Below are 144,179 nucleotides of genomic sequence, written 5' to 3'. Positions count from 1 at the left end.
GTGGTGTTTATCGCTCAAAGGTTTCCTTCTCACCCCTCCTCAGCGCTCGATTAGTATTCATCTAACTTTATCTGCTGTGAACTGCGTGGTTTATTCCATTTAAGCGTGCCGACTCTGAAGAATGTCTGCAGTAGTAAACAGTGCTGCATTTCTAATCTGACGAAGAGATCACATTAAACTTCATTAGCTGAACTGGTGAGTTTCCCTTATCTGTTAACCCCTCTCTCCCTCCTCCTCTCCTCCCATGGTAATTGAAAAGGCAGATGTTATAAGGTAATTGCCTCATCGTTCAGGCTGCTCGGCCCCTCTACATGTAAATGTCACGTTTCCACAAAGACTTTTGATTTCTCACGCTCTGCCTTTAATTCAGACGCTCGCGGCCTCTTCAGATACAATTAAAGCACCGCAGGCTTTTTCTGCAGACTTCCCCGTGTGCATTCTGAATAACTCAAAACAGAAGGTACTCGACATGAGAAGCATCTAGCTATAAGAAGAGGTTTAAAGTGATTCTCAATGCGTCTGAATGTACTACTGCCTCAGGTTAAGACATGAATATAAAGAGTGTAGAGCCTGGTGATGTTAAAGTTTCAAGAGTCTTTCTTTTTATTGTTTGTTTCAAAGATTCGATCAACGTAAAGCAACGTTTCAGACAACATGATACATTTTTTGGACATCAGAGTGTCTTTTCAACATGGGGAGACTAAATTAATTCACAGAACATCTAATGCAGCCACAGCTTGATGTTCCTTTTCATCTCTCAAGATCTTAATCCAAATGAAAAGTCTGAGAAAACATTTTAATGAACACAGCCGAGCGCCGAAATGAAAAGCCTTGAAAGTCCAAGCGCTGACTTATTTGCTGCCTTATTTCTGAGTACAGGACGGAGCTGGCGGTGCTGTTATTGTCGACAGATCTAATTAAAAGACCCAAACCAACAATGTGGTGGTTGTGACTTCTCTACCCTGTGAGCAGTTTTATTCCTACTGATGATGTAAGTCTTTATTATTATAATAATAAAAAAGGAAATATTCAGATATTTTGTCGTGGTCTTGGCCAAGGCTCCTTTCTCCCCCATTTCCCTTTTGTTTTTCCTGTTTTCCCTTCGGCGTGACGACCACTCTGCACCTCACCTGGTCCGCTGTGCAACAGCCAGCTCACCTGCTCCTCATCGTTTCATCAGCATGCAGTATTTACACCCCGGTTCTCTGCTCGCTCACTGTCAGCTCATTCAGTCTACTTGTGTGGTGCTAACTGTACGTGTCCACAGGATCCATTGTCCCATTCATTGTCTATGTAGGAGGCCATGCAATGCATTCTGGTAGCGGAGCGTTGGGTTTCAAGAGATGTAAGAGAAAGTTTCCAAACGAGCCGCCATGTTGGTCCAGTTTGAAATCAGCACACGACACACGAGGGGCGATCGTATAATCGGTTGCAGCCACTGAGTGTTTGTGTGGTTGCCTGTTTTGGTCATCGTGTGCCCTCACATCAATAACGCCCCTGTTGGTACGTAACTTAAGGCCTCCTTTCGCTGCAGTTCTTTGATTCCCTGTGTCTTCATTTTTTACTCAGTGAATACCTCCCTGCTCATCCTGCCTACCTGCCTGCTGCTCTCCTAGCCTCGCTTCACCTGCTGTGGGCTTCTTCTTACCCTCGTCACCTTCCCGCCTCTCATTCGTTACTAATCCTCGACTCAGCTTTCATTTCACTCTACAATAAATCCCGCTCAGCTTGCTCATCCTGAGTCTGCGAGTCCAAACTGGTTAAAAACTGAAGGTTTTAGTAAAGTTTACGCAAAGGAGGACATAAGATTTTTGTTGGGGATTATTTTCAGCTGCTCATGTTTTCGTGTAATGAAGGAAGACATCAGTCAGTGCGGCAGCGTGGCTCACTGATGTGTTTTTAATAGTTTCTGGACAACAATGGAGCTCTCTGGTACAGAGGATAAGACGTAGAAATACTTGTCAGCAGGATCAATTAATTGCGGGTTTAGTCATTTCAAGGGGTGTGATAACAAAACAAAAAACACGGAATATCACCGGATGTATCCTTTAAAGGGACAGTTCACCCCCAAAACAAAAACACATATTTTTCCTCTTACCTGTGGTGCTATTAATCCATATAGATTCTTTTGGAAAGAGCTGCTGAGTTTGGGAGATATCAGTCTTAGAGATGTCTGCGAGATCCCTCGTATTTAATAGAACCAGATGGGACAGAAGTTGTCGTGAACAGCTTCATGCAGGAACTATTTCCTTACTACGGAGCTACACCTTCCCACTGTATCCCTACGCAGGAGGAATTCTGCATCTACTCACAGACGAGCTCAGGATGCAAACATTAATTGCATCCTCCTCGGCTGAGCTTTAACATTACCCAGCTTAGTTAGCTTCGTTAACTAGCCTCTCGTTCATGAGTAGATTTCCTTTTGAGCAGCGATACCAAAAGAAAGTAGTTCCTACAGGAAACTGCTCACAACAAGGTCTGTGGATTATCTTGAGTAACCTTGTCGCGATTTCAAGAAAGAGACATTGCTGTTGGATTTTTACTTTTTCTTTTGGCATTTGGAGCACCACAAGTCAAGTGCCATCTCGTTCCATTACATTTGAGAGAGGGCAGACATCTCTACAATCGTTATTTTCAAAACTCAGTCGGGCCTCCTGTTCTCTTCTAAAAGCCGATAGATGTCCCTCAGACATTTCTTGTAAAAAGGGATAAAAGAAAACAAAGTGGTCTCAAATGTCATCATTTAATGATCCAGACTCTGTGATCCTCACTGGTACTTCAGTGGTACTACCTTACTGCCACTTTGATTCTGTTAATGCCTGTCACTACTCTCCCCTCTCAAGACGGATTGTACAAATTATTTCATTTGACAAGGTTTTGAGAAGAGTTGATTCTTAACAGCTTGCCGACCAAATCGATTGTGACAATCTTAAAATGAAGATAAATGACATTTTAGCAGTGTGTCTGCAGGGAAGTGCTGGAGTATGATTTTTCTCCTCCTACACAGACAGTATCTATCTGTATCTATGCATATCCTCAGTTTCCAGAAATAGATTGATCTGATTTCAAAAGAGGGATGTTCGTATTTTATTAATTGAAAACTAGCTGAAAAGGGAGCGTGGAGGAACAGGGAGGAGATGCAGAGAGACCGGCGAGAACAGTCCTTGACGAAAGGAGGAGGAAATCAGAGTTCTCTCCTGCAGTGAAGGAATTGAGGCAGATATCTGTGACACCAGCTGAGTCCCAGCGGAAACACTTCAGCCTGCTGCAGGAGGCTTTGCTGCAGTCCTATCTCCCAGTGGAGTAATCACGCTGTTTACACTGTACCGATGTGACAGACAGGTTTGTGTATAAGCCCAGCAAGGGGAAAACAAGGAGAAGACACCATAATTGTTTCCCCCCGACTAACTCTGGGAAGTCTTTAGGAGATCAAAGCTGAATTGGATGTGTTGCGGTACAGGTGGACTTTTTCTTGTGGGAAACAGAAGCAGTTATTTTAAATAAGTCTGGCAACACGCAGATATTCCAGCAAGACAAAAGCCCTGCTGATCAAACGTGGTCGAGCATACGGAGAGGGAACACTGCAGTCATTCTAGGTGGGTGTTAATTCCTCCAACAACAATATTGGACTGTTTAATGCCGCTGCTAATAGTAGAAACCTGGCTTCTTGCTAAACAGAAAATTACTGATGGCCGCAGACTGTAGGGGCACATTTCCTCAGCGCAGACTCCTCTTAACCCCTGTGCAGTGAGATAATGCATGTTGTTTTTCCACATAATTTGCTGGGATCAGACTCATTTCAATAATGAATGCAATTACAGGTTCCCCTTTATGACTTACATCCTGATCGACCCATTACTGGAGATCCACGCTGTTTCGACGAACTTCCAGTAAAGCTCTTCGTGTTCTGGTGGAAAACCGTCTTAAAGAAATACATGGATTAGTGAAGCTGATTGACCAGAGTGCTGAGGACCACTGTTAACCAATGTGAACTGAGCACTTATGAACATGATCAAAGATGGAAAAAGGCCCCTCGTGTCTGTCTTCACATGGGATATACGATGCTGGTCTATAAAAAATTCATGACATTTGCTGTTCAAATAAACTAGAAGGTTTTAAGACTGCTAAGTTATTAAACCTCTCTGTTGGTGACATTTTTACAGCTCTAGACTGAGAGGCTTAAAGGAGACATGTGCTCCCTTTAGTCCTCAAAAAACACATCAGTTTTTTCATACTGTCCAGTGCTGCGGCTCTGTATCTCCCTCTGTCTGAAACACTCTGTTTTAGCTCCTGTCTCTTTAAGGCCCCCCTGCCTGAATACCCTGTCTGCTCTGATTGGTCAACTCACACATGCCTGAACCAGCACCGCTAACAACAACAGAGCAGCTGTGCTGAATCAGTTCTTACATGCCAACTAGCTGCTAGGCATAAATTATTCAAATTTATTTAATTTATTTAATTTATTTATTATACATTTTGTGATTGGTGAGTCATTAAAGTAACGGTTCACCATTTTGGGAAATATGCTGACTTGTTATTTTTCTCTAAGAGTTGTGTGTAGGCCTAATATGACACTACTGTACAGCCAGCAGCCCTTTAGCTTAGCTTAGCTTAGCATAGAGACTGGAAATAAGGGGAAACAGCAAGCCTGGCTCTAGCCGAAGGTTACAAAATCACCTACCATCCCCTCTAAAGCTCAATAATTTACACATTACAAGTTCCTGATTTCTGAATAGTGTTCGCTTCTGTGAAGGAATTTTCCTTCTGAAGGCTAAAAGTAACTTGTCCCAGTCTCTTTCAGAGCGAGTTCACCTTTGTGTTTCCATCTCAGTCTCCAGGGCAACCAAAGGGCATTATATGTGATGTTCACGGCTTCAGACTCTAACATAGAAACAGACTGTCTGCTATGAGACCTGAGGATCACACGATGTGATATAAGATTACTTACGTTAGTATAGTTTCTTGTTCAGATTCCAATATCAGCAATCAAATCCTTACATATGTATAGATGAGTGAAGAAGATGAACCTTATTTGGACATTTAGTAAGAATCATGGGTGTGGCAAAGGTTAGATACTCCCCCTTCAGAAAGTAACCTTGATCACGCTTCAGTAAGTGTTTCAGTGTAAGACATCCAACTTTCCTGAAGCTTCCTCAGTAACAAGTGTTCAAGAAACCCTTCATGTCAACATGCAAGTCATAATTGGAAGTGAGAAACTTTTGTGAAATCTCAAGTATGTGTGACTTGGCATTTAAACAGGAGTATCTAAGAAATAAGGCACAGATACTTAAGCCAGATTCTGTCGTTATTCACCCCAAACATAATGGATACAGTGTCCATGAACATTAAACTTGTGAAGTAAGAAAACCAAAGAAACATCAGTAAATATCAGTGTTTAATGGAACCCCTTCTTGTTTCATATAGGTTTTACTTTTAATTACATAAATATAAAAGTACAATCATTGGTATAAATGTGCAACTTGCAAACAGAATGAATTTGCATACATTAACTGGATGTTACACCACGATGCAAGCAACATGAGACACGGACCAAGGTGAAGGATTATGTCGATGTCGATACAGCCGAAGGTCAACATAACGGTGGATCACAGACGCCTCGAGTCACTTTGAAATCAGAGCTCTGAAAGCAGTTTGCGGCTCAGCATCATCCGTCTTCTCGCTAAAGAAACAACAGGCACACACGCTGGCAGATTTGGAAATCGAGCTCCGGATCAAGGCCGACAGTGTGACTCTTGTTAAAGATCAGAAGCAGCCGAGCAGGGCAGTAATACATCATTCTGTTACCGAGCCACTCAGCTGTTTACTGGCTCGCGTTTCCAATGTGCGCCGGCAAAATTAATGTAAATACATTTTGTTCCTGAAACGAGCGGCTTTAACAGTCTCACGAAAGGAGTTCACGCACTCTTCCTCAGAGGAAACTGGAACGGGTACAGTGTTATGCATCATACTGTGATCGCAACGAAATAATAGCTTTGCTGAATAAATGATCATGCCATTAGCACCATCAAAAGCCTTCAAGATGAGCATTAACAACATCTCCAGCCTCTGCTTATTTCAAACAAATTGTTTTATTACGGGGCTTGTAATAGCTGCGGAGCATGACATTTTAATGGCGCTATTTTACAGTCAAATTACTGTTGACTACAGAGCTGATTTTCCTTTGTGAATACAGTAAATACTGCGTCGACTGGAATAAAAACTAGCAGTGTTTAACAATTTCCCATTAAATTCATGCTGACAACTTCACTGCGAATCATGCAGCGCTGTGATCCAAAGTCTGCTATGTTCACCCGCGTCACGCACCGAAAGTGTGGGCTCGGAAGTTTTGCATCATTTCAATCTAATTTCCTGTTTGACGAGAACATGAAAGGAGTTAATTACACTTAAAAGAAAGGTCAGAGATATCACATTTAAGAGTCATTTCTGCTGAAAACAAATACAAACATACAGTAAATCCTATAGGACCGCCTGTCTCCTCTTACAGAAGACACAGAGGACAGTGGGGGAGTTAAAACCATTGCAATCAATGGAGATCAATTTTGCAAAATGCAAAAGGATTGTAGAGTACAACAACACACGGGTTCTACACACTATGATCTTTTCAATAAGGAACCTTTTTTTGTAATATGCAAGGACTAAAGTAAGGCAATTGATTTCAAGCCACGCATGCATTTTAGGTGAGCAAACATTACTCTAAATACTATATTCAGTGTCTTAAAAGCTCGACGTGTTTCAGGCCTAAGGAAAATATTTTTATATTAAGTCCAATATCTTCTGGGGGACTTATGTTTAGGGAAGCATTTAAGATAACATATCACAGTCCTTTAATTCTCATGTTTCAATCCTTTACACACTGGTTTGAACACATCAATGTACACAGACACACATGCTCCTTACAACTTCATTCAGGAATCACTATTCAAGAAGTGCCAGTAAACCCCGTCTCCCCCCCACTAACAACATATCACAGCGGGGGATCAGCTTTGAAATCAAACTGCGAGTCCTTTGCGACAGCATGCCCGTACTCCTGCTCAAACCTCCCGGGGTTTGACACCTTTTTATGTCTGTGAAGTCACTCATAACAGCGTGGCAACACATGAACCCCCTCTGACACTGCAAGCTTCACGTCACTTCACCGACATACATACATGCGTATAAGTTCATGAGCCACTCTGTTGGTGTTCAGGGTATAAATAGACATTTCTGGAAATACATGTATTGGCTTTCTCACCGAGAAGAAGATTGATACCGATACTGAGATGTTGGCGCGCCAAATAGAAGCTACGTTGGAAAGACATCGTATGGGGAGCGTTTGCTAATTAGGAAAACGGCAGTCATTGGCATTTGGCTGACGCATGCTCCCCATGCTACATCGCGCCAACGTCTAATCCCGCAAAACATAGCAAAGCTAACTTGCCTAGCATTAAGACTGGAAACAGTCAATGGCTCATTCCAAAGGAAACTAAATCTGCTCACCAGTACACGTATATCTTAATACATTAGTCTATATCTCAGTTGGTTAATCCATAAAAATTACGCGAGTCGTTGTGTAGTTTACATGCTAACTCAGTTAGCCTTACCTTGCAAGGCAGCTGGATCAGCAAAATCACATTATTATGTGAGCTTGCCAATCCATCTTTGGCTCGTGGTCAAACCACAGCGGTTGGGACTCGCCAGCAGCTTAAGTTAGCATAGATGCTGCTACAGCGTCAGTTACATCAGAACTGGAGAGTATATTTCATTAAAAAAAAAGCAAAAAAGGGCACTGAAGGCTGTTCTTCAAAAGATGTTTTTCTCTAGACTGGCTTCAGAGTTTGATTTACCAATATGGTATTTATTATTTCATATGGCTTCTGATTCATTGAAGTTTGCCCATGATAGACAGTGATAGACAGATGGTTCGTCAAATCATCCGCCAAGTATTTCTTGAAGGTGGCTGCCCTTTTCCAAACCGTTTCGAAGGTGAATTTTCCAGATGGTTCAGTGACACAAACAATCCAGTCAGGGCCAGTCAGGTTACAGCTAGCCAGTTACATATTTACCTTACAGATGTGAAAATGGTAGGCTATCAATCTTCTTATCGTACTCTCCACGAGAAAGACAAAATATGCATTTCCCAAAACTACTTTTTAACATTGAGAAATCATGTGTTCACTTTGTAACCCAAATATCCGTGTTTCTGGAGGGTAGTTAAGTTCTGAATGCATCTCGTCAATCTGCTGACTGACTGCGTGAGAGACATGTGACAGTGTGACCTCTTCAATCATTCACATGTAGATCATTTGAAAGCTATATGTAGAAAAATAGACTTGAAAGAGTCCTCTGTTTTATATACAGCTATCTTATATGGCTTTACCATAGTGGCATGCAGGAAAAAACTAAGACAAGCCTGAAGATTTAACTACCTGAGTCATTTTCTCTATTCCTCTTGGTGAGACTGGGGAGTCAAGGAAATTATTCAAATCTATGCACGGACAGGATGAAAACCAACTAAGGATAGATCCAGATCCAATTTACGCCTTATTGAAAAAGCGCTTTTTAAGACATTCCAGTTTTTATATATATATATATATATATTTATATACATGTATGGCATGTCTCATCGTATTCACAGTGTAAGGGTGATGAGCGTGAGGAGAGAGCCGAGATCTGCGAGAAAAAGGAAGCAGGAGGGTTTTGGTGCAGTGTGTGTGAAGTGAATGCGGAGGTGACAAGAGAAAAAGAGGTGAGGAGGATATTAGATGTTGAAGATGGACGCCAGGAAAAAGTTGAGCCCTTGGCTGGGAGGGGCCGTTGATTTGGACCGGGCATGAATTTGGACATGAAGGGAGTCCATTAACACAACCTCCTCTACCTCTGCTGCTGTCAGCGGCCCCTCTCGCTCCATCTCTCCCTTTCATCACCGTCTCCCGGACAGTTCACCTAACGACGTCTCCTCCTCTGTCTTGTCTGTCTGCAAAAACATCAAGCATCACGCGGCTTTAAATCACACGATGCCTCGGAAGAGATGGTTTCCGGCAACGGGCGCATCGATCTTGCAGCCTGACAGGGTAGCACCGCATCCTCCGCAAACACCCTCCATCCATTAAACCTTGGCTACACATTTACACTGAAATCAAGATGAGAATCAACCTCTGCAGAGGCATGCGTCTGCAAAAAGAGGCTCCGTCCATGAAAACAGAAAATTCCCACAAAAGACAAATCAATGCAAGCGAGAGAATCCTTTAGGGCTTTTTGTTCCACTCCAGCAGAGAGATTGACCCGGCTACCTTTAATCTGCATCATTTAACATAATGTGCCTCCAGGATAGAACCATCCATATTTCACCTCCCTCTGCTCTCTTTATATTTCCCTTGAAACAAACATAAACGTCTCATTTATTCTGTTTTACAAGCACATAAGTCTACATTCTGCGTTAAATAGAGTAATTAATACAACGCGAGCCTTTATCGTTTGTTTTCCTCGCAGACAGCTGTAAGCATAACGAAGAAGAAAGCTGGAAGGTGCCTTCTTTTACCCTTCAAGCCAAAGCATTTTCTGAGCTGATAAGAAGGCCAGCTCCTCTCTCACGAGAAATGGATTTTCATTCTTCAACGCTGCTCTTTTCTCCATCTCGAGGTATGGAAAATTACTCTTTGTAGCCTGTTAGTGTGGCAAACTGTAAAAACGCCCCTCGCTGCAGTCGTGTCCAAATCAGCTACATCGCAGCCGTGCTCGGCTTGACCCCCCCCCCACAAATGAGATCAAACCCTCGAGGGCAAAACTTGTAAAGTAATGGGGTTCGCACAATCAATGGAAGGTCTAGAAATGGTGCAAAAAATGCATGAGAAGTATAATGCATAGATCATTATGTGCTATATCATTCAGTGATTACACTTGTCTTGTTTACGTCAGCACTCAATATGTACATTCAAATGAACTGGCAGAGCCTCAAAACAGCACAGTGTGTGCGTCTCTTGGCTCCTTTACAGCACATTTCAGTCTGAGTCTGATAAACTGAGTGTGTTCAACAGACTCATTCCTCTGCAGACTAACACTGATATTTAAGAGACTTTCAGTGATTTGTTCTGGATTGGATTTGAGGTTAATGAAATGGGTTATCGGTGGTCCCCCACGCTTCCAGATCAACTTTATTCTTTTTTTTGTTCTCTCTTCATGCCATCATCACCATCACCATAACCATTGGTACCTGTATTATCACCACAGGCTTGTAATTCCAACTAAAAGTATCCAAAAAATCATGCATAACAAGTAACATTGGCAATCCACTTCCTTGTATTTTTTTCTATGGCGATCGACCTCAGGGTTTGTCACACAGTAAGAGAATAAAGAGCTCCTGTTTCACCGTGTCTACCTGGAGTTACTCGTCTCTGCCAGCCTGTTGTTCATGATGCCGAGGGCGCCAACCCCCCCGGAGAAGCCGTTATGGCGTGAGCTGCCGCAAACTGTCCTGGGATACCCGTTGGCCGACTCAGACAGCTGCTTCTGCATGATGGCCAGCGACACCTTGTTAGAGGCTGCCAAGTCTTTCATGGAGATCATCTCCCCTGATAGTCTGCGTCCCTCAGTGTCACTGTCGCAAGGTCCATCTGAGTCAGGCCGCTGGCGACCCTGGCGACCCTTCGTGCCCGGCCGGATGGCGTTGCGTCTGCCCAGGAGAACGGTGGCTTTACTGCAGCGCTGGCAAAACAAGCAGCTCATTTTCTCCAGCATCCAGTTGAGCACCTGCTTGATGACAATCGAGATGACATTGAAGAGCGAGTAGATGCAGCACACACCCATTAGCATGAAGAGGAAGTTGGCCACCCTGTAAAGGCTTTGATACTCGTAAGCCGCGCTTTGGCTGCTGACGTAGTCCCCAAAGCCGATGGTGCTGAAGGTGACAAAGCAGAAGTAGAGAGAGTCTAAGTACGCCCAGCCCTCCACAGGGGTGTACATGGCTGACGCACAGCAGGAGATAGTGATGGCTGACAGGCCGAGGATCAGCATCACATGGTACACGGAGGGCTTCCAGCCCGGGAGGGAGTATGCTGAGAAGTCATGACGGATTCCTGGTGGGAGCAGACCGCTGTTCCTGATTCGCCGCTCCCTCACAGCCTTCATCACCACGGCCAGCAGTGTGATGATGCGCTCCAGGAAGAGGTTAAAGAAGAGGATGGTGGCAGCGCAGCCCAGAAGCCCATAAAAGATCAGGAACACCTTGCCTGCGATCGTCACAGGTGTTGTCATCCCAAAACCTGCAGAGAGAGAAGGAGAGATCTCAGACAGTTGGTCCCTCTAACGGAGCTGAAAGACAGATTTTCCCCCACACGATGTCTTCACTTACATTGAGAGAAATTATGTCTAGAGACAAGGGAGGCGATGCGTGACAGCAAACACAAATCTAAATGAGATTTTTAAATTAGGTTTCTAAGCATTTGTGCCGCTAATGAAAAATGATGTAAAAGAGATGGAGTGGAGTACAGTGTGCAGAAAATACTGGATAATAAGTTGTGTTGCTGCTGATACAAGACTGTAAAAATTCCCCAGAAGAGGAGTGCATATAAAATCATAGTAATGGACAGAGAGGACAATAATAAAGTGACTATGGGATGATTGGAAAAAATAATGTTTTGCTTTGCAAATAAAATTTCATGCTGTTAAATAAGAGCGAATGAAGGGGAATAACAAAATTGGCACTTAAGGTGAAGCCAGAGTTACATTAATTGGCTGTAAACCAAACTAAAATGAAAGTTTTCCATCTGTAGGGACTTTTATGTAAACTTTATGTGATTAAAAAAACAAAACAATATCCAAACACAACATATTTCACTGAAACAGTTTTTAATGTGCCCGATGTTATTATAAATCCAGGAAATGTAAATAGTCGTAACACAAGTTATGGTACTATTATGCATTTATGAAGCGTCACTGAAGGGATACGTGTTTTCAGCTTCACAATAAGGATCACAAAGAGCTTTCATTAATATCTAATAATGGTGAGGTAATGCTTATAAAATAATTGATTTTAAATTGAATATTTGGTTAATCGATAAGTCAGGGAAAGTCAACATGAAGCTGTGTGTCTACTGATACAAACCTTTACCAAAAATAAGTCATAAGCTGGAGGATGGACTAGTACGTGGACAATAATTAACCCTAAATAAACATTTATAAAGCAGTTTTCTCTTCATAAAGTGGCTTAGCTATGAACTTCATGACATACATGTTAATTAACATCTTTATCAACCATATAATAATATAAGTTTACCTTCACTGACATGTAAACCCGTCAGACATATTACAAGAGGCATTTGTTCACAGTTACTTAGTGCTTATTATTCTATTAATTAACTGTTAGTTAATGCTCATTATTGTATTAATCAATGTTAATAGTTAGCATAAACAATAAGTAAATGATTATTAGATACATTAACTGTTAATTATCTGTTAGTTAAGGGTCCTTAAAAACATTATTATGATCGCGAATCAATAATTTTAAAATGTTTATCAGGTCCAAAAAGCGTACTGACTAAGTATTCTGGCCACGGTATAATGATTTCACAGTGTGTGTTTACATTAAGTCCAGTATTTACTATTTATTGCTGATGGTGTGACTGCAGAAACATGAGAGTTTCCCTGAGGGAATGAGGAGGATGCCAGGAATAAGCTTTGGTAAACCCTCAGAATTATTTTCTTCTTGGCTGTGTGGTGATGCTTCCTGCTATCATCTGATATCTGAGTCAATTAGACTGAGTGTTCATAGCTGAGGAAGGGGTTATGAGGAGAGGAGAGGAGAGGAGAGGAGAGGAGAGGAGAGGAGAGGAGAGGATGTTTATAGATTCTGCTGCATGTTGAAGAAGCACTTCACAATCTGGAGGAGTGTCACAGGTGCAGCTCTGACTCTGCTGCTCTGACGCTAACATTAGCTGATGAGTGTCTCAGTATCTGAGCACAGTATTGCTTTCTCTACGTATGAGATCAAATCATTTGAGAAATTCTCGCAGCACCACAAGTGCAAGCAGGCTTCCGCAAGAGGAAGAGGCGTAGGAATAATTAAGAAAAGATTATTTGGTTCAATAATTGAGGGGAAATAAAAAATGTATATTTTATAGCAGTGGTTGCCAATCCGACGCCTTCAAATGAGGAAATGTCTACTTTCAAATACTCATTACAGGTTATGGCCACAATGTGGACATTTGCTGTGAGCAGTTCAACCCTTGAGGGACTTTACCAACTTTTTCAAATTATTTTTACGTGACTGAATAGAGAATTACTTTAATTGATCCCCAAGGGGAACTTCAATAGGTGGAATTATCCAGTATTTCACTAGAAATTAGAAAGACACTTCAGCCACACTGGTGGCTCTGTGAGGCTTTAAGCATTTCACAGTGCACGCATGCTGATGTAGCAGGTGAAATGTTTGCCAGAATCATGTTTGCTACTGTTAATATTCGCAAATTAGTGGATAACACACAGCGCTGTTATTCGTTTTGCAGATGTTCAGTCATACAAATTGAAAGTTGACCTGATGATGGCACTCAATGAAAAGTCAGACACTTGTTTTATTCACCTCCTGAGGTGAACGTGTATGTCTGTGGCAAATTTCATCACAATCCATCAAGTACTTGATGAGGCACAAGAAATTGAAACCTCATGGTGGCACTCCGTGAGTAAGATTCTTCCTCGAGGGGACCATTAAAGGGAGTCATCACACGGAGTACTACTCAGCGTGTGAAAACGATCATCCTTTCTGTGGCAGGAGCTTCGCAAAGTTTTCAAAAAGAAATCCTGACGCTGTCGTCCAGGTCGTCTCTGCTTGGCCCTGAGACATGGTATGGGGTTTGAAAAGAGTGGTCATTTTGGAAGCATGGGTGGTATAAGAAATATGCTATTGAGCTGCATTATGGCTAGACCCAAACTGGGGACTTAGAAAAAAATATCTCAGCTCGAGCTTGAGTCTCACAACTTTATGGAAAGAAATGCCAAATCACTGGAGCACTCTTTTTAAATTCCCCCAAAAATGAAAATACAGTCATTATCTACTCAACCCCATGGCAGTGGAAAGTCGGGTGAAGTTTTAGAGTTCACAAAACTTTTCTGGAGCTTCACAGCAAAACAGCGTTCTCCTAAACAACTGAAGAAGATATGGACTTGTTTTAAAACGTAAAAAACAATTGAAAAGGAACATGAAACGGCTCCATACAGCTCGTCCAGTGTGATCTAGTTTTAATAATGGGATATTTCAGTTTGAACCAGATCGGTGGACCGGCTAACAGACCGATATTGCCATCACTACATGCCAAAAAGCACAAAGTACTGTCAAGTAAAAAAACAAAACATACTTTATGTGTTATGTAAATATTGTTATCCCATATGTGGTGTGTAGCATAATTATTTTTATCAGTACAAAACACGAGTCAATAATATTCTCAAACATCTAATCTGTCAAAAGCACTGTACTGTGTTTGTTGTGGAAGCCTGATCTGCATCTGCAGGAGACCTGTTACATCAACCTCTGATTATTAATTTTTCATCTGCACATCCTCTCTTCTCTCTTTTATGTGAAGCTTTTATGATTATTTGTATAGAAACATACAAGCACTCACTTCTCTCCCAGGGACCGATGAGAGCGCACACTTGTACACACACTTAAACGCGCACACGCACAGTGTCATGCCCCTTATCCTCAGAACGGCAGATGGTATATTTGTCAACAAATAAAATCGTGCTGAAAGATCAACCAGTTCACTTCCAGACCAAGGTTAATTGATTTTTCCATCATGGCTGTCCTCTGTTTCAGTCTTCTCGGAGCATTAAGGCAGCGCCTCCCCCGTCTTTTTCATCCAGCCCTTGTATAACCATCCTTGTCAGGTAATAAATGACATCAATATCTAGACAATACTCACTTTATGATATCCAAAATGGCTTTTTTGACCTTATCTCTCGCACTGAAAACCACTCTCCTGTGACTTGCTGTTGACACGTCGGGTCATTTAGATCAACGCTGATTGATACAGCTTATAGAGACAGGAGGGAATGTAACAGACCTCATGGCCTTGCACACACACAGATAGACTTGTGTCGGGTTAATATATAAAACCAGACATTGAATTATCTGGTTTTGTCACAGCTACAAAGTTCAGGAGCAGAGGATGAAGCACCGCTGGGCGACAGGAAGGTGAGCGGCAGTGATTACCCAAATTAAGTCCTTCAGTGAAATCCTATTCCAGTGTTTCATAGATAATTAATTAGCAGCCCAAGTCTTTTTAACCCAACTGAATAATAGGGAAAACAGATTACATCTTCTCAGCGTGCTCAGAGACAGTCTCCTGCACCGTCTCTCATTACTGAGTAAATTGCCTAAGAGAGGAAAAGGCACCAGGCATCGATTCAGTGTAGCATTACAGAGCCATTACTCCAGACTACTGTGTCAAGATGCATTAGGGACAACAGAACAATACGGGGACATGGGACAGGCAAGCTGAAACGAGAAGATGCAAGCCCTGTGTGACTTTTACCCACAAAAACTTTGCCGTTAAGACTTTAAAACTCCTAATTGCGATAGAAATCGCACCCGGCCAGACCGAACATCCTGCCGCTGACCTCGGAGGACACTTTGAACTCTGTCCGAGCTATTTTGACTCATTTAATTCGGCAGAATTTGATAAGGCAGGAAATCATATGTGTGCTAATCCAATTAAATCCGAGCCCTGGGAGAATATTTACTCATTAACATTAAATAAAGCAACTCCACGTAGAAAATGATGTTATGCTCTAACGGCTAATGATGCCTGCACATAATTACACACTAGAGATTCAACCAGAAGGAAGGTGATGGAAACGGTGCCATTAGTATCCATTAATTACCATTTGACAGTTTTAATGGAAGAAGAAGCTCTAATGGTTATCAGACTGCAGGGGAACAGATTGTTACTGGAATGTTGTGATTTCAGTGTTCAGATCAGCTTTTTATCACCTGCGGTCAAGTTTGAATCACATGTGATACAAATAAGCAGCTCTCATTACAGCCTGATGGCAAACTGCAATGGCTCATTAGGTTGTGTGGTAAAATTGGGATCTAAACAAATAGAGCACATTACTACGAGTGTTGCTAATAGACGTATTGATGGACTTCATGAGTGCTCTGCATTTAATCTGCTACACTTAGGAGAGCACTGAACAGTAATCAATCACCAGATATTTGGACCAAAGAGCCACTCCGAGTGAAGGAGATCTGTACAAAGCCTGCAACACGAGTCTGCAGCACAAAGGAGTTAACAGCAGCTATTAAGTAAAAAATCTATAAAGTGTGCTTTTCAAGCTCTCCTCAGCCAGAGGGAAATTTTCCCCGGTAAAGATATGTTGAACGTGTATCAAAACAATGAGGCAGAAGAAATGATTTCCCAATAAGCACATAAACATGTGATCACAGTGACAGATTGGAAGCCGTTTCCATAAGGCTGGCAGTATTCTTTGTTTTGTTATTGTCAACAAATCCCATGAAAAGACCAAAACCAATAATGTGTGAGTCTGTCTCCCAATACTTTCCAACTTTCCTCTCCTGTTTGTGGCACTCAGCCCCAAGCCCATAAGTTCTTACTGAAGATTGCTTCAAATCTTTAAAGCTGCAATAATCACGATTTTGATACTAACAATGGATCAAAGGAGAACGGGTAATGGAGCAGCGGTCGCCTGTACTGATGAAAAGATAATTAGGACCCAATTCTGCAGTTCCTCTCAGCTCAGCTTTCAGCTGTTTGGTCGAAGCAGGCAGCTAATTTCAGCTAAAAGCCTGCTGTACAATATCAGTCCGGCAGCAAATGGCAGACAGACAAAGTTAGGAACCTAGCAGGTGAACGTAGTCGAACATTCAGCTGAAAATAAGTTTTTCTCAGGAATCGGAGGCAGCCTACTTGACAGATAATGTTAGCATTGTACATTTCTGCAAACCACACATCCATTAAAGGAAACATCATGCTCATTCTCAGGTTCATAATTCTATTTAGGGTTACTAACACATCAGTTTTCTCATACTGTCGAGTGCTGCAGCTCTGTGTCCCCTTGTGGCTGAAACGCTCTGTTTTAGCTCCTGTCTCTTTAAGGTCCCCCCCTCCTGAATATCCAGTCTGCTCTGATTGGTCAGCTCACACAGGCCTGAGCCAGCACCGCTCACAGTGTCTCCGGTCAGCTCTGTCCTGTTTTCAGTTTCCAGTTAGCTTCACTTCTACCGGGAACCTGGGCATCATTTCTGCAACTGTGTGACATGGTGATGTAGTGTGACTTCACAAAGTGACAGAAACAAAGGTGGGACCGCTACCGAGGCGTTTAGTAACATATATGTATATGAGCTGACTTTCATGGTGGAGATGGTGATGGTGAGCCAGCTGAAATGCAAGGACCACATTTGGATATTTTGAACGAGACGTGGTGACATTTAACAGTTATCTTTGTGGCAACAAAACTGGGTAGTTTTAACAAGACATCGGGTAAAACTTTGAGCCATCTTCGTGTCAACAAAAGCAGTTATTAAAAGCCAAACATGATCTTTTCCCAACCCCAACCAAGGTTATTTTTTTACAGAGGTTCTTAACAGTCATTGGTCAAACATATTACTTCTTCAGTTTTCTAGTTAAATTTAGTTTGTTTTCTCAAGATCATAAGTTATTTATGTCATCCTGGAATAACAACGTTGTTTTACGTAGATAACGAGGTCATTTATCTGTTTTACATATGGTGATCAACTCCTGGTGGATGTGTTTGTTTCCAGTTGAGTTTTTGGGTTCATTTGACTCCTTTTACAATAAAAGTATCTTGAAGAAGATTCATTGATTCATTTTCCTGGAAAATAGACTCACAAGGCCAACCATCACAAAGCCGAGGGCATTTCGACAACTCTGCTTTTAGTGTGAGTTCAGCTGACAATTGAGGGAGTTTAAGGCCAGTCAGAACTAAATGACAACAGATAAAGATGCAGGAGAAACATACAGTAGACCCATCTCAAGCGTGCCAAAGCTCCTAATGGACACCCTCATGAGAATAAAGGGTTACTAAAAGCACTCAGTCATGTCTCCATGTTTGAATGAAGGACATGTGCCGTACATTCACTTGTCTCTCTGAGCAGTATATTGAATCAGAAGGTCACTCCTCATCGTCAAGGACGACATCCCCCCACACGACTCCCAGAAGGCCTGAAAATGGACCCAAAGATTCATTATGTGGCTGCTTTGAAAACCAAAAATCAAATCTCTGCCTCCCAATGTCCCCAATTAAAGAGCTTAAAAACAAGCTCCCAGTCAAGCCAACTGTGTCCCACTGGTGGGAATACTCTTAAATTGGCCTGAATGGAACGGCAGCAGAAAACGCCACGTCCCTCTGATGACTGTGTTTCTGTGACGAACAGGAAATAATTAGTCATGGGGTGGCGTGGCGGGGGTCTGCAGAGAGGACAGAGGGCTGAGGAAGCAGCAACACGGCCAGACCTGAGACATCATCACCTCGCCATCTGCTGAGGAGCTGCCAGGATTACTGGCAGACTGGATAATAATAGGAGCATTCACACTTTGCCGCCAGCTCGAGAACATAATGATATAGATCACTAAATGATAAATGTAGTTTGAGATGCAGCCATATTGTTTTATCAATGCGCTGCATGCACAAACAAAGGTCATAGTAATATTAATAAAGCAAAGCAAAGCAAAACAGTGTGGTATTCAATTCCACACCCAGCTCACCCACACACACAACATAGGCGATACAGTAATGGTATCTGTTCTGCACGTTAAAGCATTCAGAATGAGTGTTTGTGCCACACATGGCTGTGCAATAATTAGTAGTAATGGACCCAGGGAGCGCCTCGGTAGCCGAATGATTACTGTGCATGCAACATGACTGCAATGTCAGCCATTCAGTTCCAGCTGGAGACATTTGTTGCATGTCACACCCCCCTTTCTCCACACACATTCTAGTTTGCGTCTTAGCTATCACCCTGTCCAATAAAGGGCACAATGCCTCCAAAAAGCCGTATACAAAAAGAAAAAATCGACTCTTGGAGTGCCTTAGCAACTGTATTGTTATTGCTCATATAACATGACTGCAACTGTTCTTGTATTTGTTGAAATTGTCTTTAGAGGACGCCAATTTTTTTCCTTTCTTTCAATGTCATAAAGGTTCTTGTGCATGTAAAAGATCTCGAAAGTTAAGCAGGTCAATGTCGGCACTAACAGAAGCTCCTCTCACCAACAGAAAACACTGCTCCTGAAACGCCTCGTCAGTATTCCCGCCTTTACTGATTCAGCGCAGTTGCTCTGTTGTTAGCGGTGCTGGGTCAGTGGTTGTTGAGCTGACCAATCAGAGCAGACTGGGTATGTGGGAGGTGGGGCCTTAAAGAGACAGGAGCTCAAACAGAGTGTTTCAGAGAGAGGGGGAATACAGAGCTGCAGCACTGGACAGTGTGAGAAAACTGATGTGTTTTTTGAGCTCTAAAGCAGGTAAAGCTTTTCTAGTAGTAACCCAAAATAAAATGATGAACCTGAAAATGAGCATAATATGTGTCCTTTAAAAATGTAATCATTGAATGTGGTGACTATGATGAAGCAGATATAAATTACAAGAGTAACAGCTCAGAGGTGTAAATATTGGTAGAAGTATCAAGGTGACATCTACAGAGCAGCACAAACCTGTTCAATAAAACACAAACTAAAATACCTTCTTCTTCTGTTTTTGTGATTTGTTTGGCTCTTCAAAACTGAATCGAGCCCGGTGTTTTAAATTGCATCTCAATACCTAATTCACCGGCAAAGAGCGGCAGGAGGATTGATGACTGCACTGCTGTCTGTATTGATTTAATGTCAAAAAACCACGCTGCATTTTCTTTGGATCTGCGCCCACATTTATTGTTTTTTCTCTCCATTTTCTCCGTCTTCTGTCTTTCATCTCTGCTGATTTTTAAAAGGCTCCAACATGAATGGAGTCCACTATTCTGCAGTTTTACAGAGTGTTCAGTCAGGGCTTAAAAGAGCAAAATCAAAATTAAGATTCGTGTAGCCTCATCTGCGAAAGCTAACACAGATTTTGTCCTTTCATGAGACTGAGGAGTCATTCTCTCATCAGATTAATAGCTTCTCCCTGAGTGATCCAAGGGTTACGTCCTTGTGTTTCCTATTATCTTGTACTGCGCGCACAGTCAATGTTTGAATAAAAGCTGAGCTCCATAAAGCCCTCTTGTATTATTCCCTTAAGTAAACACACCTGTCCAGGTGGAGCTTTTGAAACACTATCCACCTCAGATCAGTGTGATAAGGCTCCACGTTCAGCGTAAAAGATAATAAAAAGTGCTCATCCAGCATCATGGTACTGTATGTTTTTCATAGCTGCCTCAGAATTAGAAAGCTTCAGGTGCCAGCAGAAAAACGAACGCTCCAGGTTCAGTAGACATTCAATTTAATGGTTTTTCATTACTGCTAATGCGAAAGCACGAGTGCCTGAAATTTCAGACTGTGCAAAAGCCTGATTCCTGTCAGGGGCTGCTAAGTTACAGACAGCTGCAATAATGATCCCGGATCATACATGGATCACACCGTCTCAGAGAAATGAAGAGGCGATGCTCTGATGCTCTCAATTAAATGATGTTTTACTTTCTATTAACTGAATGTGCCGACTACGAGGAGTCTGAGACTGAGATTCGGCCAGAGGCTGCCAGCCTGGAGGTAGCTGAGTAATTTATGAATGCTGGCAAAATATAGTATGCATTTCAGCACATTCAGCTACGTGTGAGCCTGGTGTTTTCTAGGGATCATCATTCTTTCATTATGAGTATCAAAATGTATGCCAAATGACTGCAGGAGAAGTAGGTCTGTTGATGCAATGATGGAAAAGAAAGTACAACTATTTAGTTAAGCTCCAGTCAGGCCAGTGTGGATTCAGTGAAGCTGTTCAGATCTGGTATTCACATCTGTCCTGAGTGATCCGATCGAACACAACCAAGACGCATTGAGGGCGAATTCGAGATCCAGTCACTCAGACCACATTCGGGGACACATTGTTTAAGCAGCATGTACGCACATGTGTTCTGGGCCACATTGAATAACCGCTCACTCAACTCTGCGAAACAACACAAAGAAGAAGAAGAAGAAGAAGAAGAAGAAGAAGAAGAAGAAGAGGCAGAATGGATTACACACTGTCTGATTTCCATTTGAGTATGTGTTTGGGCTCTCTAAACCTGCCAGTGTTAGCAGCAGATGTTTGTAAACACACCATTAAACTCGTAACCACAACATCCCCAGCCTCCCTTAACAAATCGCCTGATTTTAAGAGCTGTTGAGTGAAGAGAACTGTAACAAGTTTTGCGAGAACGGCTATGACAAATTCTAAATCATCCATGCCTTCTTGTAAATTCGGCATTGAATGCAATACATTTAGTTGCTTCTTTACCTGTAAAAAGTGTTTTGTTGCAGGATTGCTTTACACAGACTTCTGTGTCTTCAGTGCCTCCCAACATTTAGCAGTTGAGCACATTTTTATGAGAGAATACAAAATGTATTGATGGTAAGAAAATGTTACAAGTACAGTAAATAGTGACCAATTTAGGCAGCTGCTCTGATGCCCAGTGTGAAAGTCCCCAGACTCCCTTAGCTAAAACCTGATCTTTTCCTAACCCTAACCAATTGTTTTTTGTGCCTAAACCTGACCAGACCATAAGGACAGCATTGCCACATAAAGAGAGATGATGTCACGTTGCAACATATCTGTGGTTTACTGAAATGTACAGCGCCAAGGTTTATTCTGACAACTGGGAGACTGCGTCGTTTCCAATTTTAAACGGCTCCTGCGTTTGGTCGTCTGTCTTGGATACAGGTGTGTAATATGCAGGGGGCCATGAAGCATACAGCCCATGAACTCAAGATCCAGGGATGACAAAGTGCTCTGTCAGTTCTTTCAGCTTGTAATCTAATCATGATCAACCATTTCAAGGATTCAAGGTCAGGCTCAAAAAGTCACGTGTGCCTCCTCTATGTCTCATGAGTTACACTGTGTTTTCTCTGTTCGGAGGGTTTTGACTCAAGCTCAAAAAAAAGGTGCGAGAGGTTCTTGATTCCTCTCAGATTTGAAAATGAATCATCTACAACTACTTTACGAGAGATACTATTTCAGCACGTTGTCCACGTGTAAGCAGATGAAAGGAACAATAGTGCAGCTCGTCCTCCTGGCTCTCTCTGCTCAGCCCCTCCTTCACAGATGGACTGCTGCCAAATGAAGCTGTTCAACAACTTGCTGTTAGCTTATTAATATTGATAACTATTTATACACATAACCCTGAGATACAGACAAGCTGGTGCAGGAGTGGAATTGCTATGCAGGCTCTCTGCAACTTGGCGCCACTTTGCCTCTGCAGGTGTGTGATTTCACTGCATCGAAGGGTGCCAACCACCCAAAAGTTTCAAGGGAGGAACTTATGAGGAAGGTTTAAACTCGCATAGCTGCAAGTCAGCATTGACATCAGCACCAGCGCAAATTGGGTTGTCAGAGAAACCGATGATGATCAAAATATTAACACCAGAGTGAAATCTAAAATGGCTGTCAGAAATTAGCCCTGCTGGGAGGCAGGTCAGAGGACTGCGGAGTGCAAAGAGCACGCAGCGTTGATCCTCTCTTTTCCGAGCCAGTTCAAAGAGCAGCATCAGTGAAATGCTAATCAGCCCCGAGGAGGAGGAGGAGGAGGAGGAGGAGGACCAGCAAATCTGCTGTGTCCTCTAAAATGATCTTGGAATCACTTGACCATGATGATTTGAGTCTGTGAGTTACTGTACATAGGCGAGTACACGCCTTGGCAAGACGGGGGGGGATTTATGACACCGCTGCGACAGAGCGCAGAGGTGTGTACAGCTATCCTGTGGAGAAGCAGTTCACTAAGACGAGGATTTATTGAAGCCCTACACACACTCACACACACATTACCACTCTAACCTAGGAAGCACCCAGTAAGAAGAGGAACAGGGAGAGGAGTGGTGGGATACAATGGTTTACTTCTCTGTGTTTTAAGTTGGGCGAGTGCCCGAGTTGATTCATGTCAGTTTGTTTAAGTTTATTTTAATAAATGAATGATTTGAGCATTTTGTCAGCATCAAGTCATTTACTGCATGTTTACATTTTAGCCGTTCTCCCGGCATGTGGCTCTGGGATGGCAACGGTGGTCATGTGGTCGGTCGTCCACCACTTTCCAGACTTCCAACTATTGGATGGATCGCTATGAAGTTATGTGCAAACATTCATGGTGCCAAGATGATGTCTCTGAATGGCTTAAGTGAAAATGGCTGCCTGCTGCGGCTGGAGAGAGAGGTGAACTTGAACGAAAGTAGCTACATTGTGGGCTCAAAGACGAGTGAGTTCGTTCCAGTGGAGGAGGGAAAGTGTAGTTAAAGTACTAGTACATTACAATTGTACATAGAGTAGTAAAAGTAAAAGTACTCAGTGCAGAAAAATGTCCCCTTGTGATTGTTATACAATAATATATTGTATGATTAGACTGTTATTACTCATGTTTTCAAGTAAAACAGGAGTTTACTGTTGTAGTTGGTTGAGTTGGAGCTCATTTTTGAACCTTTTTACTACATGACTGAAACTAAAAGATATGTTTGATATGCATACATCTTAATTTGAAACAAGTAACTAAAGCTGTCAAGTAAATGAAGTGAAGTCAAAAAATTGCTGTAATTCTCTCTGAAAAGCAGAAAGTGTCCTGAAAAGAGTCAAGTACAAGTACATCAAATTTGTTCTTGAGTAACCATTCAGTGACTTGATGTTTGAGGGGCAGGGGTTAAAAAATAAAAAGGGCATGAGTGTGCAGAATGGGCACTAGGCGGACGCCCTGGAGGGCACTTCCGTGGTGTCTTTTTGAACATGGGGGCACCAGGGGGGAAGACTGCACCCCCACACCAATGCCACCATTGCTCCTATCACATTACACACAGTCCTTTTTTTCAGTGCTTATAAAAGCTTTCAGGCAGAAATAAGTTATATTACACAGCAACTGGATTAATATAGACTCGATATTATGGACCTTCTATGCAGCGGTGCAGTTTGGCTCTGCTTCCTCACCGGGGACGCAATTTTTGTGCTGAGCGTCTGGCCTGCACAATCTAAAGAGACCCCGAGTGCCTTTCATGTGACCCAAGGCCCTCTGTTTTCCATTTTTAACAGTGACATTTCCTCTGACTGTGTGAATTCACAGACCAGCCCGGTAGATCTAAAGAGAAGAGAGGGAAAAAAGCTGGCAGCAGAGACAAGGTAACGCCGACCAGCTTCAAATGGTTCTATAAAATGAACTGTAAAGTGATCTTCATCTCATTATGTAATGCCCCGCTTGTGCAATATGAGCAGACTCTATTTTGTAACACAGCTGCAGTGTTGTCCCACAGAAACACGCTGTATTAAGTGTTCAAGAGAACAAAATGACTGGCTGAATGAGCGTGCTGTGGTGTACAGAGGAGCAAAGTGGCTAGAATTGAGATGGACGTTAAACAGGAGTCAGCACTGTCTGGGTTGAGTCTCGTGGCAGCGCTGAAGTGGGAGACAGAAGGCAAGAACAAGCCTGAAACATCGACGTGCATGGCTGAATCTGCGTCCACAGATTGCAAACCTTCCCACCCACCCCCTGAAAGCCAATTTATAACACACAGCAACAGTAACAACAACACAGATGGTTTTGGCCCAGTGAGGCAGCACCAAGCGGTTAATCTAAATAAGAACACGACATCAAAGCAAAAACAGTGCCTGCCTTCGGGGATCCACGCTGTCCATCATGTGACACTGCAAACTGCTTAAATGCCAAACGCACGCTCTGCCAGTCCGAGGTGAAGCCGCCTTGTAACCTCAGAAACGCACGAGTCACAAGGCACAGTACAGCACAGAGAACAAATTTGGTTCGCAGTTTCATCCAAGAAACATGGGCCCTGTTCAGGCAGGCGTGTAATAGTCCCACAGACCTCACAAGTGTGCCTCAGCAGTTTCTAAATTGGCATAAGAAGAAGAGGAAGATAAACCATTAGGCCTGATTATTTGTTGACGCTGCACAACACGGAATGAGGGCGAGGACACAGCTTTTTCTAAGTCTTTCCTTGCGATCGTGACATAAAAATCTAAATTTCTTTGTCAAACTATTCTTGTTTTACGAACCGAGGTTAATGTCAGCGTCCGTGTGATTGTCAATAATCACTATTTGATCTCAGCAAATTCATTACTGTTATTTGGGATAATTAGTTTGCAATAACGAGGACACAAAACCTGACAAACAATTACAGGCACATCCTCTCTGGTCTTCTGCATAGGATTATGTCAGATCTGTTGTTCATTAAGGAGCGTAGCCTCTCAGCTGAACAAGAAACAACGTGATTTCTTCTGACTTTATGGTGGCGTTGGCTTTCACTAAATTCGGCAGGATGATGCATCTTCACTTACTGTGGGGTAACACCGGTGTCGGAGCCATCAAGTGAAATCAAATTTTGCACATAATATCCAAAACACAGCTGGAGAATTTCTACAAAATTGGAGGAATTATCTCTCTTGGCACTCTGTCTCAGCTTTTACAGGAGGATGTTAACTGTCTCTCCTGATGGAGACACTACAGTGTTACAACAGACCATATTTCAACTCAAGAGTGCTCTCTCAGACACTACTAGCCAGGTTTTGGCTAAATTTGAAGGGAAGTTATAGTCTGGCGCTGTGCTTTGGGGTTAAGAACGGCTCATACATTAACTATAGGAGGTTAAGGTAAAATGTTAAACTACACTTTAAAGGACTCACTCCTGGACGCTGAGTCTGTTTGAAACAGAACGGACTGGACATCCATCTGTACCAGTCGAAGGAAATGTACTCCATTATCTCTGCACTGCGACTCCACTGCAAGTTTATAATGCTAATAATGGTAATACAATATAATGTGTCAGAGGCCGGTGAGTTAAAGCAGTACTCATTGATTTTTTGGCAACTTGGGAGCAGCAGAACAAGCTGTAAACACAACATTCACATAAAAATCTCTGTATAAAGTTAATGTGCGAGCCAAATCCAGAAGACACAGAGCAATATTAGTATTTATTTAGAACCGTATGTTCGGGTGACCTGACAAATTTAAGCTTTATATTCACTCTCCTTTTAGCTTTGTTTTAGCCTCCACCCACTCCTAAGGGAAATATCCAGCTCTTTTGCTGCTAATTACTACGCTGTGTTCATCAGCTAGCTGCTAACTTTGTCTTTCTTCCGTTTGGTGCTGAGCAAGTAGAGTAGGTTTTTTTGCTTAGCTGTCAGCTGTGTCAAGAAACAAGGTCAGAGACCAGTAACAGTGAAACAAAGTGAGGTTGTGGGCTGTAAAACCAAAACAATGAGCTGAAACAGGCTAAAAGGCTAAGCACAGAGCCTATCCTATCACACCCAGGCCTAGTACTGATAAATAACTGCCTATTATTACAATTTCACAAGGTGTTGCCATTTTAATTTTCACGGTTTTCAGCCTTTAGTGCACTAGCGGTCCAGGAAACTCACAGGCCAATTGCATGCATTGTAAATCACTCACATGACACTACTCAGCCAATCAAATCTGTGTATTGAATTAAGGTTGTCACTCGAGTCGGACACAGATGAAGAGAGGAGAGAGGAGACAACACTCAGAGATATAACAAGAATGGTCTCTTAAATATTCTTCCCCGAGCAGTTCAAAATCAGCATGACTCATTTCTGAATCCATAACGATTATTAAAAGCGGCAATGTGAAGCGCCACTAGACAAAGCACAGAGCATGTTTCGAGCAAACAGGCCCACTTGAATCTAAACTGCGGGGCAAGGGAGACAGAATATGTCATATGTCACTAATCATAACACAAGTTTGAAAGACTGATGTACTGAATCTTTGCTTGATGAAATATTCTCAAATTTTCACTGCCGTTGTGTCAGTATTGTCTGTCAGTGTCATCTTGACAGAATGCCTCCTTTCACATCACACAAAGACATTTTAATCCATCATGCACATAAAACGGTTTGATTAGTGAAGCTTTAAGCTTAAGATTTTGAGGAGTGTTTCCAATGAAATCTGTTGCAACACTACAAACTGCACCCCAGAACATACCAAAGAGCAGCTTTAACACCTCTTACAGTGTGAACATTATCTGTATATTACAGTATAAGTTGAAGTTATTTGCCTAATGAGGCCTTTTTGATTAAAATAGCTCATTCCAACACAGAATCGGTGGTTTGTGAGGGAAAAGAGAGAACGTCTGTCCCAGTGTATCCTGAGGGAAGAGCACCCTGTCATGTTGCTGCACCATCTTCCGTTTAACTCTGCCTATCTCTGACATTTCTCCTTATTTTGCAAGTTTTGGACTGCACAGACGCTAAATCAGGCCTTGTTTAAAGGACAAACTGCATGAGGGTTTGTTTTGTGCTGTTTGTTAAACTGTCCTATTTGCTTTGTCTGCCTTTGAGACTTCTCGAGTGGGCGGATGGTGTGATGGAACAAGAAGCTGCAGTGGCTGCCAGGGGCAAGAAGAGGCAGGGCAGAGACTATCCCCAGAAATAAACAGCCCTGAACACAAGCCAAACCTGCGGCTAAAGATTATGTGAAACACAGGTTAAAAGTCTCGGCTCAGACAGCTATCACTAAGTACACTTGATTCTCAAACAAGCATCCCCCCTTTTTGTTGACTTTGAAACCTGACAAAGTATTTCTCCAAAAATGTCATCACAGCTACTTACAATGAAACCTGCAGGCCCACTAACGGCTACAGAGAGCTGTCCTAATTGGCAGTCGTCAGCTATCAATCAGCCCTGAGGGTTATAAAAAGCCCTCGTATTAATAGAAATTCTGTTTACCGAGCAGACTCTTGTGCCCTCTTTAATGAGTGTGCAAACATAAAGCGCTGTCTGAAAATGTAGGGCAGGACAACACAACCAACAGTCGGATGCTGACGAAAACAAAGTCTTCACCGCTTCAACAAGACGAGACGGATAAAAAAAAAAAGGGCTGTGAGGCTGTACTTTCATCATGCTTTCATCTTCATGCTAACATGCTCGCAAAAAACAAAGCTGACAAATGTATGGATGTATAACAGGGACTGGATACCGGACTCAAAGATGGCACCCACTCACATGTGCATCAGAGCCGCACATTCCCACACACCCTGTAGACTTTATATTAGAAAGTAGCTTTTCTGGGACCTTAGACAATGTTACAAATATAAAACCTTCATAGATTTAAAATTTATGACACAGAGCAATAATTTAACTTATCTCCATTTCAAGGTGTCCTGTCAAAGGTTTTTCAGATGCCTCATATTATCTTATGGTCTGATGGTGCTTTTCCAGCCTCTACTCACTCCCAACGCATCAATCCAGCAGCTTGGTCTGTTGTCCTACGCTTCAGACTGTGACACTGTCAGTTCCCCTCTGGTGTCATCCCCTGTAACGTAATGCTTCAATTGATGTGCCATTGAAGTCAGGTGATGTAGTAGAAGCCACAGTTAGCAACTGTTAGCGGTTACTCTTATCGTTACCTTGCACGTCACTGACATCACGTCACCGATGTGCCGGGAACAGTTGTAACAGAAGAGAAAACAACAACAGACTGCATCCCAAATTCCTTCCTTATTTACGTGCCACCATCAGATGTTGATAACACGTCATCACTTTGCGCTGCAGAATTTAACAGGTTCACCCGGGTCTATGTTTAGATCAAAGCCAAGCCGAGCTGAGGTGATAAAAAACCCAGGTCTACTGCGGAGTCAATTGACCTGGGTGTAAATGCCGAGTATACACATTCCCATTGCACACAAAAGCCCAATCTTAGTGGGTTAAAGTGGGATTTTTGACCAGTGGAAAAGGGGTATTAGTGATATTTGTTTTCCACCATAGCAGCAACCCATCTGAGTGTTTGGTGTACACCGTAGCTGTCCCTCTACCCTCACTGCTTGAAGTCAGTCTTGCTAAGCTGACTGTTGAGCCTTGCACAAGAAAAACTGCAGTTCAAGGGTTACGTAGAGTGCCATAGTTTGAGGTATCTGAGGCTACTGACCAGGTTGCCGTACATGAACGCGTTTTTTGTTGTCGTAGTACCACAAGTGGCCCCTTGGGCAAATTTGTAGCAAGGGTGAGCAGTGGTACCCTATCCAGTTCTCTAATATTTGCTAATTAGCTATAATTACAAAGGTCAGCTGGGGTTGATGGGAAATGTCATGTTTTACAGGTATTTCGTCATAAACCAAATCACTGGACAAGTGGTCAGCCTTCTAAAAGTGGTCGGAACATTATGCTCAAACACGCAAATGTCAACCATCACCAAAGGCTCACCAGAATCATTAGGATTCATCTTCCAGCATCATATATCTGTCACTAAATGTCATGGCAATACATCCTATAGCTCCTTACATATCTTAGTGTGGACCAAACGACAGACCGACACTCCCTGAGAGCACAGCATGGCTAAAAATTGAAGATGGAAAGCGCTTTCTTGACCTCAGAAAAAGTATTTCTTGTTTTGCTGCCAGCTGAGACATTTCCATGACAACCTGGCCTCTGCAGACGAAGATCGTGTTTCATGATTGAAAAGTCCAGGACAGAGTGGTGAGTCTGTTTTTGTCCACCAAGGTCAGGAATGATCTTTCTGTGTCAACTTCTAAACCAACGTGGACAAGGAGACCTTGATCAAAAGCCACCGAGTCGACCTCAAGCCAGATTGTTTTCATCCCAAAAAAAAAATGAAATTAGAGAAAAAAACATCAAAGAGATGATTTGAAAGGGCCGCAATGTACTTTTTGTGTGTTTCTCACCTGAAATTGGTAAACAACACACAAGGTGCAGCACTAATGACCGGTGAATCTGGCCAAAAAACCTGGGTAAACAAGCGCCTCCAGTGGCCCCGGCTTCACTTTCATTCTTCAAAGCGATGTGGTGGAGGCACATCAAGGGGAGCAAAGTGTCACTGTTGATTTGAAGCCTCTGCCACGGCAGAGTCAGGGGCGGGAAGTGTTTGGGAGGAGTGTCTAGAGAGCGCAGGGGGATGCCAGTCTGATAGAGTTGTGCGGGGAGGACCTCAAATCTTTTTTTTATATCGCCGGCTTACAAGCAAGCGGGAAAAAGTAGCACACAAGCCGGGGGGGTGAGCGGGTAGGGGGGGGAGATCAAAGCGAGATGGAAATCAAAACAGAAACCCATGCGAGCACAGTAGAAAAAGACAAATACTGTAGACAGACATCACCCTTTTTCCCTTTTCTTTACCCCCAAGCAGCTGAGTCACTTCATATGATCTGCTTGTTGGGGGAACACTGCGCCGCTGCATGACAACTGGTGCACAAAGGATTTCAATCTGCCACAGACGTGTACACAAACACAGCTGCTGTGGTTTTCCTCCTCCCTTGCGACTCATGGGTGAGCTGAGTGCACGGGCTCCCTCAGAGCTCTGTGTTTGTATCCGAGGGCCAGTAAAGCTCTCTCTGACAGCTCTACAGTAAATAAAGTTCTGACAGGTCTAATGCTCGTGTGGATCCAATTCCCCCTGTGCACCCATCAGTTTTCCTTATCACTCCCCTCTCCTCAGCTTTCAATTAAGAGGAGGGTGGAGGTATCAGTGTGTGCGGCATGTGTGTATTTGTTTCTTGAGGGCAAGGTCGGCGATAGACAGCTGCTGTCAGCTCAGGCGATTACCTCGAGTGTGTTCATTTGAGCGTTCACCCTTTCGCACTCACCCTCTCACTCTATGCCGTTGCCGAGGGAGGGGCGGAGGGGGTGTGAGCGGAGGCATCAGGCATGCAGTGCACCACACTGTTGGCCCTCGGGGTGCCCTGCGAGGGACACTTGCTCTTTTCTGACCTATCGCGCGAGTAAATGTTAAAATGAGGGGGAGCAGACGGGGCTTCTCATTGACATTCCTGTTGGTTTGAATGGAAATGTGACACACACAAAAAAAAAGACAAAAAGAAAGAAAAAAGGCTGCACCCATGGGTGCTGTCCTATAGCCAGGGATGAGTGTGCCGTTCCTGGCAGGCGAGTCAGATGTCACCCCCACTGCCAAAGTCCCCTCACGGCCAAAATGTAACACATGAGTGGAAAAAAACAAAAATGATAATCTGTTATTCTGTATGTAAGCCAGTGGAAAGAAAGCAGCCTACAGGGAGCAGCTCCAGTCCTTCTGACACCCAGACTGTCAACTAATGATGTGATTATTTAACAAACACAGGCCACATTAATATTAAGCATTCTCACACTTATTTTTGTGAGGAATGAGGCTTTTTCTGTGCAAGAAATATCCAATTATCACTGTGTTAAAGGTGTGAGCTGATTGATGTGCATTCTTGGGAGGTTCACTTAGATTTTTAAGGATTTACATGTGTTTGGATGCATTTGGCACAAAACATGTTCTAGAGGACAGCGAATGGACGCAAAGGTCAAGGGAATCAGTGCATGCTGCATACATCACCCACCTATAGTCGACACCACAGTTCCAACAAAATAAAAAGCCCCTGTAAAATCCCATCGTGGCCTCAGAGCATCAGCCCGGATCCCGGCGGCGATCGCAGCCTCGTACTCCCGCAGGAAGGAGTTGAGGTCCTGCAGGCTGATGTTGAAGGTCTCGCTGAAGTTGAGGAGCGTCCCGTTCCAGCGGCCGTGAGCCCGCAGCTCCGAGGGCCTCTCGATGGCCGAGAAGACCGCAGCGCCGCACAGCAGGTACAGTACGATGAGGACGGCGAGCAGCACGAAGCGGCCGTTGTCCTCGTTGAGGTGCAGGGAGCGGCAGCCTTGCAGTCGCTGGCCAGGCATCATCCAAATTTCAGCACCACTCGCGCGTCGGACAGCGACAAGCTCCACATCGGAGACGGCATCCACTCGTCTGCAGGTGCCCTCTGGAAGTCACCGTCCTGCACTCTCTCTGCACTTCTCCCGCGGGCAAGCTTTACCTCGAGTCAGCCCGTCGCCACGTTGTCCCATGGTAGTTGTGAAGTGATATCATCTGGAGCCAGGAGGCTGGAAAAACCAACAACACACACAAAAAAACCAAACGCTTCACTTGTGGATGCAAGTCGGGAGAGTTTCACGACAGAGATGGTTTCCTCTCACAGTTGTGCCAATGCAGTTGGTGTGAAGTGGACTGCAGCGTAAATCCAGTCGGACGCGCGGAACGCTCCTCCGCGCGGATGCAAGCAGTGGTAGTAGTATCCTCCGGGTCCCCTGCACCAAAATGTTTCCCCACGATGACGCTCGAAATACTGCGAGTTACAGATATGTGTGTGTGTGTGTGTGTGTGTGTGTGTGTGTGTGTAGCAGGAAAACCCCCGCTCCAGCCAGATCCACTCAGATAGACTCGTTTATCCTCAGGCTTTTCTTGCTCTGCACACAGTGGACTGTGGAGCTGCAGCCCTGGCACAGTACCCTATCAGCGCGTATGGTGAGAGAGGCAGCACTGGTGTGGAAGAGGGGCAGCAAGATTAGATAGGACGGCAGGCTGAGTGAAAGGAGTCCCCGTGCGTCCTTCTTTGAGTCGAGGTAATCCTCAGAAAACACAGGGTTTACATTTTCGCTGGAGTGTGCGGCCGTATTTCCTCGTGCCGTGCGCACTGGGGGGATACCTCACTCCCTGGAAACTGGGCTCAGAGGCAGAAACAAAGGTGCACTCCTGAGATAAGCCGCTTTAAAAGTTTCGCAAAGAGCCAAGGACACATTACAAAGATGTTCTTATCCAAAAACATAGGAAGCGGAAGAGGTATTCAGATCAGAAAGTAAAAGTAGCCATATAACTGCAAAAAAATTGCTCCATTACAAGTAAAATTCCTGCATGCACAATCTCTTTTAAGTATAAAGGTATTATCAGCAATTAAAGGACTCATTGAAGCAAAAGGGCTGCTGTTGAAGTAATAATTAGTCTAAGGAGACATTATGGTCCTTTTAAGGTTCATTATGTTACTTTGGGTTGCTATTAGAAAAGGTTTACAGGCTCAGTTTTCTCTCTGCCCAGTGCTGCAGCACTGTACTCCCCCTCTGTCTGAAACTCCTCCTGTCTCTTTAAGGCCCCTCCTCTCGAATTCCCAGCCTGCTCTGATTGGTCAGCTCACACATGCCTGAGCCAGCACCGCTCACCATGTCTCTTGTTGGCTCTGACATGTTTATTTTTTTATTGTTGTGTGAATATAAGCATAAATTATGCAAATGTGACATGGTGACGTATTGTGATGTCAAGAAGTCACAGAATTAAAGGTGGGACTACTGACGAGGCGTTTCAGGAGCAGTGTTTTCTGTGGGAGAGGGGAACTCCCGTTGGTTCGGACTTTGGGCTTTTTAACTTTACATGCACAAGAACCTATAACACTCTGAAGGTCAAGGACTCCTTTGATCACATACTGGGCGATGATTACAGAGGCATAAAAGTGTAAGAAGTAATGTTGTAGCTTTGCAGGTGAAGCCAATTTTAACTACTTTATATACTGCCCCAGTGCATCATGAGAGAGATGATAGAGCACTAACTATCACATTTTCCTGGAAGAAAGTACTACTTTGATATTACTATAGGCCTGGGAGTATTTTCATTTTGATTGATGTCACGACTATTTTTTCCTTTAGGCCAATCAGTTAACCGGCTGGTCTATTAAATGTCAGAAAATCACTTAGTGGAAAAATGCCCTTTTCGTATTCACAGATTTCAAGGCGACCTAGAGATCAAAACCAAAAGATATTCAATTCACAGTGACATAAACAGAACCAGAAAAAAATGTCTCAGCTGATTAACTGATGATCAAAATAACTGAGGTTTCATTTTCTTTCAATCACTTATGATTACAAAATTAATCTATTTCACTCCAATCACGTTTTACAGAGTGATGTGTGTAAAATCTCAATCAAGGAAAACCTCAGAATTGTACTTAAGTACAGCGAATAAATGTATTTTGCTAGTTTCCAACACTAGAACATAAGAGAGCACAGCATCATTATCTGCCCTGTGTGTGGCTCTTGTTCATGTGCTAACCCAGTAGCATTAAAGACTGGTTGAAGACAGACATGATCTCACCCTGCTGTCACTATAAATGAATAACGACCCACTCTGCATAGCTTTTAAGGACCAAAAGCGGACTTATGGTAAGATGGGGAGTTTTGCAACGAATTGATACTTTTTGAAGAAGTGGTACGGTTGTCTGTGCTCACATCTACATAAAAATAGCAGAGGCTGGTCACGTTTCCAGCAGGTCAAGACTTCCTATTGACAGTTTGCAGAACAAAAGGACATGGGTGAGTGAGCACAGGGCACAAAGGGCTCAAATTACTGTCTAGGAAAAAAAAAGGAGCAAAATCCTTTTGGGGTTGTTGGACACGCAGTGGAGAGTCTAAGAAAATCAATGACGACCTGGAGCTGCCGATCCATGAAAATACCTGCGAAAACATCGACTGATGCTTTGAAAAGGACGAGTTAGCCAGCTGAAGTGGAAATGGTGATTCTCTGCAGATAAACTGTCGCCGTGCAGTTCAGAAGGGATGTGTACTGAATGTAAAATAAAGAAAAACTCACGCATAAATACGAGTGGGGGATTTAAAAGAGAAACAGAGCCCGAAAGTGAGGTCTAAATCCACATTACTGTGACAGGCAGACTTATTTCTCCGATGGGAAGACAGTAGTGGGGTTGCATAAGGTGGCTGTATTGATGATGCTTTCTAATCTAGCTAATTGGCTTACAAATATCAAGGCAGAATACAGATCAAGGGCACACTCAGCACTGTTATCTCAGCTGCACACAGTCTGTCCTTGTCAATTCTAATCATTACCGCAGAATGTACAAAAGCAGAGGACAGGGATGTAATAGAAGAAGACGTCAATGGAAAGTTGTGTCTCTGGCATTGACGGGAAAACCTATCCATTTAATTAACTATGGCTTGTGTTCTTTTAGCTAAAAAATATGCTTGTACACTGTGCCTGAATGAAAGAAAGACAAGCAGAATACAGACTAAGCAACATCAGTGTAGACAACATGAAGAAAACACTGATCAGTGGCAATTAAGTGAAACACAGTTTGTTCCTCTTTTTCTCTCATTTATATTCTCCGCCCACTAATTTCTTCTCAGGGTCACGGGGAGCTGCGCACTATCCCATCATGCACCGGGTGGAAGGCAGGGAAGTCATTACAGGCTTTCAGACATACAGTGCAGACACTCATTCATACCTCCAGGCAATTTAGAGTCTCCAGTCCACCTGACTGTGGGAGGAAACCGGCACAGCTGAAGCAGAATCTAATCCTGGGTCCATTTGTTTTCAGGCAACAACAGTATTAACCTCTGAAACACTATTAAATGTCAGTTTAACATAATAGGATTTACTTCATCTTAACCTCGTAATCACACATAATGTTATTCATCGTATTGCTATCAAGCATTCATCAACTATATGTTTATGACGGGGAAGTTATATTTGGAATAAACATGGCCTCATGTCTGTTCACAGCTACATTGTGGTGACTTATAATGTGCTATAGCCTATGAATTAACTGTTACCTGTATGGCTTATACATGCTTAATAAATACAGCCATTGCTGCATCATCTCTATTCACCTTCTGTCACTTTAAGGTCCACCCCCCCTCAAAGCCCTGTCTGCTCTGTTTGGTCAGCTCCCACAGGCCTGAGGAGAGACCGCCCACCTTGTTTCCGCCTCAGCTCTGCTGGTGTTTTTGAAACAGGCTGAGCTGGGGGCGTGGCTGAGGGCGGTGACCGTGTAGTTGTGACATCATAACCCGACAGAAGTCCTGACAGCCATTATTAGAGATCCACTATAGCCAAAAACTGCAGACAAGTGTCCTGCTATCTGTTGTGCAGTTTGATGCTTTAGATGAGGCTTATTCATCTACTTTTTAGGAGGGCCAGATTTATTAAAAAAAAAAAAAAGTACCAAGGGGCTGGACTGTTACATTCTAATACAATACACTTAAAAATGTGTTTGTTTTATTTGTTTTCAACAAAGAAACACATCTACAAAAGTACAGGGGAAAAAAACAATGCACCTTTTTATATCTTCAAAGTAGGTTGTTAGTCTGATTCTTGTAAATAATAGTAATTTTGTGCTTTGTAACAATAATGAATGGGCTAATTAGCCTGCTAACAACTAGTCAAAGGGCTGGAACCAGATTGTCAAAAGGCTGCATTCGGCTGCTTTTTAGGATGAGGTTTTAATGTTAATTAACGTGATCCTACTCGACCTGCGCTTTACAACCACCTGTTTTATTTCCTCCCGGTTAAAGTATGCTGCTTTGAATTATTATAATGTGTTTAACAATTTTAAGGCCTGTTTGTTATTTAAAGCTGTGTAATAAGGTTGAAAGAGTTTGCTAATATTTACTAACATGCTGGTCATAGCAGGCCAATTAAGGCTGTAGAAGGAAAGTAACAAGGGTGTTTTTTCTTAGCTTGTAGTTTAACGCTGCTGAGTGTGTATAAAAATATATTAAACGGGCTCTATGCGAGAATTTGCAGCATTTTACATGTATTAAGAACGTTTTTACTGGCCACATGTGAGTGGATTGTAACAGAAGTTCCTCAGAGCCCCTTTAATACTTGTCAGAAAAGGCATGCCATAGTCCCCTTTAAATGCTCATCTCCAATGCAGGAGCCTTTTTTGCAGTAGTGTAGGCTAAGTGTTAAATGGTAAATGCACTTCAGCCATAGCTCCACACACCTTAACTGGCCATTACAAGAGATGCAGGGAGCATGTGGGAAAGACAGAGCAGAGACAATCCTTCAGTGCAGCTACGAGGGCTCCCGCAGTGAATAAAGATGAGGTGACATGGGAGGACACACATCCACTCACAGTGAGAAATGAAACAAGGAGGGAAGGGAATGAGGGATTTCCTCTCACCCTGCTGAGCAGGAGCAGCTCCCAATGATTGAGAACATATGGTGAAATCAATCATTGTGTCATTTTCAAAAAAACAAAAAAACAAAACACCCATGGCCCTTTAATGGGTCATTGTGAGCTGATGCATTTCATAACTCCTTGATGTTAGAGGCGAAAAAAAAGAGAAAGTAGGCAGGATAGTGTTTAACGGAATGAAGCTTCATTGATTCAGATTTGCCTTGACAAGGCCAAACCGGCCAGCACAGTCCTGTGAGATTTGAGTGCAGCCTAATTTGTCCTGTGAGCTTCAGCGTGATTGACTTAACATAGCAACACCTGCGCACCGTGTCAAAGGTCAGTACAGTTCAATTTGGGTTCATAATCGTTTTGTTTTGTCGGGATAATTCAAATCAGGAAAAGGGATGAAAACAAATAAAGCAAGTAAAATGAGCCAGAGAGGTAGAAATCCCACCTGCTGTTTATCTCACTATACATATATACAGTATACAGTACAAGTGATGTATGTGGCTCTTCTGTATTTCTGCAGCTTTGAAAGTACAACTTTGTTTACACTGACTTAAATAAAAAAAATATAAAGTTCAGAAGTCAAAGCTGCATGTACTTTTGCCTTTCTCCCATTATGAATCAGGTTTTCTCTTTAAATAAAGTCCTGTAGTAATCTCTGACAGGAGCGCTGACAAAAGTGCAAGTCAATCAGCGCGTCTGCCCCACGACTTTAATCCAGCTCTTTTGTGATTCTCTGTGTGTCTGTGTGCATTTGCTCTAAATGAAAACCATTTCCCCACTCCTCCCGCTGAGAAGGATTTGCCATGAAGAATCCAATTAGATTTACAGTCCAACAACAATAGTTCTCCTAGAAAATCCTACAAGGTGAATCATTTGGCATGAGGTGTAGGTTTTTGGGTGGTCCATTCAGTTTTGGAACCTGCTTTTCGTTTTGCTGAAGAAATATATCCACTTGGCTACTCGGCTGTTCAGCGGTGGATTGAGGTGAACCCTTTTCAACAGCGTATGATTTTCCACTCCATGCGGTTCAAGCTGCCCACATGTCTTTTTGAAAGTGTAAAGCTGTTGTGGTTGTGATACTCCAGTGGGAAGGATCAGCCAAGTTTCATCACCTTGGGAGGAATTATATCACGTTTTGAATGCTGCAAAAACACAAGGTTTAGCCTCTGTTCTCTTTGCACTGCCTCACCTTTTCTTACCTTCCTCCTCCAGCCCAGTCGCAGAGATAAAATGTTGGCATTGTGTGTTTATACAAACGGACACATTAAGAGTGTCTGTTTCATGTGTATAATATCAACATTTACAATCATTTCAGGTTCAGATTATATTTATTCTCCACTTGCACGAAGTAGTGTGACATATATGCGCTATACGAACTGCCTTTGCTTCCGGTGCTAACTCTACAGTACACGTCTGTAATTATCTCAGTGTTTTTTCAACTGTAACTTAGTTAAAAAAAAGTTCACGTTGTCAAGCCTTATTTTCCTAACCCTAACCAAGTGCTTTTCGTGCTTAAACCTACCCAGATATGAAGCACAGCGTTGACACAGCATCAAATTCAACTGAACCTGAAGAAAAATTAAGTGTCAACATATCCGTGGTTTGCAGAGACATACATTTCATGTGGTGATTGTGATGCTGCCTCATGACCACATCCATCTCTAGGCCCTTTCAATCGATATTTGCATTATGAATGCCTTCATGCAACACATTCATTTCAGTTATTTTCTGCAGGGTGAGACCAACCTTTTGCATGTCCTCTAAATCGAAGCCTTTTGAGAGGATCCTCTCGTGTAGAGCATATTCCTCTCGGTGAGACACTCGTGACAACGATCCAGTCGAAACCTGGAGGTGGCCCACAGTGAGAGCTCTACGTGGTCGTGGTTTGCTGCAGTTCTCCTGCATTATTACACTTTTCAAATCCACTCACCTTCTCAACAGCTTGCAGCCCTCAAGGGCAGCCAGAGGAGCAGAATCACAAACGAACATATCATAACTTTCCGACAGGCTAAATGGCGCAAGGAGGAGGGAAGCGGACCTTTAAGTGTCCCGGGGGATATTTTCGCCAACATATTGCCAGCTTTTTAACTGTCATAATCTTTTTATCAAAAGCCACTTCAGAATGGAAAGCTAATGTGCAAGAGGAGTGGCTGACAGTGGATAAGCCTGCTATGGATGCTTATCTCCCCGAAAACATGCTGCAGCTGCAGTGAAGTGCTGCATCACTTTTGTCTTTTTATATTCAGCACATGTATCGTCATGTTTACATGTGTTCATACATTAGGCAGAAGTGATTATAACAAGCTAATGCCTGACTAAGCACAACAAGATGTTGCAGTGTTTTCTATTTCAGATTGTCTTTATTCCTTAAAGACCGAGAAAACACAGAAGCCACACTTGCAAAAACAGTAGGCTGGGATATAGCCTGTTAATTACTGGGAAAAAGCTGATTGGACAGATTTACATCCCACGGGCTGCGTCCCTGCTTGCTGCAAATCCCCTGAAGCAGCAGGTGTCACGGTCTAGTAGTTGAATCTGCTATCTCAGAAAGTCACATTCCACATCTTTACTGTACGTTTATTTAGTGCCACTTCTCAATTTCCTCAATATAAATGTGCTATGATGCAGACTGCTCCTCCTATTTATTACAGGATGATGAAGCATCAGCCACAGAAAGGAACAATCGATCAATCCCCGGATAATATGTATTCCTGCTCACGTTCTGCGTAGGTAGAGTTCCTTTAAATTGGAATCTTGTTCGGCCCGTCGAGACTTCAGTGAAGTACAGTGAAGGAGATGTGACTCTCCCCGCAAATCATTCGTCATGCTGACAGCCGCCTATAGCTTCTCCCTCTCGCCATAGGCTCCATCTTTCTGTTCGGCCACTTTGCCCACAACTTTTTTAATTTAGATGTGCGGAGATGATAGCATTGCAGGATAACACACAGGGGATACACCACATACATCCATGTTGCCGGTATCTGTGCGGGTATCATAGACAAGGCTATATCTGTGGATATCTACAGTCAGATGGGTTATAAAATCTGAAGTGTAATTTCCACAGGGGATGTAGAGACCTCACTTTTCAAAATCCTATTACTGTCCCTGCTCATTTTTATAGTTTCAAGATTATTGAAACTATAAAAGTGAGCAGAAACTGAAAGTTTTAATATTATTTCCCCACTAAAGTCACTCTGAACGATGTTGTCTTATTTTGATGTTGCCGGAGTCGAGATGAGAGGGGAACTGAGCCGGTAATAGATGCTATAATTGAACATCAGTCAAAGTCAAGACAGTCAAGCAGAGTGCTCTTTGTAGTGCAAATACAGACAGTCCTGGTATCAGCTATAAAATATGATTTGAAGTTGGGTAAGCACATTAATGACACAGAGATTTACATAACTTTGTTACACTCCCAGAAGAAAGGCTGACCAAATTCATGCAGAGACATTAGAGAGACCGAACACTTAAAGGTGCAATATGTAATTTTAGTTGTTGTCCACAGAATGTGAAAACATAACTTATGTATAATCTTTCAAGGATATCTGTTGAAGGTAAACAGCTAGCCCCCAGCCACTTTGTAACTCAGGAGGTGATAGTCCGACAGGAAACATCACCAACGCTCCCCCGATGCTCCCAGCCCCCAGAGTCAGCTAGCTTCATGGTTAGCTGAGCATACGAGCTGATGGCAACTGGAAATAGGCTGCCCCCTATTAGTTTGGAGTGTGAATTCGACAGGTGGCCAATTCTTACACAGGGCGCCCTTAAGGCGTTTTAAGTGGAAAAGATGTGAAGTCGGAGATGGCGGTTCTAAGACACATACAGTACAGTATACTGCCCTTTCCCCCAAAGCCAATGGTCTGCTTTATCGCAGCCGAACCTGGCGTTGTTGCATTGACGGGGAGCTCACAGTTGAGTTTCATGACAGTTTCACAGATTAGAAATTAGACTCGCATTTGTCTAAAGATGCTATTCGTAAGAAAAATTGACTTTTGAGTCTCATTCCCAAATCGTCAAAAACCGACACTTTGGGAGCACCACTCTGTATTGAGCCGTAAAAGAAGCTGGTGTTGTGAAACAAGCGCTGCAGAGGTACAAGCTGTAGGAAGATACATATTAAACCTTATTTTGTCACCAAACATTTCAAGCGGTTTTTTTTTATCAGATTCTATTCAAGCTGTTTTAATGTCCTGGTTACCATTAAAGTAAGATAGAGGCCTGGTCTTGTTAGCGCGAAATAATTGCCTGGGGGTGTTGCAAAGACGGCTGTGAGTGGCAAGCCTTGCCTGTAAGGACTTTGTCACTCATACATAATATACATTTTATATTACATTACCCCCACCTCTGAAACCAAACCTATGTCCTCGTTATATACAAACAATTTTAATTGGGTTTTACTCTTATAGAAGGCAATTTAATCCGTAGTATAAAGGGATAGGAGGTAAAGGAGGTAAACAGGCACTTCTTAGTTGCAGTCACTGCTCTGACAACCTAACAGACAATACAGACTCTTAAAGCTGCCTTAATCCCTATAAGTCCTATCGCTAACAATGATGCCTAGACTGTGCTTGCATGCCAAACGAAAGCTGCCTGGAAAGGTGCTTTTTTTCCGACCATGCTTCTGATTTAGTAATTTAATTTATGCTTGTTAATTTAGTCCCTTTAGTCTTGTCTTGTCTGTGTTTTTTATGGATATTTTGCCATTTTTATAAAATGACTCATTGACGGCTCAGAAATCCTCTCATCCGGAACTGGATGTTCAGCAGGTGCTGTGAGATGTTGAGGGAATTAGACAGCATGTTATGTTGTTGTGGAACAGAGGCTGTAATGTCACAGTACATTAAGAGTGATTTGATAAGGTATGCTGCGTTCTTTGCAAGCATCTTAGTCAGCAGATTGTGGGAGACGGTGCAGCCCCACGATGCTCTTTATAAAAAAACAACAACATCTCTTTCAGCCAGTGGGAAGATTTTATCAGACTATGTGTTGATGTTATGGATCCAGCCTCCTAAAGGTCATGGCCTAGTGATGTGTGAATATAACTCGTGCCCACACATTTCAAAATAAATGTTTCCTACACAGTGCTTTACCAGCGAGACAGGACATAAACAGCAGAAATATGTTGCTATAAAATACACCCATCAGCCACAACATTACAACCACCTGCCTAATGTTCTGCAGGTTTCCTTCATGTCCACAAGACAGCTCTGACCTGTTGGGCATTAACACAGGACTGGCCTTGTCGGCAGATCCTTTTTGTCCGGGGGCTGCAAGTTGGGCCTCCATGGAACGAACTTGTTCCAGCAGGTCCCACAGATGCTCGATCTGATTAGGATCTGGGGAATTTGGAGTCTAGTTCGAAGCCCTGAGCTCTTTGCCGCATTGCCCCTGAGGAGTACCGTTGCCATGTGGGGATGTAGTTGGTGTGTTATGGTGTTTTTCTTGGGTGTTTGTCAAAAAGCATCCACAGGAGTGCAAGGACCCAAGGTTTTTCCAGCAGAACATTGCATGGTAACATGAGGATGAATGTTGTTCACTTCAGCTGTCAGTGGTTTTAATGTTGTGGCTGATCGGTGTGATGTAACGGCATGAAGCAAGTCACTGAAAATATAGAAAACGCTGATCCAGTCCTAATGCCGCACTGACATAACATTCACGCTGACGACTGTAGTGTTGATGGTAATGTGACGCACAGTGACATGATTAAAATAACAGTTCCATATCTGAGGAAAAAACGCCTGCACACTGACAAAAAAAGGAAAAGAAAAGCAGAAGAGAATCCTCATTCAATATGAATCTTTATACGTAAATATTACATGTGCAAAAGGTAACGATGTGAAAATGTGACAAAAAATGGATGTTTCCTTCTCAGCACTGCTTCCAAACTCAAAGAGCCACCGGTTTCTTTGTAACTAATTTTGGGCATTTTTCTGATGATCAGAATGATCCAAGAGCAAAAAACTCTTCAGTTGATTGGCTTGTAAAGCAGGAAATCATCAGACATGCCCTAAGGGGGGAAATAAATCATAGTAAATACCCCACTGTTGATTTAATGAGATACAACTCATTTCTCAAGAATTGATTTTGTTTCTTTCTAAATATACTCTGAACGAGGTGAGGAGTTGTGAAAATGAATTTCTACCATTACTGTAAATCTATTCTTCCAAAATCTAGACTATAAATGGTATAGTCAAACACTGGCTGAAGCTTTAGAGCAGTATTTGATCAACTTAGACAAACTAAACATGAATGGACTACAGTCTTGTTCAATCACTGTTAGTGACTGTCACTTTTTGGCACTCGTCCAGCATGCAATCCACTTAACGAGCCTATAGAGCCCATCTATATGTTGTATATGCTGCTGTCAGGTGAGTGACGGGGTTATCATGATGATACAGACACCAGAATATGACCGGAATCGCACAGATGTCATCTGATGTAAGCACAGAACAAATGGGAAATTGATGTTTGCTCCGGGGCAGACAGTTGAGATTATAGCACCGTTGACTGATGCTGCATTTGCTCCTATAGGACATGATCAGATTACTGCTCCTTTCTCCTCTAATGGCTTCTCCGTCTCAGCCCCGCCCCCACAAGCTCTGAGGGAGCGGAATCAAAGGTATCAGCGGGGCTGCTTTTATCCTCTGCCACAAAGCAGCATTTTATTACCACTGGCATGGTGATGAGGGGGCAGATAGATAACCCTTCTAGACGTTGCCCAAAAAGAAACTTCCCCTGTGTGTGCATTGTGAGACTCTACCCACAGCTGTTCACTCAGTCTGATTTTTATCAAACCCCATTCAAGGTTGCACCCGGACAATGGTGGCCGCAGTAAGGACACACTGGAGACATTTTAATAGGCTAGCTAGAGTGATGTTTGTCTGATCATTGTCAGCAACAGATGAGCGTCTATCTGTGGTGCCAGATGCTCCGTAGTATTCTTAAAACATGAAAGTGTATCTAATGAGACACATCTTTGTATCAGTGTACAGGCTAATTGGAACTCACTTGATGGGATCTGTGGAGATAAGTGACAAGTTTCAGCTCTCTGGTTATTGTGCAACACTGCTTCCTCCTGTCTGACATCCATACGGAGCACTCTCCTATTATTTCTGCATAATAAAGTTGTACAGCCAGGGCTTTAGAAACGCTGCGGTGATGGGTCTCTGTCCCCAACATGTGGTGCACAACCCCACCTCCCTCCAACCCTCCCTGCGCTTTATAACGTGTGTTCAGAGTCATCGATAAAACATTTTTGTGAGTTATGTTTATATCAAAGTTGATTTGGTGACACCTGCTATTACATTATAACAGCGAGTGAGTTTAATGCTCCAGCGAACAATGAAATACAACACAACAGAAACTGGTGTATCCTTCTGCAGTGCAGCCAAACAGTCTCATGCTGTTTTAATAAAGAAGTCATCCGAATATAACTGCACAGTCGCAACCGACATCTGATCTAATGTTGCACATGGTGCAAGTAGTTTTTGACACAACAGCAGGTCTTGGATTTATTTAGCCTGTTCATCTAACAGCTCACTGTGGCTCCTAAAGTTGTTCCCTTTGCAAAAATCAAAAATGGTCCATGCACAAAAAAATCCAAAAATGACTGTTGGTCTGTTTTTATGGACACATTTTTGAGACCAGCAGTCTCCTGTTTGTGTCCCCTGTGTTTGTTTGACCTATCAGTCCTCCCCAACCTCCTTGTTATGCAGACTTTGTCCCTCTTTTCAGAAAGTCGCTGGATTTCCTTCTTTGCTGTGGAAATATTACAACATCTGCTAGAGGTTGCCACCTAACAATAAGTGTAAATATGTGTTGTAATAAGCTGCTTGCACAGTCAACCTTTATGGTTGTATATATGGCTTCTGTTGAGGACAGGCTGGATAAAACCTGGCAGGCAGGTAATTTCAGTCCATAGCGAGAGTGGCAGACTCTGTCACTGCCAGTAAAAAATAGAAAGGTGGTAACAGAATGTAAATATATTGAGGTGCTGGTGTTTAAACATAAATGCTGACCATGATATCAAAAATTGGATTCATTTCATGAAAATCTTAAGGATTTTTGAGGATGTAAATTGTGTCTTCACACTGCCAGGGCTCAATATCTAGTGGGAAAATACTGAATCTTTTGTTTTCTCACAAGATACTGAAATCAACTCATAAAATACCCACCATGAGTTACCTTATTTTAAATACACAATGTAAACTCTACCCGGGTTGCCTTAACTTTCAAACAAATAGAAAAAATACCACGAGCATTATCTCAATTTCCTCGCCAGCCCTGAAAACAAAGTATAAACGCAAAATATGTGCTACGCAATATTGCATATTGGATCTGCCCTTTCATGTAAAAGAACTATAAGGGAGCACTAATGGGTCTTGTAGATGAGTTACTGTAAGACTCGGATGAATATGCTGCGTATTTGCCATCTGGAGATGCCACTGTTCCTGACCACAGAGAAGGATGGAAATCCAATTGCTCGAGTGATAATAACACTGGGACCTGTGCAGCCTTCTGGACAGATTATCCTTGTTGCATAAAACATGCTCATCCAGGTGTATCCTCCTCCCCTCAAGATGCTGCATCTTCTAACAGCGGGGGTCTTTGTAACTACCGCCCTCATTCTCATCAAACAAACACAACCAATCCCCAGATGGAAACACACAGATGCCTGAACATTTACCACTACACGCAGATCATCCTCCCCGTTTTTTCTCTTCAACTCCGATGTTCAGCTCTGCTTTTTGTTATTTCTAAACGTGCCATAGAAGTGTGGCAGCAGCAAAACAAATTGCAGCGGTGAAGTTGATACCTCCAAAGAGCGAGATCCATCTTTTTTTTCTTCCCACAGCAATTAGATAGAAAGTTATGATATACTGATGGATGAGACAAACGGAAGAAACTGAAAAAAAGCAATTATGCCCTCAGGGGGAACGTGAAGTGTGAATCCCCAACTGTGGAGAATGTCTTGTAATAGCTTCTGTTTCTGAAGGAGACAGCAATTTAACCGTTTAACATTCAGTGTCTGAGTCTCGTTTTCTTGGCCACGAGAGACTCCGGCTAGTTATATTATATCTATAGACGCCTGTTCTCTACGCCGAATCACATCTGTGACATTACTTGCAAGGTGAAAAAATATGTAGAAAGTTATGTGGTGGAAAAAAAACCTCCATAACTAACCCACAGAGACATTCAGTGGTCTTTTGGCTGGCATGTTTATCACATTATTCAAAGAGCCCACATATTGTTCTTTTTCAAGATTTATTATTCACACTCATGCTGGCAGAAAATTAGATTCTGATTTATGTTGGGGGAGTCACTTTTCATGTGGAAATAAATCGAAGTGTGTAAGCAAACACATCTCCGATCTTTGATTCATTCAAGGTAATAGTCCTGAAGAGTCAATCAAATGCCAGCAGGCCCACCCATCACACTGAAAGCATGCCTTTATTTGACCTCTTTTTATGTGTTCACAATCATTTATTTTGATGTTTTTTTCACAGGTTCTCATACTTGAACATAATTGTGATTTATTGTCACTGAATTCCTCACTCATATGGCCATTTTTGGATTGGTGCTGATACAGCACACAGTTTAAGTTTGTGGAAGAGACCGTGGTCATGGCGAGATACAATCACAGTCTGGTGTCAGTCTGCCAGTCATGAAACGGAGAGTAAATGCATATTTTGCTGAACAGCGGGTATAATGTAGCCATAAGTTATGAAGGAATATCTATCTAAAGTTTGGTAGCCAACTAGTTGGTGGTCATACCACACCAAATGAGGCTGTAGCAGATGCATCCCTGAGTGAAGTGGATTGAGCAAAGGTGTGTTGAATTCTTAAAGAATTTAACTTTCATTGGTAAAAGGAGATGTTTCAGAGGTTATATTGTCTCGCTTAAGCTAATGCTATGGTATGGTAATTACGTACCTTTTTAAGGTAGTTAGCATTGCCGTGGTTCCCTCGTCAAAAAGCCTATGGGATTTTTCCATTGGATTTTTGGATTATTGCAGAAAAAAAGCTCTGTAGCAAACACAGGTTTATGATACTTTGTTATGAACACCACTTTTATAAATTTTTTAAGCGTAAATGAGTCCGCCCTGTAAAGACGGACTAGTGAGTGAGATGCCACCCTATCTGATATGATAGGTTGCCGGAAAAATAACAACAGTGATGAACCCCAGTGCCTTTCTGAAAAATTTAAAGATTGAGTGCTCTGATAAAAGATGCTGGTTCTCGGAGAGAATTGTTATGTAACCTCTGGTATTATTCCCTTCCTTTCGAGCATTAACGTAGGGTGACACATGCACAAATTCAGACATATGCTAAAACAAAGTTTGCATCAAACTCCCTAAATTGAATATGCATATTTGAGAGCAAGAATTTTATCTCTTGATTCATTTCCTTCCATTTCAGCATTAGTGCAGAGTCACACGTACAAAATGAACAGTGGTGAGTCTTTGGGAGAGGAGGGCCGAATAAAAAATTCGCAAAACATTTGTTCTATTTGCATCTTTGCCTTGCATGGAGTTCAACTTTGGTGAACTTTGGCTGTCGAAGTCGCAGCCTCAACCAACTGTCATCCGACCATTCCCAGTGTGTTCCCCACTGTTTCTCATCACCCGCCTGCACGTCTGCTCCCAATTCGTTAATTAGCTCCCCAGCACACAGTTCACTGTATATCTTCCCTTTCGTTACAGCATGTGTCCAGAGCCTTTGCTTTACCTGACTTCCTGCTTATGTTCCCTTGGACATGACTGCCTTGTTTTACTGAGCCAATACAAGGATAGTTCCAGTTCATTACAACTTGGGTCTAATTTATGCCTTTTTTGCCACAATTTCCTCTTGTTATGATATCCCCTTCACCAAGTGATTTCTGAGATCTGGAAAAACACTGACATTCACAGAGGTCCAATGGGGGGCAGGATACAAGCTGTCTGACGATTAGACAGGCTGTGAACAAGCCAACAGTTGTTCCGCCATGAGCTGCAAATATCAGACGGCATTAGGACGTTCAGCGTCTACACTGTCATGACTTACCGGGGTGCTTGAACAGAACAGATCGCCATCGTTGGTGTTATTAGCAACACCTGTGCTTCTCATACTATAACATGTTCAAATGTCTGGCATGAAAAATGCACAATCTGCCTCACTGTCACGGCTTATTGGCTCACCTGAATGGAACAGAGCCATCGTTAATTTTATTGGTCACACCTGTGCTTTTCCTTCTGTGACAGGTCAAAATATCTGCTGAAGCAACAGACATGTGCCAACGTTTCACATGAAGCTTTAAGAAGCTGGAAGGTGACAGAAACTTTTGAATGATGATGACCTGCTGTCGCTACATATTATATATCAGGCTACCATAAATACAAGACAAGTAGCACATGAATGGATGTTGCGCTGTCACGTACACAGTGAAAGTGAATGCCATCTCTGTAGGCTAAGATGAATAGTCAGAGGATGATCCAGATGCAGCCAGTCCAAAGAGACAAACAGAGCTGCATTGTCTCTCACTCACTCACATTATGACACAAAACCTTATACTGTGCTGAGTAAGGTGATTCTGATGCAGTGGTAGCTCCCTCTAGTGGATCCATCCGACATGAAACCACAGCATCAACCTGCAGCAACATGAAAAAAAATATATTAAAAAATACCACAGAGAACAATGTTTCACAGAATTTCCACCCAGTTTCACCACAGTACATTTTGTGTGTAATGTTTTTTTTGAGACACTTAAAGGAGACTTATCGTTCTCATTCTCAATTTTACTTTGGGTTACCACTAGAATTGGTTTACATACTCATTTCTCATACTGTATTCCCCCTCTGTCTGAAACACTCCTGTCTCTTTAAGACCCGCCTCTCCTTAATATCCAGTCTGCTCTGATTGGTCAGCTTGCACACGCCTGAGCCAGCACTACTAAAAACAGCGGAGTAGCTGTACTTAATGAATTCTTACATGCTTAACTAGCTGCTAGGCTGACTAGACATAGTGTGATGTCACAAAGTCACACAATTAAAGGCGGGACTACAAACAATTGTTTAAGGCGCAGGAGCAGTGTTTTCTGCTGCAGACTCATTTGGTATTTGGCCTTATCATACCTTCATCACTGCATTAGCAGTCCAGCTAACTGCTATTCAAGTTCTTATTGAAATTCTATACAACAAGGTTTGCAAATCATCACGTACCGTTGTTTCTGTGGACAGGGCACAAGAGTTGATGGCTGTGCTCTTAGCTGTGCAATGCTTATCCCCCATGCCAGTGACAAAGACGTGCCCGGGATCTGCTTTTGAGGCTCTTCAAGCTGGCACGGCCTCACTGTGACAGGAGGCATGGATACAAAACAACCAGATGATGACTCCATGGGAGATGGGAATGGGGCTGGAGCTGGTCAGTGTAGCAGCCCTTAATCATCCGTCAGTGCCCAAAACAGTTGTTACATCAACTCGAGCACAGGACTGACACATTTTTTCAACTAATGGGAACATCAAGGTAAACTTAGTGTGAAAATCAATAAGAAGCTCATGGTCATTTTAGAGTTAAAGCTGTTGCATTTAGTTCTTGGTGTCTGAAGCCCTTTGGTCGCACAGACAGCTTGCAGATCTGGGCAGGGAGGCAGATTGTAAGTAGCCTGGAAGATTTGTCGTGGTACAAATCTGTTTGAATAAACCAAATGGACATCATCGAACACAAGGGGCACAACTTGTGGCTGCAAATGTTGAAATCATGTCAGATACTCATGGGTCTTGTAGTCAATAGTCAAATAGTCAAATAGCCTTTATAAGCAGGGGTACCAATAGGAATAATTCAGACTGTGGTGGGGATTTTACTTCTAGTTTGTCCTTTATTGCCTGCTTGACGCCTCATAGAGGAGGCTGTAAGGAAGAAAAACTGATAAGGATCCAGTGAAGCAACAGAATTGGTATTTTTGGGGCTTTGCAGACCCTACAGTGTTGGGTTGCAATTCACTCATGCTATGCTGTTGTAAATATGGACAGCTGTACACATGCATTTGTTATGAGTACAAACACAGCGAGTTGACAACTTTGCTAACACAGCCAAATACCTAACAAGTGCAACAACACAAGACATACTTGCAAGTCCACCAAAGCCAGCTCGACATCTGTCTTTCAGCCTTTGATTCCCCACAAAACTCTTTAAAAGCAAGTCTGGGATTTACTCTTGTCTGACCTCTAGCTTGGTTACTGTGTCGTTTTCTCTTCCTAGCTCCCTCCATCAATCCATCAATCAATCAATCAATCAATCAATCAATCAATCAATCAATCAATCAATCATTGTATTGTTGTTGTATCATCATCATTGTATCATTGTATAGCACCAATTCACAGCAAAGGTCATCTCATGACACTTTCCAAATTGAGCAGGTCTAGACCACACTCCTTGATTAATTTATTTACAGAGAGCCAGCATTTCCCCCATGAGCCAGCTCTTGGCGACAGTGACAAGAAAAAACTGCTTTCTAACAGGCAGAAACCTTGAGGAGAACCAGACTCAAATGTGGGCGGCCAAAACATCTCTTTGGTCTCTTCACCTCTGTCATGATGTCCGTAGAGGCTGGTGCCTATTCCCTGCTCGATCTTTCCCACCATAACCTAGCTGCATGGCTAACTGAGCTAACTAGGTAACAGGAGCTACAGTAAGCAGCAGTTAGCAGTTGCTTTAGCAACAAGTAAAGCTATGTGTTCATCAGGTAAATTCTGTATTTCACAGAGACAAAAATAGATACGCCTGTTTCAAAAGATATAATTGATTTAATTGGCACTGCCCACATACTTCCATGCAGTCTTCACGTTAGCATGGATGTTAAGCTACACACCCACTATAGTGCACTGATGAGGGTCTCGAACGGACAACTTTTCCCTCTGTCCAGTCTCCTCCCAGCTGTTCTGTAGTAACTATTTGTCTGGTGCCTGGGTGATGTCACATCATAAAGATCTCCAAAATTTTAAAACTAGTCCTGTCGTCGTGTCTCGCTTGAACTGGCTATACTGCCACACTGCCCCCTAACGACTACCTGAGGTACTGCTATAAATACAGATAAAATGAACACATAGTACAAACAGAGGGCTTGAGCATAAATGGGGAACAGCCTGACATCCGAAACACCTCCATTGCGAAACCCCTCCATCCCGACACACCCCACTCCGACACACCGCTGTTCCGAATTCGACTTTCAACTTCCGATTACTTCCCAATATGGTTAGGGTTAGGGGTTAGGGTCAGGGGTACCACAATAGCCATTTCGGAATAGCGGGGTCTTTAGAAAAAATGAGAAACCACGCCATTACGATGAATGGAAGTCTATTTTCAGAACAGCTGGCTTTCGGAAAAGCGGGGTGTAACCGCATAAATGAGCCTTTAGCACTGTTATGCACTTTTTGCAGGAGGCCGTACCCGCTCAAGTTAAACAGTGCAAGAGTAAGTTTGGGGCACAGAGAGGGAATAACAGAGGCACTCTTCTCCACAATATGAGTCAGTTTACCATCAAAATGAGTTTGAAGGTGTTTTGTGAAGGTGTAATTTTAGAATAAACTAGTTATATAACGTTGCTTTAAACATGGCAGCAGAGAATGCGAGGCTACCTCACATGACCTTCCTTCGTGCAGGAAGAAGAGGTGCAGCCAGGATCCTGTCTTATTGTGGAGAGGACTCTGGAGAGGAAGGAGGTAGGACAGTGCCGTGACAAGCCAAGGCAAGTCAGGTGAAGTGTATTAATATTTAATGAGATTGGCCCTTTTTCTCAGGGGGTTCGCTGCAGGAGAGTGTGAGGAGATACTACATGAGGCAGATGTACAGTACAGGACCTCTACTCCTTCAAAGCTCCCCTGCACTGTGAGAAACCTCTGAGTGCAAAGTGGAAAGTAATTATTATTATTATTTTATTGTATCCGATTTTATTACTTATTGGTTATCAAAATATTTAAGAATGCACTGTTATGTTTATGTTATGAGAAAATGACTCTTGTGGGTCCTCCTATGCTAACTCTCGTCAGCATTTCTCTCAATTTAATCAGCATGTCTCTCAGTCTGATCCTCAGAGACCGAGCTGTGTAACTTTTGCTCGGTCTGCAAGTGCTCCTGCAGATTTACTTTAGATTGGGCATCAATAACCTCCAGGGATTTATAGCTTTCTTCTTATCGATCTGGTCTCTGAAGCCCGCTGTGTTGTCAGCAGTGAGCTGTCCTGTGCACTGTATATTGGACAGCTTTACTCCCAAGTGAATGTGCTGGGTGGTCTCCCCCTCCAACAAGGTGTCAGTAAGGTGGCAAAGTGGTGGAATGTTAGTACATTTACTCAAGTCCTGTACTGAAGTACAATTTTAAGGTACTTTACTTGAGTGTGTACATTTTATGCGACTCCACTACATTTCAGAGGGGGTATTTTAGTTATTACTCCACTACATTTAAAGGTGAAAAGTGAAAAGTTACTTGTTTGGGCCTCTTGTTGCATTTCTGATGTCTTTGTTGGCAGCTCCATCAAACTTCTCATATAAATGGTTTGATTTAAATAACTGTTCAAGGTCCAACTAGCATTTTGCAATAATTCATTTAAAAATGCTAGAATTAGAAATAAGTCTGAAAAATGACTATATTTTTGTAGCAGAGTTTGTTGTTACTTCTTTCCAACAGCATTAATCATCTCACAAGCCCTCCAATTTATCTTGTGATAGTTTTGAGTGGGTCTGAGCCACTACTTATGCATGGAAGCATCAATATTACCAAACTAACCGTGTCATATATAATAATTTTCTGCAGTATGAGTACTTTTACTTTTGATACTTGATCATTTTTACTTGTGATAAAGTATTTTGTGACCTTTGTAATTGTACTTTTACTTCAGTGAATGATCTAAATACTTCTACCACTGAAAATGGTAAACATTTAACAGAACTGGCAACATTGCTATGTTTTTGATTGGTAATTGATCATTAGTTGATAAAAACACACATTAGTTGTATTATATTTGACTTAATTACTGGTTTATTGGTGCACATGTTTCTTGAAACTGTTCTGAAGGCTGCAGTTTGTGGTAAAACATCTCTGTGCACAACAAGGACTGAACAGCTGATGAAGACAGAACAGCAACTTAATGGACCTTGTGGTGAGACTGCATTCTCAACTGCTGTTTCCAAAGCTGCGACTGACAACTTGCCAAACTCAATTTGATGATGAAGCTGATGTGATATAATCCAGAGCTCCAGAACAGCTACTCAATGGAAACAGGTGTTCCCAATGTCAAGAACGAACGTTGAACCTTATTCAGGGATATTTGCATAGTTTATGTTACCAAAGTACTACAGTACTGTGGTTACAGTTAAAGCATGATATTTGGGCTTCTTCTTGCAACTGAAGAACTTTTTTAAGACAGTTTTTGCAATAAACTACTTTAACTCACCACTCGCCTGTTTTGACTATGTTTCCTCTCTGCTGTATCCCTCAGGGTGTCGAATAGGGGGAGCACCATCACACTGCCGTTAACCACCCATCGTTCATACTCACTGTTCCAGGCACCCACCGTAGATCAAAAGCCCTGCTGTGGTGTAAACATTAGAGCCAGAATGGTGAAAAAATGCAAATCACATATTCATTCTCCTCGTCATTTCAATGGATTCTGTCCCCAAAATGCCATGTCTTGTATTCTGTCTCCACCAGACAACAAATTCTGACTCAGAAATGTTTATTTCAGATATTTGCACATGGCCAGATCCCAAAGGAGGGAAAATACCACCTATTTAAACTGTGACTCATACTTCCAGTATGATCTCTTCTATCAGCTTCTGTAGCTGTTACAGAGACACTATGACTCAGATGCAGTGCAAACATACAGACTTTCTATCTTTAGATATGCACTCATATAAGATTAATATAAAAGATCAGAGTGCGAGACTCTACCACAGATCATCAGATCACCAATAAACAGAAGACATTGATCTGTATGTGATGTACGTGTCGAATGGAACTTGTTTTTTGTTGTTGATTTTTTACTGTAAAAACAAATCCAATAATCGTAAATCACTGTGGCTCTGTATAGGCCTCACAAATGGGTTGCCCTCTGCAAAAGAAAAATAAAGCAGATGAAATATGTTCATACATTTACAGAGTTCGCGCTCTCTGCCGCTTTCCAATCGACCGGTTTAATACCCTGAAATCAGGGGGTACTAGAGTTTTGTGGATGTAGTTTGACTGAATCAGAAATAAAGTTTCAGCACCAAGTTGGTGCCAACTTTATTGAATACATGAATCTTTGAAAACTACATTACTGCAGTAGAAAATCTCCATTCTGCTCAGTTTCACATAGACAAAAAAACACTGCTGTGGAAGACAGAGGCCATCTGCTTTAATTGCAAGAACTCAGTGTGCCCAGCTCACTATATACACACTGGTAAGATTGACAGTGGTTCAGGTGTAGTAGCACAAAGGCATTAATTACCACCCCAGAAGTCATTAAGTTAGCAGCAGTGTGTTAAACTGCAGGTTTTCTCTGTGACATTCACTTTCAGGGATGCTGCCAATGACTAAAAAGAAGTAATTAGTGTTCTTTTAGCAGGGGAAATGGTGCCAACCATGAAAATAAGGTTGCACATAAACATTATGCAAGTCTTGTTAGTTGTGCTTTTAACTGGCCTGAAGCAAAATCACAGTAAACATGCTTAAGCAGTGCCCTCTGCTGTCCAAGCAACACTACTGTATGATTCTCTGGTGCCTTTTACTTTCTGATTAATGCAAACATGTAAATACAAAACACATTTTTACAAAGCAAAAGCAAAATTGAGAAAATGAGAGGAGATGTTGAATAGTAAGGATGTTTATTTGTATTTTTATTTCATTTATTTTTGTTGATTATATTTGATGCATGCACTTATGTAGATGGTTAAATGAAGAAGACACAGACAGAATAAAAGTATGACTCTTAAATTGCATCAAATTCTGAGTTTTATCTAATTTTAGTATTTTCTTGTGAATTATCAAATTATTTTTCTCTTTAGGCTTGTGTTCCTTAAATGAAGCACTGCAAGAAAGTAAAATCACTGACTGAAATGCTGCCAACTGATATCCATAGTAGCCTCCAGCTATAACTTGAGATGAGGGGTCATGAGTGTGTTGCTCAGTTTTAGAGAAGTTACAAGTCGAAAAGGTACGGAGCCACTGTATCACTGAAAATAAATCAGTACTGAATGAAGAAACACAACATTAATTTTAACGACATCACAGGTTGCATTAGGAAAAACAATTATACCTTTCTTCCTCTAAGGGTGGCGCTGTAGCTAATTCATCCCGGACTGGCCCTTTAACTCTGACGTTTCAATTTTCCTCCACGTTGGCCGCACATGCGCAGAGAGCGCGTTCACCTGCTGGAAATCAGAGGCGAACAAGGAAGTCTAGCACCGAGCATTGGATGTCAGCGTAAAAGAAACTAAATACATCTCCGCCGGATAGTAGTCATCTGCTCGTCAGCTGTTTGCTCCATCGGCGTGACGAGATGTTTAAAAAACTGAAGCAGAGGATAAACGAGGAGCAGTCCCCGCAGAGGAATGCGCAGTCACCACAGCAGGCCCAGGTTGGTTGTTGTTGCTGGGAGCTAACTAGCTAAGCTAAGCTCTGTTTACACTGCCGAGCTGCTAGTCAATGAAGATAGCTGACCTATCGCAGGAGTTATAATTGCTTCGGGAATTGTTTAGTACTATATGGTTCGCATAACTCATTAAGCTGTCAACTTTTGTTAATTGTTTGTCCCTTTTTAGCACCATGCTAGGTCATTTAGCTGCCTAACTTAGCTGTCATTAACTGCTGCTAGTAAGGTGCGTTCAGGTGAACTTGTAACTGGTGAAACTAGTTGTCCCGGGGGTAGAGAAAAAACAGTAACATGCACCCAGCCGTGAACTTCATTGTAGCCAAAACACTGGCAAGAAATATTGTAATTCTTACACGGTATGGGCGTGGATTGGCTGGGAGTGGATGTCAGCTGGGAGCTTTATTTGACACATGCAAATACTACCAGTGCCAAAGGCCTGCCATCATAGTACAGGAATACGAAAGGGCAGGCAAGTAGCGTACTGACAAACCCTGCTGGTCTAGTTCAGCCAGTCCTTATTTGACACCGCAGGTTGTCAATGTTTTACAATGGGAAAGGCTACTATTTACTATTTTATAACTGTGTCCCAGTTGCTTCAAGTAGTTTTTCCATAGTGCACAACATTTTTTGTCTACTTTTATTAATCTCTGAGCTACTCTTTTTGTGATTTGGAGCTTGTGATGAGCAAACTTAGATTTATTCCTCAAAGTTTGTTTGTGTGTGGGTTCAAGGCACCCATTGTGTTTCTTTAAAACCAGCATGTTTAGCTGATTGGGTTCAAAGGTGAAGATTGGGAGACACTGAGTGATTGTCAAGAAAAGTTAGGTAAGGCTAATTGCAATATTACAGTGTATGTCAGGGAACCAAAAGTTATCACAAAAGGCAATAAGATTATAGCTATGGTCGTGTGAATTCAGTATTTTTGATACAAATATGGTTTGATTCATGTTAACAGACGGGCAGTGGAGACCGGCGCGGCAGCCAAACCCTCCCGTTTCATCACGATGGCTCGCCCTCTCCCAGTGACAGAGAGGTGAGCATGGTGTCGGCCTGTGATGGATATGTGTTTTAATATCTGTGAGCTTAAACTGCAGCCTGCAGAGATGTCTTGTTCTCTCCACAGCTTATATTCTAATTTTCAACGTGTTCCCTTCAGTCCTAAAAAACCTGCCATGTGTTTTGTTACGCTTTATCCTCCCTCAATAACAAACCGGTGCCTTTTTGATTGCTGTGCCAAGTGAAAGTAAATCAGTGACCAAGTAGTTGTGTCAGTTTTATTTCTGTTTTATTCTGTTCTATTCTTTTTCCAAGACATCTAATCTACTCTCACATTAAGTATAAATGTTAACTCTCTCCCAGACTGATCAAAATGTATTAATATAATAAAAGTCCTATCATTACCGAGGCATATTTCCTGAATCGTCGCAGTTCCATGACTTTACCCAACAGATGACAGTCCATCACCACAGCGTTCTTTAATTTCATGAGAACACAGAAGCCAAAATAACATTGTGATAACTGATGTTGTAGAGCAATCAGCACAGTGATTTAATTAAATACAGGAATGGTCTGTTATTCTTTCTTTTCATATAACTATGTGTTATTACAAGGGACAATGAAGTCGCACTTTGGGTTATAATCGGGTGTTTTCATGTACATCTTTAAGAGCATTTGGCTAATTATTTAAATGTGATAGCATTCAGTACACTGTATATAGAGTAGCTCATTTAATGACACATTATCAGTTTTTTTTTTATTATTCTGACACTGCTCGTCCAAAAGAAACACTGGGAAGGTCATTCTAGCTCTGGAGAGCCAGCCATATTTCAGCATGTGTATGAATAATTGATGCAACCTCCTCTCAGTGTTTTTCTCTCTGGTGATTTGTTTGGGGAATATCCTCCCCCCTGTGGATATGAGCAAGTTAATGCAAGACTTCTTTGATTCATTAGGGGGAGGTAGTCCCATGATAAGGTACTGACCACAACTGTAAGATTGATGATGCAACATGTGGTTAATAATCTGTTTTGGAGCTCAGACATGGAAGTTTACAGTCTCGGCTGTTTGATCTTCAGATCAAAAACTGGCCCTAATAACTCATTCATGACAAATTTTCTACATTTCAACACTGCAGACCCAAAACTGGAAAAGCGATAGTGCCGACCTTTAGTTTCTCTGCTCTGCTTTCTCCCCCGATCCTTTGGAAGCACAGGTGTGTTGTAGTAACTCGGCCTCATGTGCCCTCAGTTTAGAAGCTTCTTGTCATCACAGCATCTTTTTTCACCTCACAAATCTTTAACACTTTGACATCTCTGTAAATGTTAATTAGATTTTTCAGGGTAGATTAAACCCTTTTTCAAGACTACATGCAGAGATGTCAAACTGTTATCCATAACATTAATGTTGATTGAGTGTTTCACTTTCCCGTTTTTTCTTATTTTTCTTCCTGTCCCATGTAGTCTCTCTCTCTCTCTTTCTTTCTCTCCATCCATCTCAGTCTCTCTCGGCCAGACGCCCCCTCCAGCACTATTTCACACTCATGGTGTTGTTTTTCTCATTGCTCTCTGTGTTCCTCTCCTTTCCCCACCTTTCGTCCCGTTACTGCACTGACGGGGTCAGGTGCTGGCCGGGATGATAGCAGAGCCCGCTTTTCTCTCTGAGTATACTATCTTTGCTCTGGACCATTCAAAACGACCCAAAACGGCCCAGGTAGCCAGTGTGGTGAGTTTGCCCTCACTTCCTGTCTCTTCCTCCTCCTCCTCCTCATCTTTCTCCTCCTCCTCCTCCTCCTCCCGCCCTGTTCCTTCCTCCCGTCTCCGCGCCTTTGGGGAATCGGTAGAGGACTGTGGCCCGAGTAGGGACAGCTTGTTCCCTGCTCTCTGTCTCCTGTTTCCTTTGGATTAGCATCAAGAAGGCATCTCATATGTAGGCTAACCCTGCATCTAATGGGATTTATGGTTTACATGGTGGGTTAGAAGCTTGTGTGCTTTCTGCTGTATGTTGGTTTATTGCCCTACCTTTCAGTTAATATTATCTGTCTCAGATTTGAATATTGCCCCTTGTCTTTAGGTCTCCTTAGTTGCTTGCTTTAGAGACCCTCAACACCCTGTTATGTTGCCTGACGGCCTTTGTCCCCTCTCCCCACAAGTCTGTTTATTTGGAGAGTTGACGTTTCCATCTTCCAAGCTGTGGGCAGGCTTTCTCAGCAGTTTAAATGTTGAATTGCTTGTAACTCTTCCAAGTAAACAAACAGACCCAAAGCACCTTTTGTAGATGCCTCGAAGACTAAATGATGTGTGCTCATGTGGAGGCAGTAAGAGGACTAGAGGAAAGCAAGATTTGAAAGAATGCATCATTTGTGATACAGACAGACTCTGAATGCATACAATACATTCATTTTGCCTCCGTTTTGTATGTCTGTTCAAAATGTCAGATATTTTTGTGTAACGTAAAATGTTTGATGTAAGTAGATATTTGTGTTTTGACAACTAACTAACTCCTCACTATGAAAGGGCTTTGGCCATAATGTACATCTTATTTTTGAAACCCTAATTTTAAGTGCTGATTGAGGTTGTCTACCCAAACCGTTTATATTCAGTACTGTTATTGTCCAGTGATATGAATATTTTATTTTAGCAAACACAGTTTGACATTAATTTAACTGGGGTCAGTGGTAACATGTGATTAACCTTGTCAGTGTTTACTAACACAAGTAAGGGCATACTGGTAAAGCGGGTAAATTAATGTTTGAACCTTTTAACTCTTTATTACATCAAATTGAAATGAAGATGTAAAGATATACATATAGAATTAAACTACACAGGTTAGCGGAAAACTTATTCCTCTGTTGATATAACGTCTATTGTCATTAATGGGACATCAGTGAAATATTTTTACTACAGTCTGGAGAATTTTAACTTGTGTTGCAGCTACAGAAACAAACAACTGGTGTCATTGTCATCTCTTTTGATGAACCACAAATATCTTAAACCCATCAAACTGTCTTTTTTTTATCATGTTTCACCTACATCTTGTTAAAATATCAGCACATCTTCACAAAATGTTAATTGCTCAAACCCAACAATAGTAATCCATCAAACTATCTCAATCATTTTGTTGTTTTTACATTTTGTTTTGGAGGTAAAAACTGTCTTTGTCTTTGACCAGAGATATACCAAGGAGTCCTTCTGTCTTTTGGAGTTATGTTTGTCTTGGTGCTTGATCAAGGTTGTTGTAGTTGTCATTACTGTTGTGAGTGACATTCAGAAACACTTTGAATTTAGCCATCCCCATTCTGTTGGGAAATCAAGTGTTTCGACATGTAGTGCTGAAACACAGCAGAGGCATTCAAGTCTTGGTTTACTGTAGGCAAAGGTGACCAGCATCTACATGGTGAAGTAGTGAAAGAAGTCAGTAAGTAATGTGTGCTGTATGGAGTTTTTAAATGTGGTCCTTTATCCCTGTTTATTCACAAAAACCTGTGAGAATGAAGTAAGTATCGGTTTGTTTAAATATAAATCAATATTTACCCTTCTACTGTTGATAGCGAAACCTACAGTGAAATTAGTGCTTCCTTTGTATTCAGTTAGCTCTGTTGCCCACAACACAAACACACATTAACAAACTCATTCAGTCAAAAAACAGGAGAATGAAAATAACAGTTTAAACATTCAGTTGTGTGGAAAAGACCTTTTCCTAACCTGCAACGCCCACTTAAACAGATCCTGGAAGTGACTACAGTCAAAATATTTCCATAAGAAACAAGACAGATATGTTGAATGTTTTGCACAGTAATCCCGCGGAACGAGTAGCTTGGAGCCGGACAAGGGAGGAGAAAATGTGCTCACTGATCCTGCTTCTAACAAGACAACTAAACCAACTAAGCCGCTCGATGTTCACTTACTTCAATACTCTCTTGTGCTCTTGTAATACAGCTGCACACGGCACTGCCGGGCATCTTTAATTCAAATACCAGCTCTCCTACTTGACTTTTAACTGTTTGTTTGTTCTGACCTCATGGCTGTTCTGTAGAGTCCAGTTTTAACCCTTTTTGTTTGATGTACAGTAGAGATGCCTTCTTTTATGTATTTAACCCCTCTGTTTTTTCCAAGTTGCATGAGGGTACCCATTGCCCCTGCATTGCTCCCAGCAATACTAATATTGCTCCCTCCAGAGTAATCAGGGAGAGCCATGCTGGGTGTGGATGACTAACTTGCCCAGGACAAGTCCACTGGCACAGTTTTCCTTCCTCTCATGATGTCTTTTTAACTGCAGAGTGCCTCTAAAGGACCAGCAAGATCTCCCAGAGGTAGCATCAATGGGGACGGAAGTGCCTCTCCTCTTGTATGTTCACCCTTCCTCCTCTTTGATTTTCGAGTTAAAGTTATAACACTGTTGCTTATTCTTCGATATGTTTAAAATGAGCTTTTTCCTCCCAACAGAGAGAGGAGACACCGTCACTTGTCCAAAAACTGCAGCTTAAAGTTCCCTCGATGGAGTCGTTGATTCGTGGCGGCGCCAGTCGTGCAGAGAACCTGTTCCGCTCTCCCTCTAAAGAAAACCTGGTCCGAAGCTCATCACGAGATTCTCTGACGCCTTTGGGAGAAAATGATTCCCCTGGCGCCCCTACATATGATCCCCCCTCAGATATTGAGAGCGAGGCTGAGGAGCCACCAGGAACTACAGAGTCCCTCTCCAAAGAGCAGCTGATGCACCGACTGCTCAGAGTGGAGAGGAGCCTGGGGAAGTACAGGGGGAAGTACTCGGAGGTAAGAGTCACACTAAGAGTGTATAGCACACAGTCTTACAGGCGTGTATAACTATAATTACTTTTGTGTCCTTATTAATGATTCTGTCTTTCTCTTACTCTGTTTCTCTCCCTTTTATTCACCTCCACTCCTTCACCCTCCAGCTGGTCACTGCGTACAGAACAGTGCAGCGAGATAAAGAAAAAACACAGGTAAATTGTCTTAACTGCCATTTTGACTAATACTTAATTTTTGATACAATGTTTTTGGCCAGAGGAACATTTTGATCATCCTGAGCTGATCAAATGAGTCTGCAGGAGAAGCTCACAGGAGTCATTTCTGTTCTCCGTCCCTTCAGGTTATCCTCAGTCAGAGTCAAGATAAAGCTCTCCGCAGGATAGGGGAGCTGCGGGAGGTATGGCTATATGTTATGTATGGGCAATGGTCAATATCTGTCTTCCTTTTACTGTATATTAAAGTTTACGCATGAGTGAATATATTGAATGATCTGCAGGAGCTTCAAATGGACCAGCAAGCCAAGAAACACCTACAGGATGAGTTTGATGCTGCGCTGGAGGAGAAGGATCAGATGATCACTGTATTGCAAACACAGGTGAGTGTTGGCTTCATGTGAGGCAGAAATATGTAGTCTTTTGAAAACAACACAAAGATGCCATGTTTGTTTGCCACTAGTACTATAATATAAAATACTTTGATTAAATGTGACTGATTAACAATGCAAAACATGTGGTAATAAAGTTTAACATATGCTGATTTTACTGCAGTGATCATCAAATAAATGTGGCTACATTTTACATAAAATCTGCCTGCTTAATTTAGTGAGTTCATTAAAAAATAAGGATGCAGAGTATAATGCCAGATTTGGGTGTTAAACCTAAGTAGTCAGAGGATTATTTTGCTAAGTGTTTTTTGCTCTTGCTAACAGGTTGCTTTGTTGAAGAAACGAGCTAAGGGTTTCACTGACGGTCCTGTGCCTACTGAGGATGACGTCCCTCAATCTGAAGATGCTCCAGACTCTTCCACACAAAGTCCTTCGAAGGAGCAAGGAGAAGAGCCTGAAGGCACCGAGGGTGGGGAAAGTTTTTGTGTATATTTGTGATTTCTTTGGGAGCAACACTAAAACATGAAGTTGCTTCAATCAAACCTGTATGAGAATCATTTTCTATTTCATTCTAATGTTATTTTTCTAATCAGTGCATTCTATTTTCTGGGCAGGAGAGGGCAACAGTGATCCGACCAAACTCATGGAGGCCCTGCAGAAGAGAGTGAAGAGGCAGGAAAACCTCCTGCAGAAGTGCAAAGAAGTGATGCGCACACACAAGGAGCGGAGCGCCCAGCTGGGCACAGAGAATGAGACTCTGCAGGAGCAGCTGCAGGAGAGGCTTCAGGAGCTGGAGAAGATTAAGGTGGCTAACCTGTGTTTAATGGCAGCGATATATTAGGACATTTCTCATAAATTTTAGATGATATCTCAGCATACACTTTATCACTTTGTCAATGAGGTGCAAAGTAACCATCGTTTCAAGGCCATTTCCTGAGACAGCCGCTCACTAGAAATTGATGTGGCGGTAAACTGCAATTACGAGGTTTGATTAAAATGAGGCTGGCCAGAGATGCAGCAAATGACTGAGCAGTTTGTTTAGGGTCATTAATGTTGTGCTGCAAAATGTCTGCCAGAGTCGTTATGGTCCGCTGATAATGTGGGTCAATTATCTCAGTGACACAGTGATTTGCTATGGTTCTCAGAGTCCGAACATCCAAATTCTCTGGCCGGGCTCCAGGACAAGGGTTCATGTCAGTGTGACATGACTGGATCATTGTTTTCATCGATTTCAAAACATTTAGCTCCAGTGGTATGATCGGCTTGTTTAGCTTGTCCGTAGCCGCTCTGATGTTTTGCAGCGTCTGATAACAGATGTTTGTTGTTTCAGAGACACTGAGAATGGACAGCTTGCCTGTGACTGTACGATGGTCTCATGTTCATTTCACTCTGTTTGGGCCTTTCCTGTGTCAGGAAAAGCAGAGGTTAACAGGCGTTTAGCCCTCTTAAGCAGCATGAAGGCATCCTGGAACTGCTGGGCGGGCCGTGATCATCCCCTGCCTCAGACAAATATCCCATAAAACAGACCATCTGTCTGCGTTTCAGCTAAGGGATTTTTGAATGTTCTATTTACAGCCTGGTTTCACAGAGTACTGTACACTTTATTTGCCTTTTTTGTATATTCAAAATGAGATAATACATTTTCTTGATTTTTTTTTTTTAATCCATAGACTGCACAGACACCTTGCCTTGTTGCACAGATAGACCAAACAACATGACAAATACAGTCATCCAAGCATTTCCTGTTCAGAAACCACTGGTTACACATTGGTGGCACAGAGACATGGCCACTACATGCCGCTGCTGCTAAGCTGGGCTGTAATTTGGGTTGACTTGTTGGTTTAGCTGGGTTTGTGTACACTGTCTGGTTATTTGGCTTGTGGGTGAGGCATCCTGGGTGGTGCAGCAAACATCTGAGTTTGAAGCATATACAGGATATGAGTCCCAACATCAGAAATGTCCCTGTGTAAAGTTGGGTGTTGACCATATGTGACATTCTCGTTTGTAATTCTGTCAAATGTTTTATATTATAGGAGCTTCACACAACAGAAAAGACTAAGTTGATCACTCAGCTTCGAGATGCAAAGAACCTCATTGAGCAGCTGGAGCAGGACAAGGTGAGTGAGGAGTTTTTTAGGCTTGAGTCACATCTTGATTGACAGTCCTGCAGATTCAGTTGTAGTCGAAAACTGGATGTGTTTATTTACTCTGCCACTGAGTAAAGAAGTCCGACACCTTGACACCCCATATTGTTCCTCTTAAACTTTGACCCCAGCTCTGCAGGATGGACAGCAGCTCATGAGATCTGTGTGAGGAATGCTTTAAATCAAAAACAGTTACACACACAGACCTTGAGTTTTGGTGTAAATTTTAAGGATAATACTTATCAAATCCAACATTACAGATATCAAAAGGGTGATTTTCTTTTCTGGGTTGTTGTCTTTCAGGGAATGGTCATTGCCGAGACAAAGCGGCAGATGCATGAGACACTGGAAATGAAAGAAGAGGAGGTTGCACAGCTTCGCTCCAGGCTCCAGCAGGTTACTGTCCAGAAAGAAGAACTGCAGGAACAGAAAGAAAAGGCTGAGAAATCAGGTGAGTGGAGTCCACTTCTGAATGTGAACAGGAATAACCTCTTTTAGTATGTTAACAATGTATTTCAAATTTTTGTTTTGTTTTGTTTTTATCATAGCATTTGAAGAACTTGAACGTGCGCTGGGTGTAGCTCAGAAGGCGGAGGAGGCCCGAAAACAGCTGCAGGTTCAGCTGGAGGAGAGAGTGAAAGAAGTCGAAAGGGTCAATGAGGAGGAGAGGAAGAGTCTGCAGGAGAAGCTCACACGAGTCAAACAGGAGGTCGTCACCATCATGAAGGTCAGGAAGTGACTTCTGCCGGATGCTCATGATTTTATTTTCATTTAGAAGAATTTGTTATAACATTAACATTACTAATATTACTACATGAGATGCTAATGAGTAGCATTAACTCAACAATTGAAGGGTTTTCATTTGGAAGAATAACAGGAATCGGCACACTGTTATCAACAATATCGCCCAGTTAAACTATTCCAACACTGTATTTTTATTTATGTTTGGTAATATTTACATTTGATCTACCGATCATATTATTATATCCTATTTTTTCATTATTATATATATGTATATTACTAGAAGTCATCGGAGGAAACGGTGGTCAATATGGAAAAACTCCACAAGGAAGCTCTGGCTGCTAAAGAAGAAGAGATGAGTGCCAGAATCAACAAAGCTGTCGTACGTGCCAAAGATTTTCATTTATTAGATTTCACAACATAATCGAGTAAATTGGATGAAGAACAACCACTTTTTGAATTTTTGAATTTTTGCATTCCTTGTGCTTCTTTTGTATTCAGGAGCAGTGCAAAGAGGAGTTTGCCCAGTTAGGTAAGGAGCGAGATCAGCAGGCGTCTCTGGCTCTGGAGGATATAGAGTTACAGAAGACGGCTATAAGGACAGAAGGTGATAACAAGGTTAAAGAGATACAGTTGGAGCTGGAGGCTGCAAGAACTGTAAGTTTGTTTGTTTGTTTTGTTTTTTTAATTGTACATTTTTAAAATGTAGTTACGTGGATGTTACTGGAAGTGTTAATTAGGGCTAACTGAATTCTTTGAGGGTCAAATCTTTGTTCATTTCCATGTTAATTTATTGAATGATATTTCACAACCACTAAGCTCTCCAGGAACACACACAGACAGTGAGGGCAAGGTGCATTTATTAAACATGCCTATATAACCATCATATTTGAGTATTTTACTGCAAAGCATCGTACATTTGATTGAATTGCTGAATTTGTTGCAAAGTAAAAGCTTTAAATTAATTTAATTCATCTTCTGTTGTTAGTAAAAAAACACACACACCCATCCCTCCTTGCTCTTGAAGCTTTGAATATTTGGTGATAGCTATACTCTTTCAGTCCCACTGTTCAAAATAATCTTAATAACTGACCATGTATTTTGTCTCATAATTCTGTTAAATCATTTCTTTGTAAGATAATCTAATAACCTACGTGTATGTGGTTACAGAGAATATTGGAGCTGGAGAGCTCTCTCGACAAGATCTCACAAGACGGATCATGTCTGTCCCATGAACTTTCCAAGCAGTTGGACGAGCTGAAGGATAAACACAAAGAGCAAATCTCTGCATTAGAGGAAAAGCACCAGGAGCAGCTGGAAAAGCACAAGGGCACCCTAACCCAGCAGCATAATGCTGCTCTCGAAGAGCTCAAGGAAAAACACCGAGCTGAAGTGGAGACCCTCCTGAAAGATAAAGAACTGCAGTTCCAAGCACATGTTGAAGACATGAACCAGAAAACTTTAGAGAAACTGGAAGCAAAGCAGGCAGAGCTAGAGGCAGTTTCCGCTGAACTTTCTGAGGCTTTGAAGGGTAAACAGCTCCTGGAGGAGAAGTTGGTCGCAGCTGAAGAGGTTCATAGGTTAGCTCAACAGGAACATGAGAAGAGGCTTCAAGAGCGGCAGGCAAAGCACAATGTAGAGCTGGCAAATATCAAACAGGAGCACGAGCAGTCTCTTGGAGGAATAGAGAAAACTCTGAAGGAGGAACTTAACGCATTGAAGATTGTTCTGAGGGAAAAGGAAAAGGAAATTAAAGAACACATGCTTAAGCAAAAAACACTACAAGAGGAATCACAAGAGCTAAATGTCAAGGTAAAGGAAGTGGAGGAGCTGCAGCAGTGTTTATCACAATCCAAGCTGGATAATGAGAGCCTAAAGGAATCTAATGCACAGTTGAGTAAGATCTCAAAGGATCTTGATCAGTGTAAGAAGGATTTGTCAGATTTGGAGCATCAGTTGGAAGTAGCGAAGGATGATTGCCAACAGAAAGAGAAGTCGCTTCAGGAGCTAGAGCACCAATTACAAGAAAGCAAAAAGGAGCTGTCAGAGAAGGAGAAGTCATTTACTGCAGAGCTGAACACTAAGCAGGAAGAACAGACGCGCCTCACGAAACAGCTGGATGATGAAAAAGTAGATCATGAGAAGAAGATGAAAAACACTATAAGAGAGAGGGATGAGATAGAAGCTAAGCTGAAAACACAGGAAACAAAAATGGAAAAGCTTAAACAGAAGGCCAAAGACATGCATGAGAGCTATAAGAAAAAGATTCAGCAGAATGAAGAAAACATGAAGAAGGAACTTGCGAAGAAGGAGAAAGAGCTTCAGCAGAAGGAGCAACAAGTTCAAGAGAAGATCGTAGAGATGGCTCAAAAGAGTTCCCAAGGCCTGAGCAGCACAGTGTCAGAGCTGCAGGCCAACCATAAGCAAGAGGTGGAGAAGCTACATGACACCCACAAGCATGAGATTGAGGAGCTGGAGCGTCGGTGGCAGGAGAAGATAGGACAGCAAGAGGAGGAATTAACAGAGAAACACTCGCACATATTACAGGAGAAGGCTCAGGAACTGGAGGAAATTTCTCAGCAACTTAGCCGAGGCAAAGAGGAGAACGAGCAAGTGTCGCGTGAATTAAAGGATCTAAAGGAGGAGCTGGTGATTCGAGAAACCACCGTGCAGAAGCTGCAAGAAGAGCTGAACGAAGCAGCGGTTAAGCTTGAAAGTTTGTCTCAGGCCGAGGCGCTGCTGAAAGAGCAAATGGAGTCAGTGGAGAGGAACCTCAACCAGGCTCTGAACGAGAGGAACTCCCTGCAAGACCAGCTTAACACGACAAAGGAGGAGAACACAGAGAAGTTAAAGACCTTGTCAGATAAGCTGGAGGGAACAGAGATGCAGCTCAAAGCTCTGGAAGGTTCCAGAGGTAAAGAGAGTGAGGACTTGCAGACTCAATTTGAGGAAAGTTCCTCTCAGCTCCAAGCTGTTATCCATACTAAAGAAGAAAGAATTTGCACTTTAGAGGAGGATCTCCGCCAGCAGACGGAGGCGAATAAGAATCTATGCATTTCATTAGACCAGATGACTGCTCAGGTAAATGCTCAAACAGAGCATGTCGAAGCCTTAACACGTGAGAAGGAGAATCATTCTCAATCTACCAGTGAGAAAGTTCAGAAAATTGAGGAGCTGAGTGAGGCAAACAGAATCATATCAGAAAGTATTAAAGCCAACGAGTCGCGTATCAGCGACTTGGAAAGCATCATCAGTGACTTGAAAAATCAGCTAGCAAGTAGCATAAAAGAGAAGGAGGAAGCCATAAATCAGCTGAACCAGCAGTATAAAGAGGAGAGGCGACAGGCTGCTGAGACCACAGAGAGATTAGAGCACGAGAGAAAGTCTGCGTTGGAGCAGGCGGATGCACTCAGGAACAGTCTGTCTGAGTATGAGACCAAGTTCACCCAGAATGACAACACTATCACATGTCTGCAGAGCAGGCTTGACGATCTGGAGCGTGAAATCTCTGAAAAGAATGAAGCCCTGCAAAGGCTGACAGCGAGTATTGACAATCAGTCCATCAGCAAGTCGGAGATGGACCAGGTGTTGAGCGAGAAAGAGCAGAAGGTCAGCGGACTTACTTCGGAGCTTGAGAGTTGCATCAGTCGACTTGGCGAGCTCCAGGAGCAGTTAGCCTTAAAGACGAAAGAGTGTGAACAACTCACAGCTGACCTCAAACAGCAGCACAGCGTCAGGGAGAGCGAAAAGAAAGAATTAGTAGAGCAGCTGCAGCAGACCCAGATGCAGTGCACTCAGAACGGTAATTTGGAGCAGGAGATGGTAGAAAAACTGCGCTCCCTGGAGGAAGAGTGTAAACACAAGCTTGAATGTCAGAGGGAGGAATTCGAAAAAACGAAAGGTGAGATTCTAAAGAGCAAAGAGGAGAACCTGAAGGCAACTGAGGAGAAGTTGTCTGCAGACAGTGCCCGCAAAGTATCCGAGCTGAAGAAGAAAGCTGAGCAGAAAATCGGTCAGATTAAGAAACAGCTAACCTCGCAGCTTGAGGAAAAGGAGCAGACGATCAAGGCTCTTCAAACGAGCCTGGAGGAGATCAAGAGCAACGAAACGGCCGGCAAACAACACGCAGAAACGTTAGAAGAGAAAACAAAAACACTCGAGGATGCTCTTGTCAAGCTTAAGGAAGAGCAGGAGAAAAATCTTGAACAGATTCTGAGTAATGAAAAGCTCGAGAAAGAAAAGTCTTTAGAGGAATTGAAAATCATGTACGAAGAGAAGCTGAGAGATGTAGCACAACAAGGGGAGCTCAAAGAAAATGAATCGGCACTACATGAAATCGAGGCCAGGCTCAAAGGAGCAGAAGAGCAGAATGGAAACCTTGTCGCAGAAATAAATCGGCTGAAAGAAGAAATATGTGAGAAGGACGCTCAGCTCGATCAACATCAGGAAACCATTAAACAGATCCAGAATTCATCACAACCTGGGGCTGAGATGATGGTGGAGCGTAGCAGCGTACAGCAAACCATGAGCGCGATGGAAAACCACTCTCCGACGGAAGGCGGCGATTCTCTCGAGTCTGTCAAGAGTAATCTGACTCAGGTGAAGAACGAGAAGGAGAAAATCCACAAGGACTTCACCAGGCTACAGAAAGACATCCGATTACTGAGGAAGGAGCACGAGCAGGACCTTGAATACATGAAGAAAGAGTTGTTAGAGGAGCAGGAGAAAAAGTTAAAGTAAGTTCATGATTTCATCTTGTTAATGATTCTTGATAGTAAAGACCTGAAAATGGAAACTAACATTTCCTTTTCTGTCTGTTCTAATAGATTGGAGGTGGAAGATGTGGAAATGAAGCACAATTCTGCCATCAAGCAGCTGATGAGGGAGTTCAACACACATCTGGCCTTGAAGGAGGCGGAGCTCGATACATCGGTGAAGGAGGCCATTGGTGAGGCAGAGGAAAATAATTCTCCATTCATTAAATTAAACTGCTGAGATTTACAGCTGTGTTGTAAGACATGGGATTGAATTAGTTGTCTTGTTGTGGTGAAATCACTACTTACTACTTACGTTTGAGGCACCAAAATAACTGCCTTAAAATGGAAAATCAAAGTAAATCTGATCAGACATTCATATACACCAGCAGGGTGGAATAACTACACGGAAACATTATGTATTTTTTTTATTTCGTCACTGACTGGAACAAATTGAGGGATCATTGCATTCGGAAACAGTGCGTCTGAACTGCCATGTTTCCTTGCTTCCTCCATGTCGTGTTTCATTCCAGATGGGATGTGAGTGAGTGGTTTGGAATATGAATTCCTTTTTTTTTTTTTTTTTCATGTACTAACTCTGGCTATTTTCCTTGACACAGCAAAAGCCCAGAGTGTAGAAGCAGAGCTCATCAGTATCCATCGTGAGGAAGTCAGTCAGCTGAAAAAGCTGGTTGCCGAGAAGGAGGATGATTTGCACAGAACTGTTCAGAAGTATGAACAGGTTATACAGGTACTGTCAAAAGATGGAGCTTCAAAATACTTACCTAAAATAAGACCCACTGTTTATCATGGAAGGGCAATCAACCCCACCCACCATTTGGAAGCTATTACTGTTGGCAGCTACCTTTCCGAGCAGTGGTTCACACCTTTGTTGGCAGATATACCCCCACATCCCCGTCAGATGAACTCAAGTACCCCTTCATTGACATCAAAAATGTTTAAAAAAAATGTTTAGCTAACTGTTCAGCTGTTCATGATTTCGTTTAGCCTTTTCTTAATTATTGTTCTCTTACTTTAAGATAACTTTTAGAACTGTTATCAGGTACTTTAAGCTATTTCAGCCATATTACTTTAAGCTAGCTGACAATTTCCACAATTTTTTAAATAATATTTTTCATATTTAATCTGCTATTTTAACAAGTCTATCCATCACTTTAAACTAGTAATCTAATTCAGCTGTTTGTCCACTTTGTTTAGACTTTTTAATCCACTAATTTTAGTGAACTATCATTTGTCTATCACTTTAAACAGACTATTTCAACCTTTACCCATTACTGTTAGCTATTTCAGCAGTTCTGTTCATTAACTACTTTGAGCTAGCTAACTACTTCAGCTGTTTGTCCACCTTGTTTAGACTTTGCAATCATTTATCCATTACTTTTAGCAAACTATTTTAATCATCAATGTGTCACTTTTAACTATTTCAGCTCTTATCTGGTAACTTTAGCTTTTTCAGCAAGTCTGTTCCCTACTCTGAGCTTGCCAACTTGTTTTCACCCACTCTTAATCACAACATTGTTTAAGTGTTATGGCTGACTTAATATGTGGATATATTTTTCTTAATCAAATCGTTAATTCTACTGCTGCTGCACAATGTTTTCACATTTCCTCTGGCAGCCAATCTGTAATCACTTAAAGAACTGCACTTAATCATCAATCAATGCCTGCCGAATGGTATGAACTTGGAAAATGACCAAATGATTCTTTAATTATAATATAAGCATAATTAAGGACGGGATGTCTAAAATAAGGCGGAGAGATTTGATCGACATACTTGAGTTGTGATGCTCAGATGAAGCAGAGGAAATGACTCAGCCATTGTTGTTTCGTTTTATTTTTTTCCAGAGTCGAGAGGAGGAGATGGGTGACAGAGTGTGGCAGGTCCAGAAAGAACTGGAGGAGTTGCAAGGAAGGAGCCAGGGCACAGATGAGGTACAAACATTTCTGACCCATATTCATGGGGTGACTATGGGTCATCAAACATCTGCGATTGGTGTCACAACTGGTTGATGTATTGGGGACATTTTAATGTTTGCACAGATGTAGAAATTCATACCTGCTGCTATTAAAGTCCATTATATACGAGACTGGGGGTTTCTATTGAATTTATGCAGTGATTCTGTTGAAATCGTAAGTCACTCACATAGCTGTAGGAAATCAAGTCTTGTCAGCTCCCTCTCATGCTCCTCTGGGAAAAGGCTGAAGTCTGATGGAAGCATTACTAGTTTTGAACGACAGCCGAATCCAGATGCATTTTGTTTCCATACCTAATTATTTGAGAGTTCACATCCAGGTTAACAGACTTAACAGTTATCCGTTATCGTTTCCTTTGTCTTGCTTCGTAATTGAAGGATTCCGTCTTAGAGCTCAGGGACAATTTGCTTACATACTTTGCTCTGATCAGTCTTCTGCCCCAGTCGTGTGGCTGCTCTCCAAAGCACGCCGGATCCTGTGAAGCTCGTTTGAATCACTCAGGAATGTTCTCCTCGGAAAAAAAGAGATTGTGAGGCAGCAGCCAGCCTCAATCCCTGTTCTCAATTATCATCATATGAGGTGATTCTCAGCCTTAAGATTTATACTACAGGAATACTCGCATGCATACTGGAAAGAAGCCAGATAGGACAAGAGTACTCCAGGGAGATGCTTTACTGTGGTGTTGAGGTGCTGTGAGACCTGATTCTTCTACCTTTACACGGTGTCCAGATGCACACAAACACAAAGAATTACACTGCTCTCTCTGCTGCATTTTTCCCTGGTGAGGTAATAATTTTATGGGTGGATTGTATGGGTTTAAGCTCAGGGAGGCCAAACCTTCCAACGGGCCTCACAAACCATTTTTCATTTCGACAGTGGGTCAGTGTGTCTCTCTATAGAGACAATAGACCAGCGCTTTTTTAGAAGTAAAAGTCTGATTTAGTCTGTGTACGCAGACAAAATAAATACACCAAACCAACAGTGTGGTAGTTCATCACTTAGTATTTTCTTCTTCCACCTGTTGTGGCTTTCAGAACGGGCCACAAAGACATATAGCTTCACTTAAGCCCCACACCAGTGTACTTTGGCATTTTTAGATTTTTTTAAAAATGGACCAATGACGTATCACTTTAGAAGAATCCCCAAGTGATGCAGCATCCTTCAAACTTGCGCAGGCGCTGCACTGGCAGTATTTACCAAACTGCGAGTCAATGGCTCAAGTTTATCTGGTGTTGAAAGGGTAGCATGGCCTCTTTAAAGCCAAGGAAAAAGCGACAGTGCTCACAGCAGACAGGTGTTTGCGATCAGAGCAGAGGTTAAATTTAGCAATGAAGTTGTCTAATGGCAGTAAATGTACAGTGAAGGCTACAGTTTGCCCATAAATAAACTCTACAGCTCCTCAATACCCATGAAGACCTCACGACTGCGTGACAGCTATCGCTATCCAGGCTAATATTTATGCTATTGCTTTGGAAAACATTATTCAAACAAGACTAAATGTTTGTTAGGAACTCTTTTCAACAGGGGATTATGCACATTTGGTGCTCTAGCAACAGTGCCCATGTTCATTGTAGCACAGGAACATGTCACACTGTAACAATGTGGCTCATTTCTATGTTTCTAGTAGTTTATGGACAACAGTGGAGCTCTATGGCAGCAATACGATAAATCAGGCTTTGGATACACGAACAATGCTTGTGTATGCAGGATGCATTTTTTGTTGGTTCAGGTCTTTTAATGGGATTTGTTGACAATAAGAAAGATAGCGTATACCGGCAGACTTCCTCTTTAAATGTAAACTGCCTGTTCATTTTATTATCATGCCGTCATAGACTAAATGTATATATTTTTTTTTTTTATCACATTTTTTATTTAATTTTTTTTTTTAACACAAACAATGATGCACAGCCACTGAACATACTGTTACATCAATCAACCCCCCTCCCACCCCTCCCGCATACAGTACATAAGGTGCAAGGTAAAACAAATTGCATGTACTTACATAAATTAAATTAAAACGAGACAAGGCGGCTAAAATAAACAATGACAAAAACAGGAAGAAAGTAAAAGAGAGAAAAAAAAAAACCACATACAGGGGACTTGTGGGGTAGCTATTATAAACCTGTAGATGATTAGGGATGTCGAATGAGTTAAATCAGATACACGACAAAAACCACAAGGATCAAAGTGAGCTCTTCAATGCTTCAGCTGTGGTGAGCCAAATATTGCTAAATGTATATATTATTATTTTACTGTAAATACACATGTATCTTCGTCTTTTTCTATTCTAACATAAAGTTTCTTCCCTTATTATTTATTTATTTAGGCAGAGATGACTCCAGAAGAACTGCAGGTATGTTTGCTGGTTCCAGTTTGACTTCTTTCGCCGTTTCTAGGATTCATATCATTTAAGCCAGTTACCACTGTATTTTAATTGTTTAATCAAGTAAAACATGCATCATTGATAGCAACATACTGTTTGTACTATTTGTTTTGTCCTCATCGAAATTAATGTTCTGTCCTTTCCGACCACAGGCTCAGCTAGCGGAGAAGACAACTTTGCTGAGCGAGGCTCGACTGAAGGAGCAGGGCTTTATTGAGAAAGTGAGTGTCGGGCCCTGTGTTTGTGTGCGCGCACCCTCTTCGCTGGGGACAAGTGAACAGCAAATCCCATGCAGTGTATTCCCAGGATTCTGGGGCCTCCAGCAAGAGAAGCTACTGCTCTCCTGCTGCATCAACTTAATTACACAGCACATCTGTTTACATTTGGTTTAACCCTATAAACACTCAGAGCAACGCCTCCCACAGTTTTTCTCACACACATCGTCATTCTCACAAACATCCCCCAGGGATGATCAACAAAATGCTGTGCTCGTGTCCCATACAACAATTAGACTAATGCATAGAATTAACCCGCAGGGGTCAAATGGCTTGTTTTATGATTAATCTGTGAATACTTGTGTGTTTCTCCACGGTAGATTCACTCGCTTGAGGACAAGATTAAATGTTTCCACCGGAGCACTGTTGTAACTCATCTTGGGAGCACATTTAAAGGTAATGTTAACACCATGAATCACTTAGTTCTGCTTGGCGAGCCAGTTTCCTACTCAACAACGGTACAAAATGCTTGAACACATGCAATGTCATCAGAAACTTTTAACATAAGCTAAATACACTCAAAGCATAAAATAGGTTAACTAACTTGTATATTGTAATAGGGATTTTTAACATATAATTATATAATGTTTTAAAGGTCCCTTATTGTAGAAAGTGAGATTTTAATGTGTCTTATGATTATAAAGCGGGTCTTGGTGCTACATAAATACTGTGAAAGTATCAAAATGCTTAATCTTTGGAGACAGACACCCGTATTCAGTCTCTGTGCCTTCAAATAAGCAGTCGGGACTTCTGTAAGGTTGGGATGTCACAACTATACAAAGGCTGCCCTCAAAACGGTCGTGGATGCAAAAACATTGACAGAGCTGATGCAGAAACAAGGCAAGCAGTGCTGGCTCAGGCCTGTGAGAACTGACCAATCAAAGCAGACTATGGGAAGAGGGGGGGTCTTAAAGAGACATGCACTAAAACAGAGCTTTCAGACAAGAAAATGGAAATATTCAGGTAAATTCATTTACTTTATTCAAGTACAGTACTTGAATAAATGTACTTGGACAGGTTAAATAGAGGTGCTGCAGCAATGGACAGTACAAGAAAAGTAATGTGCTTTTTGAGCATTAAAAACATGTAAACATTTTCTAGTAGACATCCAAAATAATACTAAGAACCTGAAAATGAGCACTAAACGGGGCCTTCAGAATATGAATTGTAGAGTCATAGTCTAAAGATCTCTGTAGGAGTTTTGACACACTACCAGTAATCTGCCGCCCCCACATCTCTTCATGGGATTTGACGGAAGACAAGAGACAGAGATCCTGAATAATGTGCGACGGTGTGTGGGTGTGTGGTCTGGTTTAACTGTAAGAAATGTAACTGAAGATTTTTGCCAACTAAGCGTGATTTTAGGCTTACTGGTTATGGTTAGAGCTGCGGTTATAATTATGGTTTGGTTAAGGTTAGAGTAAAGGTTCGGGTTAGACATATAAGCGGTGTGGTTAAGGTTAGGGTAAGCCTCTAGGTACTGACTGTAAGTCAATGCGATACCCTCAAGGATATCGTAAACTGAACATGATGTGTGTGTGAGAGTCTGCAGAGCTTCCCTGCTGGTGTAATAAAGAGAATCTGCTGTCAGAAGGGGGGCGGTGAAGAAGCCATCCTTGGATTTAATGGGTTTTACAGATTGTGGTCCTGTTTCCCGCACAGGACCCTGCAGCAGACAGACTTTTACTTCTTAAAACCTTTACTCTCAATACACACACTATATCCAGCCTGATACCTGCTCTGTCCCGTATTTGGACAACTGTACATATTGGTGAAAGTGTCTTCCACTCAGTATGAATCTTTTGAACCTACTTAAATCACCTTCATATGTAGTTTCATGTGTGTGGCTCCCTGAGTGGTTTGATGGTAGGCTCAGCTGGGGCTACATGGGGTCAGCAGGACAAAGGCTGTGGGATTTATTGGAAACCCAGTACTTAACACGAGATCAAAGAACTGTTTGCACTCCTCTATCACCTTCTCTTGATGCCTAATCACAAGTCTCTGTCTCGTGCTGTAATCTGAATGATTATTCCAAATAGTCAGGGAGCAAGTTGGTGTTGTTCCATATTAAAGACCTGACGCAGATATTTTATAGGTAGAAGCGGTAGTGTTAAGTGTTACCAGGCCTATCCATGCGGCAGCACTGTTTTCCATTCATAGTTCTTAGAGGAATGATGGTGTTAAAGCTTTGGGCGGAGAATTAAAGTGTTCATTCTTGGACTCCTGCTGAGCCTCGCCATTTTTTCCTGCACTTATAGCTGGTGCTTAATTTGAACCCAAACCTGCAGAGTGGCTCTGTATATGGTTGCTAATGCAAACATAAAGTTGACTGTGACAGGTATTGTTGTTTGCTAGATTTAATTAAAAACTAGACAAGAAAAGTAAACTGTACATTTTAAAACCACATTTGCAATGTTTGTAGATGTGCATCCTGATAAAGATCGTAGACGTGTTTTATTTTATATTTGTTTATTGTATATGACCAGAAATATTCAGAGACCTGGTCAAAATGGCAGCAAAGTTAACACATAGTCCCATAAAAACATTATGAACAGAGAGGCATGAAAGAGAGAGAAGCTCAACTATTTAAAACATGCTTCATTAAAGATTATTTGAATACGACAGCTTATTATCAGAGTCTTGCACTATAGTGTGGCTGAGCAGGTCTCAGATTAGTAATTGGCTCTAATTCTGCTTGATTTCACAGATCCTGGATTCAACAGCTCAGATTCACTCTCAGAAGCCACAGAGATGGAGTACCTGAGGAAGGTGCTGTTTGAATACATGATGGGACGGGAAACAAAAGTACGCTTTTATTTTTCTTACATTGTTGTGCACAAAGAAATGCATGGTTGTTTATATAACTCAGTTTTTTTAGTTCCAATTTTCTAATACATCTCAGTGTCAGATATAAATGCCTGTCAGTTTACTGTGAAAACACCAGGAACACCAGTGGAAGCAATGGGCTCTATTTTACTCACGCAACGACAAACACGCAGCAGTAGGTCTTCAGTACACAAACTGTGTGGGCGACTCCGAGTGCACCTGCTGTTTTGGTTCATGTATGTACAGCGCAGTGCTAAAGGTCTGGGTGAAGTTGGAACAAATACACATTCAGCCAGTCACATCGCTGGTCTCAGATCTTTGAGCCAATCACACAGAAGCATGACAACGGCAGCTTAAGACATGAAGAAATGTGCCTTCAGGAAATTATTGTCAGGGTGTAGAGCAGCATGATGTGAACACACAGCACCGCAAGTCTGCAGCCTGAGTGATGTGGTGCTGTTTACATTTTATATGTACAGCAGAAGATACCAAACAATCAGAGTGCTGCTTGCACTGGTGGTTGTTGCGCCACCACAGCAATAGAGCCCCATGGCTTAATCGTTCTTTCCCTGACAAAGACTGACATGTTGTAATTTCTAGTTATATGAGGATGTGGTCAATAAACTAAACCACAGCATTTAAAAAACACTGCATTGAAATCAGAACGGGCAAAGATCGGAGAGTCAGGCCATCCCATTTTTTCCGTGGGGTATCCAGTGACCTCCACCCGCCACACAAAATGTGAGAGCATTTTAGGACGCCACATAAAAGTCATGTTGTGTCCAGTCTTCCTGGGTTAAAATTAACAGCGATCTCCCTAATTAACAGTGTTGTTGACACGGTCCTAAAGTCAGCGGGTTTTTCCCAGCTCCTCAGCAAACAGTTAGTCTTTATGGCAACATGGCAGACCTCCCCTGTGTGGAGGATGTCCCCCAGGCTGCCTGCGAGGAACATGCATCTCGCATGACGCAGAGTTGCCATTCAAAGACATGCTGGCCTTGTTCCGCGTTGGTTGAGCGGTTATATTTCCTACACGGGAGCCCTGTTTCTGATTATCCCTCTTGTTTATGGGGAAATGCATGCGCACTGGCAGATAGGCCTGGAGTTATTTATTTATTTATTTGGGCTTTTTTGTATCTGGTGTTGGAAAAAATGTATATTTTAAAACTTGAAAATAAAATATGAAATGCTTCTTAATGAAGCATTCATTAAAAAACTTGTTTATGTTAAAGATGAAGTTCTTCTTTTAAATGCTGCAAGCTTTATTAATTGATTTATTTGCTCCTCTTCCACAGACGATGGCCAAAGTGATTACCTCCATGCTCAAGTTTCCTCCCGACCAAGCGCAGAAGGTTTTGGACAAAGAAGACACAAAAACGATTGTAAGCATCCATCACTGGAGTCATCTCAGTCCTCTTGCAGTTAAACACATACGACTTCAGTTCTTCACTGATCATTGCACAGTTAATTAAATTAATTTCTTGCGTGTCTCTCTACAGACTTGGTTACGATGAGTGTTTGAACAATCCGTGTACTATTGGATGAAAATCTGCTGCTATTGCTGCTGAAGGGGAAGACTGCCATGGATCTGATCGAGCCCTGCTCCCTGCATTTCCTGTCATTTTTGTGTGTGTGTGCGCGCGTGTGTGTGTGTGTGTGTGTGTGTGTGTGCGTGCGTGTTTGTGTGTGTGTGTGTGGTGCAGAATGTGTGAATATATCTAAAGGTATGAGGGATTTAGAGAATATGCCAGAAACACAAATCTTCCATGAATCCAGTTTTACTCTGAAAATTAAGTTTGTTAATTTATATATTTTAGATTAAGTTAAATTGTTTCCTCTTTGTTTTAGAATGTGTTTATACCGATTGGCTTGTGCAATAAATAATGTCACTATCACGTCTTGATGCTGACAGGTCAGTTGATTTATAGGTTTTTGTGTCGTGCTGTTGTCTGAATCACTTCCTGTGTTAAACTGTAAACGACCCTTTAACTGTGCACTCGCTCCACATTAAGATATATATATACTGGCCTCTGGACCTTGTATGTTTAACACAGCTTTTCTATGCTTTATATTTTGTCACTGACATGAACACGAAAACACAAAATGTAAATTGTACTATGATAATTGAAACTGTACTATAGGGCACTATATGACTTACTATACATTTTCAGACTAACAGATTAAATCTTATTTACAGAACACCTTTTGTCACGCCTTTATCCTTACTATCATACCGTGTGTTGCCTGTCAAATCCAATAGCTTATCTCATTAGCCTGTGTTACACTGTCTCGTCTGTCTAACGGAGGATAAAGTATGATAACATCCTGTTGAAATAGACACACGTGGAATGCAGACATCACAACAAGTCTGGGTTTTGAAGATCTCGTTGGTGATGGGTCACATACTTCAGCAAGGACCTTTGTTTGACCTTTACTCCTTTCCCTCACAGCAAATGCATTTTTATATATAAAGAGATGAGAGTATAAACTTTAGTAGAGATTTATCTGTGGTTCTATACAGGAGAAGGATGGAGGTACGGACAGTGTAATTGAAAAGTACTATAAGCTTAAAGGTGCAATTTGTAAGAATTTTGGTTAAAACATTCAAAAATTAGCTGAAAATATCTGCAGATTTGAAGAAATAACAGTTGACATTATGGCAAAGATATCTAGTATTGCACTGCAGAGATATACACTGAAGTTAGCATGCTGATCAACTAGCCCCTTCCTGTCCAGCCTCATAAAACCTCTCCAGCTCCCAGTCTGGACCGCTAGCTGCACAACTTACTGACTTAAATAGCTAACGGCAGCTACAGTTGGCAGCAGTTAGAGGTAAATCTGGTGATAATGTGCCCCATGTTTGTTTGGTGTGACCTCTGTTAGGTGCCAGTTCCTACATATTACACCTTTAAACACTATAATGAAATGTTTGCCGACATGAAAATAGTCTCCTATTTTCTCCTAAGAAAAGGTCAATGAATAAGTAAAACATTCTTAAAATGATATCTATTATCTGACAGAAATCATGAATAAGTATTTTGTATATCTATGATGAATTGTGATGTCACAAAATCATGGTTGTAAATCTTAATCTCATATTGCAGGTGAGCACAGAACAGAAACCTTCCAGCCTTATAGTGTCAAACTCTACACACAGTCCCACTGTACATGAATCTGCACAGCGAAGCTCAAACATCCCAGTGAATGAATAATAACTGGAACACACTTTTGAGTGGAGGATACAGAAGTTTGCAAGCAAACCTGAACATATAGACAACTAAACTTCTGAGTGTACAGGTCAGATTGTTAGTATGTACTCAGAGTCCATGTCATATGTTCAGAGAATACTGGAATACTGTATGGATAATAAAATACTTCATTTAAAGACGTGGTTTATGTGCATATTAAGGGAATATGTAAAGTGTAGTCATACATATGAATGAAGGGATGTGTAACTCTAGCATTCTGGTCCCAAACCAACACAATTGTGTGACAATATTCTGCTTATCTTTGCTTTTTTTCTTGTAAATGTTGATCCTTTCTTTTGTCACATCAAATAAGCAAATTAAAATCAGTCTGCAGTTGAGTGGTCACAACTGGGAGACTGCTTTGTTTTAAGGGGACAGAGAAGAAACCACATCAGAGGGGAACTTGACAGTTGCATCTAAAGCTCTTCTTTGGAGTTTACTCATATTGTTGTCCAGTTGCGCAGACAGACTGCTCTGTCCCTGATTTAAACTCAACTCTCGAATGAGCATAAATCTGTGAACTTCTCCTTGAAAGTAAAGCTTTTTTTTTTTTTTTTAAATATGAAAATGCACACTGAGAGTGTGAAACGTTAGATGGCAGCAGTGCGCCCTCATCTCTCAGCCGAGGTGAGCAGAGCCCCTGAACCCCACGGCTGAAATGTGATGCTCTGCGCCTCAGAAAACCCTTCGCGTCTCTCCATGACCGCGTCCCCCCGCGTCACCGCGCCAAGGTGAACACACGGGTTCCGGTTCCAGCTTTCACATTAAAACCCCTCAGCTGTCCGAGCAGCAGCGATGCTTTTATTCTGAGTCGAACTGCTCTTGTTTCCTGTCTTCTCTTGCTCAACTTGAAACCCCTGACCGCATTTATCTCCACGACAGGGAGCCTGCGAGCAACAACTTTGTCAGATTGACACAGAATGGAGAGAAGCTGACGCACCGTTATTTACCGGACCGTTAACTCTCCTCCTCGAGCCTCTCCTCATGCCATCACAGCCCGCATGCTGCTCCACACCGGGAAGAAATAAGTGAAAGATAGTTTTGTAAAAAGTTTAGCTGACAGTTCCTCATTATTGGTTCTTTTTTTCCCCCCTCCTCTGCTTTTTTTGGACACTTTAACCGCGTTATTACGCATGATGCGCAAAGGGATGGCTCCGCTTCGGGGACAAAAAACGGGATTACAAAATGTTTTTTATGTCTGTCTCTCTATTTCAGTGGCTTATTCTTACAATATAGACTTAGAACATCCTCTGGTGTTCCGCGGACCCAATTCTAGTTTTTTTGGCTATTCTGTGCTGGAGCACTATCATGACAACACACGCTGGTGAGTCCCGTCTTGTGATTTTCCCTGGAAATGCTGTGATTTTCTGTTAATTGTGCTTTTGGAGCAAACGTTGAACTTCTCGGAGCTCAGGCTGCATCCACGCCCGTTAAAAGTAAACAATAATGAGTGGTATTCTGCATGGAAAGCAACTTTTGTTCATGATGTAACTTTCTGCTCCTGCCAGAGACAGACTGTCTTTGAAATCAAAAGTTTTAGGGACACAGTTTAAAGAGAAGGTGTTTGGCCCATCCTCTCCCCTCTCCTCATGTCTGCAGGGTAATAGTAGGGGCTCCCAGGGCAAACTCTACCTACAGTAGCTCTGTGCACTCCCCCGGAGCTGTGTATAAGTGTCGAATTCACAGCAACCCAGAGCGCCGCTGCACGGAGATGGATCTGGGAAGAGGTCAGTCACCACTGCCTGCCTGCCTGCCTGCAGCACAAACACAAGAGCATACAGCACATCCACACTAACTGCAGCCTCAGGAACACACATGCAGTCTAACACTGAAAAGCTCTCTCACACACATGCATGCTGGACTTTCCTGCAACCTCTTCATGTCCACTCTTTGCTCAAACTCCCCCAAGCATCTGTTTTGTTTTATCAGAATAATGCAGCCTTATACTTCTCATAACAGTGCCACAGTTGTTCTTTTAGCTCTCAACCTGCTATACTGAGAAAAAAAAGAAAAGGGGGTTCTGTGTGCAGAGGTCCATAAATATTTTGATAAATATGATTTATGCCCCTGCTAATATTTTCCAAGCACGTGTGCCAAAATGTTGAGCGTTACCCCCCTCAAACCTCCAACTCCCAGGCTCTTTTGTTGTGGTCAGGAGAGCCGGGGTGCAGGCATGGCTTTAATATTAACCCCTGTGATCAGTCAATGTGTCACCAGAGAAACTAATACATTATAACAGTGAACGTGCCCCAGCTCGGTGCTCAGTGAACCACATGGACCAGAGGAGCTGGACTCAGAGAGCATACACTGACTGAGAGCAGCTACATGCCATTGTGCTGAACCAATTGTCTTCAGGGAGAAAGAGAATAAAACTTGGAGAAGGGGGACGATAAGGGAATTCTGGACTCTTAAAAATGTGGAATTTATGCAAAAGCTTTCATTTGGCTTTCACCTTGTTCTTAATCATCTTTATAGAGCTGCAACTAACGAATACTTTCATTTTCGATTAATCTGTTGATTATTTTCTCAATGAATCAACGAGTCGTTGATGAAGGTTCTCAGTCAATGAGTTGTTCAGTCTATAAACCTAAATGATGTCCACTGGGAAATTGTTGATGGGCATTTTTCACCTTTTTCTGATGTTATATTGACCAAACAATCAAAGCAACAGAACGTAACTACCTGGTTAAAGATAGCTGATTGCTGAGTCTCATCCCCAGATGGTTAAATACTGACACTCTGGGCTGGCAGCTCGGGTCAGACGCCAACCCACAGCATCAGCATTTGCAGACCTGGTGATGAGACTGAGGACACATCAAACACTGGCTTGCTTTTTTTTGCGTTTTAATGTCCACAGTCTAGTTGCCACTTAATTCTACACACTGGACCCTTAAAGCAACATTATGTAGAAATTGGCATTTCGTGCGATGCAGTGCCCCCTTCAGTCTCTGAGTGGAACACCACTGTCGTAAACACAAATCCCAGGTCTGTAACAGTTTGTCAGACGTAATGTAGGTGCTAACTACAAACAAAACTCATTCCGCCATAACAATGTGTTGAAACTTGTACCTTGAAGTAAACGTGTGTAACTCTGTGATCGTACCCTCTCACTGAAGTTACATAGTGCAGAAACAAGCGATAGAGACATCATTCACCCTTTTACAAGACACTGTACCATCAACAAGATTCTGAAGCTGTCAGACTTGTTTAATTCACTAATATTAATGATAATATAAACCTCAAATTCCAGTGTTGTTTGGCTATACCACCTCAGATAGATAGATAGATAGATAGATAGATAGATATTTCTCTTGAGTGAAGGTGACTTACAGTATCGACTGTTAGAACTGTACAATGGCAGAAGAGTTGTTGCGAAATGTTTTAACCGAGTAGAAAATGTTGCCTTGGTCGACAGAATTTTAAACTGTCAACCGTGACTAAAAATCACATTCAGCGGAAATGAAGAATAAATCCCAGGACTGAAAAAAGCTGACAATGGCTAACAAGCAACAACTTATTCGCTCCAAGACATCCTCCGTCCTGATGACTCAACGTCTGCTAACTGCTCTCATTGTCTTTCAGGAAACAAGCCGAGAGAGTCGTGTGGGAAGACGTGCCAGGGAGACAGGGATGATGAGTGGATGGGGGTCAGCCTGGCCCGCCAGGACAAGGCTGACGGCAAAATACTGGTGAGCCAGGGGACGACGACGGCGCAGTCACGTCAACAAATTTTTTTAATGCGAACCATGTTCACTCGTAAAAGCAGACCTGATTAAACCCACATCATTGTTACAAACGGACCGCACTGTTAAACCACAGCTGGTCTCAACATTACAGCTCAGAAAGACCTTTTCTTTACAAGCTTTTTGCACAAGTAAGAGCTTAAATGTTGATTTTCTCTTTTTTTTTGCATATTCAAAGCTCGAGTAACAACTAAAGTCAGACAGATTTGGAAACTGCTGCGGGGTTACATAACACTGTGAAACATTTACCTCGTGTTTGGAGCTGGACGAGTCAGTGGAACAGGGTTTGTCAAGAGCAGATTGCTGTTTATAAGAACTGAGAGAGGGATTTGGAGAAATAGACTAACTAGTGGTGCTAATCCCAGAGGTGCTCAGCTGGGTGTTTGCACAGAGATCATAGGGCAGCTGGCACAGTTTGTTTAGGCTTCAGCCCCTCTGCGGTGGTCCAAGGGCGGCCTTTGATTAAACGTTAACCCCGCGAAACTAGAGCGAACAGTCCAGGGCGGTTGAGTGGACGATTCTTTAAACGCTCGTGGCAGGTGTGAAAGTGTTTTAATACCTGTTGCGGATCGACCGCCTCCTCCGGGAGTCAAAGAAATCACAAGAATGTCTCCCTCTGCAGCGTCCAGACAACTGTTTTGGTCTGTTAAACCCCTATTCCTTTCAAAATGTTTGTCTTTTATACCTCAGTGGAATGTATTGGCCCGAGTTTCAAACCATTAGCCTTGGCTTTACTCGTCAGTCAAAGTTTGAAGACTTCTTGGAGTTGTCAGTTTTGGGAATTTGAGGGTAGAGTTGGTTTTTAGCTGCACACACATTGGGTTCATGATAAAATGAAAGGTGGGGACTCTCCAGAGCCACGTGTTGCTGTGCCCCGGTTTTTTTTTCTTCTATCTCATCCGAATGGACTGCACGTTCCTGTGCGAGAGGAGGGAAACGGCTGCTTGGCAGATGTGTGTTGGGGTGATTTCATCTGCGCTCTTCAGTGAAGGCCTTGTTTGTGACCAGCGAGGCCTTTAACTGAACAGGGAGACGACAACAGCACAGACTCAGCACTCCAACTGTAAAAGCTTCTTTTGCAGCAAGAGCTTCTTTTTCTTTGTTTGTGTCAGCTGATCCTTTTTTTAATGCTGGTATTGCTACTAGCGTCGGCCAAGCTGTCCTGTTTCTCTGCTTCCAGGCTGTCATCTGGCGCTCTGTGTGCGCCCACAATCTGCCGAGCTCTTATATCCATTTAGATTGGCTGTGTGCGTGCGTGTGTGTGTCTGCGGGGTGAGGGGGGCTGGAGGAGTTAAACAGTGCGAGGGGAAATGAAGTGAACTTTGTCTGCACAGAGGCGTCCAGATCTGTCCCCAGAGCCGCAGGAGCCCCACCACCAGCCCCCTTGGGTACTAAATTATTCCCACATTTACACATTTATGTGGCCTGATCTGTGCAGAGTTTGAAATCGAGTCTACATTATCCTGTTTGCTCACCGATCTGTGTGGACTTCTGAAAAAGCACAGCAGCAAAAATATTGTTTTGAGAATTATTCACTGTCTGTTTCAGCAGCGGCATAATAAAGTAGGAGTTTGTTCTTTTGTCTTTTGATCCGCTTTTTCGTCTACTCGCTGAACGTTTTTGCCGCCTGGAGGAGCTGCTTTTTGTAATGAAAACTTTTTAAAAACACAAATGTCACTGCGAAGATTAACTCGGGACACAGTTTTCATGCAGCAGCGGAGATATTCACACCACAGACCATGGCTCTTATGGTCAGGGTTATGGATGGGCTTTAATTCCCCCTCTCATCAGTGACGATCATTTGACAGCCACAGAGACACTCTGACTCCAGCTCAGCGAGGACGGGGACTAAACTATCCAGCAGGCTGAAGTGTTTGTGTTTACAGAGTGAGCATGTGTCTGAAGTTGTTTTCCTTTCCTGCTTTTCTCTCGCAGGCTTGTGCCCACCGCTGGAAAAACGTCTACTACGACTCAGAGCACATCCTTCCGCATGGGTACTGCTCCATCATTCCCCCCACCCTGCAGGGCAGGACCAAACCGCTCATCCCCTGTTATGAAGGTAAAGTAGAGGCACCGTGGTGGTCAAGGAAAATTCAAATTTAAGTCGGATATTGAGAGGAGAACTGGTTTGCGTGACATGCAGGAAATCAAAGGTGTTAATGGTTGTTCCACATGTTAATAATGGAAAGAGAGGTGAGCAGCAAGAGAGACTGGAAGACGCAATATCGTTAATGTCATGTGGATAATATATTTCACAGTCTCTCCTGGAGGGAATTCAAAGTGCTGTACTCTGTCTTTTGTTCACATAAAATGTGACATAAAAACAGTTGAGTAAAGGAAGCGAGAAGAGAAGTTCAAAATCACAAACGGTCTCACCTCAAAAGCTCGTCGGCCAGCTTTTGAGGAACAGAAATTGTCGGTTGGAGCAGCCCGAGGTGTGAAAGATGTCAGGGTCACAAGCAGTGCTGATGGTGGATATTAGGCCTGATAATCAACATGTTAGCACTGACATTACCTGACATTAGCATTTAGCTCTAAGCACTACTGTGCCTATTTACAGCCACACAAAGCTGCTAGCATGACCGTAGACTTCTTCCTTTAATCATCTTGTGACATGTCAGATTCATCCTGGGACCCCTCGAGGGGTCCAGACCACCAGGTTGGGAACCACTGCTTTGGTCTGTTTATCCTCTCCTTTTGTGGTTACCTTTTATCTTTGCACGTGATCTCTTTAAGTCCCACATCTGCTTCTGGGCTCTGATTGGTGTTTTGGCACCGAAGACTAGTAGCAGGAGAGCCTTGAAGTGTGATCTCTCTCCTTCAGCCAGCTCTAACCACTGGACAGTTTGTTAAACTGAATACATCGGAGATGGAGAGTTTGTATTCCCTGTGCACCTTTTTGCGAAAGAAAAACATTTTTATAAAGGTGTAATTATGCCACAGACTTTGGCTTGATTTTTCCAGAAATCAGGTGCGTTTAAGGACAGATTTGCCTGCACGGTCTAGAAATCACATTTATGTTATGAATGCAGTAAATCAAATCCATTCGGGCTGCAGGTTGTTTTCTCTAGCGAGCCCTCTGCAACACTAAAAATCAAGTTCCAGTCGAAAAAATAATGCGCTGCATAACATTTTACGCTGACTCATGCAAATGTGTCCTTCATGTGTTTTGATTTGTGACTCAGAGCTATTTATCAAAGGCTGTTTTACGCCCTAATTGTGCTCCCAGGTCAGGATTTCACTTCCTTCCGTAACTCTGGTTGCCAGCAGTTGCGGAGAAGCCAGACTAGACTTTGCATGGGACCGTATTCACAGTGCATTTTCGCCAGATCCAAGCTCAATATTTTTGTAACCTGAGAGCACTGTGTCCCCCCACAAGTAAGCGGTGTCGAATGTGGCGTTGCACCCCTTCTCTCGGTCTAGCTTTCTGCCCCCAGATTCCTCGCGGATGGGACTGGGACTTTGACTAGCTCCATATGGAATGCAGGAAAAACTCCAGTAAATGCTGGCTCAGGCACACAGCGAAATAATTTGTGGTTTGTTTTTTCTTACAGACTATAAGCAGAAGTATGGGGAAGAGCACGGCTCGTGCCAAGCCGGGATAGCGGGAGTTTTTACGGAGGTCAGTAACAGTTCTTGTTCATCTTTTTAATCCATGTAACGCTCTCTTTCTGTTGGTCTGACATGGAGATAGTTGTTTGTTGTCTTTAAACTCTGTTGTCAAGAGCCTCACCTTTCCATTCAATCATCAATCGCTCTTACTGTCCCTTTTTTCTTATCTTTCTCCCTCCCGAGAGCATGATTACTGTTAACATTACCACATGCCTAATGTGTAAAAGAACCTTTTTTCCCTCACTCCTTGTTGACTCTGACTGTGTGGTATTATGGGAATCGTTAGCAGAGACATTATGTACGTGGGCGAGGGGGATTTCTCTTCCCCCATGTTGTTTAAGATGTCAAATGATGTGGAAAATCTGAATTCTACACTCAGATATACATGAGTATGTGTTTCAAAGCAGCCGACGCTGTGCTGACTAACTGCTGATAACTGTCAGCTTATGTTTCCATACTGAAGGGAAGGCTGCAGCGGCCTCGCTTGACCTGGTGTGGTTCCACGAGATAAAGAGTTTAAGAAAATATGACTCTCCTTTTCTCTATAGCATAGATGTGCTACTGTGCTTGTTTTAACATGTGACATCATCCTTGGTTGCACAAGGCCTTTCTGTATCTTTGATTATCTGTGTCTGTTGAAAGATGAGGCCGGTGCAGTGAGCAGAAGTGGTGGGAGGAAGGTCAAACTCATTTAACCTATAAATGCATTTAAGCTAAGATATAGTTTGACGGGAAAAAATGTGCATACAAGGGATACATGTATACTTGACCAGTTTGGACATTTTGTTTTCAATACATTAGCAATATAATTCTTTCCTGATGTTCCCCGTGAGCGACATGTTCTGTAGAGGTCCATTACAAGTCTTAAATTACAGTTACGCTCAATTTGGAACAGACAGTAATGTACAGTAGACTGAAGGGGACTTAAAATGAGTCCACGGAGCACAGCTGTGCCCGGGGAGGGTGTTATGTTCTTTATTTTACCAAAGCTAAATAATATTATTTTAGCTTTTGAGTTTGAATATTTTTTAAAGTCATTTTCTGGCAGAAACATCATCATTCTCTGCATTTCCAGTGTGAGGACTCGCTGCTTTTTCTCACTTTTATGTCTTTGGCTACGTTTACATGCACACGGACTTCTGTTTTTTTCCACTTATTCTGAAAAAGAGAACATTGCGACTAAGTTGTTTACACGGCAAATGAAAATGAATTTTCCACTAATATTCCTGTTAACATGCAGCTGTGCATACTCCGATTAATGTAATGGCGCACCTCCTATTTGAGCACTGTGGAGAAATGAATATTCACGCAAATCCAAAAACCTTTCTTAAAGTCTTTCTTAATTTTTTAAAGTAGTTGTGTTTGTCCTTCCGACCAGACATATGGGCTTTTCTTCTGTGCATGCATCTTTACCTCAGCTGTTGCAAACCGTTGGCTGGTTTGTTTATGATGCACAGAGCTGACTGTATGCGAAAACAGGCAAGTGTGTCGCAGATTTCTGTAAAAAAAAAACAATTGAGGCGCATATTCCTAATGCGCTGAATAATGTCCAGAGAATGCTTCTAAAACAAGAATAATACCAGCATGTCCCACATGTCTTAATCGGAAAATGCCACATTCAGAAGATTAGGTGTGATATTAGGAATATCCAAACAGAATATACTGTTTTCATGACCTGTATCCAATTCTGAATGTTGTCATATTTGGAATAATAGTGGGAAATTATTGTGAATGTTTACGTAGCCACTGTAAACTTACTATATTCAGGTTTTGGACCATTTGACGGACCAAACAAGACATATGATTGTTGGGGCTGATGCAGGAGTAAAAACATTCTGATATACTACAGATTTTTTGCAATGATCCTTCAAATGTGGTTATGAAATACTGGTGGCAAAGATATTTAACGGTGGCAGGATCCTAACTGTAGTTTAACAATGAACTTTATTGTCCAAAATGACACCGGTCATGTCAGATTAACTGATAATGAAAATAATTGGCCTAAAACTCTTCATTTACTTCCCGACATTTAAAGACACGTGCATGACAGACTCATGCATGCTCGCATAAGAATGGTTTCCCTGTCACAGATACTAAAATGGGATCATTTCACATGATCTGCCTGCCAACGGTTGGAACGTTTCCCACAAATTCAAAGCATCAAAGAGCCTTTGAAAGTCTTGTTCACGGCTGTTATGAAGACTCATACTCGTAACAGTGTCTGACGTAATGTTTAGTCGGGCTGAGTTTCATCATTCTGTGACGTAAACCATGATAAATAAATACAACACAAGAGCTGAAAAGAGCTGTACAGGTGAGGAGCTCGTATGTGGGAGTTTTACTGCAGCATGAGACGGTTCAGTCGACTTCATGTGAAACCTGTAAATAACACTAAAGAGAAGTCTTTTGGCTTCAGGAAGGAAAAGATTGTGATAGCGGTGGATTCCACAACGAACCTACTGTTTCAAACCCAAAGACACAATCATCAAAGGCCGAGGGCGTCAGTGTCGATCTGTTAAAGCATTTGAACGACCCCCCTCCTTGAAAGAATGTGAGGAATTTAAAGAAAAGATGTCCAACTGTTAAACCTTATCCCTGTCTGAACCGTGGTGCACACGCCTGGTGGTGCCCAGATGTTTGACACCACAGCACAGGGGATTTAAACTGCTGAGTCAGTTCCTCGCTGTGCTGTTTGGTTTCTTTGAGCTCTCGGTGGTAGCGTCACATCCTCCAAAACAGATAACATCAGTGGTGAAAATCAGGAAGTGGTGAGCAATGGCACCACGCTTTTAGTAAAAACAAAGGATCTTGATTGTCGTGCTCTGGTCCCTTTAATAGCCGTGGAGCATCAAAACAACGATAGCTGTGAACAACTCATTTTACAGCTGTCAGTCTTGCCCGGCCTCTGAATTCCTCATCACATCAAAGGGGGCAGCTAAGCTGGCCTCCCGTCTGGCTGTGTGGTTAAGAGCAGATAGCACAAACCAGTCTGTGGCCACTGGTTAACCAGACATTCACCCAGCAGCGTTTTCCTTTCTTTCTTCTTTCTTCCCTTTAGCAGTCTATTGCAGAGCAGACTGAAGGTGAATAAACATGATCATCTGAATGAATGTGGGGGGTTTCATTTTCAGGAGCTGGTGGTGATGGGGGCACCGGGGTCATACTACTGGACCGGGACGATCAAGGTGTACAACCTGAGTTCGGACTCCTTCTACAGCCCAATCACAGAAAACGTCGACTCACACAGATACAGCTACCTTGGTGAGAACCTGTTAAAGGTGCAATATGTGAGATATGGCCAGAATCGACTGAGTGTGTACTGATTTATAGACTGATTGGAGCCGCTGTAAATCGCCTCTGTATTAGGGACACTACTGGGGCCACTCCACTCCACGGCAGCCACTAATTACACCTTTAATGAAGCCACTTGTGTTGAATGTCAGATTTATCAAGAAAGCTGTGCCTGATTATCATCTGTCTCTCCAGGTTATGCTGTGACTGCTGGACACTTCTCCTCTCCTAATGTAATAGACGTAGCTGCAGGGGCACCTCAGCACAGCGGCAGTGGAAAAGTAGGCACTTTATCTTTCGTCCTGCGTCCAGCTGTTGAGTCTTCTTCTGTTGCTTTGCTACAGTGATGTGTTTTTTTCTCCTGCACAGGTTTACATTTTCAAAATCGATGGTGGGTCTTTGGTGAAGAGTTTTCAAGCCTCAGGGAAAATGGTATGAGCTCGGATGTGGTCTTACGTTCCTGTTTTCAATCACTGTACAGCACATTTGCATTGAGGCTATTTTAATACTATAGTTTTCCATCAGAAAACAGCAGAACAACATTCATTTTTTAAAACCTAATCTTCCTCAGGGATCGTGTGGTTGATTCTTGTGATGCATTGCAGACACGCTACTCTAATTGCTTTGTTGTCAGAACTGCACTGTTTATGTCTGCGCCAAGTGTTTAGACAGCGATTTAAAGAAGGAACACACTTGCCAGAAACCAAAGCTAATGCTTTCCATTCAGTGTAAATAAAAGGAAGTAGGGGCAGCTTTGAGATGTAAGTTGTGTAAATATCCCTTTAATATTGGTATTGGTGTAAAAAAGGGAGATAAATTCAGTCCGAGCGTGAATCGTATGTCAATCGTATGAACTGAAGAACGAAGTGTCTGTGATCTGACCCATTGCTCTGTGGCTCGGCTTGGTTCCAGATGGGCTCTTACTTTGGCTCCTCATTGTGTGCAGTTGATCTGAACCAGGACGGCCTGTCAGACCTGCTGGTGGGGGCACCCATGCACAGCCAGCTCCGGGACGAGGGCCAGGTGTCTGTGTACCTCAGCAAGGGCAATGTGAGTGGGATCCGTGAGTCAGTGGGAACATGACACCATAACTTGCAGATTTATTTTACTACAGTGTGTCCAGTCTTTGAACTTCACATATGTACATTTCTGCACTGTTATTAATGTCTGCTGTGTCGATTTTTAGCTCTGCTCATGTTTGATTTCCTTCTGCCCGTGTTTGTTATCATGATACCAGAATAAAAAAGCAGAACATCGTGTGACTCGGCAGTGAGATTGTTTAACTGACTGAGACTAGAGCTTCTGTTTGTACATTTTATATTTATGAGTTATTATGCGAGGAAGTTGACTGTCTGTTTGGTTGTTAAATTGTTTGGAAAGAAGCCAAACGACTGCAGTCGAGGCCAAAAGAATTTTATCAGAGAAAAGCTGCAATCATTTAAGCGCAGCAGTTTACTGTAGGACCTTTCTTTTTTCTCCTGCCAGCTCAGTTTATGAACTGTTATCTTTCCTGCTGCTGTTTCCAGGGCGTGATGGAGGAGCAAGATGTTTTGACTGGTGACAATTCCTTCAATGCACACTTTGGAGAATGCATCACGGCAATCGGAGACATCGATGACGATGGATATCAAGGTCAGTTTCAGTGGAAACTGTCTCCACTTTAGATCTGCGACAGTTAACCCATTAGTTGTCAACCATTCAATTAATCTCCAGCTGTTTTTGTAATCGAAAAATCAGTTTCAGTACTTTGTAAGAAAACAAACTCAAAATTATCTGATTCCAGCTTAAATGTGAATGTTTTCTGGTTTCTGTACAAGAAAAACAAGAAATGTGAGGACTTCATTTTGTCCTTTAGGAAACAGTGATTGACATTTTCCACCATTTTCTGACATTTTCAAGACCAATCAACTGATCAATTAACCGAGAAAATAATTGACAGATTAATCAACAGTTGTTAGTTGCAGCCCTAGTCCATTTATTTGCTATTGACTCTATCACATTGTCTCTATAAGCAGATGAAGTTTCAACTTTTGTTGTTCTAATGTTGCATTTCTCTACACATGTAGGATTTATCCTCCATTTTCCCAAAAATGTTATGTTATATTATATTATTATATTATTATATATTATATTTTGTGGTTTCGACAGAGGAAACACTCCCACTTTTGTCCACAGGGGCCTCCAAAATCAACAAAATATCAAAGTAATTTGGAGTAACTTAAGTATTTCATATATTTTTATGTTTTTAAAGAGACAGCACACTCATGCTAGTGTTTCAACATTCTGTATTTTGCCAATGGGAAGACAGAGAAACGGAAAATACTTCAAATGGTCAGGATTCCTTCAGAGGGTCACAACATAAATCTGAGTGGTTGTGAAATGATTTATTGGATAGTAAATAAGAAGAGTTTTATTGATGCACCTTTCTCTTTCTACCTCTTCTTCTTTGTTTATCTGTGAAATTGTGTCTAGTCTTACATTATTGAGCCAGAAACAATAATTCAAAAATACAACCTGAGACGTTTAGGGGACCGCTTACAACTGAAAGACATCTGAAACCAACCTGTGTCGGGGGTCACGAGCAGCAACTGATTTACTTCAAGTGGTCAAAAGCCAAAAAGGTTGGGCACCGCTGACTTAAAGGACCACACTGAGGGTTTAACATGCTCCAGTCCATTAAACACAAATCACTTGTGTTTTACAGTAGTGCTGACCATTTTTACAACCATGCTGCAAGTTTCAAGATTGACTTCCTACCTTGCAGGCAGCCACTGTTTTTAATTTGTTCGCTACGAAACCCATCACAGTAACCAAATGAGATTTTATGTCTCTGTTTCTATTGTTGGAGTGTAATTATTGTTTCGTAATAGTAATCAAGAGTTTAATATTCTCCTCATGATTCAGCTTGTGCAATACAAACCAAAGCAAATATCATGCTCATTTTGGCCTCAGTCGCAGATGCCAGATGGTCCTTGAATGCACCAGAGAGAAAAATTGAAAAACTTAACTAGACTTTCTCCGGCCGTGTGAACTGTCCGTGGAGCCACTGGTGAAAGGTCAGACCTCAGATGGGGGTCGTGTTTTATATATATATATGTCTTCTAAATGCCCTCCAGTGGTCTGTGAATCTATAATCCAGACAATAGCAGCTACTTTACAATAAAACTCATTGCTATTTGCGTGGCATTGTCCTGTTTTCATGCAACAAAGCCATTTCCCCTCTCATCTGGCGAGTAATAAACTCACACAGTTTATATTCCTCACACGAGCCCACAAGCAAATGTAGGCTGCTTGAGATGTCATTTTCACAGACATTTTGTTTTGATTACCCTGCGGCGCGGAGGATCTTAACAAAATATTGCCCTCTCTCACCCTCATGTGCGCACGGGACATACATTTACGCTGTCTGTTTTCCTGGCATTCGCGTGGCTTGGCTTTGAGGGCTCCACTTGGCGTCCGTCTCACACTCGAGACTGGAATCTGCTGCCCGGTTTCATCTCCGTGTGAGATACGCCTCAGGGCTTGCAGCCTGGCACATTTCGTGTGTGTGTGTGAGTGTGTGTGGAGAAAGATGGCAGCTGGGAAGTATAACTCTTCTGCGTGTCGAAAGAGCCTGACTCGCTCGCTGACTGACAATCCATTATTTACAACTGAACTGCTACCATTTCATTTGAAAGAGCTACTGTAGAAATCAGAACACACATTTGGTTTCAGTGACAAATGACCTGTTTTATTCTAGCCTAACATAATGAGTTCATTATTGTGTGGTGTTCACTGAAAAAAAGGGGCCATTCTCTTTTACCCTTTCTGCTTCAGTGTGCTGCTCCACATGTCATGGAAGTGTTTTGGTTTATAAAAAGAAAGTTTATATATGGGCTTGCTGTGGAAATGGGATAAGGAGACGTTGTTTCAGTGCTCTCGCCAGCACTTTATAGTCTTGTTTCCACTCTCTCAGAGGTTGCACAAGTTTTTACGGCCACTAACAACACTTAATTGTCTATTAAGACTTACTGTAACAGCTTGTTTCCCAGGCACAGGCCAGCGGAAAGTAAACAGGTTAATGAAAGCTGTTGTGCGCATTCACAAACACATGCAGTCGTTTATGTACTCATTCAGACTTTTCACAGAAACACTTTTGTCCTCTATCTGTCTGTTCAGATGTGGCCATAGGAGCACCTAAAGAGGACGAGTACGCAGGAGCTGTTTATATCTACCACGGGGATCCCACAGGAATCATCAGCAAATACTCCATGGTAAGGACGTCGTCTGCTGTCAGACATCCTAATATCTATCGATTTGTCTGTTCTCTTGTACCGCATTTGGAGGTGTACTCGTTTCTCGACTCGTTGGCATGCTAAGTTTTGATGAAAACCATGTGTTCACCTCCTGTATTGACACAGTAGCTGTAGCTGAAGCAGCTGAGTAATGTGCGGTAAAGTCGCAGGTGGTGATGTAGCCTCGGGAACATGCAGACCACCGTAGCTCTGAATGAAGCACAAGAGCTTCTCATGGGCTTCTTTTGTTAATTTTTAACAGGGGGGATGGCCCAATTGTAGCAACCCCTGTACCCAGACCACCATCCAGCACACACACACGTACACCTCTCAAGCTTGACAGATAAGACTGAGTTATCATGGATATATCATAGGAATATTATATTAATACTACCAGCAGCAGTGTGTCTCTATGATCCCTTGCTCTTCTGCGACTACACGTTGCTACTAGTCACTTTGATCATAAAGGTTTTTATAGTATGTATTTTAGCTCAAAAGGCACATTACAAATCTGTCTGCTGGTGTATTTTGGGCCACAGCCACTCAAGTGCGCTCCATTGTGTGGCAGCGACATGTCATTGTAAACAATGTAATCATTCAAATAGAAAGGTCAGTTTTTTGGTTTCTCAGTGGATAAAGCACAGCTTCCTCTGTTAAGTTGATTTGACAGTAGTGATGGACAACTTAAGTCTGCCTCATTCTCCGTAGTCAGCGCTGTTTCCCGCTGTCGCCTTGAAGGCACCTGCCAACTTTCTCACCATTGACATGCATCCCTGTGCAAGGTTTAAAAGCGTCTGCCTCACCACACCACATGTCCGTGCCTCAGCCGTGTTCAGCCTCAGAAGCTCAGTTAGCCGGCTAGCTACATGGAGGAAGCTAAGCTAAGAAAAAGTGAATAACGCAGCACGGTTGAAAAAAAAAAGAACAAACTAACAGCGACCCGCAGAAAAGAAACTTGTCTTTTTTACGCTTGTTTGTGTACAGATTAAACAAACGAGATATAGCTGTTTACACTGCAAATGTATTATTTTCTGTAAATCTAAAAGCAAAGATCATTCTTCTATGAAAAACAAACACAGAGCAAAAAACAAATCACACATTTTTTCCATGTTGGCTCACATGTGTTGCTTGAAGCCTGGTATGATCTGTTACAGAAACTGTCTGGGCGCAGTGTAAACCCTGGCCTGCAGATGTTTGGCCAGTCGATCTCAGGCAACGTGGACATGGATGGCAACGGATACGCAGGTACGGTCAGAGCATACGAGATGAAGGCTTGAAAAACTTTTTCTCGGCACATCCAATCGGGAAATTAAGATTAAAACATCCCATAGGAACGGATGAGATTATTAAATGTTTATTTTGTTCATGGTTTTGGACTCTCATTCTTTTGCACCAGCAGTGCAAAGACTCGTGATAGAGGCATCTTGTTTACTGCATTCCACAGCTGACACTCAGACTTAGCCAGCATGACGGTTTAAAACCTCTGTGCATTGTTCTGGATCTGCAGGTGTAGAGGGTGCTGTCTGCAGATGCTGCTGTAATATCAAATTTTCCAAACCAATCAAGCTGGTGTTTGTGTTTCAGATGTGACAATCGGGGCCTTCATGGCAGACAGTGTGGTGCTGCTGAGGTGAGTGACCATATCATTCACTGTCACACTGCAGTATGTTTTTCCACCTCTGACTCATTTTAATGTCCGCTTTCTCCCACACTGTGTTCCTGTCTCGGTTTGTGTGGTTGTAGGTCCAGGCCTGTCATTACAGTGGACGTCTCCATCTTCCTGCCAGTCTCCATCAACATCTCTGTGCCGCAGTGCCACGAGGGCCACCAGAACCTAAACTGCTTCAATGTCACCGTCTGCATGCGCTTCAGGGGACGACAGCTGCCCGGGCAGATAGGTGAGAAGCAGCGACTAAGCTACCTGCGATTAATATTATTTGCTCTCAAACACTGACACCAAAAACATTTCCATAAGACCAAAGCGTAGGCAAACTAAATGGAGATCAGATTGAAAATACAGAAAAGTTTAATCATTTGTGGTTTGACATATTGGGAAATGTGGCTTGTTAGCTTTCTTGCAGAGTAACAAAATCGATACCACTTGTGTCAGTATGCTGCAGTAATTATGGAGCTAGAGCCCGGAGGTGATTAGCTTAGCTTAGCATAAGGACTGGACACTAAAAGCTTTTCTCGATTGAGAAGATGTTTTCGCTCTACTCTCGACTGGCTTTGGTAAGAGTTTGATTTACCAACTGGCTCAGCTGGTGCCAGCGCTCTCCTACTGTTGATCTGATTGGTTGAAGTTGGCCAGTGAACGCCAGTGATAGACAGATGGATCATCCAATCACGTGCCATGTATATTTGAAAGTGAGGGTCCTTTTCCAAACAGTTTCTATCAGTGCCTTTACAAATCACTCTGTGTGACAAACCATCTGGTGTGACAGGTCAACAGCTAGCCTCTATCCAAAGTAATTAAAAAAAACATACAAACACCTCTAAAACTTAGTATTTTACACTTTGTATCACCTTTTGATTAATCTGTTCAACCAGAAATGTAAAAACGACAAAGTCGTGGTGTTTTATTTCTTGGCGACCAGCACCCAGGCAAGGTGTCTTCCTTCAACCCCATGAATAATGTTAGTATGTGTTGCTGGTGTAGATCCATAATCCTGTCAAACCCCTGCAGATGCATTATATTTCCCTCATTTTGTGTTGTGAGGAAGTGAAATTCATTCTCCTTGAACATGACAAATTGTAAACATGATCATGGTGAGCTATTCTCCCCATGCTTGGCGACGGACAGTGCGGTTAGCCTTTGGCCCGTATCTGAGTGTGCGCTTGGTCGATGGTTTACCCTTCAGCCACTGCTAACAGGCTCTTGGGTGCGGTGCCTGTCGAGTGCCGAGGTGTAGTCCTGTTCCAGTGTTTGGGTGTGGTCATTCGCGGCCCCCCCAGGGGAGCAGGAGCCCTGTCGTTACATAATGACTACGTCTTGGCTCGCAGGAATAAAGCTTCTCTGTTTAGACGTCTGGCGAACGCCATGGAAAGTGCAGCACCATGTGTTTGGTGACTCCCATAATGAAACCTTCCTTTGCCTCCTCTGCAGTGAGCTCATGGCGTTCCCGCTGTAGGATGGAGGAAACAGTTAGGCTTTGGTCCAAATGGGGTGTGTTTGCCACCCTTCCCACTGTTTTAGCAGTCTGACACCCACTGAAGCAATTACTACAGACTGAGGCTGATTCATTCAGATGAATGGATGTTAAATGACCAGAGGCCCGTATATGGTTTTCTCGGAAATGGCGGTGAAGTTTGACTTCATGCTCAAGATTTCTCATTGGAAAATAGATCTGACGTTGTTACGTGTCTCAGCTTCGCTAAAGCCAGGGGTGGACCCAACAGGAATGTTGAAATGAGATGTTTTCTTTCACAGTAATACTAGTTCTGCCCCTCCAGCTGCAAAATTAATTTCCTTTTTTTGTTCATTCTTGTCTGCTCACCTTAAGCTATGAAAAATATTGGCACAAAAAAGCTGTTTTTATGTGTTAGTTCGGTTTGTCAGGAGTCATTCAGGCATTAGCTCACATTAAACTGATTCTGCACAGTCCTTCGTCACGTGTTCGTCGACACGTGGATGAAAGTTTGTGCAAAATTTGAACTTAATTCGTGACTGTTTAAAGCCAGCCTACTGTATGGGGCACATTACATTAATTATACTGAGATTATCGCTGCTTTCACTACACAACACCGAACAAAGGGCTCTTGTTCAGTTAGAGTAATATCAGATGATTTGACCAAGAAATGTTCCCATCTTCCCATCTCCCCTCTCACTCACGGTCATTTTACTGCGTTGAGCGATAATGTTTTTGTTTTTTTCCTGTTACCAGAAAACCAAACCCTGCATACTTGAAGTGTTTCTCAAGATTATCTTTACTCGAAGAACCACCGCTGTCACCTCATGTTATGTGTTTTTATGAGGTTTTTTATTCAATATTATATATTTTATTGGAAGAAGCGTTAAAGGTGCACTTTGTGGTTTTGGGAAATAACTTTTGATGACTGAATAAATAATAAACAAACTGAAATAACTCGAAAGGACGTAAAGTAGGTTAATAATTTTGACTTTTTAGCGCATAAGATTTAGATTTAATAGTCTACTTTTGTAAAGTAAAGTCAACTTTTTAAGATTTACAGTGTAAGTAGTCACCTTTCTAGTTTCAAACGCTGTTCTGGGGACATTATTTCCCTCTGAGGACAGCTTGTTAATTAAGTTACGTTACCTATGATCTAATGATCAAAATAAGATAAGGGTGACATTTCTGGGCTTATGGCAAATTACATTTTTTTCTAGTTTAAGGAACGACTTCATGTCCTCAGTCAGGCATGATGAAGATGAGCTGTAACTGTATGTCTGTCTCCTCTCAGAGTTGCTGTACAACCTGACAGCTGATGTGGATAAGCGTCAGAAGAGCCAGCCTGCGCGGGTCTACTTCACTCAGAGCGGATCTCAGATCAGCCAGATGAGCCGGCAGCTCAGCCTGGAGATCAACAGGGAGGAGTGCCAGCGCTACACGGCCTACGTGAAGGTAAGGACAGGTTTTTTGGTTCTAGCGCTGGCTGTGTTTGTGTTGTTTTGTGCTGCCCGTGTCCTCAGCTGATCTTTCCCATGACCCTGAGAACTCTCACCCGGCAGTGTTGACGCGTGATATGAGTTATTTGCTGATGTTCTTATCTATTTTTTGTGTTTTTTGGCTGGAGCATCAATGTTTGTTCCTTTTTTCAGCTAAAATATTTAAAGCGAAAATTCAAATGTCAACGTGAAGTAAGTGCCATCACATAGGAGCAGCGGCCTCTGTAGCTGAAGGCTGCAGATCAACAGGAGTCTGCTGGGAAGCTCTCAGCGTCGCCCTGCTGGGTGAGGTTAAAAGGTAACACTCAGGCGCTTGACGGTTCGTTAAACCGCGCTGCTCGAGAGAGCGTCTGCAGAAACTGACAGAAACAGGAAACAGAGTCTCCTTTGTCACTGCATAGTCCCTCTATTGTGTTCCTCTGTGATTTAGCCGTGCTGCCCCAGTGAGGGTCCTCGTCCTGAGGGCAACATCCATGTTTCACCTCCTCTAATACGGAGGCCCACTGCAGGCCTGTAAATTTCACTGGCATTCTTAACTGTGCTCTCCAGGCGCTTTCACCGTGGGAGGCTGAGCTGCCAGCTGAGGGGGCCTGTCATTACCACGCCTGCCTCTCTTCCTTCAGCCACTCAGACTATAATGAGTGTATATCACACAGAGCAGTTGTAGCAATGAGCTCCTTTATTCATCACAACACACACATCACAGTTATCGGGGAAGTCTGGCATGTGTTTTTCCAGCCTCTTCAGTAAACCTGGATGGAAGAATCTAGCATTTCAAATGTAATATTCACTTTTCTCCGCCTAAGTTTCAACACGCAGGACTTTAACAGGAGGGTGTAAGTCATGTAAAATACTGTAGTGTTTCCGCGCAAAGTAAAACTGACGTTTCAGCACTTGAACCAAACATATTCGTGTTTGTGGGTGGGCGAGCGTATTATCACTCAGTCGTAGCTCGTAGCTGCCACATATCTGGGGCATCTCTCTAGCGGTGAGATAAACACACTTGTACTTTAAGTGCCATCCATCATGCCCGATGTTACTTCAGGGAGGAGACGCTTTTTGCAGCTCTGTCTGTTAGGTTTAGCATTAATGTTGCAGGATGAAATTGCACTTTCATGTGAAAGGCTTAGTTCTTTTTTGGGACATTTTGGGATTTGCTTTCATGCCGCGAGTTAGATGAGAAGATCAATACCACAATCATGTCTGTCTGGTTATGATTAAGCTGAAGCCAGGAGGCTATTAGCTAATCGTAGCATAAAGACTGGTAACGGGGGAAACAGCTAGCAGCTGGCTCTGTCCAAAGGTAGAAGAAATCTGCCTACCAGCACCTGTAGAGCTCACTAAGAAACTGGTTTCTTTAATCCTTCAAAAAATGCAAGTTGAAGTTTTACGGGGGGTTATGTGCTGGAATGAAGTATTTTGTACAGATTGAGTGTTATCTAGTGACCTTTAAAGGTCCTGGGATTTTTTATCATCAAGCCAAGCCAGACCAGTTGTTTCCTCCTGTTTCCATTCTTATAAGATAAGCTACTGTAAGTTAACGATCTCCTGCCTTCAGCTGTTCAAAGAGACAAATACGAGAATGGTATCCATCTTCTCATTTGACTCAACAGTGATGAGTGCATTTCCCAAACTGTTGTACTATTCCTTTAAAGGTGCAAAATGTACAAATTTAGTTTAAAGCATTCAAAATTTATAAAAATTATCAACAGAATGTGAAGAAATAACATTTTTGACATTACGTTGAAGTCGTCGATGCACTGCGTTGCACAGCAGAAGTTAGCATGCTAACCAGCTAGCCTATGGTCTGAAAACCTTGTTCTTCTGGCTGTAAACACCAAGCCTACCCAAGTAGTCCAGCCAACTGCATGGCTAACTGAGCTAACAAGCTAACGGCAGCTACAGTTAGAATAGAATACAGTTAGCATCAGTAAGCAGAGGTTGGAGTATGAATTCAACAGGTGGCCAGTTTCACACATATTGCACCTTTCATTATCTCTGACGAGTGTGTTTCAGGGTGATTTCATGCAGGTGACATTTAATCTTCAGCCTGTATGCAAATTTGCATTGGCTTGACTGAGGTGTGAAGTGCGGGGTGGTTGCCACTCCAGCTGTGTGGATTATTATTATTTCTTTATATGTTGCCACAAATTGCACCTGCTGCTCAGCAGAAAGCAGAGCTGAGATTCAGCTGGAAAGCCACACAGGACGGTTGAGGTGTGGTGCCCAAATTACAACTTTGCCAAGCTGTTTACAGGCTGAATGACCATAGATATGCATGAAAAGCAAATGGGACAAAGATTATGACCTAGCATGATAAATGCCTGCCGTGAATGTTTGTCATCACGTTTGTCCCGAACCTGAGAGAGGAGCTGAAGAATCACCATAATCAGAGGTGATCTGGCTCCACTAGTCTGCCTGACCAATCGCATCATTTGTCTTCCTCATGTGTCTGCCCACATGCGCCAGTCCTCCCATTCCCCAGAAGAGGTATGCTAATGGAAACCAGCTGGTTGCCCGGCTGCATCCTCCAGGGGTCGCGCACCCCCGCCCCACCCTTCTCTCAGCTAAAACATACAGTGAAAACACAGGGCTGAGGCTCGCGTCACAGCAGGGCGCTGGGCTGCTGTTGTGTCAACTGGAGCTGCATGCTGGCGCTGCTGATGGAAAAGCCTCACGTCAGGGCTGATTGCTCAAGCCCCGATGCATGAGGGGCCGGTGGAAGGAGGCCATGAGCTATTCTGAGCCACTCTCACGTTTGTAACTGCGCTGACCATCTGCCGACCCCATTTGTTGACTTTATAAATTACATAAACACTTTTAAAGGACCTCAGTTAACGGCTAAACTTAATAAGGCGCTGTTAAAGTTGTATTTCGCTCCGCATAATGTACATGCAGCAACACGGCTGGAGCAGACATGCTCAATTTTCACCATCTGAAATCAAGTACAAAGCTGGAGCGGCCACTCAGTAAATCATGCAGTGTTGAAAACACAAGGGCAGAACAAGAGTTATCCAGAGAGCAAAGAGTGCAGAAGCTTCGAGTTCAATCTCTCGAACTTTTTTCAAGAGTAATTCCCGCTGAAATTATGCAAGGCTTCCATGTTCATCACTTTAAACATGTTTTCATTGGCATCGGCTAACAGCATACCAGCCCTCCAGATGGTCTTTGTTTGGTTATTTTTAGCTGAATAAACTCAACGCAGGCTTTTACTTCACTTGTACCTCACATGCAGGAAGGGAAAACAGTTCCTAGAAGTGATGACTGATGAATGATTAGGGATGAGACGATCACAATCGCTGTGCGTGAGCTGGCAGTGAGTCATTGAACGAGAGAGCCGCCGGCTTTAAGGAGAAATTCTTCAGCTTGATGTGTTGTATTAAGCGATTTCTTTCCAACTGGCATGTTATCCCTTTGTGGTCGCACTTATTGTGAAATAGCTTGAAAGTTTTGAATGTGATTCATCTTCGACTGGACGCCTCAGCAATTAAAATTAATTATTGAGGCGTCAGGGATAGAAAACTGGAGCAGTACAAATATTTATGAGACATAATCAATTACCTTATGTAGGGTGGGCATGAGGGATGACAAGTTGAAGAGTCAGCAGGGCAGTCACAGAGACCAAAAATGTTTTTTCTGTACGAGGCTGGAAATGTTTATTTCTTGGGTATTCGAATATGAGGCTCTATGAGGATTAACTCACTTTTGGAGCCAGCGTGAAGTGGCCATTCGAGGTACTGCAGTTAGTTGGCGCTTTTACGCTGACTTCCTCTTTCAGCCCCCAAGGTTGCAGCTTGGTTAGCGCTAAACCCAAAGTACAGCTGAGGCTGATAGGAATGTCAGTCGTTATGCAGGATTTTATTTAAAAAAGCTCAAAGTATTTGATAAATTCAAATTTTGACCTGATCGTGACGCTACATAAAAGGTTCCAATAGATATCTTGCCAGTCTGAACCAAAAATGTCAAAAGTTCATGTGAATCAATGACAGATTGATGTTGCCATCCACAGAGCCACACCGCTAGCATGGCTAAAAACAAAACAATACAAGTGAAATGAGAAAAGTATTCAGATCATGTTATGTACTGTTCGCACGCTATATGCTGAGTGGAGGACATCAGTGTCTGCAGATTTAAAGTGCAACGGGTGTAATGTGAGCAGTGCCTTGTGACATACAGTATATGTCAAACTGTAAGTAAGACATACTGTATATGTCTCACTATAAACTATAAAGCATTCGTTATTCATTGTGTCAAGCACTATTTGGTTGCAGTCTGGCTTTTACGGCTCACTTGCTGTTGATTTATTGCTCGTCTTGGTAAACATGCGTTAAGTATCCCTATGTTAGACGTTCTGCACTTCTGCTGTGATCACGTCTCATGGCATGTTTACGTCTTTGGCGGTTTATCAGTCGTCATCTCCGTGTTTTTTACTCCAGCATTCCCATCACAGCGTTGTGCACGTGAGCCTTGAAACCGTGCCAAGAACCGATTCCATTTGTGGTCATGAGTGGTATTGTGTAGCTCTGTAGATGTGTCGCAGTCTCCGAGGAGGAGCTAAAATAGGCAGTTAAAGCCCTGCCTGTAACAGTTGTCTGTTTAATTTAGCTCGTAAAGTATCCTGCTCACTTTCCCCTCACTCTTTCCTCTGGCCTATATTCCGCTGAGTATGTGCCCTATATCTCATGTCCCCCTAACATTTGCTTGGCACCACCGGAGTATTTAAAGGTCCATCAAACTTTACTCTGATGACTGCTGCTGTTATTGGGTCAGCTGCAGGATGAACATCTATCTGTCAGAGCTTAATGCACTGAGGCCATCGGCAGTCTCATGTGACTGAATGGAAAAACTATGTGTTGGATTTGAGGAACACAATGCAGGAGATTTGACGGGGATGATGACGGTGTATGGAGTTACAGAAGGAATCAGGTTCTTGGTATCATCATCTCTGCAAATTCAATTGACAGGAGGAAATGAATTATCCTGCTCGTGTGCCTGTTTGTTGGCATCACGCTGTAGCTCATTCATATCTCATTGGGCTTCATTTGGTGGACAGATTCATCTTTTAAATGCTATATTTTATTAGAAAACAAAGGCAGACAACAACAAATAGAAACTATTAGAGAATTAGTCGGTGTTATCGAAGGTTCGTGTTCTCATTCATCTATTAGGTTCACTGTTTTAGTGTCAGCTGCTATAACATATAACCTGCTGCCTGTATCGTCAATTGACTGATGATGACATTAGGGACAACCAAAATCGTTTATCGTTGATCGATACTGAAAATATTTGTTTGTTTCAGCTCAAGTCGATAGAGATTGTGACTCTGATGAGCAGTTTGATTTGATAGAAAACCTACATTACAGCATTAAAACTGCATTTAAAGTTAAAACAAATGTTAAAAATCATTTACACTTGCTGTCTGACCTCAGTCTGCTCTCCACAGACAAACAGGAAACCTTAGAGAGTAACACAAGGCAGGAGTTCCTGTCACTGCATCCTCAAGAATCTCCTTCAAGACAGAGTCCCAGAGCCTCAACACTGTCTGGCATGTGGAGACCCGGAGCCGGGCCGCTGCCACACTGCCGGCTTTGTTTGCCTCTTTACAGTTCAACAGAAACGTGCAATTCCCTTGATGCCGTCCCCCCGGTTTCATTTACCTCAGGCCAAGAGAGCTGATACAATGAAAGTATATAGCAGGAAGTTAATCAAATCCAGCTGCCCTCTATTACACGTGGAAGCCAGTCAAGCATCTATTTATAAAGAATATAATGATAAAAAAATTACCCGTGCAGTGCACCTCGACAATAAATCGAGTGGAAAATGTCACAGTGTCATCTAAATTAGTTCAGCTGAATGCTTTGTCTGCAAGTATTAGTGTTAATAGTATTTACTGGATACTAAAGAAGAGCTATTCAGGTTAAATTTAGCTCGGGGTAATATTTTGGTCAGGATTTCCCTACATGGTCGTGCCAGAGTGAACAGTTCTTCTGCAGGCTTGTTTTGGGAGTGCACAGCCGGCAGACTTTTTGTTACAGTTAAACAAATTTCTCGTGTAGTTCCTCTCATGCATGTGCACTGAAGATATAAGTGAGCTATTATTTTCTGCTACGGCTGCTCATTAGACCTGCTCTGTGTTGTTGCCATAGTAAATCCATCGTCGTTACACATATCAAGAGCGACCAAAGGTTGGACAGATTTGACGATTTGTTGATTTTGGCAGCTTTGCATGCCGGGCAAAATGTTTCCCCAGCCTTTTGGCCGCGCCGCTGCCACACGATGCCACCGCAAGGCAACGTAATGGGTGGCCAAGTCTGACCACAATGAAAGAGTCTCTCTTGCCATGTTTCCCACATCCAGTGCGGAGGAAACATGTATGTGTGCGGGTGTTCAGTGTGAACGTGTTGAATGTCAGAAGTGCTGCCTGTGACGGGGCCTTTGCTTCACCGCACAGAGAAGACAAAAGGCTGGGATTACTTCATCACTTGGCATCTCCACCAACCTGCCGATGACCCCGTTATCATTTCCCACTGCTTGGCCCATTTGTTAATATTAGTGTATATTCCTCATGTGGTGACGTCAACATCAACTTCGTCTTCCTGTATAAACAAGCAGGATCCGCCACAAAGGAAGCAGCACATACACAAGAGATTTGTTTACATCCGGCAGAGACTGGTACCTGCCCTCATCAGGTGGATTTGACAAATCTGTGTTTAGCGTGCTGCAGTTTTATCTGCGCTTTGTCTGAAAACAACGGCGCCAACAATAACAGTGTAGTAAAAGTGCCCCAGATTTTGAACACGGTGACGGAATCAGCTGCAGGAAGCATCTGGAGACCTCCTCTATCACCAGGATGGAACAGACGCACACACGAAAACACGCCAAACTCCACTTTAAAAATGGCACATTTTGTGCTTCCGTTATCTCGCCCATCAGAGGGCTGTTCCCTCATGAGATTGAAACAGCAAATCTCACTGTTTGTAATTACAGTGTAGTGTTGTTTAAACTCGTGCAACGTGATGCAAAAATCAGCTGCTGTGAACTTTGACTCCTTTTTTTTAATAAAAGAACTTCAAATCTGTAGAAAAATGTGCCTCAGCGATTAATTACATAGGAGTGCAGATAAAGGGCTTCCTGTTTATGCTCAAAGACAGTTTGTCAGGATGTTGAGCGAAGTTAATCTCTCAGATACAGGAAGCCATCGGATGCTTGTTGTTCGACACAATTCAGAAATAGAATTGTGTTGCTTTTAGTTAGACGAGCAAAACAGCATAAAACATTTTCTGTGCACAGAATTGACCCTCCGCTATTTTATTGTACAACAAATAGGGGGCAGCGTGTCAGCAGAGTAACCGCTAATCGTTGTTAGCTGCAGCTTCTGTTAGCAACTTAGCCCAGTTCGCCTTGCAGGCACCAGTTCTGACTGGGAGCTTGGCGTGGTACTGCGAGACAGGACGGACCAGGGCTAGCTGATTAGCATGCTAACTTCAGTAGATATCTCTGCAGTCCATTACATAGACCTCTATGTTATTTATTATTATTATTTCTATGTTATACCTCTATGTAACTTGTTATTTCTTTCAATTTTGTTGACAGTTTCAGTTCATATTTGAATGATTTAAACGAAACGTCTCACACATTGCGCCTTTAAGTGTCCAAAAACTCACTTTAGAGCAAACCACTATGTGTTTATTATAAAAGTAATTGTGAACAAGGGAGTGATTTAAACACAGCTTTTATCTCGCTTGGCTTGAAGCATTATTCTTTTTTTTTGTGTTCTTAGTCTGGTTCTTCTCATTAATAATAGAAGTAGTAATATTTCCATCATTGTAGATATAAACAGAGTTATGTGGTGACTAAAGCCACCTTGTCTCTTTGTAATTCCCAGTTCTCAAAACCCAAAGCTGCTTCCTTAAAAGGACCTCATCTGGATTCTTCCCTTTTGTTCACCTCTGGGTTTGTTTTGCTTCCTAGGAGAGCCGTGCACGTGTCCTTGCGGTGACTCCACACTCGTCACTCAGATTACAATAGAGATCAGTGAAAGGGTTAAAGGTAGATAGACATGACGACGATGACTGGAGCCCCGGGGTCAAGAATTTAGGGAATGAAGGGGCTATAAAACAGAGCATTTAGGGCTAATTTTCCTTCGGTTCAGCTCCTGTTGCTGCTGAATTTCCAGGGCTCAACTTTACGGTTCATTTCAGAGTGTTTTCAGGAGTATAAAGCTCTTAAATGTGATGTTGTAATGACGCTGGAAATAGCACAGAAATAAAAGAACAGTGTTGAGAATATCACAATGTGGGAGTTGAGTGAAGAGGAACTGAGATATGAAAGAACACATCTGGGTATTTATGGGAGGCTGGCTGGATTTCAGATCCAGACATTACACTAATGTGGCTATAGTTAGCATTGGCGCTTACTCAAGTTGCTGTTGATAGTATGTAGTAAAAATAACACGCTGATGAATTTGGTATGTTTGAGCAGTGAACCTCTTCCATCTGCCAATTCCACCGGGGGGAAGTGAGGCACCTTTTCTCTCCTCCTTTATAAATCCCAGCTGTGGTTTTAACTGTCCGAGGGTCAAATGTTGAATGCCTTCTTCATGATGCATGCGAGGCCGTAAAAGTTTCCTGTAATTTGTGTTTACGTGAACGTTGTTTTAAAAAGCAATAAATTCAATACACTTGGATCCTCGAAGGCGTAAGCGATGTATATCTGCACCCCGGGGATCCTACATGTGGAGAGTTGTTCTACTAAAAGGCAAAGAGGTGTGTGTTTTTGTTTGTGTGCTTCAGAGTGTGAATATCGTGTAGTGTGCACTTCTGCAAATGCATGTTCCCGTGTGCAGTGAGCAGTGTGTTTTTTATGTTATGTTTGTTCGTGAGGGGGACTCATGCATGACACTACAGATGGTACACGTTTCCTGTCAGTTAAGTGATGGTGCTCCTCTGTCTTTAGCCAGGAGGAAATATGTGTTTCGCTCATGGGAAACATTACAACACACAGCCGTATCTAGCAGCGCTCGGTCTCGCTTAAGGTTAGGATTTGGTAGATTTATGTTTTCACGGAAATTGTAGTCAGGATTCAGTGTTCTGACTTTGAAAATGTAGATTTTCGCTCACATTCTGTGATTTTTTTGGGTGGTAGAGCTTCAGCAATTTATCGATTAGTTGATCAAAACAAACTTTTCTGTTTTTCATGCAAAAAAGTCGAATATTTACTTCTTTCATGCAACGATTTGCTGCTTTTCTTCGTAATTTAAGACAGTAAATGAAGAGTTTGGGGAGTTTTCGACTGTTGATGGGACAAAAGAAGCGATTTGAAGATGACACTTTTGGCTCTGGGAAATTGTGATGATCATTTTTCACTTTACACCAAAAGATTCATAGTTTAAACGTGAAAATATTTATATTTATTTGCCAGATTAATGGATAATGAAACGAATGGTACGCTGGAGCCCTAAAATTCTTGGACTATTCTAATCAGGGATAGCAACGATGGATGATCCTGCAAATGTATCATCAAACTGGACATGAATCATGACTGAAGTGGAAACATGAGACACTAATTATTAAAAATGAAGGAATGGAAAGAAAGGGGAATGGAGGGATTGAGCTGAGAGTAAGAAGTGAAGGAGAAAATACTCTAGATTCAAACTCCATGGCTCCAGGGTCACCTGACACATTTATTGTACCTACAATTGTGATGTCAAAATACATTCCTGTCCTCATTTTTTCCGTCTTGTCGAGGTGCCACAATGGGTTTTTTAAATTTCTTTGTGCCAAAGTTCATTGTAAGAACTATTTACTCCTAATCCCATGATTGTACAACTGTGTAAATCCACTCATTTGTTTTCATTTCTAACTAAATTAGCCTAATGAGAAGAATCATCTCTGGAGTAGCTCTCAGTAATAACAACATATTTGCCTTCTGTCCTCGACACAATGTGCGATGGACTCTGAACCCTGCTGTGCACTCATATGAAACGCTGGATGTGTGTTTGTGGTCACAGTGTTTGTGTATTGATGCTCAACAGGCTGCAGTGGAGCTGCAGTGTGTGATTTATCAGGTTGGTGCCTGACCCTGGACAGACATCTGAGAATCGCTCACTGCCTCGTACACCAACATCAGACAGGCTGAAATATTTTCCGTTAGTTGGAGTAAACATGGCTCATGTTGAATGGAGCTGCATACATTAGGTATGACTGCTAGTCTGGCATTTTCACATTACTCAGAATAGTTTGGTTTTGGACGGGCTGAAGGTATTAAAAAGTGCATTTTTTGTTGATTTGTAACTTTACTTAAACCAGACGGGCCGTTAAGGACACTGTTACTCTCACTGACTCATTTAATTGTTTCAGACAAGACGCCTGGCTTAAATTGGCTAAAATCTGTATTTTTTTTACACAATATATCAAATGACAATGTGAAACAATGTCAAAGAGGTCACGCTTAATGGGCTTCACTGAGTTTCATAGTGAGAGAGTTATTCAGTCAATGGTTCGCTCATACAGTGTCCTACTCGGCACCAAACAGCAGACAGGTAGCGACAAGCTGGTGAACATAGTGGAGCATTTAGCTCAAGAGCCAGATGTTTCCATCTGGAGAGCTGAGAGCTAATGTATGCTAATGTTTGCAAACAACATACTGTTCATTGTATGAACATAAAGGGGATGATATGTGTTTTTTATGTTCACAAAAAAATAAGTTATATTTACAATGGGTCAGATTATTATATTTATCATGAACATTGTCTCTTGCATGAATAAGCCCACGGATAACTATCATAATTCTTTGCAGTTTTGGTGTGATTTAGCTCCTTTCAGCTCGTTGTCTTGATTTCACAGCCTGCAACATTACTGTCTTAGTTCACTCTCGCTGCTGCTGTCATGGGAGTCGTTTCCAAGCACCTGTTTGTAAAAGCAGCGCCAGCTGCTAGTGAGCATAGTGGAACTTTCTGCTAAAAAGCTGTTTATTTTCTGTCAGGAGATCAAAATAAAGCTAACAGGGGATTATATAGTAGACTTATAATCACCAGGGGATGGAAACTCAACTCCAAATGAATGCAGATGTTGCTCTGTGTCTGCTAGATGTGTAAATAAGCAACTATTCACTGACATATTAGCATCAAGCATCATCAAGTTCATAACATGATAATATGTCAGTGCCTCCAAGTGTCCGGAAAAATCAATTAATGCTAAACTAACACCAGAAACATGACAAAAAGACCTCTAAATCAACAAAAACATTACAAAAGAAAGATTTATTTTCTTAAAAACTTACGCCAGACAAGTCAACGAGGGCACAATGGTGGGCGCAGGAACTGAGCAATAAGGGCACGGTTAAAATAACAAAACAACAAGAGGAAAAGCACATAAAGAACATAACAGTAAAAAAACTCCACCAGGTTCAGAGGCAGCTGCGCTCATTCTCACTGAGAGGTCCTTGACAGTGTCCTTGAAGGAAGTTTTTCACATTTTTAACCAAAATATCCCGTCCAAAGTGAGGGGCTGCTCCTCTGGGAAGTTTAGCAGGATTTTAAAAGTGGTTCACAGCAGATAAATCACAAGCAAGAGGGGATTCAACCAAAAATAATTCTTGTTAATAGGAGTGTGCGCCGTGGCAGTTGTGTCTTTTTAAGAAGCTCTGGTGACAGACTTCTCACCTTTCTGCCATGACGCACGGGACCAGAAAGATTTACAGCCTGAGGATCATTTTCACGGACAGAATGAAGCTGTTCATATTTGATTCCTCCAATAACTTTTCTCGCTGAAACAATTGGACGACTCTCTGTCCTCCTCCTACACGGTTTGTCATTCTAGGCTTCTCCACATCTGCTAACCTATTCTGAGCCGAGCAGCTGCTTTGGATTGACCTGTAGTCGATCGGGCAGAGAGTAACACACTAAAAACTTCAGCGATTGTCTCATTTCTTCACTTTTTTCAAGGACAAGCAGAGATAAGCTGCTTGAGTGCATGTCTGCCGTATGCTGCGGACATTATTGTAAATAATTTCAATTTCAACTTGTCTCCTGGTGTCTCAGTATACACACATAACCCCAACCTCTGACAGGCTGAATCCATTCATCACTCAGCTATAAAGCTTTTTTCCATTCCCTGGCGTTCAGCCCTTGAATGAAATGGCCTCAACCTGCAAGTCATCCAAACATCCATTGTCCTAAAAAGGAGTGCTGTGTGCGCGTTTCTCTCACGAGTTAATAAAGACTTCCCATGACCGGGCTTAAGCTATATGCTTTTGAGGGAATGGTTTGGTTGAGAGAGCAGCGCTTGTGTGTTCCAGCCAAGCATGAGGCGTTTAAAACTGAGGATCAGAGCCTTTCGCAGCCTGACGTCATCCTCCCCGCACCCACCGTGGTGGAGCTGCTCTGTGTGCATGAAGGGGCAGCTTGGTGCGTTGCCATCTTGTTGATCAGATTAACATGTGAGAATCAGAGCTTCCAACACGAGCTCAAGTAGAGTTCAGAGCTAAATCTATGAAATATGTTCAACCAAGTCCGATTAATACACTCAGTAGCTGCGTTTATGTTCCTGAAAACATGCAAGCGTAAAGTGTGAAGGGGAAGGAACGGATGGTAAGTTGGGAGTCATGCTCTGCCGTACCAAATAAATGGGTCCAGAGTGTGAACATAAACAGCAGGATAGTAAATTGGCAGGAACCTTGTTCCACAGAGAACGGCTGCTTTAGGTGAAGGTTTGCTATCCCAGTTGTTTTCTTTCCAAACATGCAGAGTCACAAGCTGTCCTCCATCCTGTGAGTGAACGCTATGAATATGCATACAGGGAGAAAGAGTTTGTATCAAGCGTGCCATAAATGATCCGAACATGCAGATTGTCCGTCCTACCGTTGAGGATTTACAGTTTCCAAAGTACGGTGGGAACTGCTGGAAGACTGTTGCTTCCCGTTGAGTTTGCTGGCATCACTGCAGTATGACTGGAACCAATAATAAGTCATGTAGTCCAGGGGTTGATGAGAGGGTTGAGACCATTTTTAAAGTGACCATGGAGGAAATGTACCTTTTTTTTATTGGCACTATTCCCCTCTCTAAGGATACTGTATAAAAAGTACTTGTTTAAAGACATTATGTTGGCAACCCGCAGTGGCAGTATCAAAACAGACTCAATACAAGCTCCTAATCTGATAAAAGGGACTGAAGAAATTGAGTTAATTGCACAGATTTTAACCAGAATGAAATGGTCCATCAGATTTTCTTGTCATTTTCAGTCAATATGAAGAGTAGGGGTAGTTAAAAGTTCTCAATATTCATATTTGTTGTGTTTTTTCTGTAAATGGTCTAACAAGAAACTCCTAAGCTGCGTCCATTTCATTCACATTTGTCGCCATTTTTCTATCACTACTTCTTCATGGATATAGCCAGGTAACTAGCGAGCTATATGAGAGGATGATATCAACATTTTTAATCCCGCCTAAAATGCTGTGATTGGTCGATTGTTTCTCCGTGCAGCAGAAACAGCCACTAACATCAGGCCTATTTGAATCTCTGAACATTGTATGTTGGTGGTCATTTAGAGGTCTGGGAAAAGATTTATGCCACCAGAATAATTTAAAAGATTATAATTGCCTACAGATGACATAAGTATGCATAAGTACACATGGATAAGTAAAGCGTCTACACATACTGGCTTTAAAGCAAGACTTGGCCACAATTGGTAGTTACAGGACAATGGCACACTTCATTTTCCTTCCTTTTTTCACGATCAGGTCAGTTGCCTTTAAAACTTCAGTGGCCAAACCTGACAAAAATGAAATGTAGTGTTTACGTCTTGATTTTTAATGGTTGTTTTGTGATGTAGAAACATGCGAAAACATAGTGAAACTGAGGACAAGTAGAAGAGTCATAAAGTCAGCACATACTGACTCAGTAATGTCATCTGAAGCTGGTTAACACTGGCCAACATAAGCGACTGGTCGTACCAGACTAAGTGAGGCTGTAGCGGCAAAACCCCTGACTGTATTAAAATGAGCAAGGGTGTGTTTTACTGCTCATGAGTTCAACTTTTCATTCATAGGAGGGAAACGGTTTTATTTCTTCTTTAAATGTCATATACTGTTGCTTTAAAATTGTCCAAAACACATATAGACTTTAAACATAAATCCCAGAACTGCTCTATCTACTATGAGATCAGGGACCCACCCTGCAGCCTCTATACATGAATGAGGATTAACACAGTGGACGTCTTTGAGCAGAGAATGAGCCGTCACAAGCTTTCTGTTGTGAACTTCACCCGCATGTAAGGAACAGTTGTTGGGTCGCTCACCATAAAATTACAGATACCAGGCAGTTAACACCAGCCGGTGTCCCCCGGGAACTCCTCTGTTCCACAAATACAGGAATTAAAAGCAGGATCAGGAGGGAGTAGGTGACTGGGCCAGGGGCGTGGACTCGGGCGGGGCAAATGGCAACATTGATCAAGGGATAATAAAAGCTGAGACCAAGTGTTGCCGAACGGCCCTCCGGCACTTCTAATATGAGCTTCCTGTGAGTCTTGGGAGCTCTCCAGTTAGTTAGCAGTCTGTGTTTGAAGAAAAGTGATCCTGTATGTGCACAATAATAGGTGCTCTGTTAAAAAAGATGTGGAAATCCCTCCACAGCACACAGTGTAATGGAATGATTATGCCTGTTTACTTGTGCACTCTTTAGGCATGAGATTGCGCAAAAGCACCACATTTCATTCGGAGTCATTACGTCTCTGTTGTGCTCTCCTGTGGCTTGTGAAAATGTGAGATAAGCGGTGGGAGTTCGGGGCTGGAGGCCCGGGCAGTGGACTCCCAGGGGGTCAGTTCACCCGGAGGCCAGCGGACAGGGGCTAGTTCAAGCATTCTGCCTTTAATGGCTATTGAGGCTGAAGGCTTTGCCAGTCCTTCACATGGTTTACCACCACTTGTCCAGCACTGACTACAACATTGTGTCATGTTACCTCCCAGCTGAGCCGACATGCTACTAGAACAACACCGTCTCTATAAGTCCAATGAGGCATGAACTGCAGTCGAGTGATGGATGTGAGGTCAACCTCTTGCCTCTGAGCCTTGTTATTGACCAGGTCTGCTGCGGTAATGACAACTTAATGGTGTCCGTCTCAATTAGAACTTTAAGGATCAGTTGATCGGTTGATTGAAAGACTCTTTTCTGCTACTGTTTTAATAATTGTTAATCATTTAAAGTTAGATACCGGTCAGTTCATTTGCCAAACTAAAATGCTAAACATACCAAACTTTATTTGAGCATTATAAATGGACTACAACTGTCATTTTGTGGTACAGTCCTGGTTGTATAATGACAAATACATTGAATCTTGAATAATTGTTTGTCATTACCATGTTAGCATTGTCATTGTGAACATTAATTAATCTGTCTGTTATATTCTTATTTTAATAGTTTAGCCCCACTAAGCTGCAAGCATGGCAGGAGACTTTAGCAAAAGATCAAAATATTCACTGGTTCCACCTTTCAAATGTGAATATTTGCTGCTGTTGTCAGTTTTCTAAGATAATGAATTGAAAATATTTGTGTTTTGGACTGTTTTTCGGATAAAATAAGCGACGTGAAGAGTTCATGTTGGGCTTTACTTTTTTAAAGGTGCAATATGTAAGAATTGGGCCACCCGTCAAATTCATACTGCACCTTTAACCAAACAAAGACATAAAACCGCTAAAATCAGATGCTATTATCAAGGCCGTGCCTTTATCTGTGTGCAGCACCATTTCCCAAATGAGCCCCTGCTGTTTTTTGTCTATTCATGTCCTGCGCTAACGTTCGCTCTTTCCTGCTATAACTCTCTAACTGTTGATGAGTTGGGTGGGTTCTCCGCTGCTGATGTCTAATGTGTTCAAAGCGCAGACTGGCTCTGCGCCCGCCTGCTTCCCTGAGGAAAGAGGACGGGTGGGTGGACACTGGAAAAAGCTACGATAATGGACAAAAGACAGAAAGTGCAAAAGAACGAGTGGCCCGAGTGACCACCGGATAACACAGGGAAGCCCTTTGTGTTTAGATTGTGGGTTTGGCTGCATGTTGGTAGACATCAGTTGAGCTAAAGGACACAGGTTGCCTATAAAGTTTGTGTGTGTTTTGCTGTGGATTGTGGTCACTAAGGGCCGAGCCAGACCCACCGAGCCGCCTTCAAAGACCTGAGTTAAACTGTGATGGACAGACGAGATGAAAAAGACACAGCGCTATCTTCTTTTCCCATGTATGTCTTTCGGCGCTGTCAGCTAATGAAGATATGGGATTTGATCACATTTAGCGCTCTGTTTTCATTCTGTCTGCATTGTTTCCAAACCTGATGCCAAATCAAATACTTCTTTTGTGGTCTTACATGGAGCCGCCAGAAACGCAAAGAAATCTCTCAGACGCAGAGCCAGCAGCTTAAAAAAAAAAGATCCATGTTTGTTTGCTGAGAACTTAGTGGTGGCCCTGCTTTTATTGCTTTCTGAAAATGACACACTGATAAATAAAAATAATTGATGGGAACGTTCATGTCCCCCGTCCATTTAAACCAGTTCAGATCGGATTGGTTTTGTGGTTCTTCAGTATTTTAACATCTGTGGATCTTTGGCACAGTAATTGCAGTGATAACATCACAGCCAGACTGTATGATCTCCCCGATAATCTGCTGTGCAATCAGTCTTTGCGCCAGGCGTCGATTACAGAAAGATGTTTAATTACCGTAATTACCCAGGCTGTTACATGACAGTTATCTTTTCCGCGGTCAGAATCAGTCTGATGTCTATGGTGGGACAAATCCTCTGCAACAGCCCTGTTTTTGTTTTTGTGCTCTCTGCAGAAAGATGTGAAGGAAGTGTTCACAGCCATCACGTTCGAGGTGGTTTACAGCCTGGGGAAGCATGTGCTGACGGGACACCAGGAGCGAGATCTGCCGGCGCTCACTCCGGTGCTACGATGGAGGAAAGGAAACAAGATTGCAGTGAGGAATGAGGTAAATCACTCTGAGAAACATATGATTATGAAATCTTTTGCTATTTAATTTTATATGTAAGAGAAATCCCTAAGTTCAGTATTTTATTTTTTTTGTAAAAAAGTTAGATATCCATATTTTTTTATTGTGAAGCAGGTCTAAGTGCCATATAGATACTATGAAAGTATCAAAATCCACGGACAAAAGCAGAAACTGTCTTAAAACAAGCTGTCAAGATGTCACAACTATACAGTCGCCACCCTTAGCGCGGCTGTGGTGGCAAAAACAAGAGAGGGGCTGAGGCAAAAACATGGGTGCCTGCTCAGGCCTGTAAGAGCTGACCAATCAGAGCAGACTGGGCTTCCTTAAAGAGACAGGCACTAAAATGTGTTCAGTGTTCAGACAGAGGGCTAATCGAGGTGCAGCAGCAACCGGACATCATGAGAACAATAATGTGTTTTTATAGTATGAACCTGAAAGTGAGCATAACAGGGGGACTTTAACGTATCAAGGTTTCTCAGTGTCTGATGTTGTGCAGTTAAAGTGAATTACAAAAAAGATCAAAATATTGTAACAAACAAGTGTGTTAAAATGTGTGATGATTCAAAATGAACCCTGACCAGTTATATGCTTCATTATCTGCACATTTTGTACAACTCTGATACAGTTATTATGTGAAGAATCATTGTCTAATGTTGCATTAAAGATGTAAGGAAACTCTTCTAAGACGGACGAATACAAACCTCTTTTAAACATTCTCAGTGTATATTGCAAAAGATATTTTTTCTTATGAAATGATTGCATTGGATATTTGTTTTTCTGTGGTAGGGTCATGACATATAACTGATTGTTACAGTGTTTAAAACTATTTTAGCAGAAATATTAGCACTGAGATTCAGAATCTCTTTTACAGCGAAGTCCTGGTCAAGACAGCAACATAACAAGTTTCACATAAAGGAACAAGGGTCTGACTGGAAACAATCAGCAAATTGCTTCAAGTCAATATTATAAATATAGTGTCACAAGACACATATGTTCATAAGTTATTCAAACACCATATCATCCTTTGAAGTAGAAAAGCTTCAGATCAGGTGTGCTGCAGCAGATGAGGACAAGAAATCAGTCAGCTCTTGTCAGCTAATTCAGATTCTGATGAAGGTCATCTCCTCAATTGATAATAAAGAACAAAGTCGCCCCTCGGACCACAGAAGGAATGAAGGAAATAGCTCAAATTGAGGTTATAATGATTCGGTGTTGGTTACCGGCTTATTATTGTCGGTGTTAGCTTTTCTTGAGTGGAATCCAAAAAGACTGATTCATTTATTTTCTTTGCAACCACCTCTAACCTGCCCCACATGTGTTTCCCCACTGTCTGCACTTCTGGAAACACGGAGGGATTTGCGTCTCTTAGCACCTACAGAATCCATTTATCTGAAGCTCATCAACGTTACATCCAACTTCCCTGCTCCACTTAAGTTTCCTTTCATGATTTAAACCGAAGACCATGTTCTGACTGATTGAAAGACAGATCAGATGGAGTAAAGATTGTGGCCTTCGGCTCCAACGACAACACAACACTGCCCCCTAGTCTGAATGTGTAGTCGGTGTGTTCAGTGCACGGCCAGCATGAGGTCATATGATCTGTGTACTTTGCTGTTTCCTCATCAGACTTGGTTTGAGAAGAACTGCCTGTCAGACGACTGCGCTGCAGACCTGAGGCTTCATGGGAAAATGCTGCTCTCCGGGTAAAAAACCTTCGACTTCACAGTTTACATTCACTCTCTGTCTTGGCCTTTGCTTCAGCGCTGAGGAAGCGAGCTGACGTCATAGGCCATGTGGGTGTGGAGAGTGGAACCATGACGCATGCTTGGAGGATATCCATATGTTTTTCCATACTTAGGGAGTTCCCTCTCTTTTTATTGTGTGTCTTTGCCCTCTGTACATTTACTGACAGGATGTGTCTGTCTCGGCAAACCGTACCCTTCACATATATTCTTTGTTTCACTCCAAAAACAAAGCCACTCCTCTTTGTTTACTGGCAATTTAAAGTAAAAAAAATGTTCAAAACAAAACAAACTCAGACACCTAAGCTATAAATCTTCTCTGACTGCTTCTCCTGTGACATCCCAAACTTTATTTATTCTCTGAAATGCATTGTTTACTTCCTCTGTCCATCAGGCAACACAGCAAACCCCATTTGGCGCTCGGAGGAGTGAAGAACGTCTCTTTGAACCTGACCATCTCCAACGCCGGCGACGACGCCTACGACACCAACATCTACTTCAACTTCTCCAGAGAAGTTTTCTACATCAACTTCTGGCAGAAGGTCGGTCGCTCTTGAAGTATCTGCTGTTTATTTACCCGAGTGCACGTGTTTATTTCTGCTGAAAAGATGTGGATAAGGCACAAGCGAATCCAATGATACAGAGTGCCAGATTTTACACGAGTATCAGCCGAATACCGTTAGATTTCCACTGCATTTTCAACAAGACGGTTTATTTTAAAAGACTGATTACGCGTCAGGATTACAGTCTAAACAGTGCAGCGTACAGAAACACAGACCTGTGAGACGACAGTTCAGCCTAAAGCTTTGCCTGAGCCCTGCAGATGAAAGGATGCAGAGCAGCAGAGCCCTGCAACAGCTGCCCCGTCTCATAGGTCAGCTCCTCGGGCCGACCTGTCACACGCTCCTCTGTCTCATTCAACATATGAGCTGCATGCACGAGAACAAATCAGAACGCACATGCTTCATATTCCCACAGGCTTGACTTATGTACCGTTCAAAACACATTATTCATGTCCGAAAAATCCCTCACACCAGATTAAATACTGCCATGTTTAATCGGGTGAATGCAGGTATGTAAAGCGCGGATTATGGCTGACCTTCATGGAGATATTGATCAGGCCTCGCACTCTCTGACCCCCAAAAGAAAACGATTTCAGCATTCCGTCACTGTTAAAGAAATATCTACCCACTGCCGTCCCACATTAAACCTGAGAGAATTTCCTCGACACTCATCGCGCTCCATGTGGATGGATTTCACAGCGGCCTCCTCTGCCTCTGCTCACGTCTGCTCGCTCACTTGTCGCAAAGAGGACGGAGCGCTCCGACACGAGCCTGTCCAGGTTCACGGCAGCTTATTCGGTCGCTCGAGGGGACAGCATCCATCACGGAGGCTTTTCCTCAACATAATGGACCTCGTGTTTATCCTCCAGCTGGGTTCTGCGCCCCTGTGATGGATGAGGATCGGCTCTGTAAAGCGCACAACCTGCGACATGATTTAAAACCCCCCAACAAAGCTGAAATTGAATTTAAATAGAATACATGCCGCGGGCAAATATTAGAAAAACAGTGTGTCAGTTTGAGTTTCATAGCAAATCTAATGAAGTAATTAAGTATCAGGTTACCAGCCGCCGCAGAGCCTCATTTTGAGCAGGAACCTGATAAGTCGGGGTGGCCTGCTGCACAAAGGGAACAGGAAGTGAGCAGCATGAAGAGATGACAGAGAGGCCACCGAGCAGATTTACCACCAGATGCTCTTTGAGACATTTCTAATTACTACTGAAGAAGTCTGAGGTGATGATGTGACCCCTTTTTGGTAAAGTTAAGGTCAGCTCACAATCCTCCCCTGAGGCTTTGTTCCAGTGAGCGAAGCGTTCCTTGCACTCCCCTTCATATTTAGTGTGAGTGGGCTGAGTTATCTCTCTGTTGTTCTTGCAACACAAGCTGTCAGAAAGCTGTGGAGGTGAATTGGCTTCACTGCCTTTACTCCCGTGGGACTGCAGCACTGGCTTCTGGGTTTTCTTTTTTTTAATCTCTGTTGTTTTTTTTTTCTAAAAGGCCAGAGCCGTGGCAGATGTTTAGTGCCACTGTATTTCTTGCAGAGGTTTATATTTCTACACCAGTGTATCTGAACACCATAGTAACTTGTTATTTTTTTGTTCAATTAAACCACACAGCAATACATAAAGAGTTAGCTTCATGTCAACCGGTTACCATATTGAAATACTGCTTATATTTTAACCCTCTTGAAGCCCAAGCATTTTCTGGGCATTTTTTCACGTTTTAACTTTTAATACTTTAAGTTTATTTTGCTGAAAATACTTAGGTATGGTTCTTGTGCATCTTGAAAAAGATCTTGGAAGTTAAAAGGGTCACACATTTTCATAATTTATGCCTAGCAACTAGTTTTGCATGTAATGTGTTTTTGTTAGCAATGCTGGCTCATGCATGTTTGAGTTGGCCAATCAGAGCAGACTGGGTTAGCAAGTGTCCCCAGCAATGTCGTGGGGTGCCTGGGTTAAGAAATGCTGTATCCCTCCCAATGAATTGGTTGGTGGTAGGTCATCAGTGTGTGAATGGGTGAATGTGGCAAGTGTTGTAAACTGCCTTGAATGGTGGGTAAACGAGAAAAGTGCTGGAATATTATTTTATTGCGGTTAAACTACTGGAATACTTCTTCCACCACTGATTTCTGGTGATTCAACTGTTGGAACAAAATGAGCATCGTGGTAAAAAGCCCAGAAGTTGGGAATGCAACTGAGAAATGTGTGAAGTTGTGAATTTCAGTCGACTTTCAAACCGAAGAAAGCTTGAACCTTGGCTGTGAAGTGCAGCTTTGCACATACCATGTAAACCAAAAGTCGATCTTGATCTTCATACCTGTTTCTAAAGTACAAAGAAGGCAAAAATGAAATTAAAGAAATGTACAAGTACCTCAGTGGTTTGGGCCATAAAGAGGCATGTAGAACATGCAGAAAATGAGCCTCCTGTGTGTCGTCATCCACACTGACGTTATCCTCCACTCGAGGCTTCATCTGACACTACACCAGTGCAAACAATCCCGGTGATGTTTAATGGGCCTGCCATTTGTGAAAACCCCAGCGTGTATTTGTTTCTGACAGAGAAAGACAAGAGAAAGAAAGTGAAGAAGTGCTGAACAAACAGACTTTTGTCGCTCTTCTCCCCGTGGAGGCACCACTCTCCATATGTCTGAGTGCTCTGCTCTCTCTCAAGGGCTGCCAGGTGGATGATGGGTAAACAGGCTGACTTCCCAAATCCTGCCCAGCCCCGTGGGACAGGCGGTGTTTGCACAGCAGCACGGAGGAATACAGGAAATAGAGGAAATTCCATCAGTGCCAGTTGTGCTGGGGTCCCCACCTCCCCCCTCCCCACAGGACTCGACGTAGCCTCCATGCAAAGGGCAGCGCTGCTTGTTTGAGCTGACTTAATGAAGATGGAGGGCACGGCCACACCCTGAACTCTGGGAATCTGCTGAATAAGGGGAATGGGAGTGTGGATGATACTGTAGATGGATGTGCACCTTTAAATATGTCAGTTGAGACAACCTTCACACCTCTTTTCTTTATCGCTTTTGGAAGCGTGTCATAAACACAGGCCCAAACTGGACGGCCGCCCATGCACGCAGACGTTTTGTATGACTTACCTTAAGCCCCCTGCTGAATCTTCCAGCGGCGCTTGTCTGTCTCTTTATCGTTTTCTATATCTCTGCCCTCTTTCATGCTCCCAGCACACGAGCTCAGTCGACAGCCTCGCAGTGAACCCTCGCTGAAAGAATTCTTACTCCTCGTCGGGTCAAGGCCTAAGTGTTTACACAGCGCAGCCGGTGAAGCTCCATACTGTTTAGACAAGCTTCCAAACACACAGCCTGGAGGCTGTCCAATTACCCACCCGCTAAGATGTGTGTGTGCCATCACCGCTTTGTACATTCTTCATTTAACCTAATTTAGGACTTCAATAAGATGTGAGAACCTATTCTTTTCCATATCGACATCTGTTTCGAGCAAAACACTTCGATCTTACTGTAAATGACGGCAGGTGTGTGTCTATGTGTCTGGTGTCAGCCCTGCATGTGTAGCAGATTGCACTGTGCAAACAACTTATCAAAACTGACTGTTCCCTGTCACAGTCTGCATCTTGTCTACTTCCTCCGCGAGTGTCACCCACTCTGTCTCCAGGCTGTCTGTCCCCAACACCTCCTCTTACACTGTCTATCTGTCTTTTTGCAGGAAGAGAAAGGTATTTCCTGTGGACTTGTTGATTTGGACTTCCTCAAATGCAGCGTGGGATTTCCCTTCATGAGAGCACAGACTAAGGTAGCTCAAACGAACGTGGAATTTATTGCATACAAACTGCTTTCAGAGTCGTTGTACTCTCAGTGAAGAACAATGGTGAAGAGAGGGCACGAAGACAAACAGCAATTATGCTGTATCATGTGGAAAACAGTCAGTGACACATTGGTTTATTCTGTCTTTTGCTCTCCAGTATCATTTTGCAGTGATATTTGACACGAGTCAGCTCTCCGGGGAAAATGACACGTTGCAGTTCTTAGTTCAAGCAAAAAGGTGAGTGTGACGACTCTCACATTTTAATGCATACCTATGAGTTGTTTTTAAAGGGATTCCTGTGGGTAAAAACACTGGTTTATCTTCATTAAAGGTGCAACATGTAAGAATTGGCCATCCGTGGAAGCTGAGGCTAGTTGGTTAGCATGCTAACTTCAGTAGATATCTCTGTAATAACATACATAGACAACATAATGTCAAAGCTGTTGATGTTGATCATTTTTTATGTTTTTTATTAAAATTCTCACATGTTGCACCTTTAATGTGTCTGAATGTATGCCTCATACAATACAGAAGTTTATCATGGGTGTCTGTAGAATTGAATCCTGAATTGATTCACAAAATTCCTGAATAACTTTATTCCTCCTTGTTTGTTGTAGCGCCAATCCCGAGCACAAACTCTCTGACAACAGTCTGGATCTGTCCATCCCTCTGGTTCATGAGACAGACACGACTATTACTGGGTAAGAACAAGTCAAACACAAACACTCATAACAGTATACTTACTATTTTATCAACTTAAAGATATAATACGCAACATTTCTGCATTAAAACGGCTAGAATTGAGTTTATACTTCGTTGAGTTATGCACTTAAATTATCCCAAATGTACAAACCCATGGAAATCTAAATTTTACTCAAGGTAACTGTGTTTTATTTAGTCACCTGTCGCTATAACCTCTTGGAAAGTCAGAGAATGTAAAGGAAGCTGGCGAAGGAGACTCAACTTAACGTGAATAAAACTTAATACGTGACCTAGATTTTCAGCAATGGCTGTTGTTTAACAATAAAGACACTGACTCCCATGATCACAATTGTTCTGAGTGCGAGACTCCTAGCGGCAGAAATAACATACACTGCTTTTAAAGCTGTCAGAGTTGATGTGCCTCAAATGGAGACTTTAGTTGCTCATCTGTTGGCTCTCACAAGGCGAGGGAGTGCTTTTGTCAGTATGGAGCATGTCAACTTGAAAAGCCTTATCTCTGAGCGCTTTATCATAGCTCTGCTTCACAGAGAAGGGAAAGAGATGTAAAACAGCCCAAATCTGCCAGAACCCTGACATCTGATAAGGCTGCTGTGCTATGTGTCTTTAATGTGAAGGGAGGCTTCAGAGCAAAGCTGGGCACATCTGACTCATGCCTGAAAAAAAAACCCTCTGCTGTCCAGCTAATAACATGACTGAAGCCAGACATTTTGATGAAGCTCTTTAAGTTTATGTGTGAGCGCATTTAAATAAATGACTGTCTGTCGGCTGCAGTGTGGTTACCCCGAGCTCCTTCGTGTACGGAAACTCCATCGATGCCTCGCGCTTCGTCCAGTTGGAGGACATGGAGTGCAACTTTCAGCCTCTCAATCTCACTTTCCAGGTACTGCCAGCTCAAATCATACAGGATTTCAGTGTTTTTATATTTCTCTATATATTCACTTCTCTTTTCCTTTGTCTCCATCTCTCTCCGTCTCTGTCTGATGTGGTTCCAGGCCATAAACAAGGGGCCCAGCAGGCTGCCTGGCTCCACTGTGGACATCAGGATACCCAACCGGCTGGCTGGCAGCGGAGCTGACATGTTCCACATCATTGAAACACAGGTGGATGCCAACAGCAGTCAATCAACATTGTTTATCCAGCCCGGATCGTTATTTATTAGTTTACTCACCTGCAGGCAGCCACATTTTGAGCTCATTTATCCAACCTATGTCTCTCCGCCTCGCCTCTCTTCCTCAGAGGACACTTTTATGTACAGAAGGCTGCTAATCCGCAGGCTTTTTGTCATAGCATGGGCAATTTGCTTAGTGCAAGGCACCACTGGGCCAGTGAAAATCTGAGCCAAAGTGTTGACGTTGCTACTGAAGCTCGCCAGCCATTTTGTTTCACAACATTTTGCATTTAGATAAAGAAACACTATCCTCCCGCTGGGTGTAGATGTTTTCTTAACCCTTGCATTGCTCCTTTCATATAGGTAGATTGTGGGGGGGCTCAAGCCGTTAATTGTATTTACTGTGAATGGGCAGACGGGGTGGACTGTATCCCACCCTCCTTGAGCCCATCTGGAATCACTTTCAGGGGATCAGACAGCTTGCACGAAACAGGAATGGGACACCTGCAGAGCTGGCTACTGCTCCGTACCATCCCCAGCCTGGAACCACACATCATAAACGCTGTTCACACTGCGTCTGGCCTGTGGCACACCGGACAGTTGCACACTTATATTTTATAGCCAGATATTCTTACGTTTTATTTCTTCAGTCATGACTTACAAGTTCTTGACCGTTGCTCCGCATGTTCCACTTTTTCTGCACATTATCCCTTTAACTTTTATTTACTGTAGAATAATAACAGTAAAGTTAAGGTTTAAGTTAGCACAGCCTATGAATCCACACACCAGCGCGGGACGTGAGAAAGTGCGGCCATAAAAGCGCAGACATGCTGGGTGGCAGCGGAGCAGACAATGAGGAAGGCCAGAGGAGATTTCCACCTCCAGAGCTTCGGGTCGGTCCGAGCTGGAGAGGGGAAAGGGGAAGTGTTCCCTGGGGGGTGGGCAGTAAACCAGACACCTCTAAATCACTCCATATGGGAAATGTGTGTGGGAGGGGTACCAGCTTCTTGTTTGGGAGAACTTCCTGTTAGCCCTGGAGACTCATAACAATAGTGGGATTGGGCCAGTTTAGGTGACAAAAGTGCTTATGTCTACATTTTTGCTGTCAAACCCAAATCCAAATTTATCTTTGCGACATAAACCTGCCAACACCATGCCGCATGTCCTATTTTAACTCAACTATGTTACATTTATGTTTTAGTTTATGTTAACTGCATATGATTTTACCTGAAAATCTCACAGTTTATCTTCACCGCTGTTCTGTTTCAGGTGGCCGACGGCCGAGGGAACTGCACCCCTCACAGGAACCCGACACCGTGCACCATCCCCCAGGACAGGGAGAGCATCTTCCACTCCATATTCGCCTTCTTCACCAAATCAGGACGCAAAGTCTTGGTAAATAAGCAGCCCTCAACTTGCACTTTAACCTTTCAGAGGTCACTGACAGTCGCCCCCCTGTGAGGATTCCTTATTTTTGTTAGTCGGTGCAACATCTGTTTATCACACTTCACTCTCCCACACACTTTCCCCTGCTCTCTCCTCACTTTCCATTTCTTCTTCCCTCTTCTTTTTTTTTTTTTAAATAAAAGGACTGCGACCGACCTGGAAGAGCGTGTATGACAATCTCCTGCAGTCTGGGTCCACAGTTAACAGAAGAAGCTCTGAGCATAGATATAAAACTTCTACTCAACACTGAAATTCTTAAAAGGGTAAGACATATGTCACGACCTCAATAGATTTAGTTGCAGGTTATTGTGACTCTGATATTAACAGGCATCCGTTGTCTTTCAACCCACAGGACAGTTCCTCTGTCATCCAGTTTGTGACACGGGGCAACGTGCAAGTAAATGACAGGACAGTAGAGGTGCCAAAGGGCCTGCCGGAGGACATTTCTGTAAGTACATCATGAACAGTTAGTTCACCATCTGACACATCGATTCCAACTCTTCGGCTGCTTTTGTCAGACTGAAAAAAACGTTAAATACAGCACACAGTACTGTATAAATACATTGAACATCACAATCAGGTGATGTCCAGCAGCCTAAGAGTGTATCGGAGGTTGGGTTTTATTGTGTAAAAACTACATAAAAGTGTGTAGAATTTAGTGGCATCTAGCAGTGAGGATGGAGGTTGCACCCAGCTCAATACTGGGCTACTGTTGAATCATGGCGGCGATAACATCTTTCACAGAGGAGGATCTTCACAAAGCAAAATTGTTAAAATTAGACCGTAAGTAAAACACAAGCAACAACAGATCATAAAAAACAAAAAAATATAAACACTATAAGGCCAGTTTGAATAAATAAGCTGCTTTTTAAAGGCGTCAGCAGAGGGCTGGGTTTTTCCACAGTGTCGGAGTCGAGCATTTAGCTGCTGAAGACGTAAACTTACCCTTTAAACCTTGAGTGAAAGCTAGATAAGGCTTGAATCCAGGCTTTCCTGTTTATGGATGGGGTTCTTGCTACATATGCTGGCCAAAAATCTATTAATAAGCATATACATTTTTATGTTTAGATGCACAGTCCATCATGATGTGGTTAGGCAGTCCTTGAGCGGCTGATGTGAGCTCAGGAAACAGCTGGGGACTGGGGGTATACTGTACGTTGGCTGCTTTTAGGGGTCCTCAGCTGTGCTGAAGGACAGACCCTCCCCCCGCTGTTGTTCGCTGAGTGATTGAATGCTCCACCAGATCGGACCTGATGATTATATTGAGCCCCCAGCAGGCTCGCAGTGTGATCTCTCGAGTGATTAGGGTGCTGACCGGGCTGCGGCCCTGCTGACCCTGAGCTTCAGACGTGTACGGAAAATTCAGACCCGCCATGAATCTGTCCATACCATGCCGCTCTTTCAGCACTCAGCGAGTGTGCTCATTCCAGCGATTATTCTCCCCCTAGGTTTTAGTAAACACAGTTACCTTCTCCCCCAGGATGCCTGCTTGCTAGAGTACACACTGCAAAGTTTAATTTGTGGTCCCTGCTCACTTCATCCCTTGTGGCATGTAAACAATAACTCTATAGGAATCTGTTGTGAGTACACGTGTTACATATTTAGCATCGCAGAGCTGAGTTGAATGAACCTCGCATTCAATCGCACATTCCTTGAATTAACCGATTGCACAAGCTAAATGGGGAAAGGCAGAGTCAGAGAGCAACGACCAGCCGAGCTTTCATCTTTTCTGCACACGCAAGCGCCATGGCATGCATAACAACGGTTAGATTCCAGCGCTCGGAGTAAAGGGGGAGGTGTTAATGTGGGAAACTATTCAACAGAGAGATTAATCTTCACTTGTCCACTCGGTTGTGTCTTGGCTCACAGTTGGCGTCTCATGCCACAAATTATGTTTGAAGCCCATGCAGCGCTGCACGTTGGACAATGTCCCACAGTCGCCTCTGACATTGTCCCGCCATTGTTTGCAGCAGGATTATCTGACATTTGGAAGTTACACATTTATTTATACAGTTATTTGCCTTTGTTTAGGATCTTTAGTAAATAAACCCGACTATTTCAGGATCCTAGAATGTGTTGTTTTCCATTTAAGGCCTGGATGCTGACATTAAAGCAGGCCGAGCCGAGGTGCTGAGTAATGCAATACTTCACTCCAGTCAAACTACTGTGAATTCAGTGCAAATCAATTAAAGCCATCAAAGAAGTTAAAATGGCTCGTGTACAGAAGTATCTAATAGCTTCGAATTGTTTCAAAGCAAAACACAAATAAAATGGATGGTAATTGTTAGACAATGATGACAAAATGAAAGTCAAAGCACTGGTAGAAAGTGATTTAAAATAATTGTGTTTGCTAAATTACAGTAAATGCAGCGTCTCTCACCGGATACTGCCCACTGTTATTTTTAAGTGTTTTGGGTTAAGTGAAATGAATTTGCTGTCAGTAACAGATTATCCAGTAGGTCAGTGTTCACTCATGTCATGGGAAACAGCCTAAATAGCTCTTATTTATTGTGGAACCAGGCTATTTTTTAAGAGTTGCCGAGCCTCCCGGAGCGGACGAGATAACTCTCAGAAATGAGTCTCAGTCTGGGCTTCATGGAATCAGTGTAAAGGAATGAGGCTCGAATTGAAAAAGGGAGTGGATGATACATTATTTTGAAGTGCACTGACCTCAGAAGATGAATACTTGTTGGCATTAAACACATTGATGTGTGCCAGTGATTGTCAAGCTTATGACTAGTTTGATGTGTACCAGTGATAAAAGATATATTATCTTACACAGTTGGAGGCACTGATGAAGACTGAGTTTACAGCCATGCCACCAGCTTGTTGAGGCTGTACTCAGGCACAGTGGTGCCTTGAGCTTAAGTTAACATTCCAGCTTACATGTTTACCAGTTATGATGTTTACCATGTTGACCACCTGCGTGTTCGCATGCCAACATTTAATATGTAGCACTAAAAAGTACGGCTGAGACTGATGGGCGGGTCATCAGTTTCATTTTGCCACACACCAAAGTACTGGACTATGGAAGTGTATTGCTGCCATGCCTGAAAAACACAAATGGTTCAGGATCAAGTTTATTGCTCTAACGGGATGTTTTTCACATTATAACAAGATACTTAAACATTATTTCACCATGCAAACTCATCACATTATAACAAGAAGATGTATTTGGTGTAACGTGCAACGTTTAACATGACAATATCAGGAAAATACTGCATCATAAAGAAATCATAACCAAATCATAATAATACACAACTTGTTAAATCATGTTATATCAAGATACTTATCCATTTTTCTTTTCTGCTTCGAAACTGGACACATTCAAAGTAGGAAGGCTTCATCCTCTGAAACCACAACCATCTGTACAGAATGTCATGGCTGTCCATCTAATAGTTTTTGAGATATTTCAGTCTGGACCAAAGTGGCGGACTGACCGTCAGACTGACATTGCAATGCTGCTTGCGTCACTAAAACCATTTCTTATTACATGGATAAAAAATGTTTCACTGCACAACAAGTTGTTTACTATCTGTGCTGCTGGCTGTTTGTTGCATGTGGAGCAAAGGTCACTGTAACCCTGTCCTGTCCTGGGTCTGCTCAAAACTATAAAGAGTTTAGACTTTCACCTTGGTTGCAACATGATCATGTACACCATAAAACTAATTTTGAATCAACACTGATTTTGACTGGTTTTGTGTCGTTGTGTTCGATGTAAAATAAAGTCCATTAGTGTCCAGTTTCATGCTGTTTTAGGCTTATCATGCAGCGCCTCGTGAGCTCTAACAACAGCTACAAGCAGACTGAAATCAGATGTGCCTTGGGATGGTCTTGTTGCACTGCATTGCATCACCAGAAACACATGACTTAATGAGTAATTTTGTGTGTCCCTTGCCTGTGTGCGTTGTGTGATTCACTGTCTGACGTGTTGTTTGTGTTTCAGCTGGTGTTCGAGGCGCTCCACAGTCAGGAGCCGAGGGGTTACGTAGTCGGCTGGATCATCGCCATCAGTCTGCTGGTGGGAATCCTCATCTTTTTGCTGTTAGCTGTGCTACTCTGGAAGGTAAACACATGAACACAGATTGTGATCTTACAAAACTGTTTTGAAAAAATATTTTTGCTGAAGCTTTAACAGTAAACAAGAGGGGAGTTGTCCCAAACCCGTGTGTCTGACTCTGGTTAGACAACGGCACAGCATCCAGTTGTAGAGAGACAGCTGGAGGCAGGGGAGGAGGTGGGGGTGAGAGCTTGCTTTGGGCCTTAAACAACCATGAAAAGGACAAATCACAGACTGGACAATAATTCACACCATACCGCTCACATGAAAGAGGAATCTAAAAGGGAAATGGCAATTACACTGATGTCCAGAGGCCCTGTTAGCACATAACTCCTTTTCTTTTTCTCTGCTTCATTTACCACCGGGAATACCACAACTAAACCTTGGAATGTTGGTCCTGGGATACATTTCCCCCCCGATCCCCAGGTCCTCGGATCATGCCAAAATAAACCCCACTTACAAGAGCAGCACATGTCCTGTATTGCTCTCTTCAGGAAATGCCTGAGGAGAGTACAGGTCTGTATCAATAAACTTTAGTAGTCAAACGCAGATAAATGAATGGAGTCGTAGTGAGAGAGGCATCACGGCTTTGTTTAGATACACACCAAGAATCCACCGCTCTCCCCGATCCTCTCGTATCTACTTTTCATTACACTTGGTAAATGCATGTTACAGGTCAGTTAAATGTAAATTAGAAGACAATATTCGATTCCTAAAGAAACAACACATTTCTACAGGGGAAATGCTTGAATTGTTTCTATCCATGTTGGTGGTTTTTCCTATTAACTTCAAATTGCATATGTTTTACATTACTGGTGCCCATTTTTCTAAAGCATACCATGCCATGATGTTTTAAATTGATTTCCTACAGGCCGGACATCCATTGTTTTCCAGTTGTTTCACACTGCGTGAGAAATTTTACAGCAGATATTTGTAACCTAAACATTCAGCATATAATCCATCACAGGGAACTTAAAGTCTGAGTTATTATTAAGATTATGTTATTATTGTAATAATGTGGCTGAAAGAAAAAATGTTTTATATAAATTCTCTCATTGGTGGTGCATTCAACGACACTCCTGAGAGTAAGTTGCTAAATAACATCACATTTACAAGTTATACAATCAAATCCAGAAGACATGTAAGAAAATATTCAAGTGGTAAATCTGATTTCTTTTTTCATTATTTTTTTTTTTTTACATTAAAAATGTTGCTGTCTGCAGCGGAATTTCATAAGTATTATATGTCAGAGCACCCCTGAATGCACCACGAGTAGTGTTTTACAACAGTACCTAGTAGCAACCCAACAGAAAGCTGTAAAATTAATACAAATCTAAATTAAATCTAACTAAAAGTGATTAACAGTATTAAAAACACTGTTCTACTATGTTGTGGGTCTTTGGGAAACAGTTACCAAACAGTGACAACATTTATTTGTTGAAAGAAAAGAAAATCAAGCTGTCTAAACAGATACAGGATCTTTGAGGCCGATGTCAATATTGATATTTATAAGCTGAAAAATCGAATGATATACAAGATCAGATAACATCTTTTTTTAACATAAATGCAGAACACTAACAACATTTTTGTTAGAACCCCTTAAATTTAGTTATTAATAACCTAGCCAGCAGCTGGTTAGATTAGTTTAGCACAAAGACTGAAAACAGGGGGAAAAAGCTAGTCTGGTTCTGTCCAAAGGTAACAAAATCCACCTGAAATCTCCTCTTAAGCTCTCTGATTAACGAAGTTCATTTTGTGTTGTTGTTGTTCAATTAATACAAAGGTGTACGTGTTAAAAAGTTTTTAAGGAGAGACGTGCTGGACTGATTCTTGGCCAAGATGTTGCTACGCCTAGCTGAGAAACTGTCCTGCACAATCACCCACAACACCACACCGTGATGTATATTTACAGACATGAGAGTGTTATGTATCATCTCATCTAACTCTGTGCAAGAAAGTGAATAAGTGTATTTTCTTTTCGAACAATTCCTTTAAAGGGTGACATATCTCAAGCAGATCTTGTTTGAAAAAAATTACCCTCTCAAGAGAGGAAAGTCACCCTGAAAAGTTTTGTAAAATGTTCAGCAGTAATTTAAGTCCATGTGATTTGTAGTTCATGTGCTCGAACATGCAAAACCACAAGTGTTTCACTCCTATAGTAAGATTTGACCACAGATGCTTCATACTGACCGCTCACATTATTGCTCTTCTCGTTCTTCGACAGATGGGATTCTTCCGTCGGCGCTACAGAGAGATCATTGAAGCCGAAAAGAACAGGAAGGACAGCGATGAAAGCTGGGACTGGATGGAAAAGAACCACTGAGACTTGCGATGGGGGGGTCCCAGAGGAGCCAATGAGATTAGGGATTGGGTCGGGAAGGATCCAATAGCACGGGGTCTCGTAGCCCAGCCGCCCCAGTGGCACCAGTGGCCCTTCAGTCTTCCATATGTGGAAGAGAAGAATATTCTCCATATTTTTTGGAGCCTTGATATTTTTTTGTGGGTGGGGGTCCAGGAAACAGGCTTCTGAGGTGACAGTGTGGCTTGCCAGAGGACACTTGCTGTGGAATTCAGCTAATCTCAAAGGAGGTAACTCCCAGCCAGCGGAGCGGAGCTGTTGATGGAGACCCACATCCGTACGGGGATGTGGAGACGGCATGAATACTGGTGGACAACAAAACCCTCAGGGCTGTGTTACATAGCAAATTTATTTTTATACATACACTTTAAGCCATATTGTGTTAAACTGGGCTCCGAGAAGAGTTTGGGGTTTGAAGGCCATTATAAACATACTGTGTCTACAGTATGTTTTCCGAAAAAGCACTGATGTTTGATAAGAATGACTGCCTCGGCTCCATAGCTTTACTTTTTATGCCAAAGATATGTCCTGTATAGTAAATGATTGGAGTCGTTTGTATATTCAGTTCTTCCTGGGAGTGAAAGATTGTATCTTTTCTTTACTGTTTCCGGCTTATGAATATCTGTTTCTCACATCTGACTGCCCCTTCCTCCCACAGATAATCAACCAGAGATAATTCTGCTTTAGACACACAGTGATTAAAACGCTGTGTCCTCGTGTCATCCGCTAGTGATGTGTCAGAGGTGCTGGAGGCCCAGTGAAAGCTCTCCAAGGTCATTAGGACCGTAAAAGTCACCATTCACACTAACCCTAACCCTAAGCATTCCATTTGTTACGGTCAGCAGAGAGATGCACCAATCCACTTTATTCAGCGTTGTTCAGACGACAGTGTTTAATTAATAAGCTGTATGTCTCACTGTGTGGATGATTCTTTTATGCGTGAGGCAACATCAGGCTTGATTTAAACATTGCACAAGCAACTAAGAAATCTTCAAAATTAATCGGAATAACAATTCAGTAAACCTTTTTAAATGCAGCAACAAATTGGTCAGGAAAACAGCTTTTCAGCATTCTCCTTAACAACTGAAGTAAACATAATTCAGATCATTCAAATCCCCAGAATCCCAAGATCCAGAATTGATTTGAAAATCATTTTTTTACAAATAGAAATCTTTACTGAAGTGGGTACATGAGCTCGACCGTGCGTCAGGGGTAACAATCTTTTCAAATCAGCATGTGATCCTGGGGGTTCCAGAGACTTGGATTACACCTTATGGAGCCGTTTTATGTTTTTAAAACGACTCCCTATCTACGTCACTTGTTTAGGGGAACGCTGCAACACTGCTTTGCTGTGAAGCTCCAGACAGGAATCAAAAGTCTTTCTAAACCTAAAGAAACTCTACATAGACATAAACAGAATCTAATGAAATAGATCGGCTGCATTGTCACGATACCTGATCGAGCTATTTGAGTCAGTATTGGACATATCAGTATCGGGTCGGTGCATCCTTGGTCTGGCCTTTAATCAAGTTGTTTGGATGTAACATGAGTGATTAAATTTCAACCTTTACTCTCTGCAAATTAACAGTAAATTAACAAATGCCTTGAAGGTGCAATGTGCATTAGAGCAAATTATCTAAAGCTGCTTTGCATGGAACGTATGCTCAGGTATGCAGCTGACTTTTCAGATGGACCCCAAAAAGTTTCCAGTGAAGATATCTCAGTTGATTGTGTTGTAAATTCTCACTGAAATACTGCAGGAAATGATCCACTCCACATCCTGACACGAGACCTGATCATGATTTATTTCCAAAACCTTTCCAGGCTTCACCTCGGCAGACCATATTTAATTTTACTATTATGCTATTAGGCATTGGGTTTTAGCGTGAAACATGAGATACATTACTCTCCACGGCCAGATGAAAGTCTGCGACGGGAGTCCACCTACAGTCATTTACAGGGGCCCACAGCATGAGTAATGCCCTAAAAATAGGTGGGAATGTGCTGCACTCAATCACGACACATAAACGAGCTCTTTGGGGCTCCTGGGAAAAGCTTATTTTAAGTCAACATGGAGGAATGTCAGCGTCCTGGAAATGTGCCACTATTAAAGTTCACAGCTCCAGTTTTCACCCCACATGTTCGTTATAAACCCGGGCTTGATTGTGAATGAAATTTGATGTTAAATGTCCCCAAAGAAGAAAACATATGAAGTGTTTTATACACCTGAAGAGCTTTATCTCCAAATGCAAACCAGAAAAATATGTTTTGATGAATTTATGGGTGATAATTAATGATATGTAAGGAGGCATACAGTATGTTAGGATGAAACTCTGCAGCCTCGTGCATTTTAGGTATTTCTGCAGTCGACCGGAGTCAGATTTAAACGTGCAATGCCAAAGAACAAAAACTATATTTGAATACGTTTCACACTTTTCTCTAAGGCTTCGGTGCTAAGACACTTTATGGCTCACAATGACTCTCTTTTGTGCTGTATGAACCTTTGTATTGATCCGATACACTTTATTTTACCATTTAATTCCACTGGCATGACGGCATATACTGTACACATTCACGTCTTCTCTCTGCGTCTGTTGAAGCGATGCTCTACCTGTATGCAGAGAACCCGACACTTGACTTTTTTTTTTTTTTGGTAAAATTTGACTGTGATGGTTATATTTTGTTTGTATGTTTGTTGTCACCGTTAATCACGCCGTTATTTGGGGTTTTGTTCCAAGTATACTACTGTCAATGAATATCATTTCCATTATAGTGTGCTGTATGTATGATGTTTGAAGTCATGTTCGAGCTGTATATTTATCTGTTGATAAAGTGAGTGAAATTTCACGGCTCTGTCTGCTGTTTTTGTCAATGTGAGTCTGGTGTGGTCGGCGCTTGTTCCCTGTTTTGATGGCGTGTGGTGCTCTCTGCTGGCTGCTCTCTTCCAAATGTAAAGACAGAAACTCAGTGGGAAAAACACAACATACTACCTAAAAAAGACCATATCTATAAAACAGCAATCTAACTATTTATTGCTTATATGTATGTATGTACATCATAAAGCAATCAGTCGATCAACATAAACTTTAAAGTCACTTTTATTTATTTTGATTATCAATTTGTAATTTATCAAGAAAAGACGCCAAAGTACTCTCTACATTTACTGGGGGAAATGTGGTAGTGTAAAACTGTGACAAATATTCACACAGGTACCAGTTTTGTGAAACGACACAATCTCTCTCATAGCTCTCATGTAAGGTTTTAAAAGGAATGTATTACTTTTTAAATATTATACACTCAAACAGGATTAAAGGTCACGTGTGATTTTCAAAATAACACATTTAAATCATTTTTGATGTTATATATACTTTTATATAAATGATATACATATAATATAAATAGCCACAAATCTAATTGGAATTTTTTTTTTTTAATGGAATTCAAATGTATAATATTGTAGGGAAAGCTCCTAGATAAAAAAAAAAAAAAAAAGTATATGATGCATAATTGTTGTGAATTGTGATTTTATCAAAATAAGAATAAGAATGAGGTTGTGTGTGTTTGGTCAGGTGACCCAAGTTGCTATGAAACACTGAAATCAAGCTCCTCTGTGAAGTACAGTAAATTATTCATACAGCCACCACACTGAAAACAGCAGGAACACCACAGCAGATGGTACTGCACGTTCCTCTTAACCAGGCAGAATCACTCTGCCAACTATGTCCTCTCTGTTGGATCAAGGGTTGATCCGGACCTCGGCGGTGGAGCAGGTGGTGGCACCGTTCGCAAGTCACTTATGCCACTTGGTGCTGCTGTGTGACAGTGCAGAGGAACCTGAACAGTTCAGCCAGCTGGAGGAGGCAGCTCAGGCTGTGGCTAAAGCTACAGAGAACATGGCAGCAGTGGCCTCCAGGTACGTACAGTGTGGAGTTCACTGAGATAAAAGAAATTGAACGTACATGTCTGCTCGTACAAGAATATAAAAGTCACATTCCGACATGTGACTTTTAAGTTAATAGACACAGACGTTTGTGATATATTACTTCCAGGCAAATAAGTGAGACAGAGGATGCAGTTCTGCACATGGAGATGTCGTCCCTGTTGGAGTCAGTCACTGTGTCTGGACAACATGTGCTGCTGGCAGCCCAGAAACTCAGCATCCAGCCCAGTCTGACCGAGCACAGAGAGGAACTCATCGCTGCTACACAGAACGTCTTCCTGGGAGTTGTCAAAGTACGTTTTTTTCTTTCCCATCAAGTACGTTACTAAATATACCATTCAATTGAAGATATTACACTTCTGAAAATAAACAGAGACAGGGAGATAAGGAGTAATTCAAATCCCTGACACGCTCCAATAGATTCATCTTCCACAGCTGCATCAGCTTTTTACTTTCCCAGATGTTTCCTTAAATGGGAATATTACCGAACACAACAAGAGGCCAAACTGCTGGCTGTTTCAAATATTACACCTGCGATATCTCAGATATTCATCCAAGACCCTTGGCCTAAACTTACAGTGTTGTTATTTAAAAAAAATGTTTAAATCATGAGGATAAAGAACTTCCCAACGTTAGCTCCTGACTTGAGATCCGTAATGTCATGCCAACTTACAAGCTGTAATTTATGAAAGGGGATTACATCAGCTATTACTCGGAAATTGGAAAAAGGACACAAAAGTCTACTTTGTTGACCCCACATGGTGTGTGACAACAAGCTCTTCTTTCTTCCCTTTGGTTATGGGAAATACTCTCTTGATTTACCAAATCTATTGCAGCACAATAGAGCACCAATTAAATACAGCAATTTTTGCAATTTCAACACATTCTGTAAACAATAGCTCTTACTGTCAGTTTTGTTTCCCATCATTGTCTAAGATTTGGGAACAGATTGCAACATGGACTCCTGTATTGACCCATAATTTCTTGTCATAATATTTCCCACTCATTCTGCAAAACAAGTCACTTTATATATACAGTGCCTGTGCACCATGATGTACAGTAGAACTTGTTCATCAGTATTTAGGTGCATATTTTCTACTGAAGGTATGTACATTTCGTCTTTAAAGCAACATTATGTAGAAAGTGGCATTTTCTGCGATTTGGCGCCTTCCACAGTTTCTGAGTACAACACCACTGTGGTAAATACAAATCCCAGGTCTGTAACAACTTGTCAGACGTAACTACAAGCAAAACTCATGATGTCATAACAATGCTGTGTTGAGCACTTGTATGTTGAAGTAAACATGTACGTAATGCTGTGATCCTACCCTCTCACTGAAGTTACATAGTGCCAAAACAAGTGATGTGGGGAGGAGTGGCTGTGACAGCGACACCATTCACTCTATTACAAGACACTGTACCATCAACATGACTTTGAAGCTGTTATTCTGAAGGTAAAAAAGTTACATAATGTTGCTGTAAATTCAATCAATGACATTATTGAATAACTAGAATAACTCATATGTATTATGCTACTTTTGCTTGCAAATTCCTGTAGCAGCGTTTTTCAATCCTGGTTCTGGTGCCCCCCCTGCCCTACATGTTTTATATGGATTCCTGCTCCAACACACCTGATTCAAATAATCAGCTCATCATCAAGCTCTGCTGAAGTCTGATAACAACCCATTCATCTGAATCAGGTGTGTTGGGGCAGGGAAACATCTAAAACATGCAGAACAGGTCCCCCAAAAGGGCAGGATCATAAAACACACATCAACAGGCTTATTTTTGTGTTCAGGATGTGAAGTCTCCACGTGGCATCTTAACTTAAAGGATAAGTACCGTTTTTTACAACCTGGACCTTATTTCTGGCAAAAGATATGGTCATTTACTCACCCAGATAACTTTGGTGTCATTCGGCGTCGTTCGGACGAAATTAGATCCAGTGTAGCGGCGATATATCCATATAATGGGAGAGACGGGGCAGCGACACACAGCCTCTATATAACGCATTATCTGCCACGAAACTAGTTAATTTCATCAATATTTTGTTACGATATGCTAGCGCTATTAGCCTCTGAGTCCGGGCTCGTCCGTTATCAACATCCGGGGTCAAACTAGCAGCAGCAGCTACAGGTAAACAAGGCGCGCTGTCGCGGGTGTGCGCGCAGCTCAGAGACAACATCTTCCAGGTCAGAGGTAGTAGATCAGCCTACAGACCCCGGATGTTGACAATAGACGAGCCCGGACTCAGAGGCTAATAGCGCTAGCATTTCATAACAAAATATTGATGAAATGAACTAGTTTCGTGGCAGATAATGCGTTATATAGAGGCTGTGTGTCGCTGCCCCGTCTCTCCCATTATATGGATATATCGCCGCTACACTGGATCTAATTTCGTCCGAACGACGCCGAATGACACCAAAGTTATCTGGGTGAGTAAATGACCATATCTTTTGCCAGAAATAAGGTCCAGGTTGTAAAAAACGGTACTTATCCTTTAATCACTACATACTGGCAGTAGCTAATATTTTGAGACACACAACACACTGTGGTCTTGAGCACACGATATGCCTCTTCACATTTTCTTGTCTTTGTTTTGGCTTTGTTTGGTAGCCTTGCCACTTTCATGGCAGTCAATCACTCAATCCAATGGTTGTTGAGATATTTCAGCCAGGACCAAAATGCCACTAGCATGGCTACAAAACCATAAGAAAATGTTCTTCATGAAAAACAAGTATCCTTATCTGTCTCTCTGCTCTCAGGTTCTGTTAGTGGACGACGATGCTACCGTGAGGAGAGTTATAGCTGCTGCTGATTGTGTTTTGGAGTGCCTCTCCGAGCTTGGCTCTTCCTCAAACATCAAGTCGCTGCTCAAATCTTTCCAGGTGTTTTCTCAGGCTCTGCTTCTCCTCAACAGTCTGACAGTGGAGAGGGCAAATTCCTTACAGGATCCCAGACAAACAAAACAGCTTCTTGATTGCTTGGAGACCCTGAGGAGGTGCATCTCCATGCTGCAAACGGCCATGTGCACAACCATCAAACACCCTTCAAGCGAGCAGGCACAGGCTGCCAAAAGATACGTTCTGGATAAGGTGCAGAGCACGGTGAGTGATATTGTCATCACCCTGAAAAGTGAACGCCACAGTGGATCCCTGGGTCCATGTGGGTATTACACAGGGAGAAGGAACAGTCTGTTGCAACAACTTACTAGGTCTTCGACTTTGTCAATCCCAGGCAGTGGCTTTGACAGCGTGGTGAGAGATCTTGTGTTCCACTGCATGGTTGTTGCAAACTCTTCTCGAAGAGAGTTTCTGCAGAGAGTGGTGGGTCATTGTCGTCACATCCTGCAGTTCTGGTCAGACATAAAACGGATCTTAAAGTCCTCAGAGGATCCTGATGATTCTGAGCAGAGCCTTGAGAAGACCTGCACTTTGTTGGCGCAGCAAATCCAAATGCTTGATGAAGCTTTGATGATGACTGTTCTTTATCAAGTCCTGGACACATTTCTCACTGCATCCTCTACAGTTGAGGAACTTTTAAGCGTGACGAGACAAATCCTGGTCGCACATTCTTCCACACAGATGGATCTGAACTTTGTTCAGCCGCTAGTTGAGGATTTCATATCTTCCACTGATGGAATAATCCAAGTGGCAACTTTTGTCTCAGCTGTGGCCGTTGATGTGAAGAGTTTGGAGAACGTGGAGAACTCGCGAGCGTGCCTCACACGACTGAGAGCTCGAATTGCACCGCTTTCGCTGGAGCTTGCAGACAATTCAATGCAAACTGTTCAAAAGCTTCACGAGGTGTGTCAGAAATGGGAGGAAGAGAGTAGTCAGCTTCAGGATGCTCTCAGCGATGTATTGGACGTGAAGGAGTTCACCAGTATTGCTATTAATGAGATGGTCAATGATCGGCATGGATGTGATGCAGCGTACAGAGAGCAAAGCTATAAACTGTTTAATGCTCATGCCACAGACCTTAACTGTCACATGAAGCTGGTGATTCAGTCAGTGAGGAGGCACTTGGATAGAAGTGATGACCCCATCTACAGGAATGGCCTCCTGGTCCTGCTGAAACAGGTCCAGTCATCTCAAATCAAAGTGAGCGAGTCAGTCAGAGACATGCTTTCATGTTCCAGTCTAAATGTGGAAGCTTATACTCCGTTTTCAGATAATGTTTCCATGGCTATTCAGCATTTTAAAGTTCTCAGACAGGGGCTGGATGGACAACAGCATCCACATCTCCTGAGCCCGCTGCGAGAGGGGGCACGCCAGCCTGAAACCTCACAGCCACGTTTACCAGTCAAAGTCACCTGTGATCTGAACCTGGATCATGTGAGAAGAGGCTCTGAGTCTCCTGTTTTGGAGGTTACAGAGAGGGATTCCCAAACAGAACACGAGGAGGAGGATCACTCAGATGAGGAAACCATAGAAGCAGAACTGTCTCATAAATATGACAGCGATGATTTAAAGATCCCAGCTGTCTCCGATGAGCCCAGACTGATCCACAAGCCTCTTGAATTTGACCTTTTACCCCTCCTGTATGAAGTTGTGGCTGTGACTAAAGGGAAAGATGTGACAGCGCTCAACCAGGCCTGCACTGGTGTGCTTGAGCTGTCCAACTGGTACGTTCAAGCCGCAAAAGAAGCCCTGGCCATTGTTGATGCCATTGATCATCAGACGTTGGAAAGTTTCAGAGCCGAGCTGGTGTCTCTGACTCCGCTGCTAGTCCAGACGGCTCAAGAGACGGCGATGAGCTCGGCAATGAGCACGGAGAGCATCTACAAACACAGCACACAGTTTTCTGACCTTATTAACAACACCCGAAAGGTTTTACTGCCGGTGGCTGGAACTTGGTATCATGCTGTTTACGCTGAGCTGCAAGGAAATCTGATGGCAGCCACTGTTAAGCAGCAACTAAATGAAGTGATGACTCTCTGTGCTGATACGGTCCAGTTCCTGACATTGTCTGATTTACCCTCACAATGTGACGGTCAAGAAACATTCAGCGTTTTACACAACAAGCTGAACAAAGCACAGAACAACACAAGGTTTCTGGTCGAGTTTTCTACCTCAGTAGAAGGACAGGTAGATCAACTAGAGGGACTCTGTATCCTCTGGGGCCTGTCTGTTCAGATTCTGTTGAATTCTGTTGATAAGATTTTGGGAACATCAACTGCTATGAACCAGCTGGGCCCTCAGAAACAGCTCTCCGTGTTGTCTGAGAACTCGCTTCGAATCCAAGAGGCAGCGAGGCTAACAAGCCTGAATTGTAAAAGTGCTTACAAATCCAAACAGTTAACAGGATACCAGGATGAACTGAAGACACTGACTGACACCTATCTCAAATCTGCCGAAGAGCTTGATATCATGCCGAATGTAATGCAACTTGCGAAGTCAGAATTCTTTCAGAGACATCTTTTGATTAAAATCAGAGTGCTTTGTGGACATTTAAGCAAAGCAAATCAAGATTACGACACTGCACTTAAAAACATTGTCAGCACTGCTTATTTCGCTACTGAACACTTTAGAGATAACGACGCAGAAGACGCAGAGAAGAAGTTCGAAAACGCAGCAGAAGCGCTTTTTCAAAATGTCAAACTTGCGACCGAGAGAGTCGAGAATTCCTTGAACTACGTCCGCGACCCACGCGCACGGTCTAACCTGAGGTCTATCAACGACCACTTGTCTTTTCAAATCTCAGATATAGTCAGCCGGGCGAGGCTCATGGTGGAGACTCACTACATCTGTGACACGCTCAGTCTGGAGGTGCAGATACAGTGCTGGTCGGCCAAAGCTCACTATGTGGTGGAGGAGATCAGGAAGCAGGATGGGATCCACCAAGAGGCTAAAGAGCACATCATGGCTGGTCTACAGGGAGGAGCACCAGAGGATATCAAAGAAGTGATGGCTTCAATCCCACCTAAATTCAAAGAAATGGAATTTCCCTCCGATGCAACAATGTCATCCTGGCAGAGAGGCAACATAGAAAGGGTTGATGCTGCAGAACTGAAGATGAACATGGCGGCTGTGGCCAAATGTGAACCTGGAAATAAGGGAAAAGATGTAGGTAGCTCATGATTAACAAGATTGTACAGCTCATTCATTCCTATATGTAAAAAATAAATGATGTCCTCATTTTCTCTACAGGATGGTGTATGGAGTGCTGCATACAAAGAAGCATCTTGCCTCACCTCCACCTCCCTTTCTTTAAAGCAAGAAAGTGACAGCTGGGATCCTAAGGACAACAGAATTGTCCAGGTGACCAGGAAGATGGCTGACACAATCTGTTACATGACCCAGTACTTGAGGAAGAAAGGCCCAATACCGGTAATGACCACCAGAGGGCACTTTTCTGCCTTGATCTTGATATTTGCAGACACTCTCACTCACAATCGTTTCTTGTTTTTCCAGAATAAAGAGGCTTTTGTCACTGCGGCCAAAGATGTGATCTCAAACTGTCAGTCAGTAACTCACTTTATCAGAGTGATCGCCAACCACTGCCTGGATAAACAGTGTACGGTCGAACTCTCCCTCATAGTGGAGCAGATTCTCACCATCAGCAACCAGCTGAACATCATCTCCAGGTCAGAGGACTTCAGGGGTGGGAGAAATGTCAAAGTAGCAATAACAATAGTGTAGTTGTTTTAAGCCATAAAAGATTTTAAACTATTTTTTTACACACATGCAGTAGTACACCACAATCCCTGTTAACACACTTCAATGTGTAAACTTGGCAAAGTTACCCTTTAAGTACAGAAGTTGACTATACGTACTTAGTTCCTTTCCACCACAGGAGGGAAAAAAAGGTAAAAAAGAAAAGACAGAAAGATAATAAGACAGTTTCCTTTACTATATCTTTACTCAGTGTCAATGCTGTAACACCTGGGTGCAAATCATCTGATGAGATCCTGGTGAAGAACGCACAAAATCTACTCCAGACGGTCCTGCGTGGGGTCCATGCTGCAGAGACGGCCTGCATGACAGTAAATCTAACTTTCAAAAAACAAGAAATCTGTAATGGTGTGACATTTTAATGTGCAAACTATCTCCAAACTGTCTCTTATTCCAGGGTTTGAAGCAGCCTGAGCCAAACTCAGATGGGGCAGAGGCCACAGCCTTGTGTTTCCAGTGGAGGAGGAAGCTGGAGATCCATCGAGCCCAGCAGACCTCTAACCCAGAGACTGATGAACTGGGTTTGAGGAAGACCTCATCCCACCCTGTGGCACCCAGCCTTGCCCCGCCAGTTAAAGTGACCACTACCCCCTCAAAACACGTGTAGTACTTGTGTCTCAAGACATAAGAACACTAACACAGATCACATTTTTGTTTTCAGTTTGATATAAATACAGGAAACCCACTTTACCTTTGCCAGCTTTCATAGACATGCTCAAGGTCGCTTCAGCAAGCTGGATGATGTGAAATATTTAGTTCTGAAGCTGAGATTTGATTTGATCTGAGGTGGAATGGAGGAAAAAGTCCTGCATTTTTCAAGTCTTGCTTTTTTCATGTAAAAAAGAAGCATAAGCAAAAGTATTTGTTCTGGCTGTTGTTTGGCGTATAAATATTATATATTAGATTGTTAATATGGATTCATCAATGTGTTAGCAGAATTTTGCTGCTGTAGCTGCTTGCAGTAGAGATAATTCGGTCTTGTGGGGTTCAGGCCCCTCTGATTGGTCACAACATAAATCTAAAGGGAGATGAA

At 42.4% G+C, this 144,179-nt stretch overlaps 3 protein-coding genes across 5 annotated transcripts; 2 read left to right on the top strand and 1 right to left on the bottom strand.

The window, feature by feature from the left end:
- Positions 1-5,399: 5,399 nt before the first annotated feature.
- Positions 5,400-32,561, bottom strand: kcnk12 (potassium channel, subfamily K, member 12). Its single transcript, XM_084375678.1, has 2 exons — positions 31,461-32,561; positions 5,400-11,258 (listed from the first exon to the last, which is right to left on the bottom strand). Exons 1-2 carry the CDS (start codon positions 31,798-31,800, stop codon positions 10,372-10,374), a joined length of 1,227 nt encoding a protein of 408 aa, XP_084231804.1. The 5' UTR covers positions 31,801-32,561; the 3' UTR covers positions 5,400-10,371.
- Positions 32,562-55,248: 22,687 nt separating this feature from the next.
- golga4 (golgin A4) lies at positions 55,249-79,161 on the top strand. Of its 3 annotated transcripts, none has more exons than XM_084375325.1 (25): positions 55,249-55,458; positions 56,429-56,506; positions 58,093-58,194; positions 60,748-60,816; positions 60,915-61,241; positions 61,385-61,432; positions 61,579-61,635; positions 61,735-61,833; positions 62,167-62,311; positions 62,457-62,647; positions 63,876-63,959; positions 64,290-64,437; positions 64,535-64,713; positions 65,014-65,109; positions 65,229-65,384; positions 65,898-69,463; positions 69,554-69,675; positions 70,102-70,232; positions 71,348-71,434; positions 73,803-73,829; positions 74,012-74,080; positions 74,455-74,530; positions 76,842-76,939; positions 78,256-78,342; positions 78,460-79,161. In XM_084375325.1, the coding sequence occupies exons 1-25, from the start codon at positions 55,381-55,383 to the stop codon at positions 78,472-78,474; spliced, it is 6,135 nt and encodes a 2,044-aa protein (XP_084231451.1). In that variant the 5' UTR covers positions 55,249-55,380; the 3' UTR covers positions 78,475-79,161. The 3 variants fall into 3 exon arrangements, with proteins under 3 accessions (XP_084231451.1, XP_084231450.1, XP_084231452.1); XM_084375324.1 differs by having other exon boundaries at positions 65,011-65,109; XM_084375326.1 differs by lacking the exon at positions 58,093-58,194 and having other exon boundaries at positions 65,011-65,109.
- A 1,988-nt stretch (positions 79,162-81,149) lies between these two features.
- Positions 81,150-135,376, top strand: itga9 (integrin, alpha 9). The gene is made up of 28 exons (XM_084374721.1): positions 81,150-81,532; positions 81,808-81,935; positions 83,791-83,897; positions 85,887-86,010; positions 87,506-87,573; positions 90,695-90,824; positions 91,050-91,135; positions 91,224-91,286; positions 91,767-91,904; positions 92,381-92,486; positions 95,013-95,107; positions 96,283-96,373; positions 96,713-96,758; positions 96,872-97,026; positions 99,551-99,711; positions 116,573-116,725; positions 118,373-118,449; positions 118,883-119,030; positions 122,735-122,821; positions 122,991-123,070; positions 123,451-123,534; positions 124,328-124,436; positions 124,549-124,656; positions 125,934-126,059; positions 126,254-126,373; positions 126,463-126,558; positions 130,057-130,176; positions 132,395-135,376. The coding sequence occupies exons 1-28, from the start codon at positions 81,342-81,344 to the stop codon at positions 132,491-132,493; spliced, it is 3,096 nt and encodes a 1,031-aa protein (XP_084230847.1). The 5' UTR covers positions 81,150-81,341; the 3' UTR covers positions 132,494-135,376.
- Positions 135,377-144,179: the final 8,803 nt, after the last annotated feature.

This window comes from Pagrus pagrus, assembly GCF_965226575.1.
Source record: "Pagrus pagrus genome assembly, chromosome: 15".
NCBI lineage: Eukaryota > Metazoa > Chordata > Actinopteri > Spariformes > Sparidae > Pagrus > Pagrus pagrus.
The sequence above is the reverse complement of the archived record's forward strand: the minus strand, read 5'-3'. Positions and strand labels throughout refer to the sequence as shown.

Bases quoted from the DNA above. Each gene is read 5' to 3' on its own strand.
- kcnk12 (XM_084375678.1), bottom strand. From the start codon at position 31,800: ATGATGCCTGGCCAGCGACTGCAAGGCTGCCGCTCCCTGCACCTCAAC. The intron at 11,259-31,460 runs GTGGGTGATGTA...CTCTCTCTGCAG, and splicing joins AACTGTGGTGTCGACTATAG to GTTTTGGGATGACAACACCT.
- itga9 (XM_084374721.1), top strand. From the start codon at position 81,342: ATGATGCGCAAAGGGATGGCTCCGCTTCGGGGACAAAAAACGGGATTA. The intron at 81,936-83,790 runs GTCAGTCACCAC...ATTGTCTTTCAG, and splicing joins GGAGATGGATCTGGGAAGAG to GAAACAAGCCGAGAGAGTCG. The intron at 86,011-87,505 runs GTAAAGTAGAGG...TTTTTCTTACAG, and splicing joins GCTCATCCCCTGTTATGAAG to ACTATAAGCAGAAGTATGGG.
- golga4 (XM_084375324.1), top strand. From the start codon at position 55,381: ATGTTTAAAAAACTGAAGCAGAGGATAAACGAGGAGCAGTCCCCGCAG. The intron at 70,233-71,347 runs GTACTGTCAAAA...ATTTTTTTCCAG, and splicing joins AGTATGAACAGGTTATACAG to AGTCGAGAGGAGGAGATGGG. The intron at 74,081-74,454 runs GTGAGTGTCGGG...TCTCCACGGTAG, and splicing joins AGCAGGGCTTTATTGAGAAA to ATTCACTCGCTTGAGGACAA.